This window comes from Macaca fascicularis, chromosome 15 (genome assembly GCF_037993035.2).
Source record: "Macaca fascicularis isolate 582-1 chromosome 15, T2T-MFA8v1.1".
Taxonomy (NCBI): domain Eukaryota; kingdom Metazoa; phylum Chordata; class Mammalia; order Primates; family Cercopithecidae; genus Macaca; species Macaca fascicularis.
The window spans coordinates 102367460-102511638 of NC_088389.1; the positions used below are offsets into that span (position 1 = coordinate 102367460).

Here is a 144179-nt window from a genome sequence, read left to right on the forward strand (position 1 = left end):
GCAGAACAAACTAACCTTGACCCAACAAGGGACAAAAACAAGGCAAAGCAAAATTAAATGACAAGAGCTAGGTGTGACTGATGGAAGGCAGAATATAGAGATGGGGAGAGGATTTGTTTTTGGGAATGTGTAATATCCAGTAAAGAACACCTGACTGGCTTTAACAGCCATGTCTACTAAGCACAATTTTTTACTTACTAAAAACTCTAGTTTGGGGGCTTATCCTGTGTTTGTTTTCTCCTGCCACATCAAAGAATAACACACTCGACCATGGCTTGTCACATGTGACTTGCATTAACTAGTCGTTCAATCTGTAAACATGACACTCTAGAACTAGATGTTTTCTGAGATCCTCCGGCACTACAATTCTAGGAATGATTTTTATCTTTAGAGTTTCAGAAAATGGTATGGCATCTTTTCCCTTCCCTAGGATTAAGAAAAATAATTCACAGATATTAAAGCAGACCCAGTTTTACCTACGAAGGAAAAATACCTACCATTGTCTGATGGAGATACATACACCAGTTTGAGTTATTGGGGGCAAAATCCACAAGACTTCATTTTTCCCCTTCCCACAGCACTGGCTTCTTGGGCATTTCACACCTCCTTCAGGGGATAACAAAGACTATGAGAAAAGTCAAGACTCAAACCAGTTTTCACACAGTATCTGTTAGGAATGCTAAAAATAAGCTAGGTAGCAAAGAGTAGTCACAATTAAGGTTGAAGTTTAACTGTAAATTTCAATTACCATATTTCTGTAAAATTTAATTTTTATATTTCAGCAATACTAAGACACATTTTTTTTCACATTTAACATCTCTGAAATTGGAATGCAGTGTTACATTCCAGGGAGTTGCATTTTACAATTCCTGTCATCGAGGCACCATCATGATGTAGTTGCCATTGCTGAGGTATGTACAGCATTGGTCACACCTGTTCATACGAATGTCGTCATCTCTATTGAATGATGTACAACCTGGTTGCTATGGTTTGAATGTCCCCTCCAAAACTCATGTTGAAACTTAATGTGGCATATTGAGAGGTGGGACCTTTAAGAGGTGATTGGACCGTGAGCCAGCATGTTACCACACTCAGTCCCCTCACCAAGTGATGCCCTGCATGACCACACAACTCTTCGGAGTCCTCACCAGCAAGAAGGCCCTCACCAGATACAGCCCCTCAATCTTGGCCTTCCCAGCCTCCATAACCATAAGAAATAAATTCCTTTTCTTTATAAACTACTCAGTTTCAGATATTCTGTTATAAGCAACAGAAAATGGACTAATATATCAGTACTACAGCATTGAATTTAACTATGATCTGACATTTAGATAAAAGATTTCAAGAATGTGGAAAGACACAGAAAACAGAGCAAAGGGGTATAAATTTGACATAAGAGAAATAAACAGTGTATTTTGTATGTACAAAGACATAAAAACTGAGCAGAATATACTCACTGTAGGAGAAGAAGAATGACTATGCTTCCATATTTTCTTATAAAGGAATAACAAGTGCTTTACAGGAGCTAAAAAAGAAGATGTTCACAAGAAGATGATGTCATAGTTTGTTACTGAAGTGTGTGCAAAATGACTGCTTATCACAAGGCAAGGAAGGCAACTGGGGCAGGACAAATTGCCAAATCCCCTGGAAGAGCTGAGAGACATTTCAAAGCAGTCAGAGGTTGCTGTGATCAATTCATATAAAGTTGTTTTTTGTTCTTCTCTTAGTAATGTATAAAATAATGGTGAGACTTGCAATTGATGGAATCTTGGGGTTGATGGGCTCTATCTTCAGCATCACAACTAACTGAATATGAAGTAGACCTTCATAAGAGATTGAAGTAATATGTGGTGTTGTACTCATGACTCATACATGGAAGCTCAACCTCCTTGTGACCTCCAGCCCCTCAACCCCTCAGAGTCAGCAAGACCACTGACTACTCTTCCTGGCCAACTTCACATCCATGGCCACTCAGCCCAGGCCCTCTAATTAGTCGTTTCACCATGTTCTTACCAATACCTTAAAGACCAGTTTTTTTCACCATGATTTTCTATCTTGGTTAATGGCTTCTGCATGTACAACAATTTCAACAAGTAAAACCTTCTGGTCCATAGTAGATGTTCAATAAATGCCTGTTTCTTTTATCATATGCCTCCTCCCCAGCTCACAAATCCCCCCTTCTGGGCCTAACCCACACTCCATGATTTCACAGAGCTCATGTAACCAGCTTTGTCCAACACCCATTACATTCACACTCAGGGTTCCCTGTTTTCAAAAAACTTTGCTTCTCCTTTGACTTTCTCTCTAGCAACTTGGTAGCAACCAGAAAAAGATAATTTTTAGTTTGCTTTTTGCCACTTTATTCAAACTGCCTTTTCTATAAATAAATCTCAGGAAAAAATATACATAATGGAATTCTACCTCTTTTTGGTTTTAATTCTTTTTTTTTTTTTTTTTGTGAGACAGTGTCTCATTCTGTCACCCAGACTGGAGTACAGTGGCCGGATCTCGGCTCACTGCAAGCTCCATCTCCCGGGTTCACGCCATTCTCCTGCCTCAGCCTCCCGAGTAGCTAGGACTACAGGCGCCCGCCACCTCGCCTGGCTAGTTTTTTTTGTATTTTTTAGTAGAGACGGGGTTTCACCGTGTTAGCCAGGATGGTCTCAATCTCCTGACCTCGTGATCCGCCTGCCTCGGCCTCCCAAAGTGCTGGGATTACAGGCGTAAGCCACCGTGCCCAGCTGGTTTTAATTCTTGAATGTCTCAGCAACACTTGATATAATTTAAAACTTCCTCCTACCTGAAATTTTCTACTTTCTGACTTCTGAAACGCCATTTTTTTCTTGGTTTTCTTCCAAAGTTTATGAAAACTTCTTTGGTTTTCTTTCTGAAATATTTGCCTCTATTCAGTCCTCAAAAGTAAAGTGCTCCATTGCATAGACATTTCCGTATTATCTCATTCCAAATCCATATTTCCAATTCCAGCCTGAGCTCCAAACAGCATTTCAAACCATCTCCTGGAAATCCTCATCTAGGTGACTTACAAAGATCTCTGTCAACCACATCCCAAACTAAAATAAACTCCTCTATATTCTTACTGTTCTTATACACAAATACTCAGTTAAGAAAACAATTATCTTCACACACCAAGTGTGAAACCTCAGCATCATCTTACACTCTGTCTTCTTCAACTCCAACAATAAGTACCACCCAGTCTTGTTAAGTCAAATTCTGTAAGATCTATTGAATCAAGTCCTTTTTATCTTTATTCATTTGTACAAATGTTTAATGAACAGCTTCTCTTGGAGATGGCTCTGTAAAGTGCCAGTGACAACCCTCTCCTCCTTCTAAGTTTGATACTCAGAGATAGACCCATTCTTCAGATAGAAATTAGAGTATGTGCAACCCAAATGAGGCTCCCTACCAGCATACACACAAATACACATGTGCACATGCACACGGGCACACACACACAAATACACACACATACACACACACAAAAGCCCAAATTTGCTATCCATTTAAAAGGAGAGTCTTTACAGGTATATTTGCTTTGCAGCAAATATGTCCAGTCAACTACATGGGGAATTGTGTGCTGTCTTGCAACCCTTGAGCCTAGAGAGTTCCTAGAAAACAGGCTTGGGATCATCAATCAGGTTTGCTTACATAATTTGCAATCAGGCTTGCTTACTTCATGGAGGAGATCAGTAGAAGAACATATCTACCCTATAGGCTAGCCTAAAACACAGCCCAGAAGAATAGTAGCTGCTATGAGCGAATTCCACAAATCAGATAAATAATTCTTATTTTGTGAAAAAGGTGGAGTATAAAATGAAGAGAGAGATGTAACTGGAAACATTACTGTAATGCTATCTCACCTTATAAGTGGAGTGAAAGTCCTATATTCATTTTCTGAGGCTGCTATAAAAAATTACAACTATGCCAGGGCCGGTCGCTCACAATTGTAATCTCAGTACTTTGGGAGGCCAAGGTAAGAGGATCCCTTGAGCACAGGAGTTTGAGATCAGCCTGGGCAACATAGGGAGGCTCCAACTCTAAAAAAAAAAGAAACCTACCGACTTGGTGGCTTGGTGACTTAAACAATAGAAATGTATTCTCTCACATTCTTAGGGGCCAGAAGTTTAAAATCAAGATGTTGAGGGGGTTGGTTTCTTCTGGAGGCTCTAAGGGAGAATCCATTTCTTACCCCTCTCCTGGTTTCTGATGGCTGATGGCAATTGTTGGTGCCCTTTGGCTTACAGTTGTGTAACTCTATTCTCTGACTCTGTCTTAACATGTCCCTGGCCCCTGTGTCTCCCACTGTGCTCTATGTCAAATTTCCTCCTTTCTGTTAGAAGGACACTAGCCATTGGATTTAGGGTCTATCCTAAGTGTAGGATACTATCATTTCACAATATTTAAATAATTATATCTACAAAGACCTTATTTCCAAATAAAATCACATTTATAGGTACCAGAAGTTAAAACTTGGACATATCTTTATCTTTTGGGGGACACTAAACAATCCACTACAAGTCCTTATGAAAGCGTGAGCACAAGGATTCTCCCTCTAACGCTATTTTATTCCAGGAATTGTAGCATGCACCAGAAACACAGAAGTGAATACAATCAATGCAGTCTGTGTCCTCATACTCACTGTCCATACTTCACTTTTCCTACTAACAATGCCTGACCAATTAAAATGGTCTCCTAATTTTTCTTCTGGTCTCCAGTCTAATTAGTGACAGATTTTAAAACATGCACATTAGTCAGAACAGGCAAGGTTATGCTGCAACAACAAATAACCACTGTATTTCAGTGACTTTTTTTTTTTTTTTTTTTTGAGACAGGATCTTGTTCTGTCACCCAGGCTGGAGTGCAGTGGCACGATCATAGCTCACTGTAACCTCAAACTCCTGGGCTCAAGCAATCCTCCCACCTCAGCCTGCCACACTTGGCTCATTTTAAAAAATTTTGATAGAGACATTTGTTGCCCATGCTGGTCTCGAACTCTGGGGTTCAAGCAGTCCTCTTGCCTTGGCCTCCCAAAGTGCCGGGATTACAAGCATGAGTCACCACACCCAATATTCTCAGTGTCATAAAACAAAGAAGGCTTGTGTCTTCTTATTCATGTTTCTGAAAGAATAGCTGAGAGTCTTCTCTATGTTTTTCTCATTCAAGGACCCAGTCTCAGGCTCCCATAAAAGCTAAGGCAGAAAAAGGAAAAATGACAAATCGAACAGTGTCTCTTAAAGTTTCTACCCAGACCTGGCACATGTCACTTGCACTCATTTCTCATTAGCATTGGTCCAAGTCATGTGACCATGACTCAGCTCAAAGGTATACAGAGAAGTATGTAATCCTAATATAGGCTTAGAATTGTGAGGAACTAGCAATATTCAGTGAATAGCTCTAATAACTACCACGATCATCCTAACGTTTCAATCTGTAATACACGTACCTCACTTGCAGATTAAAGTTCACACCCCTCAGCATGGCATTCCAGGGTTTATGTAAAGATCCCAATCTCTATTTTCTGCTTCATTTCTGCCGCTAATGCTCCAGCATTTTGACTACTCAAATTCCCTGCCATGATGTGCCCTCTCTAGCTTCCAGGTGTTTGTTCACACTGTTCCCTCCACCAGGAACAACCTTTGTCCTTTCTCATTTTCCAAGTTTCTTCTTAAAGGTTATTTCTTCTATGAAGCCTTTTCCTTAGGTAGAATTAATCCCTCCACCTGTTATATTTCATTTTTACATAACTCATTCCTTCACTAATTTATTTCCTCAAGAAGTAAACCACGTGCCAGGCACTGTGCTGCAATGAAGAGAAGGGCATAGCCATAGTCCTCCAAAGTTTATTGCCTAGTAGGGGAGAAAAAAAATGTAACAGGCAATTAAAACACAGAATTTCACATGCCACTTAAGGAGAAGGATGAGGTGCAATGGGAGCCATTAGCCAAGAAAAGGCTTGGGGAGGAGAAAGATCCAGGTGGAGAAGAGCTTGTATACAGGCCCATAGAGAAGAGAACTCATGATGAGTTTGAAGAACTGAAAATATGTGCTTAAATACAGGGGAAAAGCATGACACACACTGGAAAGTGAATCGAAGATGGCACCGTATCTTGAACTGGAGAACAAGAGAGTCTTATTTACTACTTTCACAATTCATCAGAGTAATTGGTTCCTTAGTTTGGCCTCTTTGATCTATCAGTTTCTGAGATCTCAGAGGGATATTTCTGTTTGTTGTTGTGTTGCTGGGGTTTGTTTTGTTTTGTTTTTTTGAGACATAATCTTGCTCTGTCATCCAGGCTAGAGTACAGTGATGTATGATCATGGCTCACTGTAGCCTCGACCTCCCAGGCTCAAATGATCCTCCCACCTACCTCAGCCTTCTGAGCAGCTGAGACTACAGGCATGTGCCAACGCCCAGCTCGTTTTTTGTGTTTTTTTGTAAAGGAGTTTTGCCATGTTGCCCAGGCTGGTCTTGAACTCCTGGGCTCAAGCGATCCTGCTGCCTTGGCTTCTCAAAGTGCTAGAATTACAGGTGTGAGCAACAGCACCCAGCCTTCCTCTTCATTTTGTAATGCTACCACCTATTATTATGCATTGTCTTTTTTCTTTATTTTTTTTTTTTTTTTGCTGAATGTTCTATTCATATTCTACTAATATTAGTATTATTAATTTTGTTATATCAACTTTTAAAAAATTAATATACCATTTTTTCTCTTTTCATTTTTAATCATTCCATATCATTTTAAGGTATGTTTATAAACAACACTTAATTATATTTTACTTTTTAGTCCAAATGGAGATTGTTGAATTCAATATTAGAAAAGTGAGTTTAACCTATATCTATTTTATATAATTATTAACATATTTACACTGGCCAGGTGCAGTGGTTCACTCCTGTAATACCACAACTTTGGGAGACCAAGATGGGTAGATCACATGAGACCAGCGTGGCCAACATGCCAAAACCCCATCCCTACTAAAAAACAAAAATTAGCTTGGTGTGGTGGTGAGTGTCTGTAATCCCAGCTACTTGGGAGGCTGAGGCTGGAAAGTCACTTGAACCTGGAAGGGAAATATTGCAATGAGCTTAGATAGAGCCACTGCACTCCAGCCTGGGTGACAGAGCCAGACTCTGTCTCAAAAAATGTGTGTGTGTGTGTGTGTGTGTGTGTGTGTGTGTACACTGATTTTTGCCACCTTTACATTTTACTTTTTGCCATTCTTATTTTTTCTTTTTACTGTTTTATTAAACAGATCAATTTTATAGACTTCTTTCTTTTCACTTTCCAGTGTTGAAGTTATGCTTTTTGTGTTTATTTTAGCATACATTCTTACATTTATACTATGCTGACGAAGTGAAAGGTAATCAGTATTTCTTTTCTCTACGGAAAAAGACAAGGACCTTAGCAAACAGTAACTTCCTCCAAACTTCCTCTGCCTCAAGGTTTCCAAGTTACTGTGGACTATTTTATTTCTAGCTTCTTTTGAAACTCAAAACACAAAAACAACTGTTCTTGTTATTTTATGGAAAATACTTTTTGAAATTGTGTTCCACATTTTATTGCTTCCTTTGTTCATCATTGCTTCTTGTACTTTATTACTCCACCTCGCAATCATTTATCTTCTCACTGAACCCCAGGGCTTTAGCCCCAGTCAAATAGATACTTTAACCCCAGAGCTGGTTAAAGAACCACCCTCAGATATGGATATCTGGGGTTCCTGAGTTGTAACCCAGCACTTTAGAGCATCCCTCTGGCCCTTCATCTACAGTGCCTATCCCCAAGAGCCAAGGAATCCAGGAGCCCAAGAGGACACCCACCAGAGCAGGTACCTCTGGTCCTCCTCCGAACCATGTTTCAAAGATACAGGACCCAGGAATTTCCTCTGAAGGGCAAATGTTAAGGGCAGGCTTTCAGTGTAGCTTTCTGGTTCACACAAACCTTTATATCCTGCTCACTGATTCTAGTTTCTTCTACAGTTCCAACAAGTGCAAATTTTGCTTTATTTTGAGCCAGATCTGTGTGAGTTAACATAGAATCGAATAATTCTATATGTCTCAAGAGGAACGGTTGTTAGAAGGAGGGGAAAGTAGATTTTATATGTGCAAAATCCACTGCCTTAATCTTAATTTTACATATAACTAAATGTATGATTTAAGTGAAATAAAATTAATTGAATTACATTGCTTATTTTTACAATTAAATTGATTGAATTTAAATTATTAAATTATGCATTAAGAAAATCCTCTAACTGTGGCCCAAATCATACTGTGGACCACATAACTCCATGATCTGGGGCAAATCACTTTATTTTTCTGAGCTCCAATTTCTCCCTTTAAGAAAGATATTGATGTGGATTGCACATAGTGACTTCCTTCCAAAGAATACAGCATGGAAAAGAGGGAGAGGGCAGAAAAGCAACTCTGCAGCTAAGAAAATGTGGCAAATCCTACCTGTACCAGGTGATCAAGGTTAACATCGAAAGGGATAAATCATGATAATAATATGTGCACTTGATATAATGTGATAGGAATAGTACTTTATAGTCTTCCTCACTGAAACTCAGTCTAAAAATGAGAAAAATATCAGACAGCCTCTAATGAGGAACATTCTACAAAATAGCTGATCAGTACCCTTCAAAACTGTCAAGGTCATCAAAAAAAGCCAAAGTCTGAGAAATGCCTACAATGTAGAGAAGCCTAGGAAGACATGACCAATAAATTCAATATAATATCCTTCATGGGACCCTAGAACAGATAAAAAACATTTGTTAAAAACAGAAACTCTGAATAAAGTATAAACTTTAATTACTATATCAGCATTAGTTAATAAAGTGTAACAAATGTGCTATACTAATGTAAGATGTTAGGCTGTGCATGGTGGCTCACGCCTGTAATCCCAGCACTTTGGGAGGCCGAGGTGGGTGGATCACAAGGTCAGGAGATCGAGACCATCCTAGCCAAGATGGTAAAACCCCGTCTCTATTAAAAATACAAAAAAAAATTAGCCGGGTGTGGTGGCAGACGCCTGGAGTCCCAGCTTCTCGGGAGGCTGAGGCAGGAGAATGGTGTGAACCCGGGAGGCAGAGCTTGCAGTGAGCCGAGATGGCACTACTGCACTCCAGTCTGGGCGTCAGAGTCAGACTCCATCTCAAAAGAAAAAAAAAAATTAACCAGGTGTGGTGGTGGGCGCCTGTAATTCCAGCTACTCGGGAGGCTGAGGCAGGAGAATTGCTCGAACCCGGGAGGCGGAGGTTGCAGTGAGTAGCACACCACTGCACTCCAGCCTGGATGATAGAGCAAGACTCTGCCTAAAACAAAAAAATGAATGTAAGATGTTAATAGGAGAAACTAGGTGTAGGTTATATGGAAACTCCCTGTACTATCTTTATAATTTTTCTATTAATCTAAAGCTATCCTAAAATTTAAAGTCCATTTTTAAAACATTTAAAGGGGGAGATTAGATAATTTCTAGGAGAGTTTTTAGCCCCAACATTCTGAGATCTAAATGTAAAATAATGAATCTTCAAGTTTAGCAAGGAAAGAAAGAAAATCTCTTCTTAGAGGTAGGAAATTGGATCATGCAACCTCAAAAGTAAGTGTATGTCTATAAATATCATATTACCATTTCACATGAATTCATTTGTAACTTGCCTATCCAGCAATGTGTTTTCTGAATGTATCCACACTGCTACAGAGAGAGAATTCATTCATAGTTAACTGAAGTAGAGTAGTTCAATGTATTCTGTAACGTGTTTATGCAGTCTCACATGATGAACATTAATGTTCTTTCCATTTTTTCACCAATATAAACACAGCAATGAATTTGTCTAAACATGTTTGCTTGTACACATGAGCAAGAAGTATATATACAATTATATTCACAAGTGTATATATACAATTAGGGTAGCAAATATACAAAGCTTTTAGATACTGCCAATTTGACCTCCAAAGGATTTTTACCAACTTACTTTCTAACCAACAATGTATTCCACAGTTTCATTTTCTCTACATATTCACTGACCCTTTGAAGGGTATTTCATTTGTTAATTTCAGTTTCCCTAAATACTAATAGAGTTGACATTCAGATTTCTATTCTATGAGTTGGATATGATTAACATTTGCTCATTTTTTTCCTTGTTTGCTTTTATTTTCCTCAGTGATTTACGGAATATATATATATATATATTCTTGATAGTAATCCTTTACTGATTATACTTGTTACAAATATCTTGTTCAAGTTTTTGGTGAGTCTCCTGACTTTGCTTATGGTATCTTTTGTCATACAAAAATTCCATTGCACTATGGTATGAAAGTTTGTGTTTCCCTAAAATTCCTACGTTGAAATCTAGTCACTAATGCGATGGTGTTAGGAGCTGGGGCCTTTGGAAGGTAAGGACAAAGCAAGAAGGCTCCATCTATGAATCAGGAAATGAGCCCCGCCAGACATCAAGTCTGCCAGTACCCTAATCTCAGACTTCTCAGTCTCCAGAACTGTGAGAAATAAATTTCTGTTGCTTTTTAGCTACCTAGTGTACAGTAATTTTTATAGCAGCCTGAATGTACTACAACAAAATTGGTACCAAGAAGTGGGGTGTTACAGCAAATACCTAAAAATGTTGAAGTAGCTCTTGGACCTGTCTAATAGATAGAGGCTGGAAGTGAGATCTATGCTAGAAAAAGCCTACATTGGCATGAATGGAGCATAAAGGGTAATTCTGATGAGGGCCCAGAAGAAAAAAGCTGTAGAGAAAGGCTGAATCTTCTTAGAGAATACGTACATGGTTATGAACAGAATGGTAAAGGCTATTCTGATAAGGTCTCAGATGGAGATGAGGAATATGCTATTGGAAACTGGAGGAAAGGTGATCCTTGTCATAAAGTGGCAAATAACTTGTCTGAATTTTGTTATTGGCCTACTGTTTTTGTGGAAGGTAAAACTTATGAGTAATGAAATGGCATATTTGGCTGAATAAACTTCTAAACAAAGTGTTGAAGGTCTGGCTTAGATTCTCTTGAATGCTTATAGTAAAACATGAGAAAGGGGAAATGAATCAAAGATGGATTTTTAATCAATAAGAAAGCAGAACTTAAAGATTTGGAAAATTCTGTTTGTGTGTACTGTAAAAAGTGAGAAATGTGTTGGGAGCTAACACCAAGGGTGTGGCCAAATGACCCTTTGATAAGGAAATTAGTATGGATTGGCCAGGTGTTACTCATCAAGACAATAGAAGAATGACCCTGAAGGCATTTCAGATTGAGGCTGCCCCTCACAGCCCCAAATGTAAGGACCTGGGGGAGAGAACAATTTCAAAGGAGGGGTCATTGGCACCCCTGGGACCTTGGCACCCTCTGCCCAGCACTGCCTCAAGGTTCTGCTTCCTGCACTCTGTCACCATGCTCCTCCACTGCCACAGGTGTGGCTCTCATGGACCTGATTCAATATGCACTATATGCAGCAGAGCTATAAGGGTCTGGCTCCTGCTACCTAAATTTCAAAGGATGGCCTGGAGAGCCTGGAGCCCATGTAGAAAGCAGCCATGAGGTGGGGACACTGCAAGGGGCCCACACTAGGGCAATTCCCAGTGGAGCCATGGGGAGTATGGCCACAATGAGACCAACAGTTAGACCCACTGGCACGTGATTACATCTGGGAAGAGCTGCAGGTTCAAGACCCAGGCAAGAAGCCACCATGGAGATGGGGCCTGCTCAAAGCCCCATTAAGAGAACTGCCATGGGGATGGGGCTCCTCAAAGCCATGAAGGCAAGGCCCTGCCCCATGGGTTTAGAAAGGGGAACTTCAAGCCTGCTAAGACTGGTAGGAAGAGCCTAAAGTCAAATAAGATTATTTTCAAGCTTTAAGGTTTTGAATTGCTCAGGACCCATTACACTCTTCTGCCCTTAAATAAGCAACCTAACTAGTGGAATGAGTCACAGAACCTGGAAATAGACATGTGACAAAGATGGCATTAAAAATGGAATGGAAATGTCTATCCTGTTCCTGTCCCACCATTGTGTTTGGAAGCACATAACATGTTTGATTTCACAGGTTCACAGCTGGAGATAATTTGCCCCACAATGAGTCATACCTTCAATCTCACCTATATCTGATTTGAATTATATTTAGATGAGACTTTGGACTTAGATTTTAAAGTTGATGCTGGAATCAGTTAAAACTTTTGGGGCTATTGGGATGAATATACTTTTCGTGTGAGATGGAGTTTATTTTGTTTCATGGTGTGAGGTAGGGATCTAACCACATTTTTTTCATATGAAAAATCAATTTTTCTCATATTATTTAATGAATAATTTATCCTTTACATGCTGATTTGTAATGCCATCTTTGTCACACATCTATTCCCAGGTTCTGTGACTCATTCCACTAGTTAGGTTGAAGGGCAGATTTCTAGGTTTCAGTACAAGATTCAAATGCAGTCTACATAGAATGGAGTCCATGAACCTGCAATTTCCATAGTTCTGATGGATACAGCCCATAAACTTCACTTTAAGAAACATAGTCCTTGGCTTTGGTAAACAAAAGAGAATGCCAGAGTCCAGGGAAGATGATATTCTTTAATACAGGGTAGCCTCCCCTTTATAACCTGTTCTTTTTCCAAGTGGTACCTGAAACCTTCACATCCACTATTCAACAGCCCATTTCAATGCAACTTGACTCATAGAAGTCTGACCACAGAGAGAAGCTAAGCCCTCATTCCCTCTAAACTTAGAAACTCATACTAAGCAGGTGGGTATATCTAAGTAGCTAACTTCCCTATGGTAATTAACAGATTTAACTTTTCCCTTGAAGCAGGAGTCTACCTACCACACGCACCAGTGTAACACTATTTTTGTAGCCCTCAACAAAATAATTACATTAATACAACAAATAAACTCTCAGACATGAGAGCAACACACACACACACACACACACACACACATACACACAAAGTAACAATGAGGGCAGAATTTGTTTAGAAAAATATTCTCTCACTAAGCACACTCAGAAATTCAATGATTAGATAGAGTCCACTGGCTCTGACCTGCTAGAAGAAGAGCAGAGATAGTAGGAAAAGTGAAAGAAAACCAAGGTAGAGCCACTGTTCTTCCTCCTCATTCTTTACTTCCAATGTTACCATTCTTTAAGTCTATAATTGGCTACCTTTATGCTTCATATTAGTTACTTGTCTTCTGTAAACAGGTAAAATAAAGTTAGGACCAAATAAAAAGAGCCTCTTGTGTTAGGTAGCAACAATAAAAATAATAAATTTTTAATTTAGAAGCTGACTCTCCAAAATATCCAACACTTATACTTGTTATCTACTTTAAATCCAATTATTTTAGATAATATTACAGTAAAAAACTATAACTGAAAACAACAAATTGACTCATTTCAAGGAGTCTGAAACAAGAGCCAGAAAATGTAGATTATGAATATAATAAAATCACACCTTCCCCTCACAAACATAATTTTGTGTTTATAACTGACCCTCTTCCTGGGGTCAGTTCCTAGATAAAAATGCACAGGAAGCCCCTAATCCTCATGATTCCTAATCTTGTTTATGTATCATCTATCCACTTGCATCTTTCCTTAACTTTTCTGGCATATGTTTTCAATATAGAGCTGCAACAAAGGAGAGCTATAATTAACAAATCTCTTCCTTTTAGCTATTAAAATAGGTGACACAGAAATGCAAGACATTACAAAAAGAAAGAATTTTGCAGTGCTCACAGAGCACAGCTTCCAGGAAGATGTTGGGATAAATATGCTTTCTTGTGGCCAAGACCCTGGGCCTGGAATCTGAGTAGATTATATGTTTCAGAGCCAGGTACTGTTTCTCATCTAGTATCTGTGTTCTGAGAACATTGCTTAAGCTGGAGGAAAATCACAGTATAATCCATGACTTTCCGGAAGGTAATCAGAAGGGATTCTACTCAAGACCAGTACTCATATCCTGTAGATGTACTGACTTCACTACCCAGTGACTAGTTCTCCAGGGTGTGAATTTTCCAGATCTATAATTTCCTCTACACACAGAAGAAATTAGTCTCATATGGAGGTCAATATGCTGCTGGAGGGCAAAAATCCTCTAAAAGCCAACAAATCAGATATGTCAACAAAAATTCCAGGTACACACTACTTTTATAACTATAAGGTGCTGTGGGCAGATATTTAAAATCACATTGCCTCCCAAGAGAGAATTTGTTTTAGACATAGGGACTGACCTGATTTTGAATTACTTTAGCAAGGGTTAAGGATCCTGAGGGTTAGAAGAAAACATGTGAGCAGCAGTGGAGCAAGAGTTATGAAACAGTTCTGGAAATGTGGTCTTCCAGTATAACGAGGGCCTCAGGAGTGGAGCTTGGGCAGTTGGGAGGGGGCAGAGGTGTGACTAAGCAGAAATGGGGCACAGAAAAACAGGAAGGTTTGTTGTCAAAGGCACTCATTTTCCAAGTCCTTGAACTCAGCTTAGCTAGTTATATGAACCTTAGCTCTAAACCATTTCACTACATGTCAGCATTTTTTCCTACTTGATAGGAAGGAAAAGTGAAATTGTGTGTGGTTAAAAAAATGAGAGATAGTGAGCCTGGTGTGGTGGCTCACGCCTGTAATCTCAAAGTGCTCACGCCAGCACTTTGAGAGGCCGAGGTGGGCAGATTGCCTGAGGTCAGGAGTTTGAGATCAGCCTGGCCAACATGGTGAAACCCCATCTCTAGTAAGAATACAAAAATTAGCTGGGTGTGGTGGCACATACCTGTGATCCTAGCTCCTCAGGAGGCTGAGGCAGGAGAATTACTTGAGCCTGAGAGACAGAGGTTGCAGTGAGCAGAGATCGTGCCACTGCACTCCAGCCTAGCCGACAGAGCGAGACTCTGTCTCAAAAAAACAAAAAGCCTGATAGCTAGAAATGATAGGTTTCTGGTCCCTGTTAGTTTATGGTACAGAGGGGTTAAAATAGACAAATTATTAACTGAACTAAAGCTCCTTCTCACAAGAATGAAGAGCTGAAAACTATACATACTAGCAGCAGAACAGGCTGAAGCCACATGTTTTCCAGGTTTGTTTGTTTGTTTGTTTTCCACATTTCATAACTCCGGTCTGTACACAGCTGATTTGTTGAGTTATGGTGCTAGGGCAACTAAGGGCATGAATGCAAATCTCATGATGTTCAAACCAAGTCACTAAATGGGTATTGCCTGGCCTGAGGTCCCGTTTTCTAGATATAAGTTAACAGTACCAGAGTGCGTTGAAACTAGGGCAGGGTTGTGCATTGGGTATTCTCAGTGGTTCCCCAAACTGGCATTATGTTAGAAGTCTGTTTTTAAAAAATCCAGATTCCCTAATCCTTAACCCTCAAAAAAACAACAACAAAGCTACTAAATTGGAATTCACAGGGGTCTGGAAATCTAATTTTTTAGAACACAAACCATCGGGCGTTTCTGATGGCCAGCCATGTTCAAGAGTCACAGCTGTTCTCATTTAATCCCCCCTGTAATTTCACAAAAGTTATGAATGGTTCCACTTTATAGATGAGAAACCTGAGGCTCAGGAGGAAGCTGCTCCCAGGACCACCACTAAGTAGAGAGTCTTAGCAGAATCAAACCTAGATTGGTCACAAAAACATCCATACCTGCAGCAAATAACTGTATCAGACACTTTACCCTGACTCCACTCCACCTCCTCTCACTAAGAACTATTTTCCTTAAAAAACAACTGACTGCATGCACTCTTGAAGGAGGCAAGTTTGGTCATCTTTCTCTCCCATCAGAACTCTCTCGTCCTCCTACCCATAGTGGGAGCTGAGGATGTTTCTTGCCTCCTAAGACTTGCAAATCTTGCATTCTCCCACATCAGAAACCTACCTGACCCAGGCCCTCCTCCGTCAGGAACTGGATGTTGACAATCAATATGGGCTGATGGGAGAAGGTGAACCTCCCACACCCACCCTCTTCTCTGGCAAGGGTCAATCTCATTATCCACGAATGATACTTAGCCACTTCCTGCAGCCCTCCATGAAGTTCGTGCATTAAAAGGTTTTTGCTTACAAAGCAAACTGCCTGTATGAAATGACTCATTCTACCTCACAAAAAATACATCTGAAATTACCAATCAGAGCTTCAGTAAATGTAAAATTAGTAAATAGGGTGAATACAGTTTCATCAAAAAGCAAAGAAACCTATGTTTTTGTTAGTCTCTGCAGCCTAATTGTGGCCAAATGTAGACTTTCCTTTAAAGTCCTTAAAAATAATAAAACGAACTTGTAGAAAATAAAGAATAGCTGGGATTTCAGAGTAGGAATAACTGTAGCCAAAGGAATCATTGTAGTGGTATTTCGGGCATCGTGGTGGGAGGACTTAATCATGGGCTCCAAACCCTTGTCCCACTAATAGCCATATACTTCGCCCAATATCAAATCAGCCCTAGTCAGAAAAAGTTCTAGGGAAAACCGTGTAGATAAAATCATTAAGGTTTAAAAAAAAATTCCATTTTGTTCAGATGTGTTCTCTATTGAAGGGAAAGAGGGAAAGGAAGAACAGGCTCACTACATGCTATGAGATGGTCAAACTTTAGTGTTCACAAGAAACATCTGGAGAGCTTGTTATAACATAATATTCCCAGCTTCACAACTCCTGGAAATGCCACTTCTCCTGTCTGAGCTGGGGCTTGGGATCCTGCATTTTCATCAAGCACCTCAGGCGATTCTGATGCAGGTGTTTTCCTTAAGTTGCTATTTTAAAAATTTTGACAATGTGGGAAGTTTCCAAGAACAGGACAATGAACACCCACTACACTGAGTCAAGGGTTGGCAAATTTTTTCAGTAAAGTACATCGGTTTGGACTGACAGTCTCTGTAGCAACTACTCCTTTCCACCCTGCAGCAGGAAGTGCCTACAGTTAATAAGTATACGCAAATGAGCTTGGCTATGTTCCAATAAGATTTATGGGCACTGAAATTTAAATGTCATAGAATTTTCACCTCATAAAATATTACTCTTCTTTCTCTTTGTTATATTTAAAAACATAAAAACTATTCCTAGCTCAGAATTGTAAGCAGAGGTTTGCCAACTAAGCCAGCTTTCCTATGGATGAACTTTAAATTTACCATTTTTCATATTTAGACTAATTATTTTGTCCCTCTTAGGAAAATTACAAAAACACATCTATAAAGATGTTTTCCGGTCCACCCTTTGCTGTATTTTCAGATATAACATGTTCACAGCTTGCTATGGCTGATAATTTTGGATGTCCTGTGGGACACAGTTCCTCATTTAGAAATCACAGTGCAGTCAGTCATTCTCTAAATTTACCACATAAAAATAAAAAGTGTGCGTGCCCTTATCCACAACACCAGGGCCTACTGAAGCATCCTTTTATTAGCTTTTTTCTCAAACTGAAGATAAATAAGGGAAAAACAAAAAAAAAACCTTTTCTCTTCCAGATGACTCAAATGGTCTAGCAAGTCGTGAACAGCATTTTGCCATTTGTGAGCAAGGAACCAGGAATGGAGTTCCTTTATTTTTTTCCCTCCCTGACCTTTTGTTGAAAATTAGCTTAAATAGTATCTGCTCACATTTCCAGCTGACTGGGTTATAACCAAGTAAGACTAACAGTAATGATACAAATCTGCTGCCCTATTAAAGGTCTTTCCCTCCAGGGGAATTTCTTAGGTTATTAAACATTGTTTAATAAGTATCCGAAAACCAAACAAGAATTCCAGAAGTAAGCTCCAACTCTGCATGAAGAAATTAACAAACATTGTCATCATGGAATCTGTGTATTGTGCTTACCTACTAGGAACAACAGAAAAAAACCACTCGACCTAACTAAAATCATTCCTTCTTACTGAAATGCGTCTCAACCACACACATCCAAACATGACCTCATCTCTTAAGGAACGAAAACCTACCGTAGTTATCTAAAGCACTCAAGCCTCGATCCATCACTTCATTACCCTCCCCTCCTCAAGACAAAGTAACCCGCTTAATGGCATGAGGATGTGTTGTATCTTGATGAAGTTAGAGAGCAGAGGAGTCATAAATCCTCTCTTCCCATCCCCGAGTCTAAACATCAGCTTAGAGGCTGCTTTGGAGTCATAGTCCATGAGATGGTGTGTCTGCCTTTTATCTTCTTGCCAGCGCTCTCTTCCAGCCTCTGAAGATAACATATGGCATGCTGACTCAGGTGGAGAGGCAGGAATCACAGCAAAGACTTAAACCCCAGTCTGTGGATACATGAGAGCCCTCTGTATTTCTCATCAGCTGGCTGATTTGTGGACGACCACATTTTTGGAGCTCAACCAACGGCCTCACCTGATGGAAAATGCTTACGAACTTATAAATCACCTTTGAATATATTTTCTTGGTAGAAATAGAACAGACTGCTAGCTCCCAATTGCCTGAAATGTATATATCAGTGTATAGAACCAATTTAATTTGAGAGGACTGAGGACTAAAAACTGTATTAAAAGCTTCCATTACAAAGAGACAATAGAGAAATGCTTTATTTAGGGCTGGGAGTTTTATAAGTAATATAGGAAACCCAAATAAAAATAATAGATAAATGCAATTTTGTTTTAGTCACAAAAAAATTACAGACTGAAGTTAAACAGTGGGCCTATTATATTAGTACAGTGGTTCCGAAACCTGGCTACATATTAGAATCATCCAGGGAGCTTTAAAAAAAATTTCAATGCCCAGGCTGCACCCAACACCAATTAAATCTGAATCTGGGGGGAAGGGAGCGAAGCCCAGGCCTCTATATATTTTTTAAAGCTCCTCAGATAATTCCAGTCCACAGCCAAGGTTGAGAACCTCTGCATTGGAGAATATAGTCCCTGCCCTTCTGAGCTTACTTTTACAATATTTACTTGGTGAATTCTGTTCACCAACTGTCTTCCTCACTTCTGTCAGTAACTTCTTTAGAGCTGGAATCTGGAATTTTAAATTTATAGATAGAGATATAAACTCACGTACAGGCCAGGTGCGGTGGCTCACACCTGTAATCCCAGCACTCTGGGAGGCCGAAGCAGGAGTATCACTTGAGGTCAGAAGTTCAAGACCAGCCTGGCCAACACAGTGAAATGCCACTTCTACTAAAAATACAAAAATTAGCAATGCATGGTGCTGGGTGCCTGTGATCCCAGCTACTCGGGAGGCTGAAGCAGGAGAATCGCTTGAACCTGGGAGGTGGAGGTTGCAGTGAGCTGAGACTGCATCACTACACTCCAGCCTAGGTGACAGAGTGAGACTCCATCTCAAATAAATATATAAATAAATAAATAAATCCACATACACACATATATAAAATACATGCGCACATATTTTTATTTAACTTAGGCCCTGATTATTAATATATAAAACAGAAAAACTAAGTGCCTTGGTAATTTACATATCTTCTCCAAATCTTTAAAGAACCAAACTCTAAAAACCACACATAAAGATATTTAAGTCATAAAACACACACATACACATACACTCAAACTTTAATGACCTTCAGGAACCATGATCCAATAATATATTTAATAGGTAAGATCTCATTCATCAGTATACAAAAAAAAAAAAAAAACCCAGAAAACAAAAAAACTAACTTTGATTAAGACATGTGCCCTTAGTAAGGGCACTTACAGTTAGAAAGGTTTATCGGTAGCACTTTGAGGTAGCATATTTTGTAAAGTCACAGGGCTGCTCTGCAGTTTCTCCTGGATACAAAGGTAGAGGCCATCAGCCTTTGCCCCTGGAAGAGGAAAGTGAAATTATCTGTATTCCTTGCCAGTGTCAGCCTGAACACACTTTATACCACCCACCCTTGGCCATCCCTCCTCTATACTTTATGCATGGGGGTTTGGAACAACAAAGGCATTTTGCTGCTTCTTTCCTCTTGGTATGGCAGCATCCCAGGCTGTGGAGCCAGTTGCCTCTTGCCACATGTGATTCACCAGCAGGAGACACATGCACCCTGTGGAAAGGGAAGCTGGGCATCACGGCATGCTTTTTAATTGGCTTTAACATTTCATTAAGTAAGAGTGACTCATTCCTGTAAGGCTTTAAAGAGGTTCATTTCTGAGTATTCTCTCCACGATTCTGACCCTAGAAAGCGCTCCTTTTTTTCCCTCCCTGGGTGTAATCATTTTGGGGTATCATTAAGCTTTCTGGGATTTTCCTGGCAGGAGGGTGAACAGAAAAGCTTTTAAAAAATCCACACAAAACAACAACAAAAAACCCAAGTGCAAGAGCGATACCAAGAACAGACTTCCTTTGTGCAAGTTAAAAAGATACAAGTTTACGGTTCAGGAAAACAACCGACTTCTTAAAACAAAGCAAACAAACAAAAAAGGAAATATTCAGTTCAGCTCTGCATTTTAAATACAAATATACAGTCAAAACAGGCTAAGGATTAAAGCTGCAAAAATGGTCCCAACAGCCTCAGACTTTTGCTGCAGGAAAATTTTTTGCCCAATGGTCACAGATTAAAGGGATGTCTAGTCCCCAAGAGCCCTTTTGTCCCAATATACTTCCTGTTTGAAAGTTGAACCCTTAAAAGTAATTGATATACAAGTGAATAAAAATAGCACATGTCCAGACAAAAAAGGGCATGAGCTGGGCCTGAGTTGCCACTTAAAACTGTCATTCAATATCATAGAAAATCCTCAAAGGCTGCCCAGAAACAGGGCCCCAGGCACTGCTGAACATGCCAGCCACCAAGTCGACGCCACCCGACACAACTGAGCGTTAGACTTCAAGTATCCAAGGTGCTACAATAGCTGGTCCTCTAAAGACCTCAGGCTGACTCTCAGAAGCCCCCACTCCACCCCACCCCATTATACAAAAAGTAAAAACATTGCTCATGGTCATTACAAAATACTGGGGTGGAAAGTGAGGAATAAAAGATCTGCTCTCTGAATACACCAGCCTTACAAATACAAATAACGTCTTTAACATTTTGTACAACTAGAAGGTGCATGAAGCTGGTATCCAAGCAATGATTTCAAATGCTTTCTTTTCTCCCCGTTCTGTATCAAACTGGAAAATGGTTCCATTGGGTTAACAGTGTCATTTTAGAATGCCATAAATTAAATAAGTTAGTTCACATTTTTTCCCCCAGCACTTAAGTTACAGTTAGTCTCTAATGTGCTTTTGAAGCTTGCTTTAGCAGTTCCAGGTCTCTTCTGCGGACAGTGGTGGCTCTGGGACAACCATATTCGTCCAGCTGCAAAGGTATGAATTGTTCAAGCACCCCAAGGCCCTGTCCAGCAGGACTGGTAAATAGCTTAGTCCATGATGGTTTAAAGTTTCCACTGAATCCCAAAAATATGGTACTCCCTGAAAAAAAAAAAAGAAAAGAAAAAGAAAAAAAATTCAATTTTTATAGCTACATTCCAGCAAGAGAATACAGGAGGTGACTCGGAGGTGAGCAAAACAAAGGCAGCTATTAAAAAACTCTACACTTCCTTACATCAGCAAATGAACTCTCACCACCCACCTCTTGCCCTAGATAACAAACCACATCCCAACACACTTCCTGTCACACTGTGCCCTTATTTAGAAATCATCTTAATGATACCCACTCCAGCAAACAAGCTCATGAAAATGGTCTGGTAGCTGAATTGCACCATAAAATTGCCTATGTTGCTGGCCCTGTAAGAACTTCATGGAATAATACAAATACAAACCTTTGTCATAAAGATGAGCTGGTTTGGCTAATCCCAGAGGTACTAGTAAGTGTGAAATGTTCAACTGCTTTATTTCTCCTCTTGTGCTCAACAGAACAATTGACCTGTATGTAAAATTTAGAAAGTCAGAGAAAATTTCAATCCTTCAGCATGAGTATCTTTCTCAACTGAATGCTGAATAGAAATATTAGATAAAAGCAGAACTCCAAAAAGAAAAAAGCCTAGATGCTTTTCCATCCAATTCCCTTCTCTTCCACCCCACCACCATGGGCTTCGCATGTTGCTCTTACAAGGGGTAACACACGGAGAAACCAAATCATTTATGTAAGTTCACCTAGTGCAGGGCTTCCCAACCCCTGGGCCATGGACGCGTACCAGTAGATTAGGAACCAAGTTGCACAGCAGGAGGTGAGCGGGTGAGCAAAGCTTCATCTGTATTTACAGCCACTCCCCACCACCTGCATTACAGCCTGAGCTCCGCCTCCTGTCAGGTCAGCTGTGGCATTCAACTCTCATGGGAGCGGAGCCCTATTGGGAACTGAACATGTGAGGGATCTAGGTTGTGTGTTCCTGAGAATCTAATGCCTGATGATCTGTCACTGATCATCACCCCCAGACAGGACCATCTAGTTGTAGGAAAACAAGCTCAGGGCTCCCACTGACTTTACATTATGGTGAGTTGCATAATTATTTCATTATACATTACAATGTAATAATAATAGAAATAAAGTGCACAGTAAATGTAATGTGCTTCAATCATCCTGGAACCATCCCCCTCCACCTCTGGTCCATGGAAAAATTATCTTCCACAAAACCGGTACCTGATGCCAAAAAGGTTGGGGACTGCTGACCTAGTGGATGGTTTGGGGTGCAGTTCTTTTAGGGAATAGTCTATTGTTGTTGTTTATAATTTGTATAAATTTGTGGGACACAAGTGCAATTTCATCACATACATAGGACTGCATAGTGGTGAAGTCAGGGCACTTAGGGTATCCATCACCAAATAATGTATACTGTGCCCATTCAGTAATTTCTCATCATCCACCCCTCACCCTTCCTTCTCCATTGTCTATCAGGGAGTAAGTCTACTGTAACATGGGAGAATGCTTTTGTTTTGTTTCAAATACTCTATTTATTTAAGTTCTATTATCTATTTATTAAATAAATGGATAAACACAATTCTAAAAATAAACAAACAACTAACTGTGTTTTCCATGGTCTGAATGGCCATTTTTGTCCTACAGTAAACCAATACACATACTCGGACCTATCTGTGGATTCTCTGTTCTTCTCCTCTGATCTTGCTCTTCTCAGCCAAAACTATGCTGGCCTATGGCTTCATGGTCTGTTTTAATATTTGATAAAACTAGCCCCTTGTATTACTGTAATTTGTTTATATTTTACTACTTTCTCATTTATTCTTCCAGATGAACTACAGTATCAACCGTCAAGTACAGTAGAAAAGTACCTTTTGGGACACTAATGAAAATGTGTCAAATTTATATTTTAACTAAGTAAACGTAATGCACTTGAATCATCCTGAAACCATCCCCCTCCACCGGTCCATGGAAAAATTATCTTCCATGAAACCAGTCCATGAAACTAATATTTATTCATTTTTCCATTCAGAAACAGAGAGTCTCTCCTTTTATTCAACTTCTGTTGCATATCCTTTAGCAATATATTTAATAATGTATTTATTTTGTGTGCGTGTGTGTGTGTATACAAACGCACTGTTTCAAAAACTTTAATCAGAAATATTCTTGGCCAACCAGGTGCAGTGGTTCATGCCTTTAATTTCAGCATTTTGGGAGGCTGAGATGAGAGAATCACTTGAGCCCAGGAGTTCAAGACCAGCTAGGGAAACAGCAAAACTTCATCTCCACAAAAAATAAGAAAAACAATAAAATAAAATAAAATAAAATAAAATAAAATAAAATAAAATAAAATAACAGACAGGCTGGTGGTGTGCACTTGTAGTCTCAGCTACTTGGAAGGCTGAAGTAGAAGGGTCACTTGAGCCTGAGAGGTCAGGACTGCATTGAGCTGTGGTCACATCACTGCACTCCAGCCTGAGCAGCTGTGTTTTGTTTTTTTAGAGATAGGGTCCTTGCTCTGTCACTCTGGCTAGAATGCAATGATGCAATTATAGTTTACTGCAGCCTCAAACTCTTGGGCTTGGCCGGGCGCGGTGGCTCACGCCTGTAATCCCAGCACTTTGGGAGGCCGAGGCAGGCGGATCACAAGGTCAGGAGATCGAGACCACAGTGAAACCCCGTCTCTACTAAAAATACAAAAAATTAGCCGGGCGCGGTGGTGGGCGCCTGTAGTCCCAGCTACTCAGGAGGCTGAGGCAGGAGAATGGCGTGAACCCGGGAGGCGGAGCTTGCAGTGAGCCGAGATCGCACCACTGCACTCCAGCCTGGGCGACAGTGCGAGACTCCGTCTCAAAAAAAAAAAAAAAAAAAAAAAAAAAAAACTCTTGGGCTCAAGGGATCTTCCTGTCCTAGCCTCCTCAGTAGCTGAGACTACAGGTATGTGCCCACATACTCAGATAATTTTTGAATTTTTTATAGAGACAGGGTCTCATTACATCGCCCAGGCTAGTCTTGAATTTCTGGCCTCAAGCAATTGTCCTGTCACAGCCTCCTAGGCAGGAGCCACTGTGCCTGACTTCTTGGTCAGTATTACTGAAAAAAAAATTTCAAGAACAAATCAGTGTTTAGGGGGCTCTGAGTAGCTCTTATTAATTAAAAGGTAACATTAGATTGATTTATTTTCAGTCATCAAGGATGCCTACAGGAAGTTGAAATTTGCGTAGTATATCTTAATGTGGGTCTTAATAGTTCTTAAGATTAAGTGCCTTCAGTTTCATGCTGGTATGGGTTCTTTATTGTAGTCTGTCTGTCTTCTTTCTTTCTTTTTTTGAGGCAGAGTCTCGCTCTGTTGCTCAGGCTGGAGTGCAGCAGTACGATCTCGGCTCACTGCAAACTCTGGCTCCTGGGTTCAAGCAATTCTCCTGCCTCAGCTTCCCAAGTAGCTGGGATTACAGATGCCCACCACCACCCTGCCCAGCTAGTTTTTGTATTTTTTGTAGAGATGAGGTTTCACCATGTTGGCCAGGCTGGTCTTGAACTCCTGATCTCAGGTGATCCTCCCGCCTCAGATTCCCAAAGTGCTGGGATTACAGGTGTAAGCCACCATACCCAGCCTACTGTAGTCTTTCTAAAGCAGCAGTGACACAATCTAGAATTAGTGCAGCAGTCTAAGTACGGCCACCCTGCATACCTGACCTTCTTCAATAGGTCAGAATTACCCATAAGATCATTTACAGGTCACCCCACAACCCTATACACATAGACACGTGCTCAGTCTCCCTAGAAGTCACTGCCAGTGGCTCCACACTTTCTAAACACTGTTAAAATACAACATACACATTGAATTTTTGCAAATGAATCCTATGTGTATAACCAGAGGGTGGATCAAGAAACAGCATTACCAGTATCTTAAAAGCCTTTCTGTTAATGAGTTGGTTTTACCTCTTAAATCTATGGGGTACCTTGCAGGACTACCACGTTGTCCTAAATATTTCTGGTGAGATTTATGTCCCGGATTGTTTTAGGGGAAGTGAGTGTGTTTTCAACATTAGGAAAAATCTTTAAATCCCGCAAGGAAATTGAGGCTGTACAAGTGTCTTAAGCCAGAAGACAGAACTACATATTTACATTTAATGTTACATCCAAATAATCCAGTGACTTCATAGAATTTATTGGCATCCAGTTCTATAAAGCATAAGCTATCGGAAAATGATTCTAAAGCTAGGTAGGCCTTTAATTTGGGGAAAGCTTATGTTCCTTCCTTAATGGTCCACTAAATGAAAGCCTGTGTATAAATCAACATCTGTGGCAAAGGCAGAAAACACCCGGAGTTCATCTCCTTGCCTCCAGGCAGGGTCTAACCAACCCAGAGGAAGAAAGCTTTCTCTCCTGTGCAGCTTTCTTCAGAGACAGCAAAGAACACCAATCAGACTAGTGCTCTACAAGAGCGATCGCACGCTCAACCACTTCAAAAATCAATTTACTCTTTTCCAGCCATTTCCAAGTGACCCAGGTGATGACTTCCTGTATCACGGTCATAGTGCAATGCTGTCCAAGACCATCAGTGGGACAGAGGGCTGCAAAGGTCAACTGCCTGGAAAATCACTTCAAAATAGTAAAAAGCCTTCTGAGGGAGTTGCAGACAAAGTACATCAACTTAATACTAATAAGTATAACGCTCTGATATTTGTTTTGTGAGACTCAAAAAATAAATAAAATAAAAAGTGGGAGAGTAATGTTCCAAATAATGAGAGTTTTTTCCCCCGAAGAGCCTTCCCACCATTTGCAAAATGTTGCAACGCCCAAGTTCTGCCACCGGCAAGCAACGGCTTGTCAATGATAAGCAGCTTAGACGACATGGGCGTCAATCTGAGGTAGGAGAGGAATGTATACCTTGCACAGTGCCGTGAATGTCCACAGAGTAAAAAATCAGAGTTGACCAGGCATTATCGGTTGTGGAGCATTCCACATCTTTAAGGTGGCTTTTCCCTGTTACAGCACAAGCTGGACCTACCTTGGAGGGATGCCTGTTTTTAAATACTCTTCCATGCGACTGACATCAGCAAGAGGAAAAACCTTTTTTTCCGTCAACCGGAATGGAACGCTGCACGGATCCACAACAAGGAGGAGGACGCCTGCACTTCGGAAGGTAAAGTCAGTGCCATTGACCTGAGAATGCAAAAACATCTTCTGCTGTCATCATCATTTCAAGAACATCTGCAGGATGACTCATTTTTCCGGCCCTTTCCCTGTGTCTTCTAAACCCATGATTCGAAGTATATTTCCAAGATTCAAATTGTGTGCTTCACTTGCTTTTTCTTCATCATCTGAAATTGCGCCTGTGTTCCTAGACACTGCCTATAGATTCTGCCTTGACTAATGTGTGCTGACTGGAGAAGCTGCTTTGAGCAAGGCATGGTGGCCCCCACTCAGCTAAGCTGGGTGACTTCACTCTGAAGTGCTCAAGGCATTCCTTCTTACACACACTCTCTGGGGTCAAAGCTTTGTAAGTCAATGATAGGTGGCTGCCTCTGTACTTCAGCTCAGATGGCTTATTGTCATATTGGTTCAGAAAAAAATACACACACACACATATAAATATGTATCATGCCTTGACCCCCAGGAATTCCACATTAGTTTATATTTGTAGTTTGCTACAAATACAGCTCTTCTCTGAGATCAAAATGACAAAGCAATAATTTTACTGGAATTTAAGCTACAAAGTACTACTACATTTATTTCACAATTATTGTGAGCTAAATTTTCAAAGTCATCCTCTTTAAATCAATGGTGTGTGACCTTTTCAAGAAAAACGAACCCCAGACATTTCCAAATATCATTAATTTCTCAGTCAAAAATGAAGGAGCAAAACAAAACAACCAAGCACTAATTAAACCCACAGGCACCGTTTCTGTTTATAAGACGTAAAATTATAAACTATTCTAAAGGCTAACAAAGGAGAAGTGTTCTCACCACACCTGTCCATGTTTGGGGAAATTATAATATTTAAATTTTACTTCTAATCACTTTAGGTCTCACTGGTATTCAAAATGGCATTTTAAGGCCAGGTGTGGTGGCTCACGCCTATAATCCAGCACTTTGGGAGGCTGATGTGGGCGGACCGCCTGAGGTCAGGAGTTGAAGAACATCCTGACCAACAAGGCGAAACCCCATCTCTACTAAGAGATATACTGCGCATGATGGTACATGCCTGTGATCCCAGCTACTTGGGAGGCTGAGGCAGGAGAATCGCTTGAACCCAGGAGGTGGAGGATGCAGTGAGCAGAGATGGTGCCACTGCATTCCAGCCTGTGTGACAGAGTGAGACTCTGTCTCAGGAAAAAAAAAAAAAAAAAAAGTCCTTTAGCTAAGTTTAAATTGCACCAATCCAGTGAAAATAGTTCTGAAAACATTTGAAGTAAATTTTACATGTGGAAAGACTAGACATGATTTCCTTATTTTTTTAAATCTCAATACTTAAAATTGAGGTACATTTAAGAAAAAAATACGTAACAGTCCTCAACATATTCAGACTGTCCCCATGAAAAGTATCCCCAAAACCTGTTGCTTAAAAAAAACACAAAACTTTCAATGAAAACTAAAGCAAAGCAAGGTACCATGGCCCATGCCTGTGATATTAGCTACTTGGGAGGCTGAGGTAGGAGGGTCATCTTAGTCTAGGAGTTCAAGGTCAACCCAGGCAACGTAGCAAGACCTTGTCTTAAAAAAAAAAAAAAAAAAAAAAAAAAAAAAAAAAAAAAACAGCTGGGTGCGGTAGCTCATGCCTGTAATCCCAACACTCTGGGAGGACGAGGACGGTGGTCTAGGAGTTCAAGACCAGCCTGGCCAACATGGTGAAACCCCATCTCTACTAAAAATAAAAAAATTAGCTGGGTGTGGTGGCTGGTGCCTGTAATCCCAGCTACTCGGGAGGCTGAGGCTGGAGAATCTCTTGAACCCGGGAGGCAGAGGTTGCAGTGAGCCAAGTGCCACTGAGCTTAGATGACAGAGCAAGACTCTGTCTAAAAAAAAAAAAAAACCAAACAAAAAACCCTAATGCAATCCCAGATCTTAAGGAAGGGTTTTCAGATAATGAATGTAAAAAGTATTGTTGATAAATATGGCTTTTCTACAGTCCCAGGCACCCAGTGTGTAACAACAGAGTCAAACAATGTTTTCAGACTCTAGGACATAGCCTGCCTGCAATTTTTTTTTTTTTTTTTTTTTTTTTTTTTGGCAAAACGCTCTCCCCATCTCTCTCTCTTTCTCTCTCTCTCTCTCTGTTACCTAGTAAACTACTAGAACAGTGAGATTCAGCACCCACCTGCTTCCCTTATGCAACTCCCAGTAGATACCATGCTAACAGGCTGGGATCAGGTTCCTTATGCAGCTGACTGCATTCAGATGCTGAGCTAGCAAATTTCATGCCAATAAAATTACATCATGAGTGTATTACAAAATGCAGGACTGCTAAAGGAGGGGAACAGGCATACACACAGACTTGAAGAATCTTTAACCTGGTGTGGTGGCTCACACCTATAATCCCAGCAGTTTGGAAGGCCAAGGCTGGAAGATCACTTTAGCCCAGGAGTTCAAGACTAGCCTGAGCAACACAGTGGGACTTCGTCGCTATAAAAAATATTTTAAAATTAACCAAGTGCTGTAGCATGTTCCTTTAGTCCCGGCTATGCGGGAGGATCAAGTTAGCCCGGGAGGTGGAGGTTGCAATGAGCCGAGATTGTTCCACTGCACTCTGGCCTGGGTGACACAGGGAGGCCCTGTCTCAGAAACAAACAAAACAACAGCAGCAACAATAGCAATAAAAAAATAAAAACGAATCATTGAGCTACATTTACATAGGGATAGTCTTAATTCAGAGTTGTGAAGCAGAACTGAAGTTCTGGAGCTGGATGGCAGTGATGGTTGTACAACTATATGAATGGACTTCATACCACTGAACTAATCACTTGAGAATGGTTAAGATAGTAAAGTTTATGTGTACTTTACCACAATACAAAAAATTAAGAAAAAAAGTAAAATTTAATTTTCTCCACATATATATGGATTTGTGATTATGCTGCCCACCACTAAAACAACCAAGCCCCTAAAGAGACCACATGAGATGGCACAGGCCTTGGCTGAGTATTAGTTGAAAGGCTGGATACCTGCCACCCAAAGAGTTCTTTGTATGGTGGCACCTAGGTCAACCTGATTTTGGACAGGCCACATGCTGAGACCTGGTTCTCAGTGGCTAACCTTGCGCTATGCACAAATGCTAGTGTTGACACTGAAACTCATGTCTGAACTTCCATCAAGTCACTTAGAAAAGACAACTAACATTTTGCATCTTCATTTTCCTCAACTGAAAAAATAGAGAAGAGACAACCTTAAAATAAAAGGCTGAAGAGATGTTAAAACTTTCATTTCCCATATCTTAAACAACCTTGAAGCTTATTTTAAGTTTCAAAGAATAAGGTTAATGGGTAAACACAATCTACTCAGGAAAAAACATTTCTTAAATTTATTTAAAAACACAAATGTTTAGGAGGTATTTATATCTCTATTGTATTGCTTGCTACCAATAATAGAGAATGTGATTACAAACCAGTGACTATAGCCAGAAGTAATTCCTGTCACCAAGACAGAAGATAAAAAAAGCAAGAAGCTGTGACAGTGTACACATCTGCCTTGGTCTGAATGTCTGTGTCCTGCCAAATATTTCTATGTTGAAATCCTAATCTCCAAGGTAACAGTATTAGCAGGCAGAATCTTTGGGAAGTGATCAGGACATGACAGTGTAGGCCGGGCGCGGTGGCTCAAGCCTGTAATCCCAGCACTTTGGGAGGCCGAGACGGGCGGATCACAAGGTCAGGAGATCGAGACCATCCTGGCTAACACGGTGAAACCCCGTCTCTACTAAAAAAATACAAAAACCTAGCCGGGCGAGGTGGCGGGCATCTGTAGTCCCAGCTACTCGGGAGGCTGAGGCAGGAGAATGGTGTGAACCCGGGAGGCGGAGCTTGCAGTGAGCCGAGATCCGGCCACTGCACTCCAGGCTGGGCGACAAAGCAAGACTCTGTCTCAACAAAAACAAAAACAAAACAAAAAGACCGTGTAACCCCCATGAATGGGATCAGTGCTGTTATAAAGGAAGCCTGAGAGAGACCCCTGGACCGTTCTACCCTGTGAGGACGCGATGAGAAGGCGCCATCATCTATGAACCAGGCCACCAGACGCTCAATTTGCTGATGCCTTGCTTTTGGACTTTCCAGCCTCCAGAACTGTGAGAAATAAACTTCTGTTGTTTATAAGTTACCTAGTTCATGGCATTTTGTTATACCACCTCGAACAGACTAAGACAACGCCAGACGGTACTTACAGAAATAACAGACGGGTCTCCACGCTGCGTTTCTGCTTTATCAGGTGACTGGAATTGCACAGGGAGGTAACTTTTATGAGGATCACTAGTAAACACCACCTAGACAGAGAAGATGTTCCATATTTATGGCAACTCTTACCTTCCTCCAAAAGGTTCCCTCAATATGAACTTAATTATAATTAAAGCCAGTGGTTGTATTTCTTATTCTGAACTTTTTGTACGTATTTCATGACCTAGAATTCCATCTTGATATTGTTAACACAGTAAGTATATATTTGTTCTTCATTTTTTGGAGCAACACCAGTTTCAAATAAATATTATTCTTGTTCACTTCAGTTCCATAAGTGATTACATAAATGTGCTTTATATTTAAATCTTTGTAAACATTTTATGGAAAAACAGGCACAAATATTTTTTAAAGTTTTTTTCAGACCATGGTCCCTCAGTCACTCTAGGACTGAGGAAAGTGTAGATAACAAGGACTACCCTGTTAAGAAACATTTACTAACTTTGTACACGCACAGGTCTCAACTCCTCTTTGTGACCTGCAAAGCGTTCCATAAACAGAGCCGGGCCTTACAGATAGGCCCCTATTTCTCTCTGTTCTGTTACACTCAGGCAGGGCCTCACTTTCCCACAAACACTCCACCCTCTTTCTTGCTACTCTGCCTTTGCTGATGCTGTTCCCTTCCCAAGAATGCCCTTCCCTTTTCCCTGTACTCCTCCAAATCATTCCCAGTCTCCAAAGCCTATCTCCTCCCTAAAGGCTCTCTTCTCATTTAGAAACACTTAACTCTCACACAGTTTAACACTTAGAGGTACACTGTCCATATAAGCCAATGTTAACAACTTCCCTGCAAGAATAAACAATCAGCCAGGCACGGCAGTTCACGCCTGTAATCCCAGTGCTTTGTGGGGCTGAGGTGGGCGGATCACCTGAGGTCAGGAGTTCAAGACCAGCCCTGGTCAACATGGCAAACTCCTGTCTCTATTAAAAATACAAATATCAGCCAGGCAGGTGGCACACATCTGTAGTCCCAGCTACTTGGAAAGCTGAGGCAGGAGAATCGCTTGAGCCTGGGAGATGAAGGTTGCAGCGAGCTGAGATCGTACCACTGCACTCTAGCCTGGGTGACAGAGTGCGACTCCATCTCAAAAAAACAAAAAACAAAAAATAAACAGTCAAAATGATCTCAAGTAGCATTCGGAAGCTGGATAGTTCTTTGAAGTCTCCAAGTTTGGGGTCAAAAACCCTTGTGAATTTTCCTATTTACTCCTAATATACATGTGTTTGGTTTTGACAGTCAGAACAAAAATTAGGCCGGGTGTGGTGGTTCACACCTGTAATCCCAACAATTTGGGAGGCCAAAGTGGGAGGATCGCTTGAGCCCAGGACTTCGAGACCAGCCTAGGCAACATAGTGAGACCCCGCCTCTATATTTAAAAAAAAAAAAAAGAAAACCCACAAATTTTCAAGTAGAAGTGATATTCCCAGATACTTCAACTACTTTGCAACTGTGCAAAGTCAATAATCAAAACATTTTTAAAAAATGAATTCTGATCAATGCTTCATGCACAAAAGATAAAGAATGCTAAGTATTAGTGCATGGAATCATTTAACAACATAGGCCTAGAATATTTCCAATGATACTTAAATTATTTTTATAAGTTGTAATGTTTATTATAAATTATATAAAGTCTCTTCAATATTGAGGGCTCTTAACAAATCCAGCTTGAAAATTAGGCTAGAAAATATACTTCCCCACAAACATTATCTCAAAATGTCACTTTAACATTTTATTATTAAACTGGCCTGGCAAGGAATCATATAACCTTCATATACAGGGTTGTTTTTGTTGGTGTTGTTTCGTCTGGTTGGTTTATTTTTGGTTTTACTTGTATGAGAGAATAGAGGTGGCTCAGAAATATGAGACTAAGATTGTGACAGTAAAGTTGCCATTCAAAAAAAAAAAATTGCCAGGTGCGGTGGCTCACATCTGTAATCCCAGCACTTTGGTAAACTAAGGCAGACAGATCACCTGATGTCAGGAGTTCGAGACCAGCCTGGGCAACATGGCAAAACCTCGTCTCTAGTAAAATTACAAAAATTAGCCAGGTGTGGTCTCATGCACCTGTAGTCCCAGCTACTCAGGAGGCTGAGGGAGGAGAATCCCTTGAACCCGGGAGGCAAAGTTGCAGAGAGTCGAGATTGTGCCACTGCACTCTAGCCTGGGCAACTGAGAGAGACTCCATCTCAACAACATCAACAAAAAGCAAAACAAACAAACAAACTCATACATCCTAGTGGGAAGCATAAATCCACCTCTTTTTTTCTGCTCTTACTGCCACTAATGGATATAAATAATGAAAAAAAAAAGAGAGAAATATGGAACTTATTTGTGGAAGTAATTTTGTTTTCTTAAATCACTTAGGATAGTAATAAATGAAAAGAAAGATTTAGTTTTCTCCATACTAAGAGGCAGTATGCATATTAGTGGTAATTATTGCTTTTTAAAAAAAATCTCGGTGGAACTCAAATGTGAACATGTATCAGAATCAGCTGCAGGGCTGGTTAAAACAGATTGCCGGGCCCCAGTCCCCCAGCTGCTGATTCAGTAGGATGAGGGTTAGGCCCAAGAATTCCCATTTTCCACAAATTTCCAAGGGATCCTGATGCTGCTGGTCTGGGGGGTCACACTTTGAGAACAATTTCCCTTAGCCCATATTTGTTTGTGTGAAATATAAATCAGGGCAGCTCCATCCTTTGTTTTTTCACTTGGAACTGATCTGATTTCCTTTGAAATCCCTTCTGTATGCCCAATTTTAGTTCGTATTTTGGGTTCACTTTCATTGCACTGCTTTCTTGAGATCCAGTCATCAAGTCATTCTTGATTAGAGGTCATCTAATCAAGAATGTTAGAAGAAGCATTTTCATTTCTAACCAAAGTCAGTCTGTACTTTCTTTTTTTAAAAATAAAAATGACAGAGTGATGTGATAGTCTATACTTCAATTACAGATAGATATAATAGCATATGCTTCAAACATATGAGTGGATTTCCACCTTATAAAAAGGAAACAATTTTCATATTAGCTGTATTTTTGAAAAGAAATTTCACACTGTGCCAACAAAACAAAGTATCTTTTTTATATCACTGGCATGTAAATCCAACAGTAATACCGCAACAGAATCAAACATCTGAGAAAGAAAAAAAATGAGGACCAACATAGTAACCTCTAATTTAAAACTGTGGAAAATCTGCAGTTGTTCAGGATAAACTGACGTACCACAGGGGAACGTATCTCCATTATAAATTTGAACTAGTTTGCTTCTTATGTGCTTCACATTTTAGCATGGGCCAAAACTCAGGTGATACCATGCAGTGTCCATAAATGGGCAACATAGATGTTTCAAAGAAAAGTGCTCCTATTGCAAAGAAACCCTCCGACTTTTTCTCCCTGGCCACAGACCACTTTTCATCCTTGTTTACCTGCCGAGTGCCACAGCCTTGACAGAGTCCAGTGAGCATGGCCGGCATCCGCTTGACCACTGATGGCTTCCTGTAGTACTGTGGGTACGCTTTGGCCATGCAGTTACTGATGTCCTTTGAGTCTGTGGCTGCCTGGATCTTGACTCTTTCACATCCCTGAGATGAACAGTAACTGTGGCCATGCCTGTGGCTTTTGGCTTTGAGATACAAAAACAGTAACCTGCACGAAATAGAAACCAATCCATGTGGTTAGACTTACTCTCAAAAACGTGTAAAATTCCTCAAATCAGTTCATGGCCAAAAGGGATATTCCTCCACCATAGTAACTTTTCCTTAAAACATAAATTACAAAATGAATAAAGTTATTTATGTTTTCTTTCTATCCTTCAAGGGTCCTAAGTCAAATGCAGTAACACTTTAGGAAATACTTTCATACCCTGCTTCCATTGTTCTGGAACATATCAAAGCTGATTTCTGGTTTGAATTAGTTCGATAGGTAATTTGGGGGGATGAAATTTGGTTTGGCTCAAAAATTCCTTGGAACACTTTATACATAATGTGTTGAGTTTAGGATTTGGTAAATTAGTGTGGTTCATTCTTTTGGTTGTTCTCGTTCATAAATCATTTTGGTTAAGGCACAAAACTGAAATAATAAAAACAGGAACTGTGACTTGTTTGGCTAAGGCAAGATAAAGTCTCAAATCAATTCCTGTGATATTTACGAAGAGCAGATGGACCTGGGTTCCTTCAGTCTATATTAAGGGACCAAATCAGGCAAAATGAACAGACCATCCCACCCATTCTGAATTATCTTCCCACTGCCAAGATGAATGAAAAAGTCTAAGTTCCAGGTGAGAGTTCAACCTCTGTCAGCAAGCCCAGTCCTTCCAAACCAAAGGAAGTCAAGATTCTAAAAAAACATGATCAAGTGTGATTGATTACTAGAGACGAAGAATTCACATTTTAATATGAGGTCAATAAACAGTACAAAGTTGAGAATATGAGATATAAATCAGCCCAAATGGCACATCGAATATCTCTCGGACTGAGAGCATGAAAAAAAAAAAAAAAAAAAAAAAAAATGGCACAACCCGCAATTACTTTTGCACCAACCTAATAAAAAGAATTAGGACCTCAGGATTCTTGAAATACCCAGATCAGAAAGTATTTCCCATCTTTTTACACTTTTAATCATTAACTTGTCACCAGACTATCCTTACAAATGTGGATTTTTTTTTATTCTTGTGGAAAATCAAGTGGGAATCTGGAAGTTCTATCATCTACAGAATGAAAGTCCAGGTAGTTAAGTCTAATCACAACTCGAAAATCAATGCTGGGTGTGGTGGCAGCAGCTACTTGGGAGGCTGAGGTGGGAGGATCACTTGAGCCCAGGAGATCAAGGCTATAATGTGCCACAACTGTGCCTGTGAACTGCACTCTAGCCTGGGCAACATAGGGACACCCCGTCTCTTAAAAAAAGAAAAAAAATTAAAAATTGGAGACAATTACGACAATAAAACTTTTAAGCTGGTAACACTGGCTGGTGGGGGACTGGGAGGGCAAATGAGTTGCATCTTATTTAAAGGCTAACCAGGCACTTAACAACTGAGCCCCAACTTCATTCCCCAAGTCAATCTCGTCACCCTTCTCCCCACCCTTCTCCCCACTCTGAACTTCTTGCCTTTCCCCAAACATGCAATGCCATGTTCTGCCATGCCCCCATGCATTTGTGCACACTGTCTCTTCAGTGTAAGACATCTCACCCATTTCTTTTTCCATCTCCTCCTAAGTGTTTCTCAAGAATTAGCTCCAGGGTCACCCTCTCAGGATGTCACTGGTTGTTCTAGGCTGAACTTGAGGCAGCCCAAAAGGCACATTGAATATAGGACCAGGAGCATTCAACGTTTCCCTCTCTAATGTCTTGCTTTACATGCCCACATTCCTCAATGGACTGTGAGTTTGCAGAAGAGATGTGTCTTCTTTCCATGGGTATCTTTATAGTGCATAGACAATGGCATACAGGAGGAATGTCTGCATGAGGGAAGAGGCTGAAGGTACATGCTACCTGCTGGAAGAGTACAGGAGATGGAGCCTACCATAGCCCACAGGCTGAGAGCCTGTAACTGGGTAAAAGCAGTCAAAACCAACAGGACCCCAGGAGAACAGGATTGGAATTAAAAAGTGGAAAGATGCAGCCTAGAGAAAGTTGAAAGCAAATATTCCACAGTTATACAGTGATTTTCAAAAACTCAAGGTCAACTTGAAAGATAGCCTTAAGTCAGGAAGAGAAAAATGAGCTTTCACTGAAATATGAACTAGATCACATGTAAATAATCATATGAAGAACTATTATGGGAAAAAATTATTGTAATTTCCAACTGGGCCTACTGGTTCTTCATTGACAAGGCATAATTTCTCTCTCTAAATTGCCTTAATACGTACACAGCAAACATCTTCACTCGATCCCTACTGCCAACTATAATTACGAGTCATTCTAGTTCCCCTCTAAACCTCTAATAGAGATGTGCAGAGAATTAACCACATCAGCTGCTTTACTAAACAGCCGCGATGCTGAAGAACTAGCAATTTCACCATTAAAGAAAAATAGGAATAATTCTCATTGCCTGGTTTCACTGAATTACCCCGTGCTGGAGTCAAAATAGAATTTCCTCTCAGATTGCTTTCTTTGCAGTTCTTCCAATGAATGCACAGGCTCATATTCTTCGATTTTGGATAATGAGCCATTCTGCCGCTGCAAATAGCCAAAGGTAACTTGAAAACTTGTGTTTGACGGATAGCAAAGGCCAACTCGAATCCAGTCATTCCTTTAAAGGAGAAATATAAAAAAATTAGTTTACACTTGAGCCATTATCTGTTAAGCAGTATAGCATATGCAAATAACTGCCCTTCATGCCCCACTTCTTCCACTTCCTGCCCATGGTTTTCTCCTCCTTAAATTTCTTTGGCATGCTGGGCCACTGACAGTGGAAGTTCTGAACCATGACATAGTAACAAATCACCCACCTTCATTTGTTGCTCAAATTTCTCATATCAATAGATATATAGCAAAAATACGAGCCTTTAAATTTTTTTTTTTGATTTTGTTTTTTGTTGTTGTTGTTGTTGTTTTTGAGATGGAGTCTCGCTCTTTTGCTTGAGCTGGAGTGCAGTGGCGCGATCTCAGCTCACTGCGACCTCCACCTCCCAGGTTCAAGCAATTCTCCTGCCTCAACCTCTCGAGTAGCTGGGATTACAGGGGCACACCACCATGCACAGCTAATTCTTGTACTTCTAGTAGAGACGGGGATTCACCATGCTGGTCAGGCTGGTCTCGAACTCTTGACCTCAAGTGATCCGCCACCTCAGCCTCCCAAGTGCTAGGATTATAGGCATGAGCCACCATGCCCAGCCCTAAAAATTCTTAGTTTTAACAGGATTTCAAAGAACATTTTAAAAAGCTGGATAAAATATACTTAGACACTCTAAAAAGATAAGAAAATTAAGTGAGATGGTTGGGTATAGGTGTACAAGATAGAAACACTAATATATGAAGAGTGGAACTGTACACTGGCAAAAGCATTCTAAAGAATTTTTTTGTTTATAAATATAATTTTACCTTTTATAAATGTATTCAGATGAGTTCCTAGTGGGAAAATTGCTGGATATAAAGGTATATGCCTTTTTAAAGCTTTTGATGCATATCACTAAATTGCCATAGGATTTTCTTAGTATCCTTAAATATAAAATTAATCCTTTTTAAAAATCGTTAAAAGCATTTCCACTTTTTATCATTTTCTTTTTGACCTTTTTATTATAGTAAATATACACACCATAAAATTTACCATTTTAATAATTTTTAGCCATATGGTTCAGTGGCAATAAGTACATTCTCAATGTTGTTCAATCATCATCACTATTTCCCGAACTTTTTTGTCATTCTAAAAAATGTTTAAACAATATGTAACAAGGCCTTAAATTCTTCATATAGCCAGGCAGAGTGGCTCATGCCTATAATCCTAGCACTTTGGGAGGCTGAGGTAGGTAGATTACTTGAGTGCATGAGTTTGAGACCAGCCTGGGCAACATGGCAAAACCCCATCTGTACAAAAAGTACAAAAATTAGCTGGGTGTGGTGGCATACACCTGTAGTCCCAGCTACCTGGGAGGCTTAGGTAGGAGAATTAATTTAACCTAGGAGGCAGAGGCTGCAGTAAGCCAAGATTGCACCACCGCATTCTAGCCTGGGCAATGGAGCAAGATGTTGTCTCAAGAAAAAAAAAAAAAAAATGTTGCTTACCTAGGTTTTAAAGTGAAAAAAATAATCCCACTAAAGAATAATTAGAAAATGCAGACAAGGCCGGGCGCGGTGGCTCAAGCCTGTAATCCCAGCACTTTGGAAGGCCGAGACGGGCGGATCACGAGGTCAGGAGATTGAGACCATCCTGGCTAACACGGTGAAACCCCGTCTCTACTAAAAAAATACACAAAACTAGCCGGGCGAGGTGGCGGGCGCCTGTAGTCCCAGCTACTCGGGAGGCTGAGGCAGGAGAATGGCGTAAACCCGGGAGGCGGAGCTTGCAGTGAGCTGAGATCCGGCCACTGCACTCCAGCCTGGGCGACAGAGCGAGACTCCGTCTCAAAAAAAAAAAGAAAATGCAGACAAAAGATATAAAAGAATACATGTTCTATGAATTATTGTCTATAGCAGCAAAATGCGGGGGGAGGGGGAGTAGGGGGTGGGCAGGAGAAATGACCTAAATGTTCATGGGGTAAGTTAAAAAAATTATGGCACATTCATAGGCACAAAGCAACTTGAGGTTAGAAAGAGGGGAATATACTATATATGTTTACAATATACTATATATGTATACTATATATGTTTATATATGTTTACCCCCCTTTGGTTAGGAGGACTATAGATTATTTCCATTTTCTTTATGTTTTTCTCCATTTTCCTTATTTTGTTGAATGAATAAGTACTGCTTTCATAACTTCTAAAAGCGTTATTTTTCAGAAATGGCATTATGACAAAATCTATGACTTCCCTATAATTATCTCAAATCGAGGGGGGAAAAAATTGTCCATCTCTTCCTTTTGCCTCTGACCATCATGTAATTTTTATAAAGTTTCAGCTAATTAAACAAGTATGACTGAATTTCATGCCCATGTGGATTTTTGAAACTTCTAGGCTCAGCTTTTTTTTTTGTTTTTACTTTAAAATGTTTTTACTTGCTCAGTATTTGATGGAAAGGTACGCACAGTACTTTAAAGAACACTGCATATCATTTTATTGTCATACTTCACCTCCAATTCATAATTCTGCCCAATATAACTTATAGAGTACTGATCACCCTTTGACATTTCTCCATCCTCTCTGACAATGGTTTGTTTCTTTCATTGACTTCTCTGCAACTCACTGATGATATCAGATTGGGCTTTCAGAAATCTCACTCTGGCCACAATATGGACTAAGGATTGAAGGTGGGGAGACTGAGGTGGGGACTGCTCCATGGAGCCAGGCAAGAGATGATGGCTTGACTTAGCCACAAACACTGTGGGTAGAAAGAAGTGGACAGATGTAGATGACTTTAGGAGCTGGAACCAACAGGGTGCCGTTACTGATAAGATGGAGTGATGAGGGAAAAAGAAGAGGCAGGAATCAGTACTGGCCTTTGGGCTTGGTTGACTGTGTGGGTGGGGCACAGAGGGCAGCAGCAAGGATTACAGGAAAACAGTAACAGTAATGGTAATGGTTCAGCTCAGAGCACATGCCAGAACCCTAACAATCTCAGAACAAGGGCATCTGCCACAATGTTCATCATCCTTGGAGGTGACTTGCTTAAAGCTGAATTCCTATATGCTCTAGTCCTACTCCGTTCATTTCAACTGGATGTTTTAAGAGTGTTCTGACAAGTCAGGGCTTGATGACAACTCAGGTGAACAAGCCATTTCAATTTTTCAGGTACATATCTCAGCAGTTTCATGGAGTCGCATGGGTTAATATCCACATGTATCTAGATTGATAAGATACATGTGGTTTACCCCTCCCTTTCTAAATAGTCCCATCCCACATTCCTAGTTTCACCTTCTGTCACTTCCTCTGATACACCCTATGTCCCCATCACACTGAATCCATCACTTCCCCCAGGAGAACTGGCCCTTTCCCAACACTGTGCTTTTATTAATAGAACAAGATGGATTGCTTCATCAGAATCATTCCTCACCTCAGCCTGGCTCAACTCCTTTAGGCAGAATTATTTAATAGTTGCTCTATCATTTGTCCACTAAAAAATAGCTTTGGTGTTTGAGTTTTTTCTACCTGTCTACTGTGAACTCCTAGAAGGCAAGTACTTCTCTCATTCATCTTTATGTCAACTCACAGACAATAAACACTTGAATAAATCAATTATAAAAATAGCACCTTGGATTGCATGTGATATTAGAACAGACAACTGAGAAATCAAGAAGGGATAAAATAGTGCCTTCGGGCAGGGCTAGCAAATACCTGGCCTTCATGTCCCAACTCTTTCACTTCCTGCCCCTACAGGCATTACTAATCCGTCCCACCACTTTCTTCTGACAAGTCTAAACTCAGCCTCAAAAATCTTTTAATTTTTCAGGTAAGCAAATGTTCTGCTGGAACTACATAGAAAACTACTTCCCATCCCAACTACAGGGAATTAAAGCATTCCGCAGACTGTATTAAAACCTATTGTTGAATGGCTTAATGTGCATAATAACTTGACCACAGAGGAAAAAAAAATGCTTTTGAAATGACAGGATTCAATTTGTATAATCTCTTAATTCCATAAACACAAAATATACAGCCTCCCCACAAGGGAAGCAAAGTACATAAAATTGGCTTTCTTTGTTTGCTGCAAAGGAGATGTAAGTTATTTTTTTTCTCCACTTAATTACCACTTGCTTAACTATTTGAAATAACAGTAACAGAAACATACTTGTTGAAGTTGACGAGGTATAGAAATGTAGTCCGCGGTGCTGGCCCATTCCAGTGGATGGTATATCCCTTCTCCAGCATGACCACAGGCTGGTACTGTGGAAAGGCAGCCTTCTGATTAATACCTCGGAGCACCATAGGGTGGGACGGATACTCATCTCGTGTAATGGTCATAGAAAGATTCTGAGTGCTCCATGTCTGTACATAGACCTTGAAAAAATAATCAAGAAGGGAAGAGAATGAAAATTTAAATAGCTAAACAGACATTTTCAGCACAAAGTCAAGTGTCTCGACTTTGAAAAGGGAGATTCTGTGATCTGTGCCAGACTAAGTGAGCAGCGGCCAACTACATCCTAAGCCACATATAGTGCTGCCGACTTAAACCAGAAATGGTAAAAACAGACCATGTGCTCAGCTAGCCAAGATCTTCATCATCGCTTCCACTACTACAGGCCAGCTTATTCATCAGAATATAAAACTTCTGTGGCTTATATAGCTTGTCAAAGAAATCTCTCAGTCTAAAGAACACACATACAAAAACAATTAGTAAACTAATGTGAAAACTGATATCCTCTACTCAAATCTAAGAGATTTTCCTCTAAACCAAGAGATGAAAAATTTATATATCTTAGAGTTTTGGCTTTCAATTTTCCATGACCTACATCAGGCCACAAAGCCATTTTTCACCCATTCAAAAAAAAAAGTTATAAAGTACTGTGCAACAACTGAAAAAACATACTAAACTGAGACAAATTTGAAAGTCCTGAATGTACTCCAGTGGCATTAGAGCTACTTGCCATGCCAAAACAAAGCCATCCCCAAATGTATCCTACAAAGGAAAATTCTTAGAACAAATCTCCTAAAACAAATCAGTATCTGTAACCAAATTCTCCAGAATATTAAAGCAGCTGCAGAGTATTGACATGTAATCTACAATACTGCTGTATTTTTCCCTGTTATTTCTATAATCTTATCGATATTGACTCCTCAATTTTATGTCCTTTTTAACTACGTCAATTATTTAATACTCTTCTGACACCACTTAAAGATTTAAAATAGGAAACATTTTTAAGACTATTGACTGTCTTCATTTAAATACATATTCAATATATAATATATATTAATTTTAACATATATTTATGTTTAACATATATTTAATTATATATATTTATGTATATGTATATTTATATGTACATTTATATATATGTGTGTGTGTGTATATATATATGAGGCTATACATACACTGCATATCTGGCCCCTGCCTTAGTAACCTTAACTCTCCCTATATCACCATCTTTCTCCCTGAGCACCTTTATCCCTCAGGTTATCAAAAGGCACATATTTGGCCAGGCACAGTGGCTCACGCCTGTAATCCCAGCACTTTGGGAGACCAAGGCAGGCGGATCACTGGCAGTCAGGAGTTTGATACCAGCCTGACCAATATGGTGAAACCCCGTCTCTACTAAATATACAAAAATTAGCCAAGCATGGTGGCGCATGCCCATAATAATCCCAGCTACTTGGGAGGCTGAGGCAGAAGAATTGCTTGAACCTGGGAGGTGGAGGTTGCAGTGAGCCAAGACAGCGCTATTGCACTCCAGCCTGGGCGACAAAAGCAAAACTCCATCTCAAAAAAAAAAAAAAAAAAAAAAAAAAAAAAAGCACATATTCCGCTAAAAAATAGTTACAAATTGTTAAATAATGATCATTCTATCTTGAGATCCAATTGCTCCCATTTTTGGCATACTACATCATTTCTAAGTAACAACAAATGGCAGCAGATCTGGGCTTCTGGCCCAAATTTCAAATTCTCAGGAGTAAATTTCTGGTCTATGGTCCTACCATTCCCAGTGCCCCCTGAGGAGTATTAGATGACTTCTTTCTTTCTTCATCTATAAATAAAAACAGAATTACTACTCTGATTTGTAATATAGATCAGGTTAATATTCTCAAATACATTAGATATTCAAAGGACTGAATGCTTTACTGAGTGAATGTTGAATAAATGAAAAATATGTCATATTGATAGTCGCAATGGTAATTTATAAAAGAGCTACCATAACCACATATTTTATAGAAACATTTATGATCACTTAAAAAATATAACATTTTCATTAGTGCGTACCTGCCACTTTAAGACAGACAGACAGATGTATGCACACATGCACACAAGCATGAAAACGCATGGCTGGCAAGAACTTTAGCCAAAACTGTAGCTTCAAAAAGACTAAAAGCTTTTTATTATTTATTATTATTATTATCATCATCATCATTGAGACAGAGTTTCGCTCTTGTTGCCCAGGCTGGAGTGCAATGGTGCGATCTCAGCTCACTGCAACCTCCGCCCCCAGGTTCAAGCGATTCTCCTGCCTTAGCCCCTAAAGTAGCTGGGATTACAGGTGCCCACCACCACGCCTGGCTAATTTTTTTCTATTTAGTAGAGATGGAGTTTCACCATGTTGGCCAGGCTGGTGACCTCAGGTGATCTCTAGACCTCAGGTGATCCACTTGCCTCAACCTCCCAAAGTGCTGGGATTACAGTCTATTATTTAATCCTGGCTGGGTGTAGAGGTTCATGCCTGTAATCCCAGCACTTTGGGAGGCCGAGGCGGGTGGATCATGAGGTCAGGAGATCAAGACCATCCTGGCTAACACGGTGAAACCCTGTCTATATTAAAAATACAAAAAAATGAGCCGGGTACGGTGATGGGTGCCTGTAGTCCCAGCTGCCTGGGAGGCTGAGGCAGGAGAATGGTGTGAACCCGGGAGGCGGCGCTAGAAGTGAGCTGAGATTGTGCCACTGCCCTCCAGCCTGGGTGATAGAGTAAGACTCCGTCTCAAAAAAAAAAAACAAAAAAAACTTCCTACCCTTTAATTGTCTGCATGGGGCAGAGCGCGAGGGGAGGATCTTCTCCTTTCAAAATCCTGGGCAACTGGTACCTCCATTCTGCAATCTCTTCCACCCACTAAAATTTGACTATTAAAATCACCTTTGCAACTTACTGCTCTTCTCCTTAAATAATACTAAGAGCAGCAAAGCACTGAACTATGTGGCAGGCCTTATGCTAAATGCTTTACATATACGCATGTACTCTATCTTCACAACAGCCTCCTATGAGAGTAATTACTATTATCCCCATTGTGCACTGACATAGAGTAGTTAATCAACTTGCCCAATGCATACTTTAGAAAATAACAAATTCAAACCCAGAATTCAAACCCAGGCAGTCTAGCTCTAGAGTCTGTGCTCTTAACTATATATTATTACCTTGCAAATTAGTTCATCTTCTTATACTAGGCATCAATACACATTAATGCTTAATGTCTTCAAAGAGATGCTTCTCAATGGATATCATCTCCATATTTTCATAGACATTATATCATAATATAATTAGGAAATTTTCCTTAGATTCCTTTCTTATCCACTCACTCCTAATCTCCAGCTCTGTCCCCGGAACATCTCACTTTTCATGTGACCTACTGATATTTTGCTCAAAAGTCAGATTCTTTAAGTAGAGATTAATGACCCCAAGAGCAAAGGATAAAAATACCTCTTAGAGGGCACAGCTGTAGTGTGGCAAGAAAACCTAAGTGTCAAGAAACATAGGTTCTTGCCCCAACTATGTTCCAACCACTTTAACCCAGGGTAAATCAGCTGTTCTCTCTGGGACTCACTTTTTCACCTCTTAAACAGATCTGGAGTTGGGGAGTTTTAAGAAAAATTCCAGGAGTCCATGACTCCTAATGAATCAAAAGAAAGAAAAGAAAGGACAGGACAGGACAGGAAGATAGATCACACTTTGGAAAATGTCAATCACGCTGAAAAGCTGAAGAGTACTTCTCACAGAAGCAGTGCTGGCAGGAGCTGGTAGGAACTTGGGCATTATACGTTTGCTAAGCCTACCTGTGCATAGGTCCCGCTGCAGATCGCTGCATTCCACTTAGTAACATTTACACAGCTTGGATGGCGGATCAGGTAGTTGTCCATTCTTCCCACATAAGCATCCTTGTATCCTGTCACAGAGCCATCAATGTCATGGAATATGGAGTTCTTATCACCATCCAGCTCACAATCTTCAAACCAGGGACCAGGCTTTCCGAAAAAGACATTCAGAGAGACCTGACCACAGTGAAAAAGAAAGACATCACAAAGTGAGGGCTCCTGCCATCGCAGCATCCCCTGCCGTGACCCGACTGCAGATCCATTATGATTGCTTTAAGGTTAGAGCAGTTCTGAGTTACAGTTCATAGTTGTCAGCTATGGCACTCAAGTCAACCTGAGCTTTCTACTCAATTAATGACATACTGGGGTTGGGGGGAATTTCCCAAAACCTTATGGTATTTAATGGGCAAATGTTAAACGTCATCTTTATTTGTATTCCTCTTTTCCCCACTTAAAAACTATTACCTGTTCCCCAGACAAAACTCAAGGGAGACTATGTAGTCATATACATTTGTTAAAAATTATAAACCGTACATGTAAGATCTGTGTATTCCCCTATATGTAAATTATACCTCAATGAAATAAAAATCTATGACAAGTTATCTTCAGAGCTAGTTAATCATTTTATCTCCAAATGCTTTAGTTACTTGTTCATATGACTCCCCCCCACCAAAAAAATAAACAGAGAAGTACAGGTCAAAACAGAAACACAGTTTAAGTGTTGGCTTAGTATGGCTGAGTTACTGATAAACTCACTTGAATCTGCTAAAAAGCCCATACTACTATCTTACTCCTCAATACAGACCAAACTCAGCTCAATAATTTTCACATCCAGTGGAGTTTACTTAAAGCCTTTATCAAACACATAATGCACAGCTGCAAAATGGGCTGCCGGTGACATGTTTTACAGCCTTTAGCTGCTTCTCATTAACAGTAAATTATATAATACTAATGCTATTCAAGTCACGCAGATATATCTCTTAAATGCTTTTATGCACTTTTTGCCCCGGGGTGTTTTTAAATCAACAGAACATCTAAATGATAAGCAACTCAATGGAAAACTGTGACATCTAGGATAAGTAGCTGCAAGTTCTTGGTTCCATACTTTTTCTCTTTTCCTACATGGTTAAATCTGATAAAAGTTTCGAGCATATTTTCCACCCTTTTAAGTAAAGCAAATTTTGCAAACTGCTCCGTTTATAAGCTTCAGAGCACCCCCACCATAGAAAACTCCAGACTGGATGAACTGCTGGACTTAAACACTATGGATTGTCTTCTGCTGTTATAACTTTAGGACAACAAATACAGTGTCTAACAAACCGCTTTTCAGTATGCCTATGGCAGTGATGGCGCTACATGGAGAACTACGGGGAGGTCCACGTGGGCAGTAAGGAAACAGCAAGTCTCCACACCAGACAGGTGATCCAAGACTCATCCTGCTGATTTATGTGGATGCCCTCTACCAGCCTAGTCCTACCCCTCCCCTGGAGTCACATGGCCTAAGAAAGAACCAGCCAACCAAGCTGACACTCCAATTTGTACCTGTGCCTCTGATCCACACCCAAGCTGTTGCAGAAAACCGGACATAGACTTTGATAAACCTATCAAGCTCTATTTTAAACTGGGCAACTATAAAGTTTGTGGGTGGATGTGAATGAGAGAATGATGATTTATTTCCCAGGTGTGGCTGCCTGTGGGAGCAGGGAGCTAGATGTCCTGAGACTTCTCTTTCTCATGCCACTGCCATCATGGAACTGGCAAGATGGTGAAAGCCTGGGGGCATGTAATCAGATCGTCCCGTGTGTTACAAGTACAGGTGATACTGGTGAAATTGGTAAGAAAACGATTCCTGTGGGCTACTCTACTGTAAATGGTAATTTTTACAGTCTATCTGCCATCTTCATAAAAACCTTCCAACAGTTTATATCAGAAGTAACCCAATTTCAGCCAGGTGCAGTGGCGCACACCTATATTCCCAACACTTTGGGAGGCCAAGTTGAGAGGATCATTTGAGGCCAGGAGTTAAAGACCAGCCCAGGTTAATGAGGCCCTTTCTCTATTTAAAAAAAAAAAAAAATTAAGTAGCCAGATGTGGTGGCATATGCTTGTAGACCCAGTTACTTAGGGAGCTGAGGTGGGGGATGGCTTGAGCCCAGGAGGTTGAGGCTGCAGTGAGCCATGATTGTGCCACCATTCACATCACTGCTGAGTGACAGGGTGAGACCCTGCCTCAAAGGAAAAAAAACAGAAAAGAAAAAAGAAATAACCTAATTGGTATCACACTGTCACAGTATTCTGCTTTATTCCCAACCTCTTATCCTCTAGTTCCCCAGAAGAATAGCCCTCAGACAAGTAAAATAGCAGGAAGGACCCAAATCTCTTAGTGGAAATGGACTACACAACCAGCATATTTCACTGAATTTTCCAAAATTGTATATGCTCTTGTTCCTATGAAACTCTACAATTTCTGTATTATCTCTTGAAGTCATTTTCCCTATCAAGGTATGACTTGAATGTCAAACATACCCCAAGTCACACGGGACTTCTGTTCTCACCTTGAACTCAATGGGAGAGTGTGCATGGAATTAGGAGCTGCCTCTGTGTGTGTTTTTCCTCCCACTTATACAGACTCAGTGCAAATCCTTTGCATTCTTGTCTATCCCTCCTTTTCTCAGCATAGTCACTACATAGGAACGACAGAACATACTTACATGTGGACCAAACTTCACGAGGGAGATATTATTCCTGGGGGTTATCTGCCAGGAATTCTTCATGAGGAAGCCAATTGCACTGCTGTACCTATCTGGAGTTGGCACATACTTTTTGAAAGTGCTCCTGGTGAGGTGAATGGGCCCATCATAAATCTGAAAGCCTCTAATTGGGAATGTCCTGTGGAAATACAAGATTTTGTTTAATGCACATGGGCTGTCCCCTTAGCAGCACTTCATTTACTTGTTTTATGAATACAGCTAAATATCCTGTATGCACTATGCAAAATTCTAGGATACAATGGGAACCAAAACAAGATCCCTGATCAAATGAAACATACGCTATAGTGGGAAAGACAAACAGAAAAACAAAGGATCATTTCAGAAAATAAGTGCTATAGAGACCATAAGACACGACATTATGATGGATTGGGTGGGGAGAAAGATGCTATTTTAGACAGAATGGAGGCCTCTCTGAAGAGGTGACTTTGTTTTCCTAGAATCAACTCAGTTAAGATCTTTTATTTGGAACCTCAGGTACTTTGGTCTTTGTTTCCAAATCTCCAGCCATGAGAACAAAAGACAAGCCTTTGCTTAGGCAGGGAACTGACTCTTAAGCCACTAAATGACAGTACAAAGGTAAAATGATACACTTAAAAGTGTGAAAGCATGAGCCCTCAAGGCTTACCATGACAACAGGTTTAGCTAGACTGAGAATTTTGTTTTATTCATTTTCCCCTTTCTGTTCAAACACAAACTCCTTAGCCTACTAATCATAAATCAATAACCATACTTAATGTATAGGAACTGGTAATATTCTGAATTCCTTAAGTTCCTCTCCTATTAATTCTTTAACTGCATGGCAGAGGATCTCTATAGCAACTAATTATTCTACAACTAGGCAATGTTTTACAGCAAAAGCATATATGCTAGCAAGAAAACCAAATAGCCTAGTTAAAAACCTTCACATCATGATGTATTTAATATTTCTAAGCGTACATCTCAACATGGTTCTCCCCTGTAGAAAAGGTTGTGATATGGTTTGGCTCTGTGTCCCCACCCAAATCTCATCTTGTAGCTCCCATAATTCCCACGTGTTGTGGGAGGGACCCATTAAGAGATGATTGAATCATGGGGGCGGGTCTTCTCCGTGCTGTTCTCATGATAGCGAATGGGTCTCACGAGATCTTATGGTTTTAAAAACAGGAGTCTCCCTGCACAAGCTCTCTCTTTTTGCCTGCTGCCATTCACGTAAGATGTGACTTGCTCTCGTTGACTTCTGCTATGATTGTGAGGCCTCCCTAGGCGTGTGGATCTGTAAGTCCAATAAACCTCTTTCTTTTGATTTTAAATTGCCCAGTCTCAGGTATGTCTTTATCAGCAGTGTGAAAATGGACTAACACAGGTTGTAAAGATATAATAAGATTAAAGCAGATTCCATTAATCAATGAGAAATTTTGATTTTGGAAAATCCTCCTTACCAAACAGCAAAAAGCATTTTGAAACAAAACTGGAGGTCGATATAAAACACAGAGTGGAATTGATTTGGCCACCATGACATTGCAGCCCATATGCCAACCAATACAGCTTTTTAAAAAATCTACACGTTAGAAGCAGCAGCGAGAGCCTAATTGTGAAGAGCACAGCACTGAAGACAACCTAACTGGGTTTGAATTCCACCTCCTCTACCTTTAGTAAGATACTCATTTGTAAAACAGGATGCTGGCAGTGCCTATCTCATTGAGCTTTGTGAGGATTAAGTAAATATATTTACAACAGGGCCTGACATATCATAAGCATTTAATACACGTTAGCAATGAAAACATCCATGAGGTTCTTTTCCCAGTGGCTTCTAAGGGCTAACAGGAGCTCCACACAGAGTGTAGCACATAGCAGTGCTCAATATTCCACAACGACAAGCACAAGAGGTGAGCAGCCAAGCCTAGTGACCTTTCTCCAGAAAATAGTACAGCTCTCCTCCGAGTCCTCGCTCTGCACCACTACTCCCCAAAGCTAGCAGTCTGTTTGCCCCATTCCTCTGCCCTGTTCCAGCCCAACATCCAGCAATAGTACTCCTCTAGGGGAGTTGATTGTTGAAGAATTATGACATGGGCTCAGATGTGAGGCCTAAAAACACTGTTGAATATTTTTCTACCTGGTTTTCTCACAAGTAAAATGAGAAGTCCAAACTGTGCCTCAGAACTGAGATATGAATTATTAGTTAATAGTTTCCTTAAAGCTTTGAAGACGTGCTAAGTACAATTTTAATGACTCTGTGATGATGATGACGACAGAAAACATGCCAAGAGCCTAGCTGTTCCCTTCAACATCTAAACCGCCATTAATTAGACAGCCGTGGAGGGGGTTTGAGGTAACTTTGGCATCGATCAACTCTCATTTCCTAGGACTCTTTCCAGTAGGTAATTTCCTTTTTCCAGTAGCTATTTCTGAAAACCAACAACACACATTGAGGAAAAACTGACCTAACGTCATAGTTTAGGGTTTGGCAACTTTCTATGGCTCAAGAAGGAAGAAGAAAACAGTTTATATAAGGTCTTATATAAGGAATGAGAAACAAGACAGGTTTCTTTGTTATAAAATTGATAATTAAATCTATGAAATGTTTAATAACTAATGCTCCAAAATTTCAGGAGGATAATACACATAATAATTATAATAGTAGTAGTAGTAGTAGTAATAAATAATAAAATAGGAAGAGTTTCACAGTAGGAACCAAGCCATCCAGGATTATTACAGAAACTCCCCTGAGGATTAGGTTTTCCTTTATTGCTTACATTTGACACTTTACAGCTAAAGCAATGCTTACCTGTTCCTGGGTAATGTCCGAGGCTTCTGGTCTATTCCTCCAGTGCCTACATACTTGTTCTGACCACCCTGAAAGCCGTAATTCCTGCTCTCCCCAACAAAGAGAGATTCAGATACCTCTTGGCTGGAACCTTCATCACTTGGAAAGCTTCCATCACTGTTAACATGAGAACAATCATTAGCTACATTTCTCTAGAAAGTTTAAATGTATTCCCAAACGTAGGCATGCTATAACTGAAAAGCTAAAAGTTTTAAAAGAAGTCAATAGCTTTTTCTCATACATATTCACAAGTCTTCAGAAACTGCTTTTTTTTTTTTTTTTCAGACAGGTTCTTGCTCTGTCGCCCAAGCTGGAGTACAATGGCAAAAACATGGTTCACTGCAGCCTTGACCTGCTGGGCTCAAATAATCCTCTCACCTCAGCCTTCCAAGTAGCTGGGACCACACATGCCTGCCACCACACCTAGCTAATTTTTTAAAATTTTTGTAGAGATGGGGTTTTGCTATGTGGCCCATGCTGGTCTTGAACTCTTGGCCTCAAGTGATCCTCCTGCCTTAGCCTCCCAAAATACTGGGATTATAGACATGAGCCCTCACACTCAGCCTTGAAATTGCTTTTAAACTATAAAAATACCTGTACCTACTTATAGTTTAATATATATACATACATATCCCCCTCTTACTATATATATACACACATATATGTAAATATATATATATATAATTTTTTTTTTTTAAGAGACAGGGTCTCATTCTGTTGGTCAGGCTGGAACAGCAACCTTGAACTCTTGCGCTCACAAGATACTCCCACCTCAGCCTCCAGAGTAGCTAAGATTACAGGCATGCCACTATGCCTGGTTAATTTTTTTTTTTTTTTTTTTTTTTGAGATGGAGTCTTGCTCTGTCACCCAGCATGGAGTGCAGTGGCACCATCCCAGCTCACTGCAAGCTCTGCCTCCCGGATTCACGCCTCATTCTCCTGCCTCAGCCTCCCGAGTAGCTGGGACTACAGGTGCCTGCCACCACACCCGGCTAATTTTTTTGTATTTTTAGTAGAGACGGGGTTTCCCCATGTTAGCCAGGATGGTCTTGATCTCCTGACCTCTGATCCACCATGCCCAGCCCTCATATGAATTAAAACATGATTTACAAACTACATATAAACAAACTTTAATTTAGCAGCAATAATTGATTGCTCTAGTCTCAGGCAACAACACTGAAAATGAGGAGAACAAACTTGTCCTGACTATAAGAATTAAATGACAAGTGTGTTTAGCATGACAACTAGAATGACTATTATCTGTAGAAAAACATATAGAACAAAAAGTTTAGTTCTTAAAGACTGTTGCTAAATTAGAGCAGCTTATAAGAAAGAAAATATTAGTTTTTTAATTTTCTCCCTACTTTTACTCCCTTCCTTTTTTCCCCTACTTTTTAAGAACTTTAGTCTAAATCAAAAGTGTTTTCTTCCAAGCAAAAATTATCCTTCTGTGAAATTCCAGCTATATTAACCTAGTACTTTGGTATGAATTCAATTAATCAAGAAAAAATGTATTTTTGGCCCTCTAGTGGTATCAGGAAGAGGGTGCTAATTTTTTTATGTTAAAAAATGATAAAACATTCCTGTGTATTATCAGAAAAAAAAAATCAAGGGTTATTTAACTTAAAGCTTTAAAATAAGTATTTTTAAGCAATTACAAACCTGGCAAAGGTCAGTCCTATTCCATTATCTGCAAATCTGTAAAAGAAAAGAAAGTGAAGAATATTTTAATTCACCATATTATGTAAAAAGAGGTAATTCTCTCAATATTTAATTATCATGAAATCCAGGAGGTCCCAATATTTACTCTCTACACTACCACACAAAAATCTGATTTCACAATAACTAGGAGCACAGAATATGCAGTGACGGCACCCAGTTCAAATCCTGGCTTTGCCAATTATAGCTGTGTGACTTTCGGCAAGCTACTCAACCTCTATCTCTCACTTTTCCCATTTATAAGTTGAAATGAAAATATAACCTTCCTCATAGGATTCTTGAGAGTATTAAACATACTAAATAATTTCTAGTGTTGGTGAGGTGCAGTGGCTCATGCCTGTAATCCCAACACTTTGGGAAGCTGAGGCAGGAAAATCGCTTCATCTCAGGAAGTCAAGACAAGCATGGGTAACACAGGCACACCCTGTCTCCACAAAAAATTTAAAAATTAGCAGGGAGTTGTGGCACATGCCTGTGGTCCCAGCTACTCGGGAGGCTAAGGTGAGAGGATTGCTGGAGCATAGAAAGTTGAGGCTGCAGGGAGCTATGACTGCACCACTGCACTCTAGCCTGGTGACAGAGCAAGAACCTGTCTCAAAAAATAATAATTTCTAATGTTTGGAACAGTGCCTGGCAAACAGTAAGCAGTGTATCAAAGTATTAGCTATAATTATTATTTTCATAACTATGTTTTTAAAACAATTAGACTGTGGTATATGATTCTGAAGCCATTTCTACAGCTTCAACACAATATCAGGTTTTTGAATGAAAAAAGGCAGAAATGACGTGAAATGCCAAGAAGCTAATTTTAGTGCCAGAAAAAAAAATACACACACACATTTTTCTAGACTGTTGAACACTAAATCTTAGCTTAACATGCATGAGACCACTCCTAAAATTATACAAATGGGAAAAAAAGTGAGATACTTACTGCCTCAAGTCATGTTAAGGCATAAGTCAACTGAGGTGGAATTATAAAGCTTTTATTTTGAATGGCAATAGAAGAGCATCAGAAAAACTAAGGAGTTTTCAAGAGGAAGGGAAAAGATCCAGGTAGTTAAGACATAATTACTTAGGTGGAATTATAAAGCTTTTATTTTGAATGGCAATAGAAGAGCATCAGAAAAACTAAGGAGTTTTCAAGATGAAGGGAAAAGATCCAGGTAGTTTTATTTAGCTCTCTGACAAAGACCATACTTGTTATATCAAGTTAAATTCCCGGTTTCTGTTCAATTTCATCAAAAACTCTCATGTCACTGGACAAGTTCTGTTCCAATAAAAGCACCAAAGGACGGGCGCGGTGGCTCAAGCCTGTAATCCCAGCACTTTGGGAGGCCGAGACGGGCGGATCACGAGGTCAGGAAATCGAGACCATCCTGGCTAACACGGTGAAACCCCGTCTCTACTAAACATATTAAAAAAAACTAGCCGGGTGAGGTGGCGGGCGCCTGTAGTCCCAGCTACTCGGGAGGCTGAGGCAGGAGAATGGCGTAAACCCGGGAGGCGGAGCTTGCATTGAGCTGAGATCCGGCCACTGCACTCCAGCCTGGGCGACAGAGCGAGACTCTGTCTCAAAAAAAAAAAAAAAAAAAAAAAAAAAAAGGCACCAGAATGAGACTACTTCAAACATTTGTAGTCTTTTAACTCTAGCATACTTCCTTAGAGCTTGTCCTGTCTATTCATAATAATAATAATAATATGATTCCAAGAATCATCACTGTGCTTTCATGCTACCGGCTTTAAAAAAAATCTGAAAATACATCAGTGTCATCATATAATAACTTGGTTGAGAATACCCACGCTGAATTTTGAACGATAATATCTCCTCCTCTGACCCAAGCTCCATTATCATTATTTTTAAAAGCAATGAGCCTGTCGATTAGAGCAGCAACACGTGGTTTTTCAGGGTTTGCATCCTGATGAGGTCGAAATCTAGGGGATAAAAAAAGAATTTTTAAAAATGTAATACAAAAGCCATAGGAATTAGCTGTCAAGAAGCAGAATTTAAATTTGACCAAAACAAATGAAAAATTCTTAAGATACAACTAACTTACATTTTAAAGATTCAAAGAAGAAATTACATTTATTTACACACAAGTTTCCAGAGAACCAACTGCTTTTATATCTTCTTAGTTCGTTTTTGAAAAATCAATTAAAATGGACACTGCAGAATATTATTGCATAAAAATCATTTCCAAAAACACCCAGATCAAGAAGTCTGGCATGTCTTTACAAATCCTTAAGGTACATGTTACTAATATAAACTTATTTAATAAATTAATAATATATTTCAACATACATATATGTGAACTAGAGTATAATTTGAGTTGTATGCTGGTTAAGTGTTTACATATAGACAAAACTGAGTTTAATATCATTAAAATGCCTAAATTTAAAATAGACTGTATTTTTTTATATTTTACGTTTTATTTTTTTTGAGACAGAGTCTCACTCTGTCACCCAGGCTGGAGTGCAGTGGCACAATCTTGGTTCACTGCAACCTCTGCTTCCCAGGTTCAAACATTTCTCCTGCCTCAGCCTTCCAAGTAACTGGGACTACAGGCAGATGCTACCATGCCCAGCTAAGTTTTGTATTTTTAGTAGAGATGAGATTTCCCCATGTTGGCCAGGCTGGTCTTGAACTCCTGACCTCAGGTGATCCACCCACTTCAGCTTCCCAAAGTGCTGAGATTACAGGTGTGAGCCACCGCGCCCGGCCAGACTGCATTTAATTAACATATTTATTATAAAGACTGAACTTCACCTTTTCTTTTTCTTCTCTCTAAAACAGTTAAAAGGACCTTAGTGAAAAGGTCAAAACACTTGGTGTCAAAAACTGTCCACTACAACAACTCAAATATTCAAACAGCCCCATCATGCTCAAATACTCAAATACATGATAATCAAATACTCAAATGGCCCCATAAGGCCACCTATTTAAAAAAAAAAAAATCATTTTTATCTTAATCTTACAAAACAAATGGAAGAAAAAAAAATCACAGCTTTTCAAAAACCAATTCAGCAGGTAGAGATTTTCAACCAGTGAGGAAATACCATTTGCTTAATGCTAACACCACAGCTGTTGGCACACAGTAGGTGCTCACTAAATGGATATGATGGCAGAAGCAGTTATGGAGAGAGAATAGCAAGTGCAAATGTCCTTAGGCATGAGAGAGCTTAGCATGTTCAGGAATAGCAAGGAAGTCTGCTGGAGAGAAAGAAGCAAGGGACACAGAATAAAGAGGAGGGCAAGGGTTAGGTAAAGATCTGGGTCTCCATTGGAAATGCAATGGGAAGTAAATGGAAGCATGGAATCAAGGAAGGGATGCGATCAAATTTCTTTTTTGTTCTTTTAACAGATCACTGACTTTTATTTGAAGAATGGATTATAGAGAATGGACTCTAAGGAGACCAGTCAGAAGGATCTTCATGTGTTTCAGATAGATGCACTTGTGGTATAAACTGGGGCAGTAGCAGCAAAGGTAAAGAGTATCATATCCGTCTTTAGATTATATGGCTCAAGTCCCCTTACCCTAACTAGCTCTGACTTAAGAGGTAAAAAGTTTGACTCTAAGCCAACATCTATTCTCTGGCATTGTAGTTTCTGCCAAACAGCTTTGTAGTCATTACATAATACCAAGCAGATGGAAGAGTTCTGGAAAGGAGACACATTGTTCTAAAAGAAAGCCAAAAAAAAAAAAAAAAAAAAGAGTACTATAAGGCAGCATCTGATTCTCTGCTGTAACCATCTCAACTTTTCTGAACTTCCTATCAATACAAATCAATCACGACACCCCCACAGCACCCAGGCGCTTGTACAGGGAGGGGAAAAAAATAATCAGTAACTGACCATTTGCTTTGATACCCTTTATTTCCATCTTCTTTCCCATTTGGCATATAGAAAATAGTTAATTTTCCTGATTTTTTTTAATCATCGTTGAGTTTTCAGCGCACTGCTCAACCGTCTCTTAATTGTCCTCTGCTTTAAATGTACTAGTTGGTTCTAATGCCCTTTCACTCTTTTAGATGAAATTTCCTTAATTTCAAACCAAGAGCTTTCTTGAGTTAAAATATTCCATCTCTGGATTCCTATATTTTCACATCTTGAAGACACAAGGAAAGGCTTATATGATTCACAGGTGTTTTTTTTGTTTGTTTGTTTGTTTTTTTGGAGACAGAGTCTCACCTTGTTGCCCAGGCTAGAGCGCAGTGGCACAGTCTCAGCTCACTGCAACCTCCACCTCCCAGGTTCAAGTGATTCTCCTGCCTCAGCCTCCTGAGAAGCTCGCATTACAGGAATCTGCCCTCATGCCCGGCTAATTTGTTGTATTTTTAGTTTCACCGTGTTGGCCAGGCTGGTCTTCAACTCCTGATTTCAGGTAATCCACCCGCCTTGGCCTCCCAAAGTGCTGGGATTACAAGTGTGAGCCACCATGCCTGGCCCTGATTAACTGCTGAGTCAACTTCCTCTTTGAGGAACAGATTAAATATCTTCTGGATCCTCTAAGCCTGGTGTTTAATACATGAGCTGGTTTATTACTCATTTATGCTAGTTTTTATCACTTTTGCCATGTCTAAATTGCATTAATATATATATATGAGCATATTCAAAACACTAGTTCAGTATATGCACAAGCTCTTGTTACTTTTCTGCTATAATCAGTTCTTTTCAATAGCAATTTCCAAATGGAGTCCAATTCCTTATCAATATATATGTAATTATAAACTAGTAAGGGAAATAAATAATGGAGAGAAGAAAGATAACCATTTTCATAATATCACATACACACACCTAGTAAGGAACTACTTAAGCCATTATGAGTAAATTGTTTTATTGTCAAGTCTAATTAAAATATCAATGAACTCAAATATATTTACTCCTCTATTCATATATATAAATACATGTACATATATACACATACACATTACTATACTTATACATAAATATATATACATAGATAAGTAATTTTTTAAGGCAGGGAAGAGAATCAATTGTGTTTATGGATTTTTCTGGCAACTCTAAGCAAAGAAGACATTACTTTCTACCAATTATAATAAACTACATTAGTTCTACCAATTATAATAAACTCTTTAAAACTGAAAAAGCAGCAGTAACTTTCTAGATAGAATTCTTTATTTGCCAGCTACTAGTATCCTCTTAGTTCATAATTTGTTGTCCTCTATATACTCTTTTTTCTTTGTTCTTCTTAAGTTTATCTCCTCTATTTTTTCACTTCATTTGTTGATCAGCTTTTAGGTATCCAGTACTTTGTGTTTATTTTTTTAAATGCCCACAGTTTCCGGGTTTCTCAAATACTATCTGATCATTGCATCAAAATATTTCAGGATCAAGTTGATGTTTGAGGAATCCTGATGAGTAATATACCCACTAGACTTTCCCCAGTTTTCTTCTGATCTCATGTCTTATTAAAGTGTCGCAAGAATCTGCCTCACCCTGAAGTCAGGCTCACCAACCTATGGTGTGCTTCCTCCTTGATTCTCTGAAGAACAATCAGCCCTGGTATTCTTTTCCTAAGTGTCTGTCAACAAAGCCTATTAAATCTAGCGCCCTATTAACTCCATAAACTGGTCAATCAACTTGAAGTATGGAAAATAATAATATGTACAGTTTCTACTGAATATGACTTTAAGTCGCCATCTTTTCCAGAAAATTTTATTTTCATCTGGGACATTTTCTTTATTTTGGCTCACATATAGCATGTAAGAGAACTCTACTGAAATGCGGATCCATATCTAATGCATTTTGTGATTACAAAAGGAAGTAAACTAGAGCCTGGCTATGATGTAATCTGAGGCTACAAAGGACTGAACCAGAACCAGGTTGCTTATCAAATTCAGGATCATTCCTTTTGAAATATTAAATGCAGTGTTCATTTTGACCACGAAGAACAAATTCTATATGGTTTGGTTTTTCAAGGATTAGACTAAACATCTTAGTTTAACTTATTTTTCAATGAATCATACTCCACACCAAATTTGGAAACTTTCTCAACATATCTCCTCTTTTTCCTTTCTCTTTCTGCAACTCTCTCTAGCATCTATTTATAGCCATGAAAAAGGAGAAAAACATCAGCCTCTTTGATATTTCAATAAGATAAAAGCCCAGTCACAGGACCTGGAACAACAGAATAAGTAGTTTTCAAAAAACCCTTTTATGAACTTTTAAAACTTCATTTTAAATGTGTTACCAGAGTAACAGCACAATAAGCTCCAGTTGGAAAGTTTTGCTTTGACAAGGTATAGCTTGGGTGTGACTTAATAGAGCCAGCTTTACCTTGCACTGTTGTCCAAACAGAGGTATTCCCTTGGGTCAGCAGCACTAGAGTTTGTTGTTTTGACACCTTTGTCAATAAATAAGCCAGCCTGAAAAATATAAATAACGGACTGGAATGAATATGAATCCCAACTTACAACAACATATACAATGATTCATGAAAATAGATTTTAGCTTATCACTTCTACCAAAAAAAGTGGGGCAGGGAATCAACAGCAAAGGTACTGTAAAAAACAGCTACTTTCCTGGATATTTTCTACTCATTTAACTCATTTCACTCATTTAGTCATTCAACAAATACTTACTGGTAGGCACCCAGTGTTATACATTAGTTAACAAGAAAAATGTGATCCTTGTTGTTGCTAACACAAAAACTAGCAGAAAGACATGCAATTAAATAAATAATTACAATCCAAAACGATAAGCATATGATAAAGGAAGCAGATGAGGCTTGGGCAGAAGAGAAGGGCATCTGGAGGAGGCCTTTTTTGTGGGTGGAGGTGAGAGGATTCAGGGAATGTCTCCTAAAAGAAGTGACCTCTTAAAGCTGAAACCTGAAGGATGGAGAGAAATTAATCAAGCAAAAGAATGGATTGGCGGTGCAGGGGAGGAGCTGGGAGGAAGGAGCTGAAGAGCCAAAGAAAATAACTCAAGGGAATAGTTTGTACAAAAGTCTGGAGATGACGAGAGAGCATGGAATAGCCAGGAAAAAAAAAAAAAACTTTGATGGACAAACAAGAATGTATGAAGGAAGGAAATATAATGGAGAAGACTAAAGAGGAGCAAACATCAGATCACATGGAATTGATGTGCTACAGAAGTCAGGACAATAGGAATTTAATAAATGCATCGTAACCAACTGTGAGTTAAGGAAAAAACACTGTAGCTATAACATGGATAATGGATTGAAAGAGGATTAAAAAAAAAAAAAAAAAAGGAGGAGGCATATAAGGTAGAAGATGATTCCAGTAATCCAGAAGAGAAATAAAGATGATCTAGACTTGTGGCCATACTAGCAGTGGAAAACAGATAAAGCGAGAATTATTTACTAGGTAGAACTGATAACATTTTGTAATTGATAAAATTCTGTGGGTGAGGGAACGAAAGCAATAAAAGCTCATATATTTTTAGTTCAGGCCACAGTTGAGTAGTAGTTTCATTCACTAAAACAGACATACGGGAATAGGTCTGGGCCTAAAAACAAGAATTTTAGTTTGCAACATGTTTTATTTATGTCCATAAGACATTCAAAGGGTACTCAGTAGGCAGTAGGATAAGCCTGACCAACCTGGACTAGTACAGACCCAGGAGGCATCAGCAGTTGAAGCCATAAGGACCAGTGTGTGTGTGTGCATACATGTGGGTGTGTGCCTGTATGTGTATAGTTATTCCAAAATGACATGTTTCTTTTTGAGTACTCCAAGAATTCAATCTCCTTTGGCTATAAAGTATTATCCTGGACAGTCATTTCCAAATTTAACAAATGAACACCTAATCATCCACTCATGTCATTTAAATGTAATATTCTTATTAATTGAGTAAATTACTGCATGTTAAAAATCAATTAGAATGGGGCCAGGCGTAGTGGCTCACACCTCTAATCCCAACACTTCGGGAGGCCGAGGCAGTCAGTTCACAACGTCAGTAGTTCAATACCAGCCTAGTCAGAATGGTGAAACCCCATCTCTACTAAAAATACAAAAATTAGCCAGCCATGGTGGTGGACACCTGTAATCCCAGCTACTCAGGAGGCTGAGGCAGAGAATTGCTTGAACCCAGGAGGCAGAGGTTGCAGTGAGCTGAGATCGCACCACTGCACTCTAGCCTGGGCGACAGAGCAAGACTCGGTCTCAAAAAAAAAAAAAAAAAAAAAAAAATCAATTAGAATGAGGTGCTTTTTATACCATTTACAATTAAGAAAATTTGAGGATTTCTACTATGAAATGCTACTTTCAATAAACATTAACCAACTATTCAGCTCACGAAAGTCAGTTTTGTATAGTTTTTTCCTCAAGTCTTCATCAAGTGATTCCAAGCTCTTCAAACTGTAACACACTTGGGTTTTTAAAGGATCCTCTGAGTATCATAAATGCAAAGTATTCCTTGAACTGTGGTGTGGGTCACATCAGGGTAAAGGATCTGGGCATTACATGTGTAACAAAAACATTGAAGTTCCTTGTGAGCACAAAATAAATCACATGTATTTATCACCAGGGGTGAAGGGTTAGAGCCAGATTTCGTGAAAAAATTGAAACTCCTAATGGCCTTTAGGTTACTTGATCTGTATCATTTTAAATTAGGTCAACTATTCTTAAGCAGTATTTCACTATTTATATAATTAGTATAATGCCTAATAGGACACTCTACCAGCCACTGTGAATCAAAAGAAGAGATGAATTATGTTTATCAACCCCCAGAAGCATATTATTTAATGTGTACTTCCCTAGAAACAGGTAATAACATTAAAGATTGGAAAGAAGCTGAGAGGGAGGAAGAGATGAAGCAAGGGAAGAAACAAGAGAGAGGATGAGGACACATGAATCAAATCCATTATGTAATTATTCAGGTTACATGTGCATGTATGTGTTGCACATACCCGTATGCGCAATAGGTATGTATAAATGGAATGCTCTATATATATCCTGAACAGGGAGGGGTTAGGTGTCTGTTTTTAATTACAAATTACTTTTTCTGATGACAAGTTCTACCAAAAACTGACATTTCTCAGCTATAATCTACTATGGTTTGAATATATCCCCCAAAAAGCATGTGTTAGAAAGTGCAAAAGTATTGGGAGGTAGAGCCTAAGGTGTTTAGGTCATAAGGGATTCACCCTCTTGAATAGATTAATGCTGATTATAAAAAAGGTTGAGGCAGCAAATTTGTTCTATTGCTCTCTCGACTTCTCCTTGCCCTTCTACCATGGATGACACAGCAAGAAGACCCTTACCAGATGCTGTCCCCTTGATCTTGGACTTCCCAGCCTTCAGAACTGTGAGCCAAATATATTTCTGTTCATTATAAGTTAACTACTCTGTGATATTCTACTACAGCAGCACAAAGTGGATTAAAATATAATCACAATAGTTCATCTTTTACACTGTCTAGCACATGTACTAATTGTTAAAACTTAGAAGCCTACCTTAAAATTTGAATGGACCCTGTTGTTATAAAATATACCCAATGGAGTGAGTTCTGGTTTTGCCAAGAGCTGCAATCCAGTGGATTCCCCAGTAGGTTCCTTGTGGAATAAATACCATATCCCAGCATCCTACAAATGAAAGGACAAGCTTATTAAAAGCCTGATTTATACAGATATCTATGAAACACTCTCATAAACTAACTGCTTCATCAGCAAGTTTAATCTTTTTCACCCAAATCTTTCATTATTGCAGGTTCAGAATTGACAATAAAAAGTTATACACACATCTCAAAGTGGTTATATCACGTATTTTTTTAAAAAAGCAAATTTAATTTTGCTTGCAGGATTGGACAAAAGAGAAATAATTGGTTGGTATAAAAATTCACTTTCAAAACTTTTCCATCATTATCTACATTAAAAGTTATGCAGAATTAAAACCAAATTAGCTTTCCATGTGACCAGGACAGCACAGCCATTAAGCAATATGGTTTTTATCTGTTTACCTCTAAACCTGTTCAATAGATGAGTCATGCCTATTAAACAACTGTCCACCAGCACGCAGAGATCACTGACTTCTTTCAAACAAGTCTAATGCCCTTCCTGTCCTGAGGGAAATTTTTGCCAAAGAAAAAAAAAACACCACACGTATGAATCAGGATGCTGTCTCAGGCTGGGCCCTGTCTGTTCAATTTCACTATTACTGACCTTAATAGGAACAGAACAGTTTCAAATTTTTTGACACTCAAAATGAGACATAAAAATGGAAAAAATGTTAATTCCCATGACAGTTCTTTATTTTACAACTCAATTAAAAATCAGCCCAACGTGAAGGACGACTTCACTTGATGGAACTTTGATTAAATAATTTGTTAAAACTTAATCATACAGTGTAAATGGACAGCATTAATTCAAATTTAGCACACATTTATTTAGTGCCAACTATGTGCCAGGTATATAGTAAGACTATTCTCAAATAATTCATAGTCTAATAAGAAATATAGAGATAATTAAAATATAATATACCTAATAAGTACTTACTAGCTGTAACAAATGGAGTCCATTGGGAGGAGAGATGAGAGAGGAATTATGGAAAACATATATATATACCCACACACCAAAATGAATGCCATGTGTAACATTTTCCATGATAAAAGTTTACCAATGGGTCTTAATAAAACAAACTACTCTGAAAAATGTTTGCTACCTCAACTCTTCTGGGCACGAAACAGACAAGTCGACAGGATAAGACCTGGAGGGTCAGAAGAAAACTCCATACTATAACCTGTAAACTGAGGGCAGAGGGGACCATCCTAGGATGCAATGGAGATGGAGATGGAGATGGGAGTGGGACGGGGATAAGGGGGCAGCACTGTTTCCTGTTAAAACACAGTGGTGTCAACACAGGTAAAAGGAGCTTTGTAAAAGGCAGTGGAAAGGTACAATGAAAAAATGGTTTGATTTACTTTGGGAGGAAAAACCCTGCCCAAATTAGCTTTTACTGGAACAGTTTTTCTAGAGAGAAAATAAACAGCTCACAGAATAAAAAGGAAGAACATACATGCAATGCTTTCTTCTTTTCTCACAGGAGCCACAGTAAGGGTATCTGGCAGCCTCACCTTCTATTTTTCATGAACTCTCAGCAATTTGCTTTAATCTTCAAGCCCTGACTTCTAAAAAGAGCTAAAAGAAATCTTTGTTCTGGCTGTTGACGCGTAATGTCACATAGATCAGAAGATGACTGTGCATCAACTTCTTGGTCATCTTTACTCAAAAACTCACTTTCCAGTTAGAAACTCTAGCACAAACCTCATACAGGCTCAACAAATATTTGATGAAAAATGAATGAATGAAAACCTAAAATGATCAAATATCTGGGTTTCTGCCCTGTCAAATAAGAATCTTCAATTGACAGAGACTTTCAGATTATGTTTTATGTTTTTAAATAAAATAACAGACATGAGTTCAAACCATCATCCACTGATGCCTTTTTTGTTATCTCAAATAAATACTCCCTTCAGCTAATCTTTTGCTTCATCTTGGCAAACAATGCTAGGTATTTATTTCCATTTAAAAACTTAAGTAGCCATGCAGTATAAATATGAATATTTAGGCATCACTGCAAATTTCATATTTTTTATTGCAGTTTTCAATACAGTTACAATCTCGATAGCATACTATCTTAAAAGATTCATTTAGCGGCTGGGCGTGGTGGCTCACGCCTGTAATCCCAGCACTTTGGGAGGCCAAGGCGGGCGGATCACCTGAGGTCAGGAGTTCGAGACCAGCCTAACCGACGTGGTGAAAACGTGTCTCTACTAAAAATACAAGAATTAGCCAGGCATGGTGGCAGGCACCTGTAATCCCAGCTACTAGGGAGGCTGAGGCAGGAGAATCACTTGAACCCAGGAGGGGGAGATTGCAGTGAGCCGAGATCTTGCCACTGCACTCCAGCCTGGGGGACAGAGCGAGACTTCGTCTCAAAAAAAAAGAAGGAAAAGATTCATTTAGCCTGAGTATGGTGGCTCATGACTGTAATCCTAACGCTTTGGGAGGCTAAGGCAGGTGGATGGTTTGAGCCCAGGAGTCCGAGACCAGTCTGGGCAACAGAGTGAAACCTCCTCTCATTCTCTTACTCTCTCTCTCTCTCTCCCCCACCATATATATATGGTTTATATATATGAGATATATATATATATAAAATCAGCAGGTGTGATGGCATGCGCCTGTAGTATCAGCTACTCAGAGGCTGAGGTAGGAGGATGGCTTGAGCCCAGGAGGCAGAGGGTGCAGTAAGCCAAGGTCTCACCACTACACTTCAACCTGAGAGACAGCGAGACCCTGTCTCAGGGGGAAAAAAAGATTCATTTAGGTTTTAAAAATTAGCAGTTTTAGTAACACTAAAACTCTAGGCCGGGCGTGGTGGCTCAAGCCTGTAATCCCAGCACTTTGGGAGGCCGAGACGGGCGGATCACGAGGTCAGGCGATCGAGACCATCCTGGCTAACATGGTGAAACCCCGTCTCTACTAAAAAATACAAAAAACTAGCCGGGCGAGGTGGTGGGCGCCTGTAGTCCCAGCTACTCGGGAGGCTGAGGCAGGAGAATGGTGTAAACCCGGGAGGCGGAGCTTGCAGTGAGCTGAGATCTGGCCACTGCACTCCAGCCTGGGCCACAGAGCGAGACTCCGTCTCAAAAAAAAAAAAAAAAACAACAACAACAACAATAACACTAAAACTCTCAATAATAAATACAAATTTCTCCAAACTTATCCAGGGGACATTTCTACTACCCAAAAATATCATTTAGTCTCTTAAAATTTATTCTCATGTGTGTCTTAATTCATCATAATGAGTTTTGCTGCTTTCCCAAGGAAATGAAATTCCCATGTGTATATAAAGCCTTACATTCAACAAAAGGGTGTGCCCCCGACCAGAGTGACAATTGTCATGGTATTCTCCAAAATAATCCATTCTCATAAAGAAAAGCTAAGGTTTTTTGTGGGCTTTGTTGTTGTTGTTTTTTTTTTTTTGCGTGTGCGTTTTTGTTGACACGGGGTCTCACTGTTACCTGGGCTGGAGTACAGTGGTGCAATCTCGATTCACAGCAGCCTCCACCTCTTGGGCTCAAGTATCCTCCCACCCCAGCCTCCCAAGTGGCTGGGACAATAGGTACGTACCACTTTACCTGGCTTTTTTTTTTTGGGGGGGGCAGGGGTCGGGGGTGTATCGCCATGTTGCCCAGGCTGGTCTCGAACTCCTGAGATCAAGCAATTCAACCACCTCGGCCTCCCAAAGTGCTGGGATTACAGGTGTGAGCCACTGCGCCTGACCTAAGCCTATTTTTATCAACACCCTGAAATTGAAATTATCAGTTACATGGCCACATATGACTTAAATATGAGAAGCCAGAAAGGTTGTACCTAATACACCAAAAATACACTCTGGAAATAACATAACGCTAGTGATTAGTCCACTTCTTTTCCCACTTTGGCATCTCTCTTATTAAACTCATAGATAATAACAGGCACAGGCCGGGCGCAGTGGCTTAACGCCTGTAATCCCAGCACTTTGGGAGGCTGAGGCAGGTGGATCACAAGGTCAGGAGATCGAGACCATCCTGGCTAACAAGGTGAAACCCTGTCTCTACCAAAAATACAGAAAATTAGCCAGGTGTAGTAGTGGGCACCCGTGGTCCTAGCTACTCGGAAGGCTGAGGCAGGAGAATGACATGAACCCGGGAGGCAGAGCTTGCAGTGAGCCGAGATCACGCCACTGCACTCCAGCCTGGGCAACAGACCGAGACTGCATGTCAAAAAAAAAAAAATCACAAAAAAGATATTATATTAATGGGCACAAATAATTTACGAGAAATAGAATACCATCTCAGCCATATCCCGCTCTCAGCTAAACAAGTAGTACCAGAAAACAATGTCATGCTTGGGTTACACTAGCACACATGACATTAAATCCAAATAAGCCAGACTATTTATAAACAAGAAAAACATTAAAACATCTGAGGTCACTTTAACATTATTTACCTGTGAGCCTGCAGCTGCATTATTAATCAGATTATTGTTGGGATGAGCAATCCAGAAAGTCGAAACAGCCCTGCAAGGAATTTTCCAAGGTGATTTAAACATTCTTCGCAAAAACTCCTGCCCACTCAAAACTTCCCCCAAAACCTCTTCCCCGAAAGTCAAAGGCCTTGACGCATGGGTTTTTCTCTCTGCCAATTACTCACATACAGTCAGTAGCAGGCACAGGGATGTAATTTCCAAACACTTTATCTCGCATGGTGGTACACATGGAGTTGTTCCTATCAGTGGGCAGGAGAGTGCCCGGCTTGGTGAGGAGTCCCAGATTGTGGAACAAAGTATTCCTCTGTTCAATACCATCTTCCAAAAAGAAACAGTGACCTAGTGTGTCAAATCCAATGGTGTCTTTTATCTGCAGAAATAAAAGTATATTAATGTCATTGGTAACAAGACTGATTGTGATTTAAGTGACAAGCGCTATCCAGTGTAGCATGTTCACTACAAATGGAAAAAGAGGTTTGAACCTTAGCAGAATGGGCAAAGTGAAATGTCAGGCTTAATTTATCTCTGAAGGGGATAATCTACTTGGGTCCTACAGGGGAAAAAAAATAAAAATAAATTGCAAATAAATAAATAAATAAATAATAAAATACAAAATATAAAATTGAATTAAATGTAAAAGAGGATACTCTGGGTGGTTGGAAAGGTATACTTCCTTCAGATGGAAAAATCGTGGAATGCTCAGAAAAGGCAGAATAGAGCAAGGCATGGGGCTAAACCGTTTACTTATATAAAATTGAGAAGACATAAGAATTAAAGAGTTAGCTATTTCAATAATACAGGTTGACCTAATGTGAGGCTACTTACTAGCAAGCCATTTGTTCCATGCACAGTGATGCACCTTGAGAAGCTGTGGTGAATAGACAGGCCGTCCACAAATGTTGCGTGTCTGTATCCTCCTTTATAATCCACGTCTCCACACAGGTGAAAATGAACAGGATATCGCCCCATCTGCTGCTGACCCATGCGTTTCAATTCCACATAAGAAAGATGGACTGAAGTAAAATTTTTCATTATCTGTAAGTCAAGGTACTAAAATCAAACTCATACTTTTCAGAATGGGGAACTAGCAAAAAAATGTTGTTTTAGCAGAAAACATCCAAAGGAGAATACTTATTAAAACATTTGATTTTCTTTTGCATCCTGTTTTCCCAGATTGCCAGTTAATAATTTAGCAAATGCTTGTTTACATAAGCAAATGCTTTAAAGAGCCATAAAAATAGCCTCCAATTAGGAATAAAGGCAAATGTAATCAGGAAAGATGCAATAATGATCTCTGCTAAGTGTTTTGATTTGTTCAAATATTTTGGGCATTCCCAGTCTCATCTTGTTCTTTCACTTCTATAACCTCCATTGGAGTCTGATAAATAGTTATTTATTTCTAGATTCTCCCCAGTGTTTTAGTTAGCGCATAAGATGCTTGACTTAAGTTATTTTTAAAAGTTCTTCTGTGATCCAAAGTTTGAGCACTCTCAATATTTTTAAACACTAGATTTTCAATCATATTACTAAAAACAAGCGAATAGTACTGATCAACATTTCAGAAATCCTTGTAACAGGCGGGGTACGGTGGCTCACACCTAGCACTTTGGGGGGCCAAGGTGGGCAAATTGCTTGAGCCCAGGAGTTCAATACCATACCAGCCTGGGCAACATGGCAAAACCTTGTCTCAAAAAAAAAAAAAAAATACAAAAAGTAGCCAGGTGCAGTGGTGTACACCTGTAGTCCCAGCTATTTGGCGGGGCTGAGGTGGGAGGATCACTTGATCCCAGGATATTGAGGCCACAGTCAGTTGTGATCATGCCACTGCACTCTATGCTGGGTAACAGAATGAGACTCTATCTCAAAAAAACAAACAAAAAAAAATTCTCGTAACAGAAATGCTACTACTTACAACCACAGCCTATTGAATGCACAAAAAGTGATTTAAAAACACATGTAGCCAAAATGCAGCCCAGAAGTCCAACAGATTAGTATATATTAATAGAATACTGCCTAGCATACAGTAAGTGCTCAACATTTTTTCAGAACAAACATTTGTATACAAAATTTTTTTTTTTTTTTTTTTTTTTTTTTTTTGAGACGGAGTCTTGCTCTGTCACCCAGGCTGGAGTGCAGTGGCCGGATCTCAGCTCACTGCAAGCTCCTCCTCTCGGGTTCGCGCAATTCTCCTGCCTCAGCCTCCTGAGTAGCTGGGACTACAGGCACCCGCCACTTCGCCCGGCTAGTTTTTTGTATTTTTTTAGTAGAGACGGGGTTTCACCGTATTAGCCAGGATGGTCTCGATCTCCTGACCTCATGATCCGCCCGTCTCGGCCTCCCAAAGTGCTGGGATTACAGGCTTGAGCCACCGCGCCCGGCCTACAAAAAATATTTTTACAGAAACATATTTTGCATGTGCTTGCTAGTATTGCTAACCCTTTGGTAAAACTATGTTTTTTAAAAAACTAATTGATTCTTTCAGAAATCGCATGCATGGATACCAAAGAGCCTTTTTTTTTTTTTTTGTCTCTGTAATTGGTTCTTCCCAATATATTGATCTGACTCCTTATGGAACAATTCTTAAATGGTTTAACTAGAGGTCCAGACCAACTAAATGAAGTCATTACATTCTATTTTAATCATCTAAAACCTCCTCATTGTCATTGAGAAACAAAACATGATTTGCTTTTAATATCCATTTATTTCTCATTCCAAAACTGGACAGTTTCTTCAAACATGTATTTAGCAACCAGGATTTCAAAGAAATAATCAAATCCTTTTGCCTACCATAACGTGTCCCCCAAAGGTATCATAATCAAAAAATTGGCACTGATTTTCTGCATAGCACGATTCCTCCACTTCTCCTTGGATCACAATATTCCGGGTAAGAATTCCAACCTCAGCTCTCATGTCTACACCGTCTATGATCTCACCCATGTGCAGGAACTGTGGGGTTTCTGGTTGATATGGGCAAGGAAAAAAAAGAATGTTAGAACAAAGAAAACATGAAACTCACTTCAAAAAGACATTCTCTTCATTCCATAACCCCAAGATGATCCTGAGAACTTCTCATCTGCTCCCATTCTCTGACACCTCAGAATCAGAATCCCAGCACACGGGGAATTTAAAGATTCAGCACACAGGGAATTTAGTCCAGCCCCCACCCACTGCCTGAACCCTCACTACTAACTGTTCCGCCAATTCTCAAACCCACATACTGACAGAAAGCTGGTTCCTTCCTGAAGCAGCTCAATCCTCCCTTCAACAGCACTAATAATCTGGAATCTGCCTAATGATCCCTAATCTTTCTCTCCAGTTTCTGTCCATACGCTCTTGGACTTCTCCCCTAGGGTGTAAGAACCACCAAATGCATGGTGAGTCCATAAAACACATGGTGTGTAGATATTAATATCAGGGTGTCAAATTGCTTATGCTTTTACTTGGAAGCTAATCTGCAACTGGACATTAACAATAGATAAATTACCATCTTTTCTTTCTCATTTCTTATTTTAATATTAGTATGCATTCTTTTAAATTCTCACATTTACTGGAAGTGTAGAAGCACTTTAATAATGAGCTTTTCACTGATGATCTTATTATATAAACTCAGGAAGGAAAAATACACATAAATCATGGGAGGACAGCTCATGAAGACTCATCATGCAGACTTGTTAACAAGAGTTAGAATTTCCAAAAAAAATTAATGCCAGATGGTATCATAGTTTTGGGGGCTTTTTGTTGTTGGTGGTGTTCTTGTTTTGTTTATGCCCTGTATTATCAAGAAGGAAAAGTACAATGTCGAATGAAGCACAGGGAAAAAGGGCCAAGTGAGCCAATCACTATTTTTTTCCAAAGCAGAAAATTTTTCCTTAATTGAAGCTCTACCTATTACTCTAAATTACTGAAAAACTAAAGAAGCACTTACTGAACAGTTACTGTAAACTCTTTTGTTTTATACCATAAATGTGTACTTCAGTTCAAAAGAAAAGCAATAGAATGAGTGAAATGCACCATGAATCCTATAAATGAAGCCATGTACAAAGGGGCTGTGCCTAGTACCAGGCTCAAAATGAGTGCCCGGTAAGTGTCAGGCATTCTTTCAATATGCAACTTACAGTAAGAATTTCTTCATGTAGTTTTTTTTGACGCAGGTTGCTCCGTCGCCCAGGTTGCAGTGAACTGAGATCACGTCACTGCACTGCGTGAACCTCCTGGGTTCAAGCAGTTCTCCTGCCTCAGCCTCCCTAGCAGGTGGGATTACAAGCCTTGTGCCACCATGCCCAGCTAATGTTTTTTGTATTTTTAATAGAGACAGGGTTTCACCATATTGTCCAGGCTAGTCTCAAATGCATAACCACAAGTGAACCACCCGCCTCGGCCTCCCAAAGTGCTGGGATTATAGGCGGGAGCCACTGCTCCCAGCCAGGAAATGTAGTCTTACGAAAATACCTATTTGATTCCACTTTAAGTATTAGTGAGGTTTTTTTTTTTTTTTTTTTTTTTGGCTAATCAAATAGGCACTTGAAAACCACAGGATTTCTTTTAATTAAGAAAGACTTCTATTTATAAATGGATCTAATTCATCGTTGGGTTTACAATTATCTGACAGTAGAAAATTAATACAGAAGAAAATGGAGGGGAGGCAGCGGGAGGGAGAGCACCAGGAAAAATAGCTGATACATGCTGGGCTGAATACTTAGGTGATGGGTTGGTAGGTGCAGCAAACCACCATGGTACACATTTACCTATGTAATGAACCTACACATTCTGCGTATGTACCCCAGAACTTAAAATAATGGAAAAGACCTTGGAAAATCAATTTCTGTAGTTGACATCTCTTTTTTTTTATACAAAGAAACTGAAGCAATATGTATCATTAGTAGCAAGAATATTGCTCAATAGCTATTTTTATCTAATTTTCCCTGGAATCTAGTGTTCAATGCATTCCACTGCTATGACCTTCAATACTGATGATGGTGATGGTGGTGGTGGTGGTGACAGTAGTGATTGAGAGGAAAAAGGATTCCAGGAATCAAATCTCAAGAAAATAGTGTGTTTCCCAAGAAGTACTCTGAGCAATTTAATACCTTTGACTTTGACCTGAAAATGGCTGCATTCGGAACAGGGAAGAAGAGTGAACTCCTCTGCTTGGTACATGGAATAGTCTGTGCTTGCGACCACAATCTGGTCTCCAGGTTTCCAACTACTAACGTCATCTAGCAAATTTAGCTTCACTCCATCTACAACCTCTACCCGGAAACCTGAAAGAGAAACACCTAAACCAAAAAGAAAAAGAAAGTGATACATTAACAGTATTTTTTTTCTCTCTAAAATCAACCTTCACACTGATTCACAAATCAAAAGTTAAGATAACCATGATTCAGCAAATTTTTATGCATGCTACCATGTGTCAGTCGCTCTACAGATATAAATAATAAAAATATGAAAATGGAGAGATCTCTGCCCTCAAGGGCAGAGTACCCCATGTACCTCTAGTCATGAAGGAACACAAGATGTCACCTTAGTAAACTATTACTTTATAATTTTGAAGAAGGCTCTAGATCCCCAAATCTCTTGCTATATTTCAACTCAGTGCAACAACTGTTATACTGACCCCAAATCATCCCAATATGTGACAAGTACCTATATTCCAGCAGAAGTTTTCAAGTAGAGGATAAATACCCAGTGCTTCAAGTTGATCCAAGCACAGAAAAATGGATAGGACATTAGCGTACTGACATTAGCACACTAACAATCTTAAGGATAAGATTTTGTGGGCCAGCACTTCAGGAGGCCAAGGCAGGAGGATCACTTGAGCTCAGCAGTTCGAGACCAGCCTGGGCAACATGTGAGACCCCTGTCCCTGCAAAACACATTGGCCGGGCATGGTGATGTGTGCCTATATCCCCAGCTACTTCGGCAGCTGAGGTGGGAGGACTGCTTGAGCCAGGAAGGTTAAGGCTGCAGTGAGCTATGATCGGGCCATTCGTAGGCATTCCAGCCTACGAGACACAGCAAGACCCTGTCTCAAAAATAAGTAAATACATAAAATAACAATTTGTGGATGGGCACAGTGGCTCATGCCTATAATCTCAACACTTTGGGAGGCCGAGGGCAGAGGATCACTTGAGCCCAGGAATTCAAGACTAGCCCGAGCAACAGAGCGAAGCCCCATCTCTACAAAATATTTTTAGAAGTAGCAGGGCGTGGTGGCACACGCTTGTAGTCTCAGCTACTTGGGAGTCTGAGGTGGGAGGATCACTTGAGCACAGGAGTTTGAGGCTGCAGTGAGACATGACTGTGCCATTGCACTCCAGCCTAGGCAACAGAGCAAGATACTCTCTCAAAAAAATAACATAAAAATCTGTCTCAGAAAACCCTTCATGTCTGTGCCTTTGCTCATGCTTTATTCTTCCCCTAAAATGTCTTTCCATTCTTCTTGACTAACCAACATACTGTCCTTTTTATGAAGTTCAGGCGATTCTTTAAGGACTTCCCAAACATCCTTGTTGGAAGCAACCTCTCTGTCTCCAGTATTCTCTCGGTGTACTGCCTGGAATTGTTCATACCTTCCTATTGGGAGAACCGCCCACCTCCTTGGAAGCTGCATCAGTGAAGGTTGCAGAGTACATTATTTACGTATGCACGACTCTGTCTTGTTTGTGGTACGTATCCACGGATGTCTACTGAATGGATGAGTATGACCAGTACGATCTGCAATGTGACCTGAGGTCACATGATGGTGCCCCTGTCCAGCTCAGCTCCTTTCCTGGGATGATGTAAATTATGTAATCTAATGACTACTAATTACTGATCTTTCCTAATATCTTCTTTGAAAGTCAAAGTTAGTTCCCAATTAAACAGACAAGAATTGAAAATCTGATCCAGTTTCACAACTTGGCTTCTTTTACATGCTATCCAGTATAGAAACGTTTTCTGCTTCTTAACATTCATGATATAATCTGTCATAAATCAAAAGCTGATTTAATGGAAATGTCTACGAAATGGATGGGAAATGTCTATGAAATGGATGGGAACTACTTCATAACATTGATAAAAAAGGAAAACATGACATTTCAAAAGATAGCTGTTTAATAAATATCTGTACTTCTCTGTCGTCTTTCTAATTAACAGCATACTACTCTGTGGCTACTTTAAGATGCTGACTCTAGGATGGGCATGGTGGCTTATTCCTGTAATCCCAACACTTTAGGAGGCTAGGGCAGGAGGATCACTGAGTCCAGGAGACCAGCCTGGACAACACAGTGAGACTTCATCTCTACAAAAAAAAATTTAAAAATGAGTCAGGTGTGGTGGTGCATGCGTGTACTCCCAGATACTGGGAAGGCTGAGGTGGGAAGGCTGCTTAAGCCCAGGAGGTCAAGGCTACAGTGAATGGTGATTGGACTACTGCACTCCAGCCTAGGAGACAAGAGTGAGATGGAAGGAAGGAAGGAAGGAAGGAAGGAAGGAAGGAAGGAAGGAAGGAGGGAAGGAGGGAAGGAGGGAAGGAGGGAAGGAGGGAAGGAGGGAAGGAGGGAAGGAGGGAAGGAGGGAAGGAGGGAAGGAGGGAAGGAGGGAAGGAGGGAAGGAGGGAAGGAGGGAAGGAGGGAAGGAGGGAAGGAGGGAAGGAGGGAGGGAGGGAGGGAGGGAGGGAGGGAGGGAGGGAGGAAGGAAGGAAGGAAGGAAAAAGAAAAGAAAGGAAAGGAAAGAAAGAAAAGCCTGTAATCCCACTCTGGGAAGCTGAGGCAGGCAGATCACCTGAGGTCAGGAATTCAAGACCAGCCTGGCCAACATGGTGAAACCCCATCTCTACTAAAAATACAAAATTAGCCAGGTGTGGTGGCACATGCCTGTAGTCCCAGCTACTCAGGAGGCTGAGGCAGGAGAATAGCTTGAACCCCAGTGTGGGTGACAGAGCAAGACTCCGTCTCAAAAAAAAAAAAGAAAAGAAAAGAAAAAAAAAAGATGCTAACTCTAAGGGCTGATGATATGAGTGAAAGAACACATTCCCTTTGGAGAATCAAAAGTGGGGAAATTCAAGCAAGGAACAACAAATAATTTGTATATTCTTACAGTCTTTAAAAAAAAAAATTACAGAGACATGGTCCCACTATGTTGCCCAGTCCTAACCTTCAGCGATCCTCCCACTTCAAGCTCCCAAAGCTCTAAGATTATAAGCATGAGCCACCCGGCTCTGCCAACTACCCAGATAAAACTTAACCTGGACAAGTCTTGGATTCTGTTTTGGTACTCTTGATCTACCCTGCTTTTCTATAGCTATAAAGCACAGAAATAAAGTACCTAACAAATCTAAAATGTTTTCTGAATATGTTTCTTGCATCCAGATACTAAAGCCTGTAGGATTTCATACAAATAATAATATTAATAATAGTAATTCTAACAACAATAATGATAGCTAATAGTTGTTGAGATCCCACATGCATAATAACCTTTCATCAACACAACTGTGAGAGACAGGAGCTATTACATTTATTAGAGATGAAGAAACCAAAGATCAGGGAGTTTGAATAACAGCTAAATATGGTAGAGGCCCAAATTTAAAGCTAATCTAATTCCAGAGCCCAATTTCTTCCAAAGTCTCCATATTATACTTTCCAAGAATCAAAACAAGCAGGTTAAGAACAAATTTTTAAAAACCTCATGGAGGCAAAAACAATTCCTACCCCAAATTTCACATTTTTGCCAACAAAATAAATTCCCCTAAGAGCAATTAAGAAATATTTTTTCATATAAAATTTCAGTAATGCACCCACGCCTGTAATCCCAGCACTTTGGGAGGCTGAGATCAACAGATGCTTGAGGTCAGGAGTTGCCAGCCGGGCCAACATGGTGAAATTCTGTCTCTAGTAGAAATACAAAAAAAAAAAAAAAAAATGAGCCAGATGTGGTGGCACGCACGTGTAATCCCAGCTACTTGGGAGCCTGAGGCAGGAGAATTGCTTGAAACCGGGAGGTAGAGTCTGCAGTGAGTGGAGATCCCACCACTGCACTCCAACCTGGGTGATAGAACAAGACTCCATCTCAAAAAAAAAAAAAAAAAAAATTCAGGAATGCTTTAAAAACAGATGACTAACCGGGTGTGGTTGCTCACACCTGTAATCCCAGTACTTTGGGAAGCCGAGGCGGATGGATCACTAGGTCAGGAGTTCAAGACCAGCCTGGCCAAGATGGTGAAACTCTGTCTCTACTAAAAATACAAAAATTAGCCAGGCGTGGTGGTGGGCACCTGTAATACCAACTATTTGGGAGGCTGAGGCAGAGAACTGCTTGAACCTGGGAGGCGGAGCTTGCAGTGAGCCAAGATCACGCCATTGCACTTTAGACTGGACGACAGAGTGAGACTCCGTCTCCAAAAAAAAAAAAAACAGATGACTACTAGACAAATAAATTTTGACTTGAAAGATCACTAAAATTTGTTTCTTTCTGTTAGTTTCTTTTTAAAGCCAGAAGGTTAGATGGGGAAGATTTGTATTACTCACTAACACATTTTTTCTTGGCTTTAAAAGAAAATCCTGTTTCAGATTATCTCCTATTAGCACTACTGAATGGGAAACATAAAAAAAAGTTCATTCTCTGATTCCTGAAGAAAATTGTCCACCTCTTCCAGAAAGTAAGAGTCACTGAGAACATGAGACATGAACAATATCTTACAATAGATAGCTAGAACATACCATCTTTCAGAAATGACTATCACTAATGTGGAAACGTAAATAACATTTCCTACAAAGGAAACGTTGACTAGAAGTCTGTCAGTAATTATCCTCTGTCTAGAATACCAGCTATTTGGGAGGCTGAGGCAGAGAATTGCTTGAACCTGGGAGGCAGAGGTTGCAGTGAGCCAAGATCACGCCACTGAACTCCAGCTTGGGTGACAGAGTTAGACCCTGTCTCAAAAAAAAAGAGGAAAAAAAAGATGACTGCTTTTTTTTTTAGTGATACTGGAGGCGGTACCACTAAACTCCACTTACAGGACAAAATTCCTGCTAAGAAACACTTCTTACCCACCACCTATGCTTTTTGGCAGAGGCAAAGAAACAGCAGTCATCTTGGAGACAGAAAGCTGGGGCTTGATTCCAGCTTCCTCATCCCTAATAGATCATCTCTTCACTCCAAGCCCAGAAGATTGTTTCTAGACTAGAGAATGGTCTATTCTAGTTACAGCACACCCAACTCAGCTTTGTTCTAAAACAAGCTTGTCCAACTCACAGCCCGCGAGCCACATGTGGCCCAGGACAGCTTTGAATGAAGCCCAACACAAATTCATAAACTTTCTTAAAACATTATGATATTTTGTTTTTAGTCCATCAGCCATCATTAGTGTTACTGTATTTTATGTGTGGCCCAAGACAATTCTTTTTCTTCCAATGTGGTCCAGGGAAGCCAAAAGGTTGGAGACCTCTGTTCTAAAAGATTACTGGATTTTGTTCTGAAAGATTTAAGCGCAGTAGGAAAACTGTAAGTTTCAACTAGTTGAGAAATCTAACCAGGTTGATTGTCATTTGAACATAATACTATTCTAAAAAAAAAATCTGTCATAATACTTATCAGTGTCTTACAAGAATATAAACTCTACTTGCCTACCTTCGATCCATTCACTATAAGCTGTCACAGAGAACTTCTGGCCATCCACGGTATAAAATTCTCTTTGGGCAAGAGCCTTCCCGCCACTGCTATGATTTTCATAGTTTCTCACAGATTCATTGCAAGAAGTGCTTCCACCATCAATGACACCAACTAAAGCCCAAGCTTGCCTAGAAGGAAAAAGAGCATGTGCATTTGATTACTTGTCATGGTATTCACAAAATCCCTGACAAAGATGTTATTACAGAGTGCCGTGTAATTCTCATATTTTGTTTTTGTCAATCCCTAATGGTTTTTCTATATGAGGTTGCAATTCCAAACCTTGACTGCACCTAGTTTTCCTAGAAGGAAATGCACCTAGTTTTTAAATACTTGTTTGTCCAGCTCTGTAATAGGTGAAAGACCGATGACTACAATTTCAATTAATCATTGACTTACTTCCTCAATACCCATCCATATCACACATAACATTCTGGCCAAAATCCATTTACCTTCTTTTAAAACGATTATCACCTGCTCTCTTTTAAACTATCCATTCTATTAATACAACGTTCTCAAAAATCTAATTGCATAATAGAATTACCTAGGGAGTTTGAAAAATATATCAATGCACAGACCCCATCCCAGATAAAGGGAATCATGTTAATTGCAAAAGGTTGGGTCCAGCATTTGTATGTTTGTAATAATTTATTTTTATTTTTTGGAGACAGGGTCTCACTGTTTTTAAAGTTCCCAGGTGACTTGATCGTGCAGTTAAGGCTTGAAAACCACTGAGTTTGGGCAGTGGTTCTCAAACTTCAGTATGCATTAGGATCAACAGGAGAAAGGAAGGGCGTGCTGAATTAGATTGCTGGCCCCACTCTCTCAGTTTCTGAGGTGGAACCAGAGAATTTGTATTTCTAACAGGTTACCAAATTATGTTAATGCTGCTGGTCAGGGCACCATACTTTGAAAACCCCTAAATTAGACACCAGAGGTTAGAGTAGTAATCATCAACCTTCAATAGCCTGGGAGTCTTATCCTTCTTCCTGACATAATTGATCTAAGGAGCATCCTTCGTGTCAAGATTTTTTAAAGTCTCCAGTTATGCAGGCAAGGTTGAGAACTGAGTTAGACTTTTTTTTTTGAGATGGAGTTTCGCTCTTGTTGCCCAGGCTGGAGAACAATGGCGCAGTCTTGGCTCACCGCAACCTCCTGCCTTCCGGGTTCAAGCGATTCTCCCACCTCAGACTCCCCAGTAGCTGGGATTACAGGCATGCGCCACCGTGCCCGGCTAATTTTGTACTTTTAGTAGAGACGGGGTTTCTCCATGTTGGTCAGGATGGTCTCAAACTCCCCACCTCAGGTGATCAGCCTGCCTCGGCCTCCCGAAGTGCTGATATTAAAGGCGTGAGCCATAGCAGCCAGCAGAGATTTCTTAACATTCCTAAATTAAATCAAAGCTGTAGAATCACTATCCAACAGATGTTAAATTTTATATACTATATGTCTATTTGTTGAAAGCAACGTGTTTGAAAACACCATTACTTCTTTTTTTTTTTTTTTTTTTTGAGACAGAGTCTCGCTCTTGTTGCCCAGGCTACAGTGCAATGGTGAGATCTCAGCTCACTGCAACCTCCACCTCTGGGGTTCAAGCAATTCTCCTGCCTCAGCCTCCCAAGTAGCTGGGATTACAGGTGCCCACCACCACACAAAGCTAATTTTTGTATTTTTAATTTTTAGTAGAGACAGGGTTTCACCACATTGGCCGGGCTGGTCTCGCACTCCTGACCTCAGGTGATCTGACCTTCTCAGCCTCCTAAAGTGCTTGGATTACAAGCATGAGCCACCGCACCTGGCCTAAAAACACCATTACTTCTGATACTAAATATCTGAGAGACATGCTCAAACTTGTGACCAAAAGCAATCAACACAGAGGGACAATTTTCAAAAACCAGAAAATCTGCTTTAAGACTCCTGGTTTAAAACATGAAAAGAAAAATGTCAACTTCCTACTCTAGAAAAAAAATAACAAATGTAATCTGTGTCTGACAGATGGCTGGATATTCACAGATAAAAGTTAACCAAAGCATGCCTACACCCTTACAAATTCCACAGCCGCCCCTGTATGGATTAGCTACTCTTTGGACAACAATGCTTTGTAGCTTTATTTATCCGCTTGATATAGCAGAAAGAATCAAATAAAGAATGTCTCAATATATTATCTCCTATTTGAGAGAAGAAAAGAGAGGAAGAATATCACAGGCTTCCTTTCTTTGCCAGGACTGCCTCAGCAACTATCAAACAATGTTCTTTCTCTCCTATTGACATTATCTCCAAAACACTCCTACTTCCCTCCTCCACTTGAGGGAAAATTTCAACGCACCAGAACATTATCTTCAAAGGCCTATGTGTTTATGTACATTGGAGATAACGTCAATGCAATGGAACGCTGGCAAAAGATCACAACTCTAATTCCTCTATGAAATCAAGAGCAATATTTTAAAAGGAATTTAGAAACCAGTAGGGAGAGGAGCCTCAGAAAGTCAAAATGGTCACAGCTAACGATCATGCAAACCTAGAAACAACAATAGCATGAAGAAATAGAAGTTGTAATCCCTGGTATTACTGGATAATGAAACAAAGTAGGTCTGTAACTTTGAAAAGATCATGCTTCCACTCCTAGGTTTATATATTATAGAAATATATGCACATGTACATTAAGGGATGGATCAAGGAACATTTAGGGAAGCAATTTTATAACAGGTCCAAACTGGAAAGCCACTCAGATGGCCACCAATAAATAAACTGTGGTATATTCAAACAACAGAAAATAAACAGCAAAGAAAATGAGCCTCAGCCGGGCACACGGCTTATGCCTGTAATCGCAGAAATTTGGGAGGCTGAGATGGGAGGATCACTTGAGGCCAGGAGTTTTAGATCAGCCTGGTCAATAGAGTGAGACCCCATCTCTATTTAATTCAAAAAAAAAAAAAAAAAAAAAAGAAAGAAAAGAAAATGAGGCAGCACTACATGCAACAATATGAATAGCATTCAATGATGTAACACTGTGCAAAGAAGCCGGACACAAAATATAATATATTGTCAGCTTCCATTTATATAAAGTTGAAAAACAGGCAAACCTAAACTTTAGTAGATCCCAAAATTCAGAAGCATGGCTTCCTTTGGTGGGGAAGAGAGTGATGAATGCATAGCAGAGGGGAGGAAGGGAACTTCTGGGCTGCTGGCAATGTCCTATTTCTTGACCTGGGTAGTGGCTACACAGGCATCACATTGCGGCAACTCATTAAGCTCTACATTCTTACTTTTTTGTTTGTGTGTCATATTTCAAAAACAAAAAGAAAAAAAAAAAAAACAAGAAACCCTTTGAGGTTTTGCACATGGAATTCCCTAGGTCTGAAAAAGCTTCCTTCTCCACTGTCTACACAGCACACTCCTGAACTTCCTTCAGGTCTCTTGCCTTTGGGGAGCCTGTACTGATTCACTAGGCCAATTTAGAGTCTGCTTCTATTAATACTGACACTCCCATTACACCCTGTAACTGCAGCATATCTCACTGTAGGATCATCATCTATTTAGGTCTCTGTTTATCCACTAGATTAACCAAGGGCTCTGAGACAGTGTCCTTTCATCTAAGCATCCATGGGTATCCAGCACTTAGCATCTCCTAAATATCCCCTACATGAATAAAAGGTATTTCTAAAATGTTACACACTGTTTTTCTTCACTAATTTTTGTCTTTCTAGCCTGCTCTAGAATTGCTATAGGTAATACCCCATTCCAACAATCTACCATCAAAGGAAAAAACAGTAACTAGATTATTATGGCATGTGGGTTTTGAGGTCCTCTTACTTTTTCCACCACAGATATTCCCTGACTTTACTAAGAGCATTCAGCAGAATTAAAAGCTTCTATTTTTTAAATGAAATGTTAGGCCGGCTACTTCCCCTAGACTCAGAACTGCATTAGGAAATCATGGTTAATTAGAATATGACACAAGAAGGCTGGGCGCGGTGGTTCACTCCTATAAAGTCAATGTTTTGGGAGGCTGAGGTGGGAGGGTCACTTGAGCAAAGGAATTTGAGACCAGCCTGGGCAACAAAGTGACACCCCCCACCTACAAAAAGTTTAAAAATGAGACAGGTGTGGCAGCAACTGTTTGTAGTCTCAGCTACTTGAGAGGCTGAGATGGAAGTATCACTGGAGCCCGGGAGGTTGCGGCTGCAGTGAGCTGCGACTGCACCGCTACGCTCCAGCTCAGGCAACAGAGCAAGACCCTGTCTCTAAAAATAAAAATAAAAGGAATAGGGTACGAGAACCATAAATAGCAGAAATGAATTCCACTATCTGGATGAATTTCCTAGCCCTTTAACTTTTTCTTTCCTCATATATGCCAGGGGTCCACAGACCTGTGCCAGTCAAACATGCAGATTCCAATCAGCCTGCAAAGGAGTCAGAAAAAAGAAAGAAAAAGAAAAACAGCATATTCTACCCCCTCAGGCTTTTAAGACAGGTTTAGAACTTAGCATGAAATTCTGCCCTAACCTTTAAACTCATAAGTTGCCTCAATTAGCCTGAGTTTCATATGATCTTCAGAAGGTAATGAAAGGAGGAAGTATCTTCAGAGGCAAATTATCCTTAAACTGCCTGACTGTTTTTCAGTACCACGCTTCTGCTCTCAACTTTTCACAAGCCTGGCACTCCAGTTCACAAAGGGCTTCGTAAACCAAAGCCAAGGAAAACAGCTTTTGTATGCCGTGTCCTATCCTCCAGCCCCATGTCTCAAAGCTACCAGACATGCAGATGGTACAGTGGCCCTTCTGATGCCTGAGTCATGCTGTGGCTGTGGCTTCTTTCCCCGCCCTCACTCTCCTCTCACACAGACCCGGGGAAGAAGGTATGCCTACCTGTAGCCCAGTCCTCGGATCAGTTCACTTCCCAACCGTTCCTGGATCATCTGGATGGTTCCTTGTAAGAGGCTTTTAGCGGCTGAATCCCCGACAGCTATGGCAACAATCCGACCTGGATCCTGGAATCTCAGAAACTCCTGAAGCCGCCTGCTCTCATTGTGGTATTCGTGGGTATCAAACCTCTCACTTTCCAAAATTTTGGCCGTGTCTTGGTCAATGACCCTCACATTGAGGCCCCGGGAAAAGTCCTTTTCAAAGGTGTAGGACCCAAAGGGCAAGCCTGAGGAATTCAGGGTCCTTGCCAGCAACGTCCACGATGTCTTCCGTGCCCCGTGTAACTCCAGTGTCCCGCCAGCTTCCACACCAATAAACTTTTTGCCAAATATTGGCATACTTTCACCTTCATCTGACTTGCCATACAAGGTAATTGTCGCTTTGGATTTATAGCGGCATTTTTCTGCTCCAATATGAAGCGCCCCACCATCCTGGATCAGGATGTAATGAGTCCTCAGAGTAATATTTCTGGATCCATCTTTATTGTCCCCAAATACAAGCAGTCCTGCAGGGAATACCAACCTGTAAGCCAACTTCTAAATCATCTTTCTGAGATGCAAGGAAATAGATTTCACCTTAAGGTAAAGTACACTTCCGCAAGTAAGTCAGAAAAAAGAATTCACTAAGGATCTGCTTAGAAAACTAAAGGAAAAAACGAAGAGTTCATATCTTAATATACTCTCAATGCCTATGACTGTAAATTTCAACCCATTCACTTTACAGGTTAAATCATTTCTCTTAAAATTACCTAAGAGCCTACAAATCTGAATCTTATTTTTGTATATGTTTACTCCTGTTAACTCTCTCATCACTCTCAGAATTGTGACAAAAATTTAGCTCTGAGCAATCACCTCTCTGGAACTGTTTCCTTGGCTATAAATCAGGGGTCTTGATTTGAGTGATACCTAAGGTCTAAGCTCTTCAATTCTATGGTTATCTCTGGATAAATTCTCTGGTTTTATCTCAGGAACTTTCCAAATATCCATGGTTGGAGTGACAACCACAAACTAAAGGCTATTCTGCCTAAAAATAGTTTTCTACATAAGGAACATCAAATATCCCCCACATTAAAGAGCAACCTTGCAGTTCCCATAGGCAGGAACCATTACCTACCTCCATCCTGAATGACTATAGAATGCACGGTGGCGTCTGAGGTCAGACGGAGCATATCTCCCTCCTTGATAACAACTTGCTTTGCAGAATCTTGTCCTGGATCCCAGTTCCTGAGACGAGGATTTTGATCTGGGCAATTTTCTATAAACACATTGATATTCCATCCAACCCATTAAAATGCAAGAATAATATAACCAACTCTAAGCTCGACCACTATTTACTGCAGATCTGCAAGAAATGTGCTAACATATGTTGATTTCCTGCCATTAGAATGGAAATCCCACGCCTTCCCACCAGCAGAGAACCGTCTTACCCTTTAATTTCTCATCACATTTCCATTTTAAAGTATTACCACAAAACTAAATTGCTAGCATCTAGTTCAGGACAAACTTCACCAAAAAAAAAAAAAAAAAGTTCCCCTGAATCATCTACTCTGGAAATAAACCAATAGTAAGAGGCAAAATTATACATTCTCCTGGGATTCACACTAGAAAGCTGTTTTAGAAAAGAAAATATGTTCACAACATCCTGGTAAATCAAAAACGAAAATTGCTAAATACATTGATCAGGTCTTCACAATTTCTTTCCTGTACATGGTGAACAATGGAGTAGGTGCTGATAGCACCTCTCTCCAAGACTGAGAAACATCGCTATCTTCAGCCATGTGCACCCTCCCACCAAAATGAAAGAGGCAAGTGGCTAAAGACATAACTTCTCATTTTCAGAGATGAGGAAATTACTAGAGAAACCAAAGGTTACTTAGCAAGCTCAGTGATATGCAAGTTTCCCCTTTTAGAAAATGAGATTATTTACTTGTAGTGTTCCTTTACTGGAATTAGAACTTGCCTCTTGAATAGGTATTATAATAACAAAAATATAAATGTATTTAATTAAAATAGTCATAGCTATTTAATGCATGAAACCTTTAAGGTCTGCCATAATTTTGAAGAGGGGAGAAAAAAAATCACGCCTTCAATTTTGGTCAACTAATGGCCAAGTATTTGTGGAGCATCAATTTATCTACTCTGTACCAGATATTTTAAAATTTATAAGGCATAGAATCAGCTCACATTTCCTCAGAGTTTATATTCAAGCTTTGGAGGGGAAAAACACCAAGTATGAAATAATGAAATGCTGAACAATATGGTAGTCAGTCGAGGTTCAAAAGACCTCAGGCAAAGGAGGCATGGGGCTGGAGTAACTGAGGCAGCTTCATGACACGAGACCTGGACACCAAAGGATAGGCAGTATTTAAATAAAAGGATCATGAGAACGCTAGTAAGACAAGTATCCCTTGAGATCCAAGTAGTCCATTTGGTTGCTCAGAATTCCAAGGTGCCTGTATTTAAACTGAGCAAAGGTAGGAATAAGCAAGATATGCTTGAAAACCATATGAAGAAATTCCTTTCGTTAAGGTGGAAGGTACATGTTTAGGAATAACATGAGAAAAAGTAGAGAGGTAGGGTGCTGCAGATATTATTCTATACAGAAAAATATGATTCCTCATTTTGAACTTACATAACACTAAGGCAAACATCTTCCTGTTTCTGAGCTCTTAGGTTTACGCTTTCTCTTATTAACCACAGCTAAAATTAGTCTCTCCAGTTATATCCTTGGCAATTATTTCATGGAATTAGTTTTTCTCACAGCAGTATCATAACTGTTGATATTTAATGCTTCTGATAAGTCAATGAGTATTACTATTATACTAAAAACAATCTTTAAGCTTTTCTTCCCATCAAAGAAACAAAAAAACTCTTAAATTTGTTTTGGCTTAATAATGAGGATTCCTTAAACTTTTCTTCTACCTCCCTTTTCCCATAAAACATCTAGCTGAAATTCTCCATAGTGTTATAACAAGCACTGGACCCAGCTACAAAGAAGGAAATCCAGTCTTTTGAGATCTGGAGCCTATTTCAATGGTTATATAATTTCTCTTAATTGTTTTTAATTATTCCCCAGGAGAGCATGCTTCATTAGAACCATCACCAAAAATTCCAGTCTATTTCCTTCCAGTAAAATGCACTTAATGAGAAAATGTGTGGTCTGTACAAAGCACTGAAAAATAGCTCAGCCAGCCCCACCTTCCCAGCTACCCACTTGTAGAGCAGTAAGTGTATTATCAAAGTTGTGTAACAGCAATAACCACAGTCAAGCTGACCCTGAAATATTTTAGCATACCAGATCTTTCCACTGATGATCTGCACTTATACTGCCAAAATGTGAAACTAAAGAATGTTGATTCAAGGAACCATATTAGCAATGCCCTGTTTTAGATGGACTATGAAAACACCAATCAAAGCCATAAACTTCAGCTCTGATTTCCCACTAGTCTAGCATCCCTTTACTGCAGAATAGTTGGGAAGTATGAATCAGCACAGTGAACTTGGTTATTATGAATCAGCATAGAGAACTTGGTTATTCTGCTGGGAAAAGGAGAGAGGAAGTCATATTGCATGTGATGGAAATCAATGCTATAAGTTCATAATGTGGTCTACTAGTTTGGTCCATAAGGATATTAATGTGCATGTCTCTCTCATTTGAGGTTTATTTTCTTAGAAGTACTAGCACTACCTCTCCCAGAACCTTAAAATGTTTAAAATCCCTTAAAAGCACCCAGGAAAACTAAATAATAAAATATTTGTAAGTCTTTAAGTAGTAAAATCCCTCTGAACAGTTATAGCCACTTAAGGAAGAATTTAACTTGACAAAAAATCTGTTGTAGACTTTGTTTAAAAATGCAGACAAATATGGTACCTAGTCCAGGCTATTAAGAGTCTGCTTCTCTCTTCATAGCCCTGAGCCCTTTGATTTTAGACAGATGGATGGTGTTCTTTTATGAGGTAATTCTTTGTTGGTATTCTATTAAGGCTGACTGGCAACCAACTTCTTCAAAACTTTTCAAAATATTGATATATCATTAACTTGAAAAGAAAATACCATTTAAAAAATTAAAATCTCCCTGCATAATATTTAACTATGAAGTAATGATTGATTTTTAGATAAAGGTGTCAGAACTTACACATCCTAAAGGATACTTCCCTTCCGGGATACATATTGTTACTGAAAAATATTTGAAGTTTTTCCTTTGGAACTGCTTCCCAAGCCCATTTCAAGCCACAAACACAAATCTTATTATTTTTAGTCACTTACTTAAAAAAAAAAAAATCTAATATAGTTCACTATATTTATGACCAAAAAAAAACTTGCGGCCGGGTGCGGTGGCTCACACCTGTAATCCCAGCACTTTGAGAGGCCAAGGTGGGCAGATCACCTGAGGTCAGGAGTTCGAGACCAGCCTGACCAACATGGTGAAACCCTGTCTCTACTAAAAATACAAAAATTAGCCAGATGTGGTGGCACTTGGTTATAGTCCCAGCTACTCAGGAGGCTGAGGCATGAGAATCATTTGAACCCGGGGGGCGGAGGTTGCAGTGAGCCAAGATCACACCACTGCACTCCAGCCAGGACAACAGAGCAAGACTCTGCCTTAAAAAAAAAAAAAAAAAAAAAACTTGCAACAGTACAAAAATCATACCTACCATAAGAATTTAGCAAAGGTTCTCAAAGCATTTCCAAAACAGATGCTCCAAGACCTCCTTGAGCACTGGAACAAAGTGGCACAATGGACAGGAAGAGCAACCATTTAATCATTTCCAACAGATTACTGAACAATTGTTCTCATTCATAAGAAGTGACACCTCATATTACCTACGTGCATATTAGTAAGCTAGGGTCAACTTAATTTTTTTTTTTTTAAGTATTCTACTATTTCCTTCTCTTTTGTCTTCTAGAATATGTTCTATGTGCATATACACACACACTTACCATCTGGAGCATATTTTGAGGATATTCCTAAAATGATTGCAAGTGCAATAAAAAATGAGAAACTAGTAATAGCAAAACAAATGAAAGTATTTTTGTGTCTCTTTTGCTTTTGACTTTCTCTCTGGGCTTGCTGTTCTTCAGGTGAGAATGCGAAGGTTGCCCGGTCTTCTCGTCTGACGGAGGTAAATTTGGCTGAAGCTTGACTCTTTGGAGGAGGAGGGGGACGCAATGGGACAACCTTCCCTGGAACATAGCCAGATGAGTGACGACTGTTTCCATTCTGAGGTTGGAGGAAAGCAGGGGAGTGTCCCCTGGAATCAGTGGCATACATGATATAATGTTACTGTGAAAAGAAAACAAATTAAACTTCAGTATGTGTAAATTCTTTTTAAATTTCATTTATTTTTTTATTTATGAGACGGATTTCGCTCTTGTTGCCCAGGCTGGAGTGCAATGGCACGATCTCAGCTCACTACAACCTCTGCCTCCCAGGTTCAAGCGATTCTCCTGCCTCAGCCTCCCAAGTAGCTGGGATTACAGGCATACACCACGATGCCCAGCTAATTTTGTTTTTTGTTTTTTGTTTTTTGTTTAGTGGAGATGGGGTTTCTCCATGTTGATCAGGCTGGTCTCGAACTCCCGACCTCAGGTGATCTGCCCACCTCAGCCTCCCAAAGTGCTGGGATTACAGGACCATGACCTGCCTTTAATTTCTATTTTTTAGAGACTGGGTCTCACTATGTTGCCCAGACTGAAGTGCAGTGGCATGATCATAGATCACTACAGTCTCGCACTCCTGGGCTTAAGCAATCCTCCTGCCTGAGTCTCCCGGGTAGCCAGGACTACAGGTGCATGCCACGATGACTGGCTAATTTTTAAATTGTTTGTAGAGATGGGATCCTGCTATATTGCCTAGGCTGGTCTCAAACTCCTGAGCTCAAGTGATTCTTCCACCTCAGCCTCGCAAAGTGCTGGGATTATAGGTGTGAGCCCCACTATCCAGCTAGAATGTATGAATCATAAATGGTTTTTTTTTAAGTACTCTTTTAATTGTGTTAAACATACCATAAACTTACATTTTAACTATTTTAAGTGTATAATTCAATGGCATTAAGTACATTCACAAAGTTGTGTGACCATCACCACTATCCATTTCCAGAACTTTTTCATCATCCCAAACAGAAACTCTATATTCATTAAGTAACTCTCTGTTGTTCCCAGCCTCTGGTAACTATCATAATGATTTCTTGAAAAGATCAAGTCAGCTTACATCACTGATCTCATAAACCATGTTGACAATCACCTGCGTTACTTGGGTTCTAATGTCACTCCTCCTCAACCCTGGCTGCATGCTATAATCACCTGCTAAGGTGAATGCTCAGTGCGCCACCCCTAAACAATTAAATCAGGATTGCTGTCCCTGGGATCTAAGTATCTGCAGCTTTTAAAGGCTCTCCAAGTGATTCTCATCTAGGTAAGAGCCGCTGTTCAATGCCAACTGTTCTCAATTTTCAGTGTGGCTAAGAATCATCAGAGAAGCTTGCTAAAAATCTAGATCTCCGGCCTCTTTGCCCTGTAATTCTGGCTCAGCTGGTGCAAAGAGGGCCCTGGATTTTACATTTTTAAAAAATATATCTTGGTGACCCTGAAGCAGGTCACACTTTGAGTATCATTATTCTAAGCTCTTCACATTGAAGCTAAAAGTCCGTGTGTCATGAGGACCCAAAGTGGCCCTAAAAAGTTCCAATAGATAGGCACTCGTGTTTGGGTGTTTTAATTTCCCCCCTAGACTTATCTGGTGACTAAGTAAGTTAAGTATTACTATCCGTGTTATCACTTAACTATATAGACTGTGAATTCATTTAGTGAGAAAGTCTAAAGTCTATCTTATCTCTTTAAATCCTCGAATTTTGTTTGAAAAAACAGACATTTAAATATTATGGTTAAGATGATAAAAATACCTAACACAATTAATGCCTTATGTGTATTAATTCATTTAACATATTTAATACAACAAATCTATAAGGTAGATGCCATTACCCCCGTTTCACACATGAGAGAAACTGAGGCCCAGAAAGGTTAATTAACTTCCTCAAAGATCACACACTTAATATAGAGGAGAACCAGGACTTAAACCTAGGTATTTTTACTCTAAAGTTCAGGCTATTAATTTACACCACTGTGTCTTTCCAAACAATCGAAAGGCAAAGAATGAGCTTTGCAAGGGTGTCACTTGAACTCAGGGTGCTGAGTCTGAAAGGCATATTAATCTTCTCAGGAATTCGTCATACAGAAGTTTAAACTATACATGCTTCATTTTTAACAGAAGTTTACACATAAAAACAAGGAAATCCTTTTTAATTTTTTACGTTCTCTATAAAGAGCAATTATAAGTTTTTGAATGAAAGAATAAGTTTTGAATGAGACCTTACTCTGCTATTTTGCCAAGAGGAAGGAAGGAAGGGAAGGAAGGGAAGGAAGGGAAGGAAGGGAAGGAGGGAAGGAGGGAAGGAGGGAGGGAGGGAGGGAGGGAGGGAGGGAGGGAGGGAGGGAAGGAAGGAAGGAAGGAAGGAAGGAAGGAAGGAAGGAAGGAAGGAAGGAAGGAAGGAAGGAAGGAAGGAAGGAAGGAAGGAAGGAAAGGATTTGTATTGCAATGACTGTGGATAAACATATGGTGTGCCCTATGGCTTCAGAAATATGGTGTTTAACCTCTTACATCCCTTCCTTAACAACTAGAGCATCTCAGAGTCACCTGACTTCATTCAATGCCCTTACAATTAATCCCCTTCATCTTCTGCCAAACAGTGAGTAATATTCTAGTCATAAAGGTACTTCCAAATTGCTCTAAACTATCAGCAAACCCATTAAACACAAAATGGTCATTAGAGAAGCCACCAGCAAGCAATTCCCAGGACCCAAACGACCTGGAAATTAATGGGGGCAAAAAGAGAATCTCATCAGGAACTGATGCTGATTTTACACGGGGCAAAGAACATTCTTAGAGTCTGTGCGTCTGTCAAGAACACTTGGTTTGTGGGGTTTGATTTCTGAACAAAAGTAATTATTTAGATGAAGCTCAAGCTTCATGACAAAAGAAAAACACCATCATTCAAGGTGCTATTGAAGAACTGCTGCATGTGCCAAGCAGCAGACCAAAATAATGGAGACATCCTGCTGGAACAAATGAAAGAGTACAATAAAGACCCCGTTATGATCCTCTCTGAACAAAGAAAGGGCTGTAGTAGGTATTCTTGAGTGTCAGCTCGCCAGGGTGGGAGGGGAATCACAGCCCTAATCTGCTCTGAAAGGGAGTAGGAATCTTTTGTTTCTGAGGCTGCGCTCATCTGATACCTTATTGTTTCAGGGTGAGAAAGGTTGTTATTACTTAACAGGCTGGTGGGGGCTGGGGTCTTTGGTGAGAGATAATGGGTCTCCAGATGTACCCACAATAAAACAAAAGTCATGAAAGGCTAAATGAAGTCACCAGCCTACTGGGAATAGTTTGTGTCTTCATGGTCAAAAAATGGATCCCAACATGAAAATTCAGATGGCATCTGTCACAAACTAAAGTGGCCAATAAATCAAAAATAAGCATGGTTGTGTTTTTCCTATAAAGCTCCTGCACCACATGTATGTGTGTGTATATATACATGTTCTGAATCCACTACCTCTATTTTATTGAAAAACATGTAAATGTATAAGCAGCAAATGCAAGATTCTTTTCCTAAGAGGTAATATAGTGTTGTGCCATATATTAGAAAAAAATAACCAGAAAAATCGTATGTTAAACAGATAGCTCCCTCAATTTATTCAGATTTTTAAAAATATAAGTTACAAATACATTGCTTTAGGACTTCACTTTATATTTGTGGATTTACTTCAGGCATAATATTATGTATTAATTACTTTAAGATATATTGATTGATAATTATAGATCTAAATTATTCATGGAAAAAAACTGGCATTTCATTCATTCAGTATGCTAATTGTGAGCTCTTGCTATCATTAGAGGATTATGGTAGGAACTATGGGGTATACAGAAAAAAGATTTACAGCATCCCTAAGAAATGCACTTCCTAAATTCAATTTTAAATCACTTGTTTGGACCACATGTTCTTACTCATAGGTGGGAACTGAACAATGAGAACACTTGGACACAGGGCGGGGAACATCACACACCGGGGCCTGTCGTGGGGTAGCGGGAGGCGGCAGGGATAGCATTAGGAGAAATACCTAATGTAAATGACGAGTTGATGGGTGCAGCACACCAACATGGCACATGTACCCTAGGACTTAAAGTATAATAATAAAAAAAATTTTTTTTAAGAAATAAATCACTTGTTTGGAAGGCAAGTGAAATTGAACAAGTTTCCCAGGCTATCTCAACAATGGCTGTTCAATCTGTAAAACTGTTAGTACTTGATTGGGGTCCTGAGAACAAAAAAGGGGTCTACCAGGAGAAAGACAATGAGGAGTTTTCTCTGGCTTTCAAGGCAAACTTAGGTGCCATTTTAATAATTTCACTGCAGGCCAGTATTTCACTTTAATACTCAGTTTGTATCACATGTTATTTTTTTAAATGGTCGTATTTCTAGTAGAAAACACATGCTCTGAAGAAGGAGCACATGAGTATTTTATGACACATTTTTAGACCAACTACAGACTGTAACAACACCTAAAATAAGACAGATAATCCAAAATGGGGATAATCTAAGTCATTCATATTAAAATTGGAAATGTACTCCACAAAGCTTTTAAAGCATAATTTTTGGTATTTAGATATTCCTTGAGAGAGTCATTTTGCGAGTATTTATTTACTGGATTACAAAAGGAGTAGCCCAAAAACTGCACAGGCCATTCAGGCAAATATTAAATTAGATAATAAAGAAATTACTAAGACTATGAAAATACATCAACTTAAAATATACAAATGCTGCAAAAGAAAAAAATACAAATCCTGGAAAAACATAAGCATTCCAAAAAGTACCTAGTGCTGTTGTCTAATTCTCAGTTGCCCCCACAAAAAGATACCTTAAAAACTCACTGTTATTTTAAATTAAATTCTTCTCTTGGAAAAAAAAAAACTGGTATATTACCTCAAAAGCAGTTCAAAGTGGGAGAGACTTGTATATTTGGTAAGAGTATACACTCTATTTGGTAATAAATTACAGTAACTAAACACAGAAAGCAATTATTTTGAGATTTCAGTAACATTAAAGGAAATCACACTTTTTTTTTTAACCTATAAAAAGAGGCATGATTTTGGCCAAGCAAAGTGGCTCACACCTGTAATCTCAGTGCTTTGGGTGGTCAATGTGGGAGGACTGCTTGAGGCCAGGAATTCAAGACCATCCTGGGAACCCAGTGAGACACCCTGTCTCTACGTAAAAAAAATTAAAAATTAAAATAAAAAATTAAACTAGCTGGGTGTGGTGGTTCAATGCCTGTAGCCCTAGCTACTCAAGAGGCTGAGGCAGGAGGATTGCGTGAGCCCAGTAGTTCAAGGCTTCAGCGAGCCATGAATGAACCACTGCAGCCCAGCCTGGGCGACAGAGCAAGACTCTCTTAAAACAAAAACAAAAACAAAAAAGGAGAGGCATAATTTTAATACAATTGAGCTATTCTCATTTAATGCTTTCAAACACTGCACTATTTCATCCATGAACCCTTCTCAAGTTTCCATAAATTAGCAGGGCACGACTCACACTTGTAATCCCCATACTTTGAGAGGCTGAGGCAGGAGGATCGCTTGAGCGCAGGAGTTCAAGGCTATCCTGGGCACATAGTGAGACTATCATCTCTACTAAAAAACAAAAAAATTAACTGGGCACGGTGGCATGTGCCTTTAGTCCTAGCTACTCACGAGACTGGGGCATGAGGATCACTACTTGAGCCTGGGAGGCGAAAGCTACGACAAACTTTGACTATAGCACTGTACTCCAACCTGGGCAACACACCAAGACTATCTCAAAAAAAAAAAAAAAAACAAACCTCTTACAGGATCATCTTACTTTTTGCCTTATGTTTCAGTTAATGTATGTACTTGTCCATCTGCAGCAGACCATAAGCCTCTTGAGACCAGGAGTGATTGGTATTCTTGCAAAAGTTTACATATAGTAGATACTCAACAGATGATTGTTGAATTTAGATCACAAATTCCTGCCAAGGAATTAGGCGAAAATGCTACATACACACACACACACACACACACGTATATATACATACATATACACACACATATATACTTATTGGGGAGGAGACAAACAAATGGTTGGAAACATTAAGTCCACTTTCATTCAGAAATCAATTTGGTTTTGTGTAAGCATACTCCCAAAGAATCTCTTGAACTACAGATTCCTCTCTCTCTCTCTCCTCTCTCTCTCTCTCTCTCACACACACACACACACACACACACACACACACACACACGCAAAGAAACTTCCTATTTAATCCTTGTTTGACATCCTTGAGGCTCTGGGAAATTTGACTAATTTCTATATCAGTTTCTCTGATTCAGGAGAAAATTGAGAACAATACTACTTAAAGCAAAAAAAGTCTATGTGTTAATTTTTATAAAATGCAATTCTAGTATGAAAACTAATAGGGGACTAAAAGGTATTATTAACAACTGCAGGAAGCAATTCTAAAGATAAAGAACAGCAAACTACCTAGATAAATTCAACCTTTCACAATATTTTGTAATAGATTTAACTACACATTATGAAATGCAGTAGGCACACAGAAAAAAAGAAACATTCCACTTCACTTTATATTGTTATGTTGACAGCCATTAAATGCTGTGATCAAAGAGAAAGGCTTCTCAATACAGAGAAAGCGGCAGCAGTTCAAAACTAGTAGGAGCTCTTTAAAAGGGCTTTTAATGTTCTTTCAGCTGCTGAGATGTTAATATGCAAGACAAAGGTACTTATCACTTACATGGTGGTTGAGGACACTTGCCCCCTAGGCTAGTTCATCAGTCCCCCAAATAATCTAGCCCTTCCAACCCAGTGCAGAGAAGGTCCCACAGCCACACAGTCCAAGAAATGCATATTGGTCCCATCAACCCCTCATATTGAACAACTAATGAAAATACAATACTTTTGATTCATTTAAGCTCTTTCAAATCACGCCAAGGCTTTTTAAGAGAACTAATTTTTGAATGGAAGATTCAGGCTTGTGGGAATAGCCAAGAAGTTGGCACGATCTAATCAAGTCGGTTCTTTTTTGATCAAGGACGTAATTTTTTAAACAATATTCAACCTAAGGGTCAAGTCACAATTTTTGCTTTCCGAGAGTTTCAGTACAACTGGCCAAAATTTGGCTAAGAACAGTTTTTCTTTTACTAAGATCTTGGAAGCTCTTTCTAACATATTCACTAGTATATCCAAAAAGTAAAAACATGCAGCAAAAAGTAAAAAGAGGAATGAGCATGAATTATCATGAAAACAGATGCTACTATAATTATTTGTACTTCTGACCTAATAAAATATTTAACCAGATTCTAACTGCCTTGAATTTTCAATTAATAATTGCACAATCTCCTACTTTCAGGAGAAGAACACAACAAAGAATAACTATCAGGGATCACCATTTAGATCTTCTGGTTTGGTTTGGTTTGGTTTGGTTTGAGGGGAAGCAGGATTAGGCTGTTTCATTTAGTTTTGTTTTAGATTCAGATTATGTCCATTGACAAACAGTGAGCTCAATAAATACCTTGTACATTAAAAAGTGTTCAATAAGAAAATAACCTTAGCAAAGTAGACTTTTTAGATCCTCTCATTCCCCAAGTTTCAAATAAATATTTAAGTGTGACCAATGTTCTCAAGAAGATTGTGTACTTAAATAGCTATTATAAAGGTTTTCAAATACAAAGGTTGAAACACAGAGTTTGGGTAGGGAGGAATCTTTTTATATGTAGTTTAGCAGAATATAATATATTACATATTCTATTCCCAGAGCACACAATATACATTTTTTAAAAAAAAAAAACAACCACTGCAAAGAATTCAACATAAATGCTAGGTTTATACATACAGCTATTTAGGAGAAAACGGACAGATGGTTGAAACAATTAAGTCAATTTTCACTCAGAGATCTGCTCGATTGTGTATCAGCATACTCTCAAAGAATTGAAAACCCTTAGACCTCTAAACAGGCGTGGGGCCAGGGACCTTGGCCATCTTGAAGGTTCACTGAAAAGTCAACTCACAAAAGCCAGATCAATAGGGGAAAAGACACACAACTTTATTTAACGTGTTATACAGGAGAGCCTTCAGAATGAACACCCAACCCCCTGGTGGGGTACAGAAGTGTGTATATACCTTCTAGAAACTGGAGAAAGAATGCAGGCTCAGAGCACGGCCAAAACCAGGTTACAGTAGTAAATCAGGTTTTAGCTGCAAGACAGGTTATGCGAGGAGGCTTGGCTGGCAAAAGTGGTCTTGTTATGTAGATGAACCTCACAGGTAGCACCCCTCAGAAAGCAGAGACGGCAAATGTCTCTTTCAGATCTGTAAGATGTCAGACTTAATCCTTCCTAGATCCGGACAAGAGAAAGCCTGGCTGCATTAATGCATATTTTCTACAGATGCAAATTTTCCCCACTAAAGACCGCTTTGCAGGGCGACTTCTGTTTGCTGATCCTCCAACAGCCATCTCAAAATATATCAAAAAAATATATTTGGAGGTAAAATATTTTGATTTCCTAAAATAGAACATCTTCCACAGGACATGCCTTCACACTGTCCCACAAGGCGCATTCTCCATTATTACTTTGCCCTTGTCACAGCCCTTTTGTCTTTTTCCTTCAACTCTCAAAAATCAGTATGAGTCACAATCACCTGCAACTGTTTGGCATGTTTCCAAGAAATAAGATCCTCTGCACAGTTAGTTTACTTACACAGATCCTTATTTACTTTTATTAAGCAGATTGTAGCCAGGTCAATGTTCAGATGTAGAAGGGAAATGCACCAACTCTTAATTATAAACCTCTCCCTATGAAGGGAAAGGACAAGGGACTGAGAACCCCTAATTGTTTATATATATCCCTACCTGCTTTATCTATTGGATCAGTTTAGACACATATGAGCGATATTCCCAAGTTAAGCTATTGTTACAATAAACATCTGTATACACCAGACTGCTAGATTCACACTATGCACCGCTCAGATTATGACCTTCCTCAAAGAAAAAAAAACAACAACAACAACAACAAAACTCTTCCCTGCCCCAAAAACCTATTAAAATACAATACAGCGAAAGCATAAGAAACTGTGGGGGTCATAGGCTTCTGGCTCCCTAAAAGTTCACTAAAATCACTGACATAAGACAGTTTGATTCACAGGAGAAAAGGTATATTTAATGTGTGAGCATGGGAGCCTTCAGAAGGAAAACCCAACTTCCCAAAGAGGCACAGAAGTTTATACGACATCCTGAGGTTACAGGGAGAATGAGAGCTTGGATCCTGGTAAAACAGGTTACGGGAAGGAGAAGAGGAGGAATTCTATTGAGGGAATAAATGATAACCAGAGAGAATGATTGGATGGGGAAACAGAAATTAACTTCTCAATAGTTCTTTTTGGAATTTAAATGATCTGTGGAGGTAGTCTTTATCTTGAATAGGGTCTGTTCAGGTATGGAGAGATTTTTGGTCCTTTCTGCAATGGATAATGAAATAACAGGGAAAGAAGCAGGGATAATTGTTCTCTTTGTTGGGGGATGGGGGGATGGGGGGTGTCAGTCCTATCTCTGTAGATAGGGGAAAAGTCTCTCCAGGAACTTTTTGATCTCTAAAGCCTTTTAATTTAAAATACTCATTTTACCAGGGAGCCATATATTGGGGTGAAGTATTTTTATTTTCTTCAGAATATTTCAAACCTATAGTCCTAAAAAGACTAAATTTACTGAAAAAAAAAAAAATGATACTAGGCTTTTGAATTAGAATAAGTATTATTTAAAGTTGAAAGATTTATTTTTCCTGCTTAAAAATTTAATTTTATAGGCCGGGCTCAGTGGCTCATGCCTGTAATCCCAGCACTTTGGGACGCCAAGGCGGGTGGATCACCTGAGGTCGGGAGTTCGAGACTAGCCTGACCAACATGGAGAAACCGCCATCTCTACAGAAAACACACAAAAAATTAGCTGGGTGTGGTGGCGCATGCCTGTAATCCTAGCTACTCGGGAGGTTGAGGCAGGATAATTGCTTGAACCCAGGAGGCGGAGGTTGCGGTGAGCCAAGATCACGCCATTACACTCCAGCCTGGGCAACAAGAGTGAAACTCCGTCTAAAAAAAAAAAAAAAAAAAAATTTACTTTTGTATTAAGCTATAGTGTTTTTGCTAGAAAACTGCTATTAAAAAAAAACTATAGTTAGGAAATACATCTCTGGAAAAACAAAAATTAACTATAAATACTGAGTCTGCTTACCCTAATAATAACAAAATAATAAATGTCTATGGTCTGTATTTAAGGAATTCAGATTAGCAACTCAGCTACAGTTTCACTAAAGTGGACATATCCTTGGCAAACCACACTGGACTCTCCTGTTAAAATATGAACCCCTCAAAACAAAGAGCCTCTATGTATAATGTTTAATGCCCAAAGTGAACCAACTAAAACTTCTTAATTTTAAAGTGAAATAAATGACTTGAAAGAAATATTCAAATTTCATTCTTATGTTTCTGTCATTTATGCAAGGTAAAGGAGGCAGCTGTCCAATTTTTCTGATCCCAGATACACTAATTAATCCTATCTTGATCCAACGATGTCAAACAAGTCTCTGAGAAGTAATGCTACACCCTAAAGCCAATATGGCTAATATGGCCAAAAGGTTAAAATGCATTATCGTGGCCAAAAAAAGAAAAGCATGCAAGGGAAAAACTGCAGACCTACTACACATCAAGCGGGGAGGAAGGGTAACAATTAAGAATAGCTAACACTCTTTGAGCAACCCAAAATAAAAATAAAAAGAGAGCAAAGTACATAGGCCTCTAGGTGGAAGTAAAGACCTAGGAGATAAACTGCAGAAAGCTAGATTGTTCTTCAATCCGGAACATTAGAAAACAAGGGTAAAAAGTCATTGTACCTACCAGTCATTCTCTATTCCCCTCGGTTTCCTTTTTTCCGATTATTATTTCTCAGATTTCTTTCTCTCCTTAATTCTTTTTATTGAAAAGCTGTTCTCTTTTCTCCCTTCCTTCCCAGTGATCCTAGACCATCCCCCCTTCGCCCTTGTTCTCAACTGGCTGAGAAGATTCAAGAGAGGCTTCCAACCTGCTGGCAGTGACGGATGGCAGTGCAGAGGCACACAATGGCGAGTGCAGGCGCGTCACCAGCCTTGCAGCTGGCCTTCCAAAGAAAGAACCAAAGCCGAAGTCTGTCCCGAGGGAGGCTGATTTAATTAAGGTTATAGCAAAGGGCAGAACTGCCTGTGGGCTGCATGATCTGCAGAGGGCCATAGACAATGCATTAAAACACTCCTCAAGAAGAAAAAGCCAAGAAAGTTATGTTTGTAAAATGTTGAAAGGTGGGAAAAATGAAAAGACAACAGGGATGTGTTTGAAAAACAAGCAAAGACCCGCCGAAGTTCATGATCTAGTGACTTACAGATACCAAAATGCAATGACAATAGGAAACAGAAGGAGTATGTTTTGATGTGCCTTTCACACTAGAAATATTTCAGATGAATAATGAGATGCCCAGACTGAAATAATCCAGGGCTGTTCAATCCAGCGTCATAGCAAAGTTTCTGTCAATGGCAGGGCCAGGACCAGAACCCAAGTGTACTATTTCTTTCAACTGTAACACATAGCCTATTTTTAATATAACTTTAACCACTTGGAATAAAGCCTTTTCAAACAGGGAACAAGTTCAGTTTTGAGCATCTCTTATGAGAAAAGGACTCTGCCAGACACTGGAGAGCCAATAGTACAAAAAAATAATAATAATAAACATGGTTCATACTTTCAAGAAGCTCACAGCCCAGCATTTGGGGGGAGAAAGAGTAGGGAGACAACACAAGTAAACAGGTAATTAAACTGAACGTTGAGGCAAAGAAAGTGGGCTGAGGAGGTGATTGCTTGAGTTTATCAAATACCTATGAATGGAATAGAGTTTAATTTTCTAAAACCCCGGCAAATTTACTCACCCAAATGTGCACCATCAGACAATTACTAATCTCTTTCTTATTCTGCATGTGTAAGCTAAAGTCTACCACTGAACTCCGCCATTAAAATGACAACACATTGCCCCATAGTGACCAAAAAGTATGGGGGTGGGGGAGGGTGACAGACTACAGAAGTCTTTCATATTCTTTGAAAGGGTGTCACCTGCAGGTGAGTTCCAGGCCAGAATACAAAACAGTCATAGTCCCTCTCGTCCTAGGGCATGTGAAACCTAGGCCACACAAAAGGACCATATTACCCATTCTCAACAGTTTCCTCTACGTTCCTCAAGACTCAAGGGTGCTACAGAGTCAAAAGGCAGAATTTCTAATGAACAAGTAATTACTCAGCACTAGAGTGGCGGCTGGACTTCACTTAGCCGAATAGGAATACACTGTGGCTAGGAAGAGGGGCACAATGATGTGCACCTGTAGTCCCATCTACTTAGAGGCTGAGGCAGTTGGATGGCTTGAGCCCAGGAGTTCAAGGCTATAGTGTGCTAGGACTACTATAGAGCCACTGCACTCCAGCCTAGGTAACCTAAGACCCCACATCAGCCCCATCGCCAAACAAACAAACAAACAAACAAACAAAAAACTGGTTAGCAGCAGCACAACAGGCAAACAGGGGCTATATGACAAGCCCAAGTGCCGCAAGCACTAACAGGAGGCAAGAAGAAACACTTGAAGGTTAAAGCCAACCTCAGAGTCGGCCAAGCCCAGCTCAAGTATCATATTTTTCAAATCCCCATATAAAGTTGATTTTATAGTGGTAGCACTGGTGGCATTAAAAAGCAATGTTAGTACGGGTGCAGTGGCTCACACCTGTAATCCCTTTGGGAGACTGAGGCCAGGAGTTCAAGACCACCCTGGGCAACATGGTGAAATCCTGTCTGTACAAAAAATATATATATATATAAAGATTAGCTGGGCATGGTGGTGCATGCCTGTAGTCCCAGCTACTTAGAAGGCTGAGACGTGGAAAGATAGCTTGAGCCCGGGAGATAGAGGCTGCAGTGAGCTGTGATCACACCAATGCACTCCATCCTGGGTGACCCCTGAGTGAGACCCCTGTCTCAAAAAAATATAATTTTTTAATGTTATATGTTTTTTCAAACCATAACTTAAAAAAAGAGAAAAACTCAAGAACTCATTTTTCTAATTCCTCCCGAAACGGGAATCAGGCATATGTTCCTGTGTTAAACTAAATCTTTCCCATTCCTAAAATGTTAATAATTAATTTTCCAAACTTTATTGTATGCGAAAAAATGACTCATTCTTCAGGGAAGTGAATCACCACTACGCAGACCATTAGGACAACGGAAGGCTTGCAGTCTCCAAAGAGCACACCAATAATTAAGTAAGAGCCCCTAAATCGATAACAATTTCACACTGGAGGGGGACTTAATCTGACCTGACCACGACATTAAATTTGTGGCAGATATTCATACGTTTTAAGACACTTACATGAAACTCAGTCAGAGGTCAATTCTTTTCTCATGGGGTCAATATGGATTGTCTTAAATTTCAACTTTTTCAGGGAACAACATCCTAATGACACTTCTAACCAGTGGTAAAGCCTTATTAAAAAATATTAGGGTTAAGAGTGCCACATTCTCTACCGAGCAAACTTTCCATAACATAAAATTCTTATCAAATATTGTGGAACTTCTTGTTCAAACTACAATGGACCCTTGATATGACAAAGGTAAAATGGTTTATCACTCATCACCATGTAATGAAAATAAATGCCTTGTTACAAATCTGGTTACTAGGTTGGCCTAATAATAACAGTTTCAAAGCGGATTTGCCTGATAGATCAAAGGACTGATTTGTTGGGAGACAGCAATTCTGTGTTTTAAGACATACATAGTTTATGAGTCTGTTTCACTTATTTTTAAAGACATTTTAATAAAAACCCTATGCTTCATTTATCTTTGTATTGCTCACAGCCACCAGTACAGTGCCTTGCACATCCTAGGAATGCAATAAAATAGTTGCTGAACATAGTTCCTGACAACCAACATTAAAGTCTTCCCAAAGCAAGTACCAGGAAAACAAAAGAACAAGCAAACAGGACCTACAGCCATAAGTTTTGAAGAAGAAAAAAAAGAACATGCAAACATATTCTAGTATGCTTTTATTCTGATTCACAACTCAAATCTGAACAGGGTTTCCAGAAACTTGCTTCTTATGTGCACATCTACAGTACTTTAAATCTTCATCCTGTTTATAGAAAATACAAGTAAAACTAATGTTATTTTTACACTTAGTTCCTTATTTCACAGAAATTTGTTACAAGTAACATCACCCCACCATCATGTGTAAGTAGTAGGGAATGAAAAAACACACATAGTGTCTGCCTTAAACCTGAGTGCAATGAGTTTCAAAGCCCAAATGCAAAATATCTGACCATTAAACTAATTAAATTGCTAACAAAGCCAAACAGGAATAAAATAATATATCTGAGAAAGAAAAAAAAAAAAAGTACTGACTGGAAACAGGGACAAAGGAGTTGTTGTCCCTGCTTGGCTGTTAATTTACTATATGACCTTACCTAATTATTTAGCCTCTCTGGGTCCCAACTTCCTTGTTTTAATATTATCTTTAAGGTCCCTTCAAGCTACATGCTAAGATTCAACATATGTAGCAGTGTCCAGAAAACTGATTTACATTCATTGTCCCCCTCCGCACCCCTCCCCTGGCAAAAGGGCACAGTTCACTTGATAGTTTTAAATATCTGAGTTTGGATTTCTATCAAAGGCAATTTATTAAAATGTCAGATGGGCTTAAGTTCATTTCAAGTGGAGAACTAAAGCGAGTATTGCTTACAGATTCAAGTTTCGCCTAGACAGCAGCTGCTGCCATTGAGAGAATAGACTTTAACAATCTAGCTGAAAATTATACCTCTTTACAAATGGAGAAAACTAGTAACGGGGATTTTCATTCTCTCAAAAAGGCAGATGCATAGCTTTTCTTTTTTTTTTTTTTTTTTTCCTTTTCCATATTCATCATGTTGAGAGAGAGGAAAGCAGAAGGGCTAGCGTGGCTTGGGAGGCAGAGAGGAGAATGGATGTCACCGTACAAAACCAGACAAGACCCTTTCAATTGATGTACTGTACTAGACAGCCCATTCTTCTAACTAATGCTCACAATCCAAACGAAATGAAAAGATTTCCTGTGGCTGGGATGGGAAGAAGTCTGGACAAGAGAGCAATACCATACGACAGTAGCTAGCTTAAAAGTGTAAAGACTTGCTTTCAAGATGGGATTCAGATCATTCTGGAAAGGGCCAATATAATGAAAATCTGTAGCTGAGACCTGATTGATTAAGCTATGATTTATATCTATGCAGAGCGTTAAAAAACTTTTGAAAGTACCTTTTGATACCAGACAGCATTAGCTTGTATAGTACTTTATCATATATTAATACATAGCAAACTTACTCAAATGTAATCCCTAAAACATTCCCATAAAGCATTTTAAAACTCCTTTTTCAGGTGAAGAAACAACGTGGAAGGATCAGGGGATTTGCCCAACAGCAAATGTTTAGCAACTGTCAGAGCCTTGTTTTAAATCCAAGTCTGACTTCAAGTCCTCCAATCTTCACTATTTTAAGATAACACTTCTGACACTAGTTTTCAGTCCCTACTATTCTGTCTGATTTAATAAATTGTATTTCTCACAAAATTGCTCCCCCACCCCCAATCTGTTCCTTCTCTGGCTTCTTAGAGCATGCTATGCATAATTCTCCCAGACGTGCACTTATTGGATCTTCTGATTGTTCATTTCCTTATGTCCCTGACTAGGCTCATTTCTTCAATAGCAGAGACTGTCATCTCTCTAGTTTCAAACGACATAGGTATCTTCAATCCCTGTGGCCTCCCTGGTTGCAACCACTTTAACTCCTTCTCTTTGCCAACATGAATGCTCCACAAAGCAGGTGTTGCTATTGCTTCCAGAGGGTCTGGACCACAATGGGTGATTAATAAGTGCTAGCTGAACGAATGGTGGGTAGGTGAATGATGCAATGCTCATACGTATTTTAGAGCACACATTACAATACACACATTTACATACAGCACTCCATGTGAGTCTAAGACCATGAATTTGGTAGTGATTATTAAGTTTCTTCTTTGCTTTCTTTCCTTTTTCTTTTTTTTTTTTTTTTAGATGGAGTCTCGGTCCTGTCGCCCCACGTTGGAGTGCAGTGGCACCATCTCGACTCACTGCAACCTCCACCTCCAGGTTCAAGCGATTCTCCTTCCTCAGCTTCCCAAGTATCTGGGATTACAGGCGTGCGCCACCCCGCCTGGCTAATTTTTTGTATTTTTAGTAGAGACAGGGTTTCACCATGTTGGTCAGGCTGGTCTAGAACTCCTGACCTCAGGTGATCCACCTGCCTCGGCCTCCCAAAGTGCTGGGATTACAGGCGTGAGCCACCGTGCCCGGCCTAAGTTTCCTCTTTCTAAAATGTGGTTTGTCTTTCTCAATTTCAGAAACGCCCAAAGCATGTAGCTGTAAGTAGTACCCTGTCAACTTCAAGATAATGGCCCACAAGACTACATTACCCTCCAGTTTGTCTTTTCTTGATAGCAGTTTGAGGACAGCATTGATTAGGCCTATTAGACCATGGCTGAAGTGTTGCCCCATTCTGGTTTCCTGTTACGAATCTGACACTTCTAGAAAGTCACTGGTTACAGACTAGATCAAGGAAGGTGACTACTCAAATAATTAACTGTGACACAGAATACCCAGATAAGCACCATGTAAGAATTTACAGATTCTATTTCCCTGTCCACACACAGGCCAGTCCTCGGCTCACTATCTCATTCACAGGTTTAAAAGAACAGGTGATGACTCAGAATTCACTTCTAATCTTAGTTTTCTGAGCCTTTAAGCACACATACATCAGACAAAACAGAGTCAGGAGGACTGAACAGAAAGCCAGAAGATATATTTCCAGTTCCACCCAAATTATCCTCTAATGCAGGTACACAGAAGCTGGGGGGAGTCATTTCAGTGTGAAGAAGAAAGCACTCTCAAGTGCTACCCAATGTTTACTAAGCAGAGGACGTGCCTACTGCACATTCTTCTGTTTTGCCCAGAAATGCAAACTAAAAAGAACCTTTTGTACAGGTAATCAAAGACACACAACCACAGTATGATACCCAGACCAATTCTGAAAAGAACAAGCGTCCTTCAAGGGTCAAATAAACAGTAGCTCCATTCTAGCCAACCAAAAAAAGATAAGGCTAACCATTTTAAATGTGTTTTTTAACACTGAGCCATTTCCAACAGATTTGCCTGGCTGCTCTGGGGAGTCAGGCCTCGCTGAGTTCAGGTGAAGCCTCTACGCTTTCCCCTCTCTCTAAATTCTTCCCACTTTTTACCGGGAAGAGCAGCACATCTGAACACACGCAACTGTGCAGCAGCGCATCACTCTGTCACACTGAATCAAGGGGAGGGAACTCAAGGCAGTGAGTAGCTCACGTGCACAATGGAAGTTTTAAAAATTATTAGGCAGTCTATCCTTAACCCCAACTGCTGATAAAAGGAGATATATATCAAAGTCTGTTTTCCTAACCTTCTGCGGAGAATGTAAGTGAGCTGTTTCCGCTCCAGGGCGAGGTCTAGTGACACTCATCAACCCTCAGCAGAGAGCATCCAGGGAATTCAGGACCTTGGTTTTATCGCTAAGGGTGTAGCCACTAGTGCTATTAACAGCAGCACTCTAGGTCCTCAGAGTGGGCCCCCCTCCTTTACCAGAATCTCCCAACTCTGCAGAGAAAAGCTGAGAATAGGGTCCAGGGCTAAGGCTATTCCCCAGATTTAAAGGAAGCTGTAAGCGATTTTAAAGCCTCACCTTACCTCAGCTAACAGAAAGAGAGGCAGGGGGCGGTGGGCGGAGGACCCACCAACCCAGGGGAATTGTAAGGAGACAAAGATCACCCCAAACGCACAAGCGCGCGCGCACTGAACCCGGACTGCAAAGCACATTCCACCAACCTTTCACTGTAGTCGGCTTCCTGTGGGGTTTATCCCCTCACCCCATCCCTCTCCAGAAAGTTTAATGCTGTTCGCACCGACTTTGAAAGGTCCATTGTTCCCTTCCCCGTAAATGTAATGAAAAGAGAGAGGGGAGGGAAAGAAATCGAGACACCGTTCCCGAGGACCCTTTCTTAAAGAGAGGGACTGACTCCTGGGGAGTCGGGTCAATCCTAATCCAGAGATGAAACCGGGAAACGAGGCGCACGGGGGAAGGGCGGGAGGACGTTTCCCTTTTGGGTAGAAATGCCCAACGCCGAAGCCGGCCAGGCCGCCGGGAGCAGAAAAGGTGGGCGAGACCCGGGTCCGCGCTCCCGCAGTGGCCCCCTAGGGCAGCAAACGAGGCGGAGCAGGGAGCGGGTGAGCGAGTCGCTTCTTACCTTCCCCTACCCCGCTTAGCGTCCGTTAACTCAGGTGCCTACACAGCGGTCCAAGGAGACGGAGAGGAGCCCCTGGCGTCCTCGGGTCCAGATCTCCTCTCCATGGCCAGGAAGCCACTCGATTGCCGGAGCCCACAGCTGCCGCTCGTACGCAACTGGCAGCCGCAGCCTCTGCCTGGAGGTGAAATACTCTCCTCCCGAGAGTGACGCGCACTTCCCTCCGCCTCCGCCTCCTCCTCCGCCTGCCCCGAGCCTCGGAGGCTGGGGCCTCGGCTCGCTCTCTCCCGGAGCCGCCGCTCGGCTTTCTCTGCTCCTTCCCCTCCGGGAGGAAGAGGAGGAGAATCGTGGCCCGGGCGGCGCGGGCCTGAGAGTCCACGCGACAACAGGGGAGGAGGCGGCGGCGCGGGACGGAGTGGGGTCCCAGGAGTCGCTCTTGTCCCTGGTCGCCGGGCGCTGCGGCTCCCTAGGGTCGCGCTCAGCCTCCGCCGGCCAGACAAGCAGCCCGGCTCGGCTGGGCCGGGAACTGTGGATTGGTCGGGCGGGCGGGCAGTGGAGAGCGAGGGAGGCGGAGGGAGAGGAGGAGCCTGCCATCAGAGGAGGCGGTGACCCCTCCGGGCCCCTCCCGCCGGCCCCGCTCCCCGCGAGCTACTAAAGCAGAGGCTCAGCGCCACTCGCTGCCGCGCGCTGGAACAGCGCCCGAACGCACTGCCGGCGGGAGAGGGCCCCAGCCAGCGCACCCCGCTGAGGCGGCAGGCTCCTTCCCTTCCTGGGCGGGCATACCCGCCTGGCGGAACAGGAGACAGTGCTTCCAGCACCCCCAGATGAGGCTGGTACTGCGCCTGTCACTCCCTGGTTGAGCCTGACACTGCGCCCCCAAAGTCCCCGGCTGAGCGTGACTGCACCCCATCGATCCTCGGCTGAGTCAGACTCTGAGCCCTATCACCGGTAAAGAGATTTCCACATTCCCACAAGTGTTCTGAGAGTCCAGTCACAGCCCCCACCTGGCCAGACGCGAGCACCAGGTTCTCAGCGCTGTCAGAAGAACCAGCCTGCTCTGGGACACAGGGCAGCTCTTCTGGTCCCTTGGAGCAGCCCCAGCATCCCGCTCGCAGGCCGGAATAAATATACTTAGGTCTTCCCACGCCCCTGCCCGCGCCACTCTGGAGGGGTGGCCGCTTGCAGAGGTGGCGCCGAAAGCCACGCCCCGGCCCACCCCAGTGCCAAAACGCCGCTCTGAGGACACCGGCACCGGCCCTGAAGCAGCCCTGCTGCCGCCACCCCGCCCCCTCGCTGGAGCTGCTCTCACAGCCTTGGCTCTGAGTGAGGGCGCGGCCCGGGCTGGATCACTCAGACCCACGAGGTCCCGAGCTGGTGACAGCGGCAGGACTGCCAAATCCGGGCCGTGGTCATCCTCGATTTAATTGGGAATTGGAAGTTTTCCCTCCAGGAAACTCTTTCAGTGAATACTGTACAGGTAGGATAGTTTAGTTTTCAGGGTTGTTCATTCCTTCTCCCTCGACAAACTCAGTCGTGTAACTGTAACACACCCGGCAGTGAAGGGGAAATCCCCTATTTCAAGGGTATTAGTTCAGGACTTCGTATAAGGAATTACCGTTTCCAAATCTTGGCTAATGACAAGAATCCCCTGGGGCACTGAGAAAACATTGGATTGCCAGACATCGCCCAATCTACTGAATCAGAGGTATCTAGAATATGTAAGTTTCGGAAACAGGGCTAGAGTGCATCCTCTAATTAATTAAAGCCTTGGAAAGATGCCTCCAAAACAGCAACACCGGCTAGGGCTGAGATCTTACAGAAACTTCACTCAGCTGCCTTTGGGAGCCACTGTCCCTTCTGGGAGAGAGAGGGAGGAAAGGTTTTTAAAATAAGGAAGATGGTTTTGAATGACAAGCTGCAAGGGACAAAAGACTGTTTTCATGGTCCAAAGTTGAAATGTTGAGGACTGTGCTTAATAAAGACAGAAACTGTGTCACCCCATGTGCTAGGCTGAAAAATGTTCCCTCCCCAAAGATAACAGATTCTAAATCCTGGAACTTGTGCATATTCCCTTATATAAACAGAAACAGGGCCTTCGCATATGTGATTCAATTAAGGGTCTTCTTGAGTTGTGGAGATTATTCTGGATGATCAAGACAGGTCCTAACTGCAGTCACATGTACTCTTATATGGGGAAGGGGGGTGGTTAGCACACACAGAGGAGGGCTGGCAACTGTGGAGGCAGAGATTGAAGTGATGCCTCCGCAAGTCGAAGAATACCAGCACAGAGGCAAGGATTCTCCCCTAGAACCTCTGAAGGGAGCAAGGTCCTGCTGACACCTTGATTTTGGCCCAGTGAAACTGAGCTCGGTCTTCTGCTTCCAGAAGTGTGAAAGAATAAACTTCAGTTGTAAGTCACACCGACTTTGGGTGATATGTTGCAGCATAGGAGGCCTGTGCTAGGCCAACTTTATATTACAAATATCAATGTTTTGAATCCTTATCAAGTGCTAGGCACTTTGTTTGGAGTTAGGATATGTTATGGGATATGTTGTCTAATTAAATCCTCCCAATAATTATTATTTCCGTTTTAAAGATGGGACAGTAGGACTTGCAAATTTAAAGGGTCTGCCCAAGACCACACAATAAGAACTTTTTGGAATCAAGTCTGCATACCACTCAAATGTTAAAAATAGCAATTAGACCAGGTGCGGTGGCTCACACCTGTAATCCCAGCACTTTGGGAGGCTGAAGTAGGCAGATTACAAGGCCATTGAGACCATCCTGGCTAACACGGTGAAACCCCGTCTCTACTAAAAAATACAAAAAATTAGCTGGACGTTGTGGCACACACCTGTAACCCAGCTACTCAGGAGGCTGAGGCAGGAGAATGGCTTGAACCCGGGAGGCGAAGCTTGCAGTGAGCCGAGATCGCTCCACTGCACTCCAGCCTGGGCGACAGAGCAAGACTCCGTCTCAAACAAACAAACCAAAAAAAGCAATTAAAAATTTATGTACATTATTCTAATAAAATTTTTGGTTTTAAAAAGGGCCTATTTTTTCCACAATCTATATTTATTGCCCAAACCAAGGGAAATGGATGTTGATTGATAGTGAGGCGGGCTAGTGGGGAGCAGGGGTATAGGGGATCTCTTTATACATGTTGCTCAATTTTGTTGTGAACCTAAAACTGCTCTAAAAAATAGTCTATTAACTAGAAAAAAGGGTAGGGGGATTGAAGCTCTGTGTGGCCTATCTTTGAGAATTGTATAAATTAGATATTTATCTGGAACATAAAAAATCAAAGGACAGGCTGGGCGCGGTGGCTCAAGCCTGTAATCCCAGCATTTTGGGGGGCCGAGGCAGGCAGATCACCTGAGGTCAGGAGTTCAAGACCAGCCTGGCCAGTGTGGTGAAACCCCACCTCTACTAAAAATACAAAAATTAGCCGAGGTGGAGGTTGAAGTGAGCCGAGACCTCACCATTGCACTCCAGCCTGGGTGACAGAGCGAGACTCCATCTCGAAAAAAAAAAAAATCAAAGGAAACTGATGTGAACGGAAGCTATGAAGGAAACCAACAAAGTAAGACACAGACTTCTCTGATCAATGGGACTGATGTCACAGATTGAGTTCTCAGGGAAACAGGCTCTGAGACAGTGACAGGATGTTTTCACCTGTGGGGAATGGACAGGAAGCAGCATGGGCAAAGGGAGAAGCTGGGCTGCAGTGTACACCCAACAATCTTCATTGATCCCACTGGGGGATCTGAGACATGGCCCATTGGAATTATTGAGCCTAAATGACTAGACCATTAGATACCCTCCTGAATCAGTCATTGGATGTCATCCATCCTGGGAAGTGACATGACCTTGGTCAAGGCGACCCTGCAGCTGAGGTAGTCTCCAAAAGGGCCAGCTGCTGACAGCACCCAGAGCTGGGCAGCAAGTCCTTCTTTGCAAGCAAATCTGGGCAGTGCATCTCCATGTCACTCATGGACCCTGTGTGGATCTGTGTCCCCACCCAAATTTCATGCTGAATTGTAATCCCCAGTGTTGGAGGTGGGGTCTGACCTCACCAACAGGAGGTGACTGGATCATGGAGGCAGATTGTTCATGTATGGTTTAGTATCATCCTCTTGGTACTGTCCATGGGATAGTGAGTGAGTTCTCGAGAGTTCTAGTTGTTTAAAAGTGTGGCACCTCCCTGCTCACTCTCTTGCTCCCGCTTTGCCCCCACCCTCCCTCCCCTGCATGATTGTAAGTTTCCTGAGGCCTCCTCAGAAGCTGAGCAGATGCCAGCGTCATACTTTCTGTAAGCCTGCAGAACCGAGGTCAATTAAACCTCTTTTGTCAATGCGAGAACAGACTAACACACCCACTTACATGTACGTGACATCCTCACCATTGTGCTACTCCTTCCAAATAAGGAAAGAAAGCCCCAGAGTGAGTGGGATGCCCACGTTTTGCATTTTTTCCTGGTTGTAACTGTGCATTCACACAGGATAATACACTGGCTAAGACTTGAGACTCTTTAGTCGGATCACGTGCCTTAGCTCACTAGTACAACCAAATGCTCAGCCTCTCTGAGGTGCCTCCATTTTTCATTTCAAAAGGGAATAATAGTAGTACCTAGCCCATGCAGTTATTATAAGAATTAAATATGGCAATGCTGTAAGGGGCTTCACTGCACTTCTCATAAATGCTCAGCGCATTATGTTATTGGTGCCTCCTGTCATCTCTTCTTTACCCTCCTTGATTGGCTAAATTGTAAATTTGGGGGGACAAGGGGAGATAGGGTCTCACTATGTTGCCCAAGGTGGGCTCAAACTCCTCAGTTCAAGTGATACTCCCACCTCAGCCTCCTAAGTAGCAAGGGCAAATTGGAATGTTCTATTAGGTTACACTTGCAATGACTTTAGGTGGAGATAAGAAACGGAGAGCTCTTGGGGTCCAGGTCATAGGTGAAGGCCATGAGATAAATACAATAAGCACGACCTAAAAGAACCTGGAACTTTCTTTTTAATGGTGAAAAACAGCAGCCACACTCCAAACAAATGCCAGGTCTCTCCTTTCTGTACCCTGGTGGCCCTCACCACACATGTCATTGCATCTCCCTATATTGAATGTCTGTGGATGCTTAGACAACATGAGGGCTAAGGGCACTGGCCCCCCGCATCCATCCATGGAAGCTGGCTGGGTGTGGGGGGGGGGGGGGGGGTCAATGTCCCTAACGTGTATATATGTGTGTGTATATATATATACACACACACACATTCACCTTCTCTGTGAAACATTCCAAGGCCAGTCGTCATGGCCTCCCCTCAGCTCTGATGGCTCCATACACACACCTGCCACAACCCTGACCACACTGCATTGCAGTTATTTAGTGGGTTTTAACTGCAGCCCTTCCCATCCTGCCTACTTCCCTGCAGCTGGTAGACTGGGCACCTGAAGATTTAGAGATCGAAGATACAGTCTTATTCAACTTCAAATCCTCGGGGCCTAGCACAGTGTTTGATGAGCGACTGCCCCGAGCAGGCAACAAAAGAGTCAGCGGAGGATTTAGGAGAGAGGAGGGGACCAAACACGGTGATATGGAAAGAGTCTGTGCACCTCTGCGTTCCACCCCTCCAGGTCTCTGCTTGCTTTGCACTCTCCAGCTCCAAACTAAGACAGAACCTCACTTCACCATCCTCATTCTTCCCCTTTCTGTTTTCCCCCAGGCTATTAGAAATTAATTCCTTCAAACTGTGTTTCATTCTATGAGGGTCTGAACAGATAGCGTTTTGTATTGTTTTGTTTTGTTTTGTTTTTGAGACAGGATCTTGCTCTGTCACCCAGGCTAGAGTGCAGTGGCACAATCACAGCTCACTGCAGCTTCAACCTCCCAGGCTCAAGTGATCCTCCCACCCTAGTCTCCCTAGTAGTTGGGACTATGGCTTGATCCTCCTACCTCAGCCTCCCAAGTAGCTGGGGCAACAGGTGTGCACCACCACACCTGGCTAATTTTTTTTTTTTTTTTTTTTGAGACAGAATTTCACTCTTGTTGCCCAGGCTGGAGTTCAATGGCATGCCCTCAGCTCACTGCAACCTCTGCCTCCCGGGTTCAAGTGATTCTCATGCCTCAGCCTCCCAAATAAGCTGGGATTACAGGCGCCTGCCACCATGCCCAGCTATTTTTTTGTATTTTTAGTAGAGACGGGGTTTCACCATGTTGCCCAGGCTGGTCTCCAATGCCTGATCTCAAGTGATCCACCTGCCTCAGCCTCTCAAAGGGTTAGGATTACAGGGGTGAGCCATCACGCCCTGCCTAGGTCGTCTTTAAATCATGTTTTTCTGTTCATATTTGCTCTTTTTGCACTCAGTGTGTGGGTGTAGAAATGATTCTCCAGGTGACTAATGCCTCACTAGTAAGGTGTTGATACACTGTTTGCCATCCAAACCTTAATTAAAAGTCTTAGAAGAATTTTCCCCCCGTTGACCCAGTGCAATAATATTACAGAATGTTAGTGTGACCTTTCTTTGCTGTGGTAACAGCTGCACGTCTACAAAACCACCTGTGCTTTCTTTATTTGTTTCCATCTAACCAGCCTCATTCTCACACTTCATAGGCTCGCAATGAAGGCTGCATGTTTCCTGTCAAACTCTCTGGACACTTGCTTTAAATTATGATGTAAGCAATTCTGATCCAGTATAGCCAAACTGCTGATGCAGTCTTTTCAGAGAAGGGAAAAACATGTGATTATTTTATTTTAATTTCTATTAAATCGATGGGAATTAAACTTTTGTTTTTCTCATTCAAAAACATGACTTTCACTTTCTGGAAAAAAGTGATGTCCCATCCTGATTCCCATCTAACATCTTCAAAATTGGCACAAATTTCACTGTTGCATAGTAAGTTATATACACTTGGTATTTTGGGGGGGGTGGGGGGGCCTTTGTAGCCATCTTTATATAAGTTGTACTTCGCTGCTGGCACCTAGACCCAAAAACATTTCCCTCATTCTCATGTCACAATTGAGGACACTGTCTCTGAAAAGAGAAATGAGTTGCCTGAAGTCACTTAGCTAGAATGAAGTTGCTTCTGTACTTATTGTAGATTAAGATTTCCTGTGTTGAGGTCAGGTGTGGTGGCTCACACCTGTAATCCCAGCACTTTGGGAGGCCAAGGCCAGTGGATCACCTGAGGTCAGGAGTTCAAGATCAGCCTGGCCAACACGGTGAAACCCCATCTCTGCTAAAAATACAAAAATTAGCTGAGCGTAGTGGCACACACCTGTAACCCAGCTACTCAGGAGGCTGGGGCAGGAGAATCACTTGAACCTGGGAGGCGGACGTTACAGTGAGCCGAGATCATGCCATTGCACTTCAGCCTGGGCAACAAGAGTGAAACTTTGTCTCAAAAAAAAAAACAAAAAAACAAAAAAAACAGATTTTTCTGGGTCAAATGTGTTGGTGCGTGCCTGTAGTCCCAGGTATTCAGGAGGGTGATGTGGGAGAACTGCTTGAGCCCAGAGTTCAAGGTTTCAGTGCACCATGATGGTGCCACTGTCCTCCAGCCTGGGTGACAGAGCGAGACTGTCTGGAAAAAAAAAAAAGATTTGCTCATACCATATCTACAATATATGCAGTATTACCACTAATATCTTATAAATTTGCTGGATGGGGATTACATGATCTGTGTAAACTGAAGAAATACACACAAGAAATGTAGTGTATTTTCATTATATTCACATATGGATATGTACCAGAAGAGTTTATACAGTGAATTTGTATAAGAATTGAGAAAGCTGGTTATGAATATAGACTTTAATTTGAAATAATACCAACATCCTAAAATCATGCATTATCCCTGGGGTTTTATCTCTTCCTTCCTGTTCCTTCCAGGCAACCAGCAAAGAAGTATAAACCTGTTCTGCCTAGAAAGACTAAGGACCCTGTGTAACCTTCAAAGGCGCATAATCAGAAAGGAAAAGCAAGATTAGGAGTACCTTACTTGCATAAATACATAGCTGTCAAAATTCCCCCAAAGCATATTATATCAAAGCTCTCTAAATTTTTCATAGTTATTATTAAAAACTTACTAAAGTACAAGAAAAAATAAATAAATCCCTGCGAAGCCTCCGGGCCACCTGGATCACAAAGGAGCTCTTTAGGAAACTTGAGCTCACCGTGGATTTGAAAATACACAGTTAACAACATGTCAAAAGTTATCATCAGTCCAACTTAATTCCACAAATCTTTTTTAGGTATTTCTACACTTCTCTCTAAAGAAATGAACATGAGCTGGGCACAGTGGCTCACACCTGTAATCCCAGCATTTTGGGAGGTCAACACAGAAGGATCACTTGAGGCCAGGAGTTCAAGACCAGCCTGGGCAACAAAGCGAGACCCTGACTCTATAAAAAATTAGCAAGGTGTGGTGGTGCACACCTGTAGTCCTAGCTACTTGAGAGGCTGAGCCCAGGAGTTCAAAGTTGCAGTGAGCTGTGATAGCACCATGGCAATGCAGCCTGGGCAACAGAGCAAGACCCAGTCTCTAAATTTTTAAAAAGTAAGGGATGAACATGAGACTATTTTGAAAGATAAACAGGATTACTGGATTATGACATATATGACAGATATGTTGATTATTTGATTGTGGTAATCATTTCAAAATGTATACAATATATCAAATCATCACATTGTATCCTTGAACACACTTTTGTCAATTATACCTCAATAAAGCCGGAACAAAATTACTTGAAATAATGTAAACAGACTAACAAAAATCATTAACTACTTTTTGTTTTCAAGAATACAATGGAAAAATGCCATTCATGACAAAAGTAGAAAAATCTGATTTTATAGTCCATTTGGATAGAAGAACTTTCTACATGATTAAATTGAGGCATTGTTTTCAGAAAACTATTGTGAAAATACACATGGCGCTTTAAAAAGAAGGGAAGGAATGTCCACCCTTTCCATGATTGTCTTAACACAGGGTCTTTTGTAGATGAGCTAAACACAGCTTAGAAAACTCAGAACTCCATTATTTATTCAACAAATAATTATTGTTGTCTTATGTAACAAACGCTGATAGATTCTGGAAGCTGAATAAGACAGCAAAGCCCCTACACTTTAGTAGGGGTTTGTACCCCTAATAAAAGGAAACTGGCAAATAAACCAATAACACAATAACGTGGCCGGGCGCGGTGGCTCACGCCTGTAATCCCAGCACTTTGGGAGGCCAAGGCGAGCGAATCACTTGAGGTCAGGAGTTTGAGACCAGTGTGGCCAACATGGTGAAACCCCATCTCTACTAAAAATAAAAAATTAGCCAGATATGGTGGCACACGCCTGCAGTCCCAGCTACTCAGGAGGTTGAGAGAGAAGAATCGCTTTAACTCAGGAGGTGGAGGTTGCAGTGAGCCAAGAAAAAAATAAAATAACACATGATTATACCGATGGTAATAAGGGAAATAAAATTATGAGTAATAAGTGGGATAGAAGCTACACCGATGGCCTTCCATAAGCCACATTTCCCAATATTTACATTCGAGTAAGGTCCTCTCCTACATTGACTCTGAACTTGGCCTTGTGACTTGCTTTGGCCACTGAAACATCAGAAGGGTGATGTAAGCATGGGTTTCAAAAGCACTTGCACAGCAGTTGGAGCGGTATTGTGAAAAAGCTTATTTAAGGTGACGTGGTCAGGAAAGACATCTCCAAGAAAGTGATAGTTAAGCTAACATCTAAAGAATGTTGACCTTGAGGACAGGAATTTAAAAAGTGAGATAAGTTATGATGATGAGAAAAGAGAGACTTGGCAGGGTGCGGGCTCATCCCCGTAATCCTAGCATTCTGGTAGGCAGAGGTGGACAGATGACTTGAGCCCACGAGTTTGAAACCAGCCTGGGCAACATGGCGAGATTTCTACAAAAAAATACAAAAAATTAGCCAGGCGTGGGGTTACATGCCTGTAATCTCAGCTACTCAAGAGGCTGAGGTGGGAGGATCACCTGATCCTCAAGAGGTTGAGGCTGCAATGAGGCCATGATCGCACCAACCACACTCTAGCCTGGGTGACAGAGCAAGACCCTGTCTCAAGAAAAAAGAAAAGGAAGGATCAGGGCAGGTTAAGGTTTGAGGACCAGGGAATCAAGGCCTGAAACACACTGTGGATCCAGCAGATGTCAATGGCAGACTTTTTGCATAATTTCTGCTTGAGCTACCCTTATCCAGACACCACAATAAAACAAAAGAAGTTATAAAGATCCAATAATTTTCCGGACAGACTCCTCACTTTACACAGAAACACAGAAAAATCACTTAGTTAAAAATGAGCAACGATTTTAAGAGGGCCAGACAGCTTTCATTGTTGTGTCCTTGGAAGCCCTGGGTTGTCACGTTAAAGCCAGCTAACCTGCTGAAGAGACCACATGGAGACAGCGTTGTGCATTCAATTTTTACTATACTGAGAGGCCATGTGTGGGAAAAGAGGACCAGAGACACCAGAGAGAGAAGAGCCAGCCATCTCAAGATCCCAGCTGAGTTTAGCCCCACTTGTCCCACCAATAAATGCAGCCATTTGTCCGACCACTGGCAAGAACAGCAGAGGACATGCTCAGCTGAGCCCCGTGCAGATTTCGGAATATAAGCAAACAAAAGAGTGGTTATTTAAAACCACTAAGTTTGGAGTGATTTGTATGCAGCACTAAAAAATCTCAACCCGACTTCTTTTTTTTGAAATGTAGTCTCGTTCTGTCACCTAGGCTGGAGTGTAGTGGCGCGATCTCGGCTCGCTGAAACCTCTGCCTCCTAGGTTGAAGCAAATCTCCTGTCTCAGCCTTCCGAGTAGCTGGGATTACAGGCACCAGCCACCACACCCAGCTGATTTTTGTATTTTTAGTAGAGACGGGGTTTCACCATGTTGGCCACACTGGTCTCAAACTCCTGACCTCAAGTGATTTGCCCGCCTCGGCCTCCTGAAGTGCTGGGATTACAGGTGTGAGTCACTGTGCCTGGCCCCAGTCCATCTTCTTAAATGGAAGTGATTTTGTCCTCCAGAGTATATTTAGCAATGTCTAGAGTCAATTTTAATTTCACACTCTGGGGGAGGGATGCTGGCATCTAGTGGGTAGAGGCAAAGCATGCTGCTAAACATCCTTCAATGCACAGGATGAAGGGCTATCTGGTCCAAAATGTCAAGAGCCAAAGTCGAGAGACTCTGACCTAAACAAAGGATTTTGATAGGTGATTGTCAGTCTTCCACAGACGTTATACCAATGTGTTTTCCCAAGAGCAATATATGACAATATATATGTTCCTATTGCCTCACCAGCAGTAAATATAACCAGGTATATACATATATAAAAATCAGTATCGACAAATGTCTATCTTTGTCATAGGAAAAAGTGATATAATAATTTCAACATGTGTTTCTCCAGTAATAATTGAGGGTGCCTCTTCACATTTACAAAAATCATTTGTAGTTCCTTACCTATGATGTATCTGTTCATATTCTTTGCTTATTTTTCTGCATAGCTGTTGTCCTTTTCTCATTGGTTTGTAAAAGCTCTATATGTATTAAGAAAGTTATCAGCCGGGCATGGTGGCTCACACCTGTAATCCCAGCACTTTGGGTGGCTGAGGTGGGTGGATCACTTGAGATCAGGAGTTCGAGACCAGCCTGGCCAACATGGTGAAACCCTGTCTCTACTAAAAATACAGAAATTAGCCAGGAACTGTGGCGTGTGCCTGTAATCCCAGCAACTCAGAGGCTGGAGCAGGAGAATCACTTGAACCTGGGAGGTGGAGGCTGCAGTGAGCCGAGATTGTGCCACTGTACTCCAGCCTGGGTGACAGAGAGAGACTCCATTTCAAAAAAGAAAAGAAAAAAGAAAAAAAAAATTATCCTTTTGTTTATGATTTGAGTTGAAACTATGCTTTCCCTGTTTAACAGACAAATTTAGAGTGGTAAATAGCTAAACACCAAACTATACCAAGAAAACCACACTTAAGTGAAAAGATATGTTTGTAAGCTGTAACTTGAAGCGGTGAAAGAAACAAACAAATGATGTGTCAAGAAAAAAATACTAATATTCCCTGCCAGGAACTGTACATTGGGATCTACAGAGAGCCGGAACATGGGAGGCAGGAGCTACACGGACTGGGTGCTGCGAACAGGGAAGAAGGAAGCCCCAGTTGAGGCCAGATATGCAGACTGTGAATCTGAGAGACTGAATTTCAAACTGTAGGTAATTATTTAAAATGGTAGCTGACACATACCACCAGTGAAAGATGAGACTCCAAGTTCAGACTTTAAGTTACCTTTTACCTTTTGAACACTTGACTCTTCTCCCTCATTCAGCCCCTTCTAGTATAAAAATGACTTTCAACCAGTGTTCTCAAGCCATGCTATCTCAGATCCAGTCTCAGCTCTGGGACAAGTTACTTAACCTCTCTGTACTTTCATTGTCTTCTCTGTAAAATAAGAATATTCATTATCTACCCTCACAGAGTGGTTGTGCAGTAAATTAGTCAATCTGACCCATTTATAAGAATACGTAGTACACGTATGCATACAATTAAAGCTACTTACTGTCATTAATGTACACTAATGCACAGACATGTTTACTCTGTTTCAGACGAGTAACACAATATCATCTGTTGGGTATAATTATCCTCATTTCACAAATAAGAAAACAGAGTCTCAGAGAAAGTAAATAAGACCTATTTTCTTTCATCACCTTTGGATCATCTGCAGTATTAAAGAAAATTAAAGAAAATACTACTGTTACAAGGAAAGCCTGGAGAGAGAAAAAAAAATCTTAGTCACACAGGAAACTGAAAAATCATCTTCAAATATATGAAGAGCTGTTGTGGGGAGCAGAAATTAACCTTTTATTTCTGTTGCTTCAGAGGGCAGAAGTGATAGCAGTAGGTGGAAGATCAATCTATGCAAAATATGGTTCAGTCTTTTGAAGAATTTGCTGTTTTCATTTCCCATTGTATCCCCAGTGTATAGCTCAGTGCTTGACTCACTGAGATCTCAGCTCTCATTAGATATTCGTTGAGTAAATACATGAATAAAGGAAATTATAAGAGCTATCCAAAATGAAACAGGCTGCCTCAGGAGCACTCCATCCTAGCCATGTCCAAGAAGAGGCTAAGCCAAGCATCTGATGGACGGTTTGAACAAATGCATATTGTATGCAGGAAGGGAAGGTTCAAAAGGGCCTTGACAACGTATAAAGTATTATAGAAACTAACAATCATGGCCAGGCATGGTGGCTCACGCCTGTAATCCTAACACTTTGGAAGGCCAAGGCAGGTCACCAGAAGTTCAAAACCAGCCTGACTGTGCAACATGGTAAAATCCCATCTCTACAAAAAAATATAAAAATTTGCTTTGCGTGGTGGCACATGCCGGGTCCCAGTTACTCAGGAGGCTGAAGTGGGAGGATCCCTTGAGCTTGGGAAGTCGAGGCTACAGTAAGCCATGATAGTGCCACCACACTCCAGCCTGGGTGACAGAGCAAGACCCTGTCTCAAAAAACAAAACAAATAGATCACAATATCTATCGTTTGATAACTTATTATGTGCCAACCACTCTGAAAAGCTATTCTCAATTGGAAAATGACTACTATCTTCCAATATTTGAAGATACTAGATTCTAATAAGGCCAAGTTCAAATTCTGATTCAACCATCTACTCATTGTTTGACTCTGGACAAATTTCCCAAATCCTCTGTGCTTCAGTTTTGCCACATGCAAATCGATAAAATGGGAATAAGTAATTCCACAAGGTTACAAGAAGGTAGCCAAAAATCTTCCACAAGGCCCAGTATATTTTTGGCAACACATTTCCTTCTTTCCCTATAATAATTACACACTCTAAGGAGCTGTATCTGATTGTTGGAATTGACCAAAGATTAAATGTCTTGTTCTATGAGCTTGCTTCCTTGTAAAGGCAGCTTCATGAGCTTCACATCCCTGGATGTGTTTATGAAGAGATTGGGCAGGTACATGCAAATAGCAACACTTACAGAATGCTTGCTATGAGCTAGGCACTGCTGTGTATGTTTTACAGATAGATATTCATCCTGACAATCCACACATTTTACAGATGAGGAAACTGAAAGCAACTAAGTAATTTGTGTAAGATTATACAGCCAGTAGGTGCCAGGAATTTGAACCAAGGGTGTCTTAGCTCTTAACCACTTCAGCAACTGCATATAAGCAATAGTGACAAGGACATTCCACTATTGTTGGGTGGGTGCTGGTGCCAATGATGTCCCTTCCAGCACAGAGATCCATGGGCCCATAATCTCACTACAGTGTGAACAGCTAAAGGGATTCAACTGTGACAGACTGAAAAACAAATGTAAAACAGGAGACAAGAGAGGTCCACACCTGGAGTGGCCAAAAGAGCAGAATCTTCCAAGCCTGGACAGTACCTCACTCAGCAATGGAGCTGCTCCGGCTGGGAAAAGCGCTGGCGTGAGGAGGCGGGGCAGTCAGCCAGACACGTTTCCTACAGCCAGGCCCTAGGTGTCACCAGTGTGACAGGGCCACCAGTCATCCCTCCATTCTTTTGTACTTTCATTTACACATTTCATTTCGTGACAGGAAATAACACTGTCAGCAGCACAGTTGCTCACAGCATGTGCTGCAGGGCGCTGACGCAGGGAGGGTGGAAAGGGCGGAGGTGGGACATGGGTGTTTGTGCCAGCATGTCACATACCGTCCTGACCTGCTGCATGCTCTTTCTTGCCCCGGGGTAGGTCTGACAGCTGCTTACACAAGGCTCAAGTTGTTTGGAGCGGGGGAGGGAGAGGGGACCCACATCACCTATTTGCAGCTTTGCTTTTAAAAGTTAGTATCACCGATTTAGATTTGGGGTTTGGATTTTGAGGGGAACAAGAGGATTATTAGGTCCTAACAGGACTTTTCTTCTCTTGCTCCCTTCTGCCTTCGGGAGTATTTAGATGTAATATCTCGTGCTAACCTCAAGTTGAAAGTGCTAAAGTCATTCCGCTGGAGAAAATAATAAAAATAATGCTGACTTCCATGTTCATATTCAGTCTGCTCTAGGAAAGACAAACATCGGTGGCTTTTAAATAAAACATTTTTTGACTGGGTGCAGTGGCTCATGCCTGTAATCCCAGCACTTTGGGAGGCCAAGGTGTGTGGACTACTTGAAGCCAGGAGTTTGAGACCACCGTGGCCAACATGGCAAAACCCCATCTCTACTAAAAACACAAAAAAGAAAATTAGCCAGGCATGGTGGCACATGCCTGTAATCCCGGCTACTCGGGAGGCTGAGGCACAAGAATCGCTAGAACCTGGCAGGTGGAGGTTGCAGTGAGCCGAGATCACACCACTGCACTCCAGCCTGGGTGACAGAGCGAGACTCTGTCTCAAAAATAAATAAATAAATAAATAAGTTTTTTTTTTATGATTAGCCCATGTTATATACAAAGACTCAGCCTTAGTCAAACTTTGTATTGACACCCTCCCCACCCTGTCACCACAGATTATTTGCTGGTCACAAGAGGAAAATAGTTAAAGGCCAGAGCAAGGAAGGGGACTGTTTCAGACCACGAGAGACTTAAAATGCCCACGAATCAAGTGCAACATGTAGTATTTGACTGGATCTTTATTTGAGTGGATCAATGGAAGACGCATTTGGGATCAAATGAAGAAATTTCAATACGGACAAGGAATCAGATGATTTAAGGAATTATTGGTTTTTTTTGTTTTTTTTGGTTTTTTTTTTTGAGACGGAGTCTCGCTCTGTCGCCCAGGCTGGAGTGCAGTGGCGCGATCTCGGCTCACTGCAAGCTCCGCCTCCCGGGTTCACGCCATTCTCCTGTCTCAGCCTCCGAGTAGCTGGGACTACAGCCGCCCGCCACCACGCCCGGCTAGTTTTTTGTATTTTTAGTAGAGACGGGGTTTCACCATGTTAGCCAGGATGGTCTCGATCTCCTGACTTCGTGATCCACCCGCCTCGGCCTCCCAAAGTACTGGGATTACAGGCTTGAGCCACCGCGCCGGGCCGGAATTATTGTTAATCTTGTTAGCTATTGTCTTAGTTCGTTTTGGGTTGCTACAAAAGAATACCCAAGGCTGGGTAATTTATAAAGAAAAGAGGTTTATTTGGCTCATGTTTCTAGAGGCTGTACAAGAAGCATGGCATCGAGCATCTGCTTCTGGTGAGGACCTCAGGCAGTTTTCATTCATGGTGAAAGGTGACAGGGAGCAAGACAGAGGGAAGGAGGGTGCCAGGCTCTCTTTAGAAATCATGTCTCAGAGGAACTAACAGAGGGAAAAGTTACTCATTGCCCCCATGAGGGCGGCACAAAGCCCCTTCATGAGAGATCTGCCCCCGTGATCCAAAATTGAGGATCAAATTTCAACATGAGACTTGGAGGGGACAAATATCCAAAGTATATTAGGAACGTTAATGATGTTACATAAAGAAAAATATTTTTAATCCCCGTAGTTGTTTGGGAAAAAAAAAGAAAAAAGATTTTCTTTTTAAAATGTGTGTTTTTGTATGTTTATTGCAGCAGTATTTACAATAACAAAGACTTGGAACCAACCCAAATGCCCATCAACAATAGCCTGGATAAAGAAAATGTGGCACATACACACCATGGAATACTATGCAGCCATAAGAAAGAATGAGTTCATGTCCTTTGCAGGGACATGGATGAAGCTGGAAGCCATCGGTCTCAGAAAACTAACACAGGAACAGAAAACCAAACACGTCATGCTCTCACTCAGAAGTGGGAGTTGAACAATGAGAACACACGGACATGTGGAAGGAAACATCACACACTGGGGCCAGCTGGAGGTGGAGGAAAGGGGAGGGAGAGCATTAAGACAAATACCTAATGCATGCAGGGCTTAAAACCTAGATGACGGGTTGATAGGTGCAGCAAACCACCATGGCACATGTATACCTATGTAACAAACCTGCATGTTCTGCACATGTCTCCCAGAACTTAAAGTAAAATAAATTTTTAAAAAAGAAGAAAAAATGTGTGTTTTTAGATGTTCTCACTGAAGTATTAGGGGCAAAAGATCATGATATCTGTTTTTATTTTTGAGATGAGGTCTCATTCTGTCACCCATGCTGGAGTGCATTGGTGCAATCGTGCCTCATTGCAGCCTCAACCCCCCAAGCTCAAGCGATCCTTTCACCTCAGCCTCCCAAGTAGCTGGGACCACACGCATGAGTTACTATGCTTAGCTAATTTTTTTTTTTTTTTAATTTTTGTAGAGACAGGGGTCTCACTATGTTGCCCAGGCTGGTCTCGATCTCCTAGGCTCAAGCAATACTCTTACTTCGGCCTCCCAAACTGCTGAGATTACAGGCCTGAGCCACCATATTTGGCAACATCTTTACTTTAAAATACATTAGCAAAAAATAATACATGAATAATAAATAATAAATATGGCATTATGTTGGCAATTGTTAACTCTAGGTTATGGATATGTGGGTGTTCGTTATACTATTCTATTTTTTGTTTTGTTTTGTTTTTTGAGACAGAGCCTTACTCTGTCACCAGGCTGGAATGTAGTGGCATGATCCTGGCTCACTGCAACCTCTGCCTTCCAGGTTCAAAAGATTCTTGTCCCTCAGCCTCCCGAGCAGCTGAAACTACAGGTGTGCGCCACCACCCTCAGCTAATTTTTGTATTTTTAGTAGAGATGGGGTTTTGTCATGTTGGCCAGGCTGGTCTCAAACTCCTGACTTCAAGTGAGCCAGCCATCTAGGCTTCCCAAAGTGCTAGGATTACAGGCATGAGACACCACACCCGATGTCTACTATTCTATTTTTTATTAGTTAAATTTTTCATAGTACAGAGTTAATCTGTTAGAAGACAGTCACTAATAATTTATTTTTCACTTGAATGCCTTTGTCTATTTTATTTTTATGTTTTTATCTTTTCCTTCATTCATTCCCTTTCACTGAACAGATAATACGGTGTATGAGAGACATAAATTGTAGAAAGGCTCTCATCTCACGTTGACTGAAATTTAACAGCTATAATTGTCTTTGATTATATCCCACTCCACACCACTTGGAAAGGAAAGTTAAATGTGCTCTAAAAGAGACTTTAAAAATTTCTTCTTTTCATTTTGAATCATTGCAAACTTACAAAAGTTGCAAGAACAGTTAGAAAACTCTTGTGTACCCTTCACTCAGATTCATCGGTTGTTAACACTTTGCTACATTTACTTTTGTTGTTTGTTTTTTTCTTGAGACAGGATCTCACACTGTCACTCACTGTTGGAGTACAGTGGTGCGATCACAGCTCACTTCAACCTCTGCCTCCGGGGCTCAAGCTATCCTCCTGCCTCAGCCTCTTGGGTAACTGGGACTATAGGCACGTGCCAAAATTCCCAGCTAATTTTTGTATTTTTTGTAGACACAGAGTTTTGCCATGCTGCCCAAGCTGGTCTCGAACTCCTGGACTCAAGCAACCCACGTGCCTTGGGCTCCAAAGGTGCTGGGATTACAGGCATGAGCTACGGTGCCCAGCCTACATTTACTTTTCTGAATTGATCTCTTCCTCTCTGTCTTCATAGTTATATGATTTTTTTTTTTTAACTATTTGAAAATAAATGGCAGACGTCACTCCTTTTAACACTTAAATACTTCAGCGTGTAACTCTTGGAAACAGAATTTTTTTTTAACATAACCACAACATAATCATCAAATTCAGAAAATTTAGTACACAGTCCATATTTCAAACTCAGTTGGCTCAACAATAGCGTTTATAGAATTTTCCCCAAATCCAGAATTCAAGACCCAAGCAGAATTCAGGAATTGCATTTAGTTGTAACGTCTCTTTAGTTTCCGTTAATCTGGAGCAGTTCCCCAGCCTTTCTGTCTTTTGTAACACGAGTGTTGAAGGGTACAGGCCAGTCATTTTGTACAATGTCCCTTAATTTAGGCAGAAAAACTCGTAACTCTATCTATAATTCCAAGGTTCTGTCAATTCAACCTTTCTCTTTTCCAAGAATAACTAGAATTGTTTTTATAGGAATAGAGAAAAATTGAACTGTTAAGCCTTGAAAGTATACATAAAGTATATTCTCCAGGAGCAGTTTCAGACATGCTCTGCTAATAGTGAAATTCGTTACATAAATTTACATGACGGTATCAGGTTTAAGCTTGGCAAAAGACAACTGACAGCTGTAAGTTGATATTAAAACATATTACCAGCCTGGGCAACATAGACCTCATCTCTACAAATAATAATTTTTTTAAAAAACTAGCCAAGCATGGTGGTGTGCCTGTGGTCCCAGTTACTTGGGAGGCTGAGGTGGGAGGATTGCTTGAGTCCAGGTGATCAAAGCTGCCGTGAGCTGTGGCACTGTGATTGTGCCACTGCACTGCAGCCGGGCTGACAGAGTGAAGCCCCATCTCAAAAACAGAACAAAATACGTTACCAAGAGAATCTCTAGTGATCTCTAAAAGTCTGGGTTTTCTTTTGTTTAATTAATTAATTTGTTTATTTATTTATTTATTTATTTTTTGAGACGGAGTTTCATTCTTGTCACCCAGGCTGGAATGCAATCAATGATGTTATCTCGGCTCACCGCAACCTCCATCTCCTGGGTGCAAGTGATTCTCCTGCCTCAGCCTCCTGAGTAGCTGGTATTACAGGCGCGTGCCATCACGCCCAGCTAATTTTTGTATTTTTAGCAAAGACGGGGTTTCACCATGTTGGCCAGGCTGGTCTCGAACTCCTGACCTCAGGTGATCCACCCATTTTGGCCTCCCAAAGTGCTGGGATTACAGGCATGAGCCACAGCTCCAGGTCTATGTATTTTATCTTTTTCTTTTTTTGAAATGGGTCTCGTTCTGTTGCCCAGGCTGGAGTGCAGTAGCACAATCTCAGCTCACTGCAACCTTCGCCTCCTCAGTTCAAGTGATTTTCCTGCCTCAGTCTCCCAAGTAACTGGAATTAAAGGCACATGCCCCCACAGCTGGCTAATTTTTTGTAGTTTTAGTACAGACAAGGTTTTACCATGTTCGCCAGGCTGGTCTTGAACTCCTGACCTAAAGTGATCTGCCTGCCTTAGCCTCCCAAAGTGCTGGGATTACAAGCATGAGCTACTGTGCCCGGCTGTTTATTTTTAACTTTTAGAATAGCATAAATATTTTCTTATCTAGGATGTGCAAGGTATGTATATACAAAAGCAAGAAAACCAAATTTAACTTAAGGTATCTTCCAGAATTGAATTAGTAGATTGAAGAAACCTTAGAGATCATCCAATTCAACTCCTTATTTTATAGAAAATGAGAACAAGACCCAGACTGTATCCAAAGGAAATATCTGAAGAAGTCAACGTGGATGTTTTGCACTAGGATGTTCACCCAACAATGTTTATAATAATAGGGGAAGGGAAATTATCTCAATATCCCGTCATGGAAAGTTGCTTTAAAAATTATTTTGTTGGCCAGGCGCTGTGACTCACGCCTGTAATCCCAACATTTTGGGAGGCCAAGGAGAGTGAATCATGAGGTCAGGAGTTCAAGACCAGCCTGGCCAACATGGCGAAACCCCATTTCTACTAAAAATACAAAAAATTAGCTGGGCGTGGTGGCGGGTGCCTGTAGTCCCAGCTACTTGGGAAGCTGAGGCAGGGGAATCTCTTGAACCTGTGACGTAGAGGTTGCAGTGAGCCAAGATCACGCCACTGTACTCCAGCCCAGGCAACAGTTCAAGATTCTGTCCCAAACAAAAAAAAGAAAAGAAAATTATTTTGTCAATACAGTAGATTATCTGTAGCCATTAAATAATGATGTAAATATATATTTAATGAAACTTACTAATCATATATGAAATAGAAAAGCAAATTCTAAAATAGCATGTATAATATAATCCCATTTTTCCAAAAGTAAATTTGTATGGGTGTGTGTGACTGCGGAAAAATGTCTAGAGAGAAATGTACTAAAATATCACTAGTGATGCCATCTAGGCAAAACTAGAATTGGTTTTAACTGACTTTTTAAAAATCTTAGTAAAGTGTGAATTTTTACATCAATTCTTAAAAGGAAAAATAAAGTTATTTTCATTTCAAGAAGCAAAAGTATTTTGATTTTGACTCTCACCGATAAGTATTAACCACCATCAAAAGTGTGTTGGGGCTGGCCATGGTGGTTCACACCTATAATTCCCGTACTTTGGGAGGCAGAGGTGGGCAAATTGCTTGAGTCCAAGAGTTCAAGATCAGCCAAGGCAATATGGCAAAACCTCATGCCTATAAAAAATACAAAAATTAGCCAGATGTGGTGGCACATGCCTGTAGTCCCTGCTACTCAGGAGGCTGAGGTGGGAGGATTGCTTGAGCCTGGAAAGAGGAGGTTGCAGTTAACCAAGATCACACCACTGCACTCCAGCCTGGATGATAGAATGAGACCCTGTCTCAAAAAAGGAAACAAAGTGTGTTGGACAGTATTTTGAAATTGTTACTAGAGGCATTATTCTTTTTTTTTCTTTTTCTTTTTCTCTTCTTTTCTTTTTTTAAGACAAGGTCTCACTTCATTGCCTAGGCCAGAGTGCAGTGGTGTGATCGTGGCTCGTTATAGCCTCTCGGTCTCAAGTGATCCTCCCACCTCAGCTTCTGGAGGGTAGCTGGTACTACAGGGGCGCCACCCTGCCCAGCTAATTTTTTTAAAAAACATCAGTTTTAGATACCGAGTCTGGTCTCAAGTGATCCACCTGCCTTGGTCTCCCAAACTGTGGAAGCATTATTCTTAATTTCCAAGATTAGAACTCCATTAACGATAACATGAAACACCAGGTGAAGTGGCTCACGCCTGTAATCCTAGCACTTTGGGAGGCCAAGGCGGGTGGATCACTTGAGGCCAGGAGTTTGAGACCAGTTTGACCAACATGGTGAAACCTCATCTCCATAAAAAAATACAAAAATTAGCTAGGCATGGTGGTGCATGTCTGTAATCCCGGCTACTCGGGAGGCTGAGGCACGAGAATCACTTAAACCTGGGAAGCAGAGGTTACAGTGAGCTGAGATCATGCCACTGCACTCCAGCCTGGGTGATAGAGTAAGACTATCTCAATAAATAAATAAATAAATAAATAAATAAATAAATAAATAAAACACAAGAGAACAACAGTGGACTTGGCAATGGAATTATACCACTGGGATTCAAATCTGAAAAAAAGGAGAATGTGTCTGATTCATTTGAGAAATACTTGCCATAGGGAGTTTTTTGCATGAATGTAGGAATGTAGGAATGGATGGATGGATATAGAGATGAACGGACAGATGACTGGATGAATGATGGATACATATGCTTAAATATTTATGAATGTACATCACATATTATTCTCTAAATGACTAGAGATGGCTGGAAGGAGAGATGGATTGCTAGAATGACCCTAGGTTTTCATCCTTTAGTATTCACAGCCAACTTTGACAGTAATCATATTTCTTCGTGTTGTAACACCCTCTCAGGGAAAGAAAGGAGAACTTTAGGGCTTTGCTACTCTGAACCTCTGTCCAATCAATATGCCTTTTTTTTCTTTTTTCTTTTTTTTTTTTTTTTTTTTTTTTTTGAGATGGAGTCTAGCTCCGTCACCCAGGCTGGAGTACAGTGGAGCTATCTCGGCTCACTGCAACCTCCACCTCCTGGGTTCAAGCTATTCTCTTGCCTTAGCCTCCCAAGTAGCTAGGACTATGGGCACCACACCCAGCTAATTTTTGTATTTTTAGTAGAGACGGCCACCATGTTGGCCAGGCTGGTCTGGAACTCCTGACTTTAGGTGATCCACCCACCTCAGCTTCCCAAAGTGCTGGGATTACAGACGTGAGCCACCGCGCCTGGCCAGTCAATACTCTTACATCATAAAATGCTCTCACACAGCTTTGTGGCTTCAAAGAATGGATGGAGGTGTGGTAAATGGTGACAATTACAACTATTTGAGGAGTTCCTAGCCTCTATAAAAGGTACTGGGCCCCTTTAAAATCTGAAGAAAGCTAGGGCCCATCCCTCTAGAAAAAGTGAGCACCATATTCTGGCACATTCAGAAGATTCATGAGACCCCAGAGCCCGTCCTTTGATTTCATTGAGGTTCATGAACTCTATGTTAAGGACTCCTAAGCTAAGTAGCAGTAAGAGATGACCGGAGCTGGTAATGACAGGCAGAATTGGCCATGGATGCTTTGGAGGTCAAGCCCTTGTATTCCTGTTTAACACAGAGGATCCTGACTACCTTGAATGGAGCTGAAGTAACTGGATACTTCCAGTTAGAAGGAAGAGGCTGGAAGTTAATATATTTTTTTGGTAAATACTTTGAGTTATAACAATACCTTTCAGAATAGATAATTAACCACAGTCCCAAGAGTTGAATTAAGGACAAGAGTCCATGATTCCTTACAAAGAAATGAAAGAAATAAAACTAAAGATGTATTCATTTATTCAACAAATCTATATTGAAATCTCACTATATGCCAGGCCCCATTCCAGGAGCTGAAGACATAACAAAGAACAAAATAGACACAGTATCTGCCATGTGGAGCTCACTTTATTGTTGAGGCAGGGGGAGGAAGACAATAAACAAATAATTATGTTACATAATGTCATATTGTAATAAGTGCCCAAAAGAAAAAGACAGCAGGGTAAAGAGAAAGAGAGCAACCGGGAGGCTGCGTGACAGGGAGCAGTGAGGGAAGGTCTCACTGAGAAAGACATTTGAACAGATGCCAGAATGGAGTGAAGGAATGAGCCATGCAAGCATCTGGGGAAAGGATTTTCCAGGAAAATGAAAAAACAAACAAAGGAAATGCAAAGGCTCTGGAAAAGGAATGTATCCTATGTGTTTGAGAAACAGCTAGGAGTCTGCTGCGGTTGGAGGTAGGTGAGCAATGGAGTAGGGAGATAGCGGGGAGGTGTCCTGGGGTCAAACCATGTAAAGCTTTGGAGGCCACAGGAAGGGCTTAAAATTGTCTTCAGCCAGGCACGGTGGCTCACGCCTGTAATTCCAGCACTGTGGGAGGCTGAGATGGGTGGATCACTTAATGTCGGGAGTTTGAGACCAGCCTGGCCAACATGGCGAAACCCCCTCTCTACTAAAAATACAAAAATTAGCCAGGAGTGGTGGTAGGCACCTGTAGTCCCAGCTACTCTGGAAGTTGAGGCAGGAGAATCGCTTGAACTTGGGAGGTGGAGGTTGCATTGAGCCAAAATCGCAATGCTGCACTCCAGCCTGGTAGACAGAGTAAGACTCTGTCTCAAAAAAAAAAGAAAAGAAATTGTCTTCTAGAAGTTGTGGGAAGCCATCGGAAGGTTTTCAGCAAGGGAGTATCATGATCTGACTTATGTTTTACGAAGGGTCACTCGGGTGCTATGTGAAGAGGAGACCATCAGAGGAGATCCGTGAAGGCTGAGGGACAGGAAAGAATGCTTATTTTCCATTTCCAAATAGTAACCAGTGATTTTTGGTGGCCCAAGGAAAAGAACATAGACACAAAGATGATTTGGATCAAACTGCGTTCTTTAGTCCAGTTCTTTCCACTCAGTATGTTATGAACATCCAGCTGGTAGGTCCTGGAAACCAGACAGCAATCACCCAAGTCAACATTAACTTTTTTTTTTTTCTTTGAGATGAAGTTTTGCTCTTGTCACCCAGGCTGGAATCTTGGTTCACTGCAACCTCTGCCTCCCGGGTTCAAGTGATTCTCCTGCCTCAGCCTCCCAAGTAGCTGGGATTACAGGCACCCACTACCACGTCCAGCTAATTTTTGTATTTTTAGTAGAGATGGGGTTTCATCATGTTGGTCAGGCTGGTCTCGAACTCCTGACCTCAGGTGATCCACCTACCTCGGCCTCCCAAAGTGCTGAGATTACAGGCATGAGCCACCATACCAGCCTGGCTCTTATCTTTTCCGTGCAAGTAATTTCTTGTCTTTTCCTCAATCCTCCCACTGCAAAGTAGAGACAGTAGCTAAGATATAGCCAGCAAAGCCCTGGACTTGGATTCAGAAGACCTGCTCTGACAACAAAAACCTGTATAGACTGGGCAAGTTATTTAACCCCTCTGGACCTCAGATTCTTCATAAGATGAAAAATAATGCTACATTTTTCACAGAGAAGTTATGAGAAGTAAAATTCAAAACTGTATTTGAAAGAACTTTGAGAACTGCAAAGGGCTATGCCAATGGAAAGAATGATTACTGAAGGCTGACTCAGCTCCTGTTAAATCTTAACCCAGCTCAGACCTGGCAATCACTAAGGGAAGGAAGATGGGGCAAAAATATTTCTCCCATTATTCTCTTGCATTTAGCTCTGGAGATGGTCAGCCAGAGGGCAGGCTAAGATTTTTCAAAATAGAGAAAAAGGAATGGGACGGGGAGTGGGAACCTGAATACTAGAGGGAAATGGGAGAGAAAACACAAGAAAAAAGCTGATTCTGGATAGTAGACAGTGGTGCCACTGCCCAGATGGCCTTTTAAGGCTTGCAGTCAATAGACAATCTCTAACTACCAGCTATGTCAGGGTCTGACAATGAAGACTGCATTGGCCAGGGAAGAGTTCACTGGCCTGGGAAGAATGCACTGGCCTGGGAAGAATGCACTGAACAGGAAGAATGCACTGGCCTGGGAAGAATGCACTGGCCTAGGAAGAATGCACTGGCCTGGGAAGAATGCGCTGGCCAGGGAAGAATGCATTGACCTGGGAAGGATGCACTGGACTGGGAAGAATGCACTGGCCAGGGAAGAATGCACTGAACAGGAAGAATGCACTGGCCTGGGAAGAATGCACTGGCCAGGGAAGAATGCACTGAACAGGAAGAATGCACTGGCCTGGGAAGAATGCACTGGCCAGGGAAGAATGCATTGACCTGGGAAGGATGCACTGGACTGGGAAGAATGCACTGGCCAGGGAAGAATGCACTGAACAGGAAGAATGCACTGGCCTGGGAAGGATGCACTGGCCTGGGAAGAATGCACTGGCCAGGGAAGAATGCACTGAACAGGAAGAATGCACTGGCCTGGGAAGAATGCATTGACCTGGGAAGGATGCACTGGACTGGGAAGAATGCACTGGCCAGGGAAGAATGCACTGGCCTGGGAAGAACACACTGGCCTGGGAAGAATGCACTGGCCAGGGAAGAATGCATTGACCTGGGAAGGATGCACTGGACTGGGAAGAATGCACTGGCCAGGGAAGAATGCACTGAACAGGAAGAATGCACTGGCCTGGGAAGAATGCATTGACCTGGGAAGGATGCACTGGACTGGGAAGAATGCACTGGCCAGGGAAGAATACACTGGCCTGAGAAGAATGCACTGAACAGGAAGAATGCACTGAACAGGAAGAATGCACTGGCCTGGGAAGAATGCACTGAACAGGGAAGAATGCACTGAACAGGAAGAATGCACTGGCCTAGGAAGAATGCACTGAACAGGAAGAATGCACTGGCCAGGGAAGAATGCACTGGCCAGGGAAGAATGCATTGGCCTGGGAAGGATGCACTGGCCTGGGAAGAATGCACTGGCCTGGGAAGAATGCACGGAACAAGAAGAATGCACTGGCCTGGGAGAATGCATTGACCAGGAAAGAATGCATTGACCAGGGAAGAATGCATTGGCCAGAAAGAATGCAGTGGTCAAGGAAATGCATTGGCCTGGGAGCCCTGTCCTGAGACACAAACCACAGTGGTTCTGCCTGAGGCCCAGAATTCAGGAAAAGACAAATCCAGACACAGAAAATGTTTCTATTCTTGAGAGTGAACTGCTGGCCCTTCCAGAATGAAAGGGGCCCAATGTAGTCAACTTCTTCCCTAGTCTCTGTTGCTGGCAGCTGCACATTTGGTAGTGGCAGTCTTGGTAAATGGGAATCCACAATGCTTGTTCCATGAGTGACCTCAATCTCTGCTACCATGGCCACTTGATTTGTGTGTCTATCATGCCAACACTGGAGTGGCCAATGACAGGGACAGCTGTCAGTCAACCGGCCAGGACATTTTGTCTATTTGGTTTTTAGTGCCTCTTTTGAGGGTGCTCCCTGGTGGATGTTCACATTGTATGCACTTTATGCTCATTCCTGTATGTCTATCCACATCTCTCTTCCGCAGATCTCCAATCTTTTTCCCTCCAAGTCCCAAATCAACTGAGCAGACCATTTGCCATTGCTCATGAGTTTGTACATATCCTAACCTCAAGCTACTTCTCTTTCCACACAAAGTGGATAACTGAGTGCCCTTCTTAAAGCTCTACCTATTGGGAGGATATTCCCCAGCCACCTGCCACTCTCTCTCAAGACCACCTTTGAGCAGACTGTGGAGAAGCTACCATCCATTTCCAGCTTGCACACATATACAGGGCAGAGCAATCTGCAAAGTAAGCTCAGACATTTTTCTCTTTTTTCGGTTTGTCATGAAGAATCCCCCATTCAACCATGAGAGCGCGGCACTGGGAAAACAGTGGTAGGTACATTGGCGGTCTGGGCTGCTGCTTATGCAGCTTACTTCTGCCCTCTGTTCCTGCTTACGTTCAGTCCCACAGCACCTTCATTTTAGGATGAATTCCTGCTGGGGTCCCCTTATCTTATAACTTGGTTGATTTCCCCCGGATCACAATGAGAAGTTTCACTGCCTGGTCACTTGGCGACCATTGGCAGGCTTTCCGTCTCTACCAGAGCCTCGTAGCATAGCAGGAGTAGTTTTTTCAAAGGCATGTGATTCTCCACTGGAGATGGCATAGCCTTGCTCCAAATTCCCAAAGCCCTGAGTTGTGATTCTTCCACTGGGCCTTGCCACAAAATCCATATAGCATCTTTCTTTCTAATCTACCTATCTGCACACTGAACACATAGCATCTTTTCTCATAACTGAGACCTCCAAGGCAAGTGTATCTGCAGGATCGTATGGCCCGAGTGACAGGGCCCGGACCTGCTGCAGAGCCTTTTCTTGCACTAGGTCCTATGTAAACTTGGCACTCTTTCAAGTCACTGAGTATAGGAGCGGGAGCAGTAATCAAAATATGCACATGGCTTCAAGTTTTCATCTATTTTTGCTAAACATAATGGTGAAGGTGGTTGAAAGCTGGCTGACCCAGGAAGAGGCGCATCAATTTACATGTAGGATCCCGGCTCTCGGGGAGGGAAACACTAGAGAACACTCCTCTTGAAACCACCTATGGTCGCTTTTTCCTGAGGCATGCAAAAATCAAACTTTCTAGTTGATTAGCCAGGCATGAGGTTCTATCTTGTCAAGAAGAAAGTACATCCTGTTGTCTTCTCGTCTTGATCTCAAATGGGTTCTTGCCAGATATTAATACATTGCCTTTCTTTAAGCACAGGAAGTGGGTAAGGCAAATTTTCTCAAAGGCTCAGAATGGCACAATATTTCTCCCCTTTGCTTACATGCAGACGATATCTGAGAATATATCTAGCCAATATGTGTAAAGTTTTCATTGGCTCAAGCAACCAGAAGAGTCCAGACAATAATACGGCATCCTAATGGTTCTAGTGTAAATAAAGGCTCTGCACTTATTTGTGGTTATTTTAAAGAAATCCACTTTGGAAAACGTGCAGGAAATTTCAGGCTTGGCTAATGCTCTTTTTCCATCTCATGTCCATTAGCATATGACTCAAGTTTTCCATGTTATCATAAGATAATTTTGTTCTCTTTCATTTATTAGTGTTTATTATTACTTATTATTATAATATAATGCCAATATAATCACACTTAATACTTAGAAAAATCTAGTAAAGGAGGCTGTGCCAGGAATCTACAGGATCAGGTTCAATGATTTGCTAGGAATCTAAATATAATGACATTCACGTGTAAGATTTATTACAGTAAATAGATGCAAAGAAAAATTAGCAAAGGGAAAAGGCACACGGGTGAGGTCCAGAAGTAACCAGGCACAAGCTTCCAAGAGCCCTCCCCCAGTACAGTCCCCTCCCAGTAGATTCCCAAAGGACATGCCTGATTCTTCCAGCAATGAGTTGTGACAACACATGTGAAATGTTGTCTGCAAGGTGAGATAGGAGGCAGTACTCTGGAGGTGATGCTCAGAAACTGGACCAGATTGAGGACTAGCTAAAACAGGGAAGAGGTTAAAATACCTCTCTGTAAGACATGCCTACAAGTGTGCCATGTCAGTTTACCGTTGCCATGGCAACACCCAGACGTTTCTGCCCCTTTCCATGAAAATGACCCGATGACTCAGAGGTTGCCACTCTTTTTCTACAAAGTTCTGCATAATCCACCCCTTGATTTGCATGCAATTAAAAGTGGGTATCACTATGACTGCAGAACTGCCTCTGAGCTGCCACTCTGGGCACAAGCCTGTGGGGTGGCCTTCTCCACAAGGAGCAGCACCTCTGCTGCTGCTGTACACTGCTGCTTCAATAAAAGTTGCTGTCTAGGCCAAGTGCAGTGGCTCACACTTCTAATTCCAGAAATTTGAGAGGTTGACGTGGGCAGATCACTCGAGCCCAGGAGTTTGAGACCAGCCTGAGCAACATGGCAAAACACTATCCCAAACAAAAATACAAAAATTAGCCAGCCATGGTGGCATGCACCTGTGGTCCCAGCTACTCGGGAGGCTGAAGTAGGAGGATCACTTGAGCCTGGGAGGTTGAGGCTGTAGTGAGCTATGACCGTGCCTCTGCACTGAAGCCTTTGAGACTTTTGTCTCAAAAAAAAAAAAAAAAAAAATTGCTGTCTAACACCACCAGCTTGCTCTTGAATTCTTTCCTGGTCAAAGGCAAGGCAAGAACCCTCCTTGGCTAAGCCCCAACTTTGGGGCTTACCTGCCCTGCATCAAAGGGAAGCCCGTTAGGGCCTCAGTGCTGAGAATTTTTATTGGGGATGGTGGTTTTAATCTTAGTATTTTTCATTTCTAAGAGATTTTTAAAGGAAAAGTACAGATGATCAGCTATGTAGTTGTCTTTGTTAGTTTCTTTGTGTGATTGTTGGTTTTGACTTTGACCTGAGGTGAAAAAGTCCCAAGGACAGACACCCAGAAACACAAGATGAGTAATCCATCAAAGCTTCCGTACGAGATGCAAGCCTTCCTCTTTCCATCTCTTCATAGGAGGAAATGGGAAGGTTCTTCCCCTGAATCATAGCCCTCCAAGTGTCTACAGGATATACAGCTATTTTCACTTCAGTAGCTTCACATGGGAAAAAATCCCTGACATGGCTTTCAGGTCAAAATGAATCAAGAGATAAGATACATGTATTTGTGAGACTTTTAGACCTAAAAACCAGGCTACATGACAACTATTTATTGGCTCTCTTAACTGTATTAAAGCAAAGTACAAAAAGATAAACATGTCTAAAAATAAATCAGTAAATTAGTCTACACCTACCCACTTCAGCATTGCAAAGGAACTACTGTGCAACACGGTCTACACTGTGCTGTACTTCTTCCGGCAAGTTTCTTGCTTTGATTTGCACAGCAGAAAAGAATCTTCTCATAGGGCATTATTTATGTATCAGTACAGCGAATACTTTGGTCAGCTACCCAGTACTAATAAAACTAATGCCTGTTTATGGTTCATCTTAGTCTCACTTGTTTTCTCTTTTCATTTGTGTTGTTGTTGTTGAGACAGGGTCTTGCTTTGTCACCCAGGGTGGAATGCAGTGGTACAATCAATGGCTCACTGCAACCCCAACCTCCCGGGCTCAAATGATCCTCCCACATCAGCCTCCCGAGTAGCTGAGAGTACAGGTATGTGCCACCATGCCCAGAAAGTTTTATTTTATTTTTGTAGAGATGAGGTCTCGCTATGTTGCCCAAACTGTCCTTGAACTCCTGGATTCAAGCGATCTTGCCTCCTTGGCCTCCCAGAGTGCTGGGATTATAAGCATGAGCCACTGTGCCCAACCTTTTAAATGTTTTAACTGGCAAATAATATATGTATTTACGGGGTGTAGTGTGTGATATTCTGACATATGTATACAGTGAAATGAATAAATCAAACTGATTAACATATTGATCACCTCACTTACTATTTCAGTCTCTCTTGTTTATTTTCAAACCTTAGAAGCCTTTGTATAAATAAAAACAGGTTTAGCCTTAAGGAATGAAGTCAGTGGTTATTTCAACCACCTCTTGGCCCATATGCCCTTCCCTTTTTCTCCCCAAACAGTGCTTTTATGATCAACATGCCTCTCTAAGCTTACGTGAAAATTTCAGCCCCATAATTTACGAGTGAAGTGAGCTTCGACCAGCTATTTAACCTTTCTGGTTTGAGTTTCCTCATCTGTAAAATGAGAGTGATAATAATACTCATCTCTTGAAGTAGCTGAATTAATGATGCAATGCATGCAAAGCCCCTAGCATACTGCCTGGTACTTAATAAATGCTTAAAATTTTTTATTTATTTTTGTTTATTATCATAAAGGCCACTCCGTGATAACTGACAATCCATTTTGAAAAGTCGGTACAATCTGTCAGAACAGAAATTCTTTTGGCCAGTCATGATGTCTTGCACCTGTAATCCCAAGACTTTGGAAGGCCTAGGTGGGTGGATTGCTTGAGCCTAGGAGTTTGAGGCCAACCTGGGCAACAAGACCCCATCTCAACAACAACAAAAAAGAAATTATTTTATGGTATTCTTTTTCGACCTGTAGCAGTTATGTAATGTTGGTATTGTTCTTATGTATGAAGACTGGGTATTGGGAAAGTCATGCAAAAATCCAGCAGAGCCCTTTGGTGCCAAATGTTGAGAGTATAGGGGTCCATCTGGGACTAAATACGAGCTAAATGTCGCAAGGTGCCAGACAATAGGAAGATCGAGCCCCAGCTGAGACCCTGAGATAACTTTGGAACTAGGAATGGAGGCTGCCTTTACTGACACTTTCTTGTAATCTTTCCCAATCAACTTTGCTTGTTTGGTATGTGGGTTGCTATGGTGATAGGATAATGGGAAGAAACTGTGCAACAGATGGTCCTAATCTATTTAAACTTTACTAAAGTTTATTCCTTTGAGGTAAAACTGTGACAGCACATACCTAGTTGCCAAGATACCAGTAAGCATCATGACTTTAGTCTGGCCTCTGTCTTCCCTATACGTCCTTGTAACCCAGGGATGCCACCACTTGTGCCAAGTAGTACGATTTGGTGAGGGTTAAAGACTGCTATTTGGTAGCAGTTAAGCATATGCTTATATAAGTGTCTAAAGGCTGAGCACAGTGACTCATACCTGTGCTTCCAGCACTTTGGGAGGCCAAGCCAGGAGAATCAGTGGAGGCCAGGAATTCAGGACTAGCCTGGGCAACATAGTGAGACTCCATCTCTATAAAAACTAGACAAAATTTGCCAGTGCGGTGGTGCACACCTGTACTCTCAGTACTTGGGAGGTTGAGGTGGGAGGAGCGCTTGAACCCAGGAGGTTGAAGCTACAGTGAACTTTGATCATGCCACTGCACTCCAACCTAGGATACAGAGATACAGAGTTAGACGTCATCTAAACACACAACACACACACACACACACACACACACACACACACACACACACACACAAAAGAATCTAGAAGATTTTACTATAAAGTTGTAAAGAGAACTTGAGATTTGGAGTCACAAAGATTTAGATTTCAAAGCTTCCCTCCACCACTTAATAACTCTGTGTTCTTGGATGTTTGTTTACCTCTAGAACCTTATAAAATAGGACAATAGTGTCTGTTCTCACTACTTAATAGTTGTTAATTGAATCAAATGGATTAACAAACTTGGAAACCGTTTATGAACTGTCACACATCATAAAGGTATTTTGGTACTATCCAAATGACTGCCTTGGAGTGAGGCTCCATGCAACCTTTTCAGAGAAGTTGCTTTCTGTCTCCCAGAATAAGGTTAATAAGCTGAATTAGAAGGTGACACTTTCCAACAATCCACCAACCTAATGAGCACTTCAAATAAGAACTTTGGAAAAGCACTGAATTGAACAAAATGTCTTTTAAACCTGTTTACCTTCTCCCCAGAATTTCCTAGTAGAAAACAAAATTAAAGACCATCCTTTTTTTTTTTTTTTTTTTTTTTTAAGAGACAAGGCTCACTCTGTCACCCAGGCTGGAGTTCAGTGGCACAGTCACAGCTCACTGCAGCCTCGAACTCCTGGGCTCAAGCAGTCCTCCTGCCTCAGCCTCCTGAGTAGCTACAACTACAGGCATGTGCCACTGCACCTGGCCGCAAGATCACATCTCTAAAAAACAGAAAAAAGAAAATTAAAGCTGTAAAACTAAAAGTTCACCAAATGCTTACAATAACTCATGCCTGGCCATTTTTTAAAAATAAAATACAGGTAGAAATTAGTACAAATCCATTCGGACCTTACCTAAACAGAAAGAACCAAGCTGTAACATTTGATGACAGTTTGAAAATATGATCTATTGGAATAATGGTACAATCTATAAGATACTGAGGCTTACCTCTATAAAAGATATCGTCAGCAAGTATGGGTAAGTTTGCTACATATTTTTCAAGCTGAATTTTTAACCTGTTAAAAGGTTTAACAGGTTATACCTCCATTTCCTTGCAGTTAGTATTCTGGGTTATTTCTAGCCAAAGGTCAAAACTTCTGTACTTAGGATTATGATTTTTATCTTTATATGTATCTCTTATAGTGTGACTGTCAATTTCATAAATGAACTATTGCCCCATCTTCTAGCTTTGATGAGGCTTTTTTTAAATAAGGAAATTAAAGCCGAAGAGCCTCTTATTTCTATTAAGATTAATTTTTTATCTTTGAATATTTATTCTAAAATGTGGGGTATATAATTTGCCTAAGCCCTTTAGCAATAGCAAAGCAAGCAAAATTTCAGCATATGTGATAGTCATAATTATGTAAGATCATTTTTTAACATGTTTCCATTTTTTATCTGTTCTTTCTTCCAAGATGTCATATCCTTTGCAAAGAAAATGAATAAAATATAAAATGTGATATATTTCCATCTCTGCAGAATATTTTTCACTTCACTGAAACTTGATATGTAGATTCAACGTAGACTATTAGTTCTAAAACTATTAGAGTATCTGTATTAAACTTTAATCATTTTTTCATTGTCGTCTTCACGGAAAAGAAACCTAAATTTTTTTCACAATGTGCCGTATTTTACAAAGTTTGCAACATTTTTAAAAGAATTTTCCTCTCAACATGAATAACTTTCTCCTAATTCAGCAATAAATAGAAGTATGCAAAAGAAGTCATTGCTTTAAAACTACACAGCAATAGAAAAGGCTTTTGTTTTTGCCTGCTTTGAGGAAATTCAATATAGTGTTTTAGAAAGCTTGGCAGAGGTGCTGATGGGGAGAAACGGAGACCCCCTCACCCCAGTTTCAAGTCTTTTAAACCGAAGTTGCATTCTAGGTCATCCACTATGTGTAGTGGTTAGGCTCCTAGTTTAGAATATTTTACATAGATAAAGATAGGCTTTTTTCATATGAAAAAAAGCTCAATATCACTGATCATTAGAGAAATGCAAATCACAACCACAATGAGACACCATTTCATACCAGTCAGAATGGCTATTATTAAAGAGTCAAAAAATAACAGATGCTGGTGAGGTTGTGGTTGTGGGAAAAACGGAACCCTTATACACTATGGGTGGGAGTGTAAATTAGTTCAACCATTGTAGAAAGCAGTATGGTGATTCCTCGGTGAGCTAAAAGCTGAACTACCATTTGATCCAGCAATCCCGTTACTGAGTGTATACCTAAGGAATATAAATCATTCTACCATAAAGACACAAGCATGCAAATGTTCACTGCAGCACTATTCACAATAGCAAAGGCATGGAATCAACCTAAATGCCCGCCATTGACAGACTGGATAAAGAAAATGTCCATGGTACATATACACCATGTATGTATACCATGTATATGTACCAAAGTATATGTCCATGGTTCATATACACCATAGAATATTATGCAGCCATAAAAAAGAACAAGATCATGTCTTTTGCAGGAACACGGATGGAGCTGGAGGCTGTCATCTTTAGCAACCTAATGCAGGAACAGAAAACCAAATACTGCACCTTCTCACTTATAAGTAGGAGCTAAATGATAAGAACTTATGAAAACAAAGAAGGAAACAAAAGACACTGGGTTTTACTTGATGGGGGAGGGTAGGGGGAAGGAGAGGAGCAGAAAAGATAACTATTGGGTAGTGGGAGTAATACCTGGGTGGTGAAATAATATGTACAAAAAACGATCTATGTAACAAACCCTCACATGTACCCCTGAACCTAAAATAATTTTTTTTTGACAGGGACTTTTTAAAAAAGAAATGTTTCGCCAGGCGTGGTTGGTCACACCTGTAATCCCAGCACTTTGGGAGGCTGAGGCGGGTGGATCACCTGAGGTCAGGAGTTAGAGACAAGCCTGATCAACATGGAGAAACCCGGTCTCTACTAAAAATACAAAATCAGTTGGGCTTGGTGGCGCATGCCTGTGATCTCAGCTATTCGGAAAGTTGAGGCAGGAGAACTGCTTGAACCTGGGAGGTGGAGGTCATGGTCAACCAAGATCATGCCATTGCACTCCAGCCTGGGCAACAAGAGCGAAACTCTGTCTCAAAAAAAGAGAGAAATGTTTCATAATATGTATTGGTAATAAAAATAATAAGATGGACACCCCAAAGGGAATAAGCAGTTAATCCTACACCATGACATGAAACTGCTTGTGTCAAACTCTTCATGTTCCCAAACACGGTAGTCCTCAGCAGTTGGCTGTGGGATAATTTCAAGCCTTTATTGGCAATGACACCACAAAAGAAAAATACAAAGCGAAGATCAATGTTGTGCAACATTCTGTATTATTATGATAGTCTGGTTCAGATTGCCTCTCCAAAACTGGTTCATTGTCAAACGGCTCATGAACTTTGACTGTTATGCTACTATATGTCTACCATACCAGCACAAAAGAGCTAGGAAATCATAATGATCAAGGAGAACAAAATAGTTTAACTTTTGAAAATAAAAAGTGACATCTATATCTTTACAAAAAATGAAGTTTGGGTCATTGCATCTAAAATTGTAGTGTCATCCAAGTTACTCTGTAAATAGCTGCAAGTTCAGAAGCTAATGTTGTGTAAGTGGTCACAGGTCTCTTTTCAAGGGAAAAGAATGGAAACATGACAGTTGAGGATTTAATACCACAGCATAAATCAGTGACTTTTCTCCCAGAAAAAGCTATCAGGGGCTCCCACTGCTTTAGCGTCAGAAGAGTTGGTCAGTCAACCAGGAGTACGACTTGAGGATGCTACTAAAAACTAAAAGATGGCTGGGCGTGGTGGTTCATGCCTATAATCCCAGCACTTTGGGAGGCTGAGACAGGTGGATCACATGAGGCCAGGAGTTCAAGAGCTGTCTGGTCCATAAGGTGAAACCCCATCTCTACTAAAAATACAAAATTAGCTGGGCATGGTGGCGCACGCCTGTAGTACTAGCTACTTGGGAGGCTGAGGTATGAGAATTGCTTAACCCTGGGAGGCGGAGGTTGCAGTGAGCCAGGATCAGTCCACTGCACTCCAGCCTGGGCAGCAGAGCAAGATCTTGTCTAAAAACAAAAACAAAACAAAACAAAACAAAAAACTAAGAGACTATTGCAAGAATGGAAGCCTTTCTTTTAAATATGTGAAGACATTTAACATGGATGAGCATGTAGTACTGTCCAGAAATCATCCTGAGAGCTACCATTATGGTATGAGTACCTTTTAAAGTATATTGTTACAGATCCTAATCATGCTCATAACCTTGATGAGTATGCTGCAAATTTACAAGCAGAATGTGGTGGATTTGAAAACAAATTTATAAAAGCTGGAGGAATAAATATTTCTGTTGCTAGGAATGATCCTCATAAGAGACACACACAAGGCATTTTCCCTGTACAAAGCAATAGTGAAAAAAGCCAGTTACATGTAGACTATTTTCGCTTTCCAGCAGCATCCCCAAACTATTTTTGTATGTGCTGAAGATGCTACTTTAGAACTAACAGCGAAAATTGTGAAACACTTTACAGTTTAATGAACATGCAGAGTAAGCTTGTGGGTCCACTCCAGAGTATGACAGAAGGAAATTGAAGGCAATTAGAGTAAAATTCCCCTTGAAAGAACAAAATACTTAAATAAATTGTTAACTACTCAATATGAAAACATGGGGAATTCTGGAGGTTGTAATCGTTTTAAAAATCCAATGACTAGCTGGGCGCAGTGGCTCACGCCTGTAATCCCAGCACTTTGGGAGGCCGAGACGCATGGATTACCTAAGGTCAGGAGTTTGAGACCAGCCTGACCAACATGGAGAAACACCATCTCTACTAAAAATACAAAAATTAGCCGGGCATGGTGGCACATGCCTGTAATCCCAATTACTCGGGAGGCTGAGACAGGAGAATCGCTTGAACCTGGGAGGTGGAGGTTGCAGTGAGCCGAGAGTGCCTCACCGTACTCTAGCCTGGACAACAAGAACAAAACTCCATCTAAAAAAAAAAAAAAAATTCCAATGACTATATGCCAAACATTTTATATTTAGAGTGTGTCTATTTAATACAAGGGCTTAGGAAACATAGTTGGCTCTCACAAGTGACCAGCTGTTTATTATAAATAAATATTTTAAAATAAACTTTGTCATACATGGCCAGCCTATATAACAGCACAGAAATGAAATATCTGCCTGTTTTAAAATTGTAACAGTTAGCCAGGTGCAGTGGTGTGTGCCTACAGTCCCAGTTACTCAGGAGACTGAAGTGAGAGGATTCCCTTGAACCCAGGGGTTTGAGTCCAGCCTCGGCAACATAGCAAGACTCCATCTCTTTAAAAAAAATTCAGGCGGGGCGCAGTGGCTCACGCCTGTAATCCCAGCACTTTGGGAGGCCGAGGCAGGCGGATCACGAGGTCAGGAGACTGAGACCATCCTAGCTAACACGGTGAAACCCTGTATCTACTAAAAATACAAAAAATTAGCCGGGCATGGTGGCGGGCACCTGTAGTCCTAGCTACTCGGGAGGCTGAGGCAGGAGAATGGCGTGAACCTGGGAGGTGGAGCTTGCAGTGAGCCAAGATTGTGCCACTGCACTCCAGCCTGGGCAACAGAGCAGGAGTCTGTCTCAAAAAAAAAAAAAAAAAAAAAAAATATATATATATATATATATATATATTTTAATTTTATTTTATTTTTAAATTTATTTTATTTAATTTTTTTTTTTGAGACAGAGTCTTACTCTGTCGCCCAGGCTGGAGTGCAGTGGCCGATCTCGGCTCTCTGCAAGCTCCGCCTCCCTGGTTTGCGACATTCTCCTGCCTCAGCCTCCGAAGTAGCTGGGACTACAGGCGCCCGCCACCTCGCCTGGCTAGTTTTTTTGTATTTTTTTAGTAGAGACGGGGTTTCACTGTGTTCACCAGGATGGTCTCGATCTCCTGACCTCGTGATCCGCCGGCCTGGGCCTCCCAAAGTGCTGGGATTACAGGCTTGAGCCACCGCTCCCGGACTAAAAATTATTTTAAAGGTGAAGATTTTGCATATCGAGTACCATTTAAGAGTTTCACTCCAGTGGCATAATATGCATAGATTTGTATTGTTTAATTACATGAAGAGTCAGCAAGCCTTTTCAGTATCAAACAACTTATCTTTGCAAACCTTTATTTGTAACATGCTATCTACTTATTTTCTGTGCATCAGACACAAGATTTTTTGCATAAAGGTGACTTAATCATCTTTCTGTGTTAGCATCTGGGCATCA

At 40.9% G+C, this 144179-nt stretch overlaps 1 protein-coding gene and 1 long non-coding RNA gene across 5 annotated transcripts in view; both read right to left on the minus strand.

The window, feature by feature from the left end:
- The window catches only part of LOC141408670 (uncharacterized), a 4042-nt gene extending 3434 nt beyond the window's left edge, over positions 1-608 (minus strand). The window contains exon 1 of the long non-coding RNA XR_012424793.1: positions 498-608. This is a non-coding gene — a long non-coding RNA (uncharacterized lncRNA). The remainder of the gene's footprint in view (positions 1-497) is intronic.
- An 18705-nt stretch (positions 609-19313) lies between these two features.
- CEMIP2 (cell migration inducing hyaluronidase 2) lies at positions 19314-106546 on the minus strand. 4 transcript variants are annotated; one of them, XM_015437275.3, is made up of 24 exons: positions 106452-106546; positions 86863-87205; positions 83035-83175; positions 81865-82426; positions 76958-77127; positions 71440-71628; positions 69140-69309; positions 67178-67387; positions 66517-66722; positions 66314-66383; positions 61778-61906; positions 58636-58724; positions 54141-54272; positions 52284-52319; positions 50583-50738; positions 47759-47936; positions 45009-45224; positions 41106-41314; positions 36789-36971; positions 34147-34366; positions 30658-30756; positions 26293-26447; positions 21682-21785; positions 19314-21331 (listed from the first exon to the last, which is right to left on the minus strand). In XM_015437275.3, the coding sequence occupies exons 2-24, from the start codon at positions 87191-87193 to the stop codon at positions 21135-21137; spliced, it is 4152 nt and encodes a 1383-aa protein (XP_015292761.1). In that variant the 5' UTR covers positions 87194-87205; positions 106452-106546; the 3' UTR covers positions 19314-21134. The 4 variants fall into 4 exon arrangements, with proteins under 4 accessions (XP_015292761.1, XP_005581975.1, XP_073873749.1 ...); XM_005581918.3 differs by lacking the exon at positions 106452-106546 and adding an exon at positions 105451-105975; XM_074017648.1 differs by lacking the exon at positions 106452-106546 and adding an exon at positions 97950-98103.
- Positions 106547-144179: the final 37633 nt, after the last annotated feature.

Bases quoted from the DNA above. Each gene is read 5' to 3' on its own strand.
- CEMIP2 (XM_015437275.3), bottom strand. From the start codon at position 87,193: ATGTATGCCACTGATTCCAGGGGACACTCCCCTGCTTTCCTCCAACCT. The intron at 54,273-58,635 runs GTAAAGCTGGCT...TTTATCCCCTAG, and splicing joins TGTTTGGACAACAGTGCAAG to ATTTCGACCTCATCAGGATG. The intron at 45,225-47,758 runs GTAAGTATGTTC...CACTGTGGTCAG, and splicing joins TCGTGAAGTTTGGTCCACAT to GTCTCTCTGAATGTCTTTTT.